Here is a 138,729-nt window from a genome sequence, read left to right as displayed (position 1 = left end):
GTTTTTATCTTTGAATGATCCTGCTACATATTTTAAAAGGAAATAAATGATTTAAATGGTAAATAAGAGGTTATCATATTTGAAAATTGTTAAGAAAGGATCTTAAAAGTTCTCATCCCAAGAAAACAATTTTTGTAACTGTATGGTGATGGATATTAACTAGATATATAGTGCTCATTTTGCAACCTAGACAAACATCAATCGAATTATTAGGTTGTACACCTGAAACCAAAGTACTCTTATGTCAATTATACCTCAATTAAAAAATGTATCATTAAAAAATTTCAAAAACATTGCTTATGGTCAGATATTAAAGAAAGAAAAGTGATCACCACTTTCAAAGGTTAGGTACCAAGCTGCGGGTGGGGGGAAAGGAGTTAAAGAAAAGTAGGAGAATAAGATTTTTGAGTGGCAGATTTGGTTCCCTGCCTCACCAAGTGTCATAGAGTGTGAATTTGGGACTAGAAGATACTATGGATCACTGGAAGGCTAAATGGCAAGAGTAGCTCTTTTAGGGATGAGAAACTAACACCAAGAGACCCGAATAGGCTAACAACTAAGGGACTGTACAAAGCTGGAAAATAAATACTAATACCATGTATCATAAAATTACGTTTGAATGAAAGGATAATATAACCAGAATCCTCTCAAAGCAAGGTAAGGCAGCCCCTGCAATCACACGGCCTGGGACGGGACAGGAAAGAGAAAAAAAATTATATTTAAGATTGGTTTTTCTTTCCTTCTTAGTTAATACACCTCACTTAAGTAAACACTTAATGATGGTTCATATTTCTTCAACAACATTTAATTTATGCTTAATACTTAATAAGTGCTTAGTAAGCGCCAGCACCTGGGGCATGATGGTGAACAGCCTGCACGTGAGTCTGTGCATTCATGGAGCTCACAGCACAGTGTCTACCACTACCTGATAGCATAAGGGAAGTAAAAAGAAAGCTCCCTAAGAATACACCAATTCTGGCACAGGTAGAGGCTTATTTTCAGTTTGCACACATCCATTTACTTGGGAGTCAGGGCTGCTGTGGACAGTTCTGCGCCTTCTCCTTGTTTTGGTGACATGGCCAGATGCTTCCCTCTCAGCTTGTTCCTGGCTGGTAATCTGTACCTCGGTCTCATCACAAGAGGATGCAGAGGCCTGACTTTCATCCTGAAAAGAGATGTATAGAGGTATAATGCTCAGAAAGAATCAGCATTTAAACTGAGTAAAAAACATACATTACATATACAAAAGACATTTTTTAAACATTTCAGCACTAAATTATAGGCAAGAAGGACAAGACATATAGAATATTCAAAAAGAAACAATTGCATTTAACAACCCAGGCTAAAAAACTAGGCTAGAAAAGCATTCAATGTTATTTTAGTGTGAGTAAACAAGTAAATTATTAAAAGTGCATTAATTTACTGAATATATGCTATGTGCCAGGCAGTATAATATAACTAATAGTAATTACAGCTCACATCACAAGTTTATTGGACAGTTTATATAGATTATCTCACAAAGCCTATGAGACAGGTGTTAATACTCTCCACAGTTCACAGAGGAAACTGAGGCTTAGAGTTCAAAGCAACTTGTAAAAAGTGAAAATCAGGGAGTAAGTTAAGAATGGTGCTTACACTACCATAAACTAAAAGTAAAGACCTGTATCATTGCCCTGGACAGGCAGCTCAGTTGGTGAGAGCATTGTCCCAATATGCCAAGGTTGCAGGTTTGATCTCCAGTCAAGGCACAGAGAAGAAGCAACCAATGATGCATAAATGAGTGGATCTCTCTCTCTCTCTCAAAATCAATTTTAAAAAAAAGCTACATCATCAAAACAGTGCAGTACAGGTACCAGAACATCTCAAACAGACCTGCTTATATAATAAATCATTGTGTGATAATGGTTAAACTTCATATTCATAGAGGAAGGCTGGATTCATTATTCAGCACATGATCCGGACAAAATTATTTTTAATATTATTGTGGGAAGGGGCAATAAAACTCAACTGTTCTCTCACATCAAAATGAAATCTGAATGTATTAAAGATTTAAATGCAAAAGATGAAACTATAAAAGCACTAGAAAAAGTACAGGTGAATAGCCCTGACCAGTGTGGCTCAGTTGGCTGGGTGCTATCCTGCAAAGCAAAAGGTCCCTGTTTGATTCCTGGTCAGGGCACATGTTTGGGTTGTGGGTTCTGTTATTGGAGTTGGGGTGTATATAAGAAGGGAACCAACTGATGTATCTCTCCTTCTTCCCCTCCTTTCTCCTCTCTAAAAATAAATAAAATCTTAAAAAAAAAAAAAAAAGGTGAATATACTATTATGAATGGGAGGGGAGGATTTCTTACCTAGAGACTATAAAGGAAAAACTTGATTTGTTTTTGGTATTTTTATATTCATAAGTCCTAATTTTTTAAAATAAACTAATAAAAAAGATACACATGGCTAAGAAAAAACAAATACTAATGAGATTATATTGAAAAGCAATTGATTCTCTGCCTGCTGTCCCATTTCTCAGGTTTAATCTCAGTGGTTACTTATCCATCACTACTGTTTTACTGGTGAGATATTCACTTATATTTTTTTCACTTATATTTTCAATAGCTATTTTCAGTGCCTATTCTGTGTTAAAAATAGCTCATTTGCACCACTCATCTCCCCATCTTCTTCCTAACAGAATCATATCACGTTAGTCACTCTATTAGTTACCTTTGCAGATACCACCCTGGCTGGTGTGGCTCAGTGGATTGACTGCTGGCCTTTGAACCAAAGGGTCACTGGTTCTATTCCTGGTCAGGGCACATGCCTGGTTCTGGGCCAGGCCCCCAGTTGGGGGTGTGTAAGAGGCCACCAATCAATGTATCTCCCGCACATCAATGTTTCTCTCCCTCTGTTTCTCTTTCCTTTCCACCCTCTCTAAAAATAAATAAAATCTTTAAAATATGTATATACTTAAGACTTTAAATCTTGTCCCACAACTATCTATAATATATGTAGCTTGTAAACTTATTAGCACCCTTATACATCCCTTCACCTCTCAACTTCTTTCATCTGTTCTTTTTTAAGTTTCCAAGTTGATAACATTTACAGCCTGTTATGTAACATTAATTGAATTGCCTGTGACTTTTCTATTTAGCTTGATTCTAAAAGTTGATAACTCAGTAAGTTACTGAAGGGTTTTCTTTTTTTAGAAAATATTTATTTATATTTAGAGAGGGACAGGGAGGGGAGAAAGAGAGGAAGAGAAACATCGATCAGTCTGGTAAGTGCCCCGACCAGGGACTGAACCCACAACACAGGCACGGGAATCCAACCTGTGACTGCCCTTTCGCTTTGCAGGATGATGCCCAACCAACCGAGCCACACCACTAAGGACATAAGGCATTTTTTATTTTATTTTTAAGCTTCTGCTTTCTCTATCATCTTTGTTTTCTTTAGGGTCATCTTTTTCTTTCTCTTAAGCTCTTTCAAACTATAGGCTTTCCTCAAATATCTATGGCTGTTGGTCTTCTATTCATATTTCAGAGCAATGAATATTTGAATATTTCAAAGCATTGGGAGCTTGAATGTATGTGAGTACTTGTTATCTGATGGGATCTGATCTACTGGGTTCCTTAGGTGGAGAGGAGACTATTGTGCAGAGGATTCTTAAATGTCAGAAGGCCATTTAATTTCCTTACAGAAAAACCTTCTAATATTTTAGACTGTAGTAGACACCTGGTACTCTGCACATGAAGCAGCGGGTAGACTGTTTTGTATCCTGACTTTTCAGTCCATTTCATTTTGGCACCTGGACCCCAACTTCTGAGAGTGATTTAGTTGGCCTGGGTTTCGGTGAGGCCTATATGCCAGTATTTTTTTAAAAAATTAATTAATTAATTAATTAATTAATTAATTAATTTTTAGAGAGAGGGGAAAGGAGAAAGAGAGGGAGAGAAACATCACTGTGTGGTTGCCTCTCACTCGCGCCCCCAACCGGGGACCTGACGTGCAACCTAGTAATGTGCCCTGACTGGGAATCGAACCAGTGACACTTGGCTTGCAGGCGGACGCTCAATCCACTGATATATACCAGTATTTTTAAGAACAACTCTTCCCAAATGATTCTGCCACATAAACTGGGTTGAGAATCACAATATAAAGTAAATGTGTTGGGAATAAAAGAATAAGGAGGCTTAGAGGGTGGAAGGTTTTAGTCAGAGATGAAATAGCACCAACTAGTATAGTTCCAAGAGATGTAAGGTCCAGAATATGCTCGAAGAAGTGGCGAGCTGGTGAAGAACAAAAGTAAAAAGTCACAGGAGTTAAGGACTCAGGAAGCCAGAGGGCTAACAGGCATCCAGATGAACCTTCAATTCACCCAGAATAAGCTCAGGACACGAGGTGAGGTGATGAGCAAGACAGGACAGTGAATATCAGAAAGCAACCGGTCCTCAATAAGTTAATCACAGAATTATAAAAACAAATAAACACCCAAAATGAAAACAACAACAACAATAACAACAACGGAAAGCAACTGGCAGGTCAGTAGATGAGAGATGAGAATAGGAGAGTATAACTTCAAAGGAGGAGGAATATTTACAGAGAGTAGGAAGATGCTGTCTGGATCTGACTCCCAATTCCCTGGATAGTCATAGGGAAGAAAGTGAAAAGAAAAGGAAGAAACTTTCCATTATAGAAATGGTACCTTTCCAATGTCACCTCAATAAATTCAGTTAAAAAAAAAAAAAAAAGAAGTGGTAACTTTGGGTCATGCCACATATTACTGGAATATATAGTTTTTTAAAAATTGATTTGAGAGAGAGAGGAAGGAAGAGAGAGAGAGAGAGAGATAGAGAGAGAGATTGATTTGTTGTTCTACTTAGTTGTGCATTCATTGGTTGCTTCTTATATGTGCCCTGATTGGAGATCAAACCCACAACTTTGGCATATTGGAATAATGCTCTAACCAACTGAACTACCTGGACAGGGTCTATAGACACTTTTAATGTACTTGTTCATCCCTCCCCCTCGCCCAACCCCCAGAGTAGTACAGTGCAGGGCAGGGGCATACCTGGTTAAGAAGCCTATTAGCATATCTCCCAGAGATGTCTTCTTTTAATCCCACATACCTTAACCATGGTATGTTAGTATGAGAGGCTGACAGTGATCAAGGAAGAAGTGTTCATTCCTGAATGCACCATCATGGAACTATCAACAGTCTTGTCTAAATCCAAGACTGAAGAGGCACATTGGTTTGAATGAGGGAATCCCCAGCACACAGTCAGACTAACCTACATTTAGAGCTGCACCAACTCATAGTTAAGGCTGACCTACAGTGGGAGAGTAAGGTCCAATGTCACGCTCACTCAGATGTGACCCATCCCTGTGCACTCCCGAGGTGATCATTTGGGGGTCTGGAAGCTTATTCCTTTATCATTGGGGACATTGCCATGTATTTGGACTGTGCTGACTCCTCCTGTAGCCTTAGTCAGATAAATAAACTTTTTGTCTTTTGGGTCTTTCCTTCAATCTAAGCTCATTATTGACAGAGTCACCACTTAGGAATTCTGTATCTGACTGAATTTTGACCATCACTCTGCTCTTGTGAAACTTTTTCAAAATAGAATAGCCCCTGAGATGTTGAATTTAAAATATGATAAGTCATTTTAAATTTAGTCTATCAATTACCATCCAAAGCAAAAATCTTGATTTCAGATAGCACTATAATCATGTATCCTTAACCATTTATTTATTTTTAAAAAATATTTTATTTATTAATTTTAGAGAGGAGGAAGGGAGGGACAAAAGAGGGAGAGAAACATCGATCAGTTACCTCTCCCACACCCCCAACTTGGAACTTGGCCTGCAACCCAGGCATGTGCCCTGACTGGGAATCGAACTGGGGACCTTTTGGTCTGCAGGAGAACGCCTAACCCCCTGAGCCACACCAATCAGGGCTATCTGTAACCATTTCAAACATATGTGCACATGCACATGTAAATAAAATGATTTAGTTGATGTAAAAACTTTTAATTAACTGAAAATTAATTATATTTTTGTCTATTTTTAGTTTATTAAAACCTGGAAAATTTTTGACTATTGAAAGTTTAAAAATGTTACGAAATTATATAGACAGCGAAGAGAAAGTTAGATTTTCAGTTCATGTTTACATTTACCTTCATTTCCAGGTATATAGCAGATGCTCTCCAAGGTCCAGTTCCTTAAGGCCGTTCAATATTTTCCTCTATTTCAAGTTAAGAAACCTAGCACTAATGAGGCATTCACTGATTCTTTCGGTGTCATGCCTTCTCAAAAATCTGGTGTGGATTTAGAGCAGCCATGACAACCTCTCCCATCAGCAGTGGTTCAGTTTACTGTAAGTCTCTTTCACAGTCTACTCTGTTCAATTCTCACGAGACTCAATACAGCAGGGCAGGAAGCTAAGAATCAAGGAGTTTGAGTTTTCCTAGGTCACACAAGAAGAAATGACGGAGCTACTACTTAACCTGGGTTGTTCTGTCTTTGAATCCACTTCCTTCCCTACACTATTTCTTATAACTTTTGGCAACTAGTAGTCAACTTCTGCATTTGTATAAGAACATCTTATTCAATAGATTACTTGCTGCAAGGCAGTTTCGCCATTTTTATCCAATAGTTATAATGAAAGAACTTATTATAACTAATATGATCTTTTTGGTAATAAACAGTATGTCTTAAAAGCCATCACTAATTGTGCTTGTTATTCATTAACTAGATATGATTGCTTTGCTAAACAGATGATGAAAAATCTTACTTACCTGATTTTCATTTTCTTTTTTTGCTTGCTGTTTCAGGTGGGCTTTCAAAGCTTTTAGCAACTTGTCTGCCTGCAGAAAAGTGAAAGACCTTAACAGTAGAGCCAAAAACCAATTATCCAAGCCTCATACACTGCACGTTTTCTCCTGTTCTTGTGTTCAAATGTCCTTTGGGCCGGCTCTGGGAGTAGAATGAAGACCAAAACAGAGCTGGTCTCTGCCCTCACAGATTTCACAGCAGAGCAAAGTTGGAAAAGGAAAGAGGCAACGACAATGCTGCGGGGTCAGTGCCAACATGAGGAAGCTCAGGATGCTGTGAGAGAACACAGGTGTGCTTGCCCACTAGGGTAGGAACTTCAGCAGGTAACTGAATATGCCATTTCTAAGCTAAAGACATGATGTCTTTAGCTGCTGAGGTCTGAAGGATGATTAGGAGAGAGTGGGACATAGGGAAAAGGGTAAAGAAATAGCACGGGAAGGCAAGAATGAGTGTGAAGTTTGAAAGCCTTTTAAGTATATAATCCTTATCCTCAGGGTAAAGGGCAGCCTCTGAAGAGTCTGCAGCAGGGCAGTGAGCAACCAATCTTGCATCACTCAAAGTGACCACTGGCTGAACAATGTGCAAGATGCGCTTGATGAGGGACAGGGGGAAGACAGTGAAACCCCCAAGGGGCTACTGTAGGAAAGCAGAGATGATTGTGGCCTGAGATAGAAGGGGGCTGAGGCAGTATGGATGGATTAAAAACCTTCCTAGGAGGACTATGGGGGATGAGGAACAGGGAAACTTTGTTACACCCAGATTTCTGGCTTGGGCAGCTGGTGGACTGTGGTGGGGTCCCTAATGTGGGGAATGCCAGATGTTACAGGTCCCTGAGGGAAGGGAGCTCCTAGTTTCTCTTCCCACCCTAGGAAACCTTATCTTCTTGTTCCTTTCAAAAAGGAATACTAATCTGACAGTTTTCTTATGCATATTAGTTGTGGTCTCTTTTCCTCCATTTAGACCCAGCCATGAAGTTGACAGCCAGATTCCATTTTTAAGGGGGCCCAGGCACCAGGCTCAGCTCTTCTCTGGCCACGTTTATCATTGGCCATGTGTCCAGGAGAGAATGGCGGAGATCCTGATTTGGTTTGGGCTGTAGCGGACAGGAGGCTGCGTTTAGGGTGTGAAGCACATGCTGCAGCCCATTTTACCAGAATGCTCTGCACCATACCAGCTAAGTAAAAAAGTGGTACCTTATTTTCTACTTGCTCCTCATGAGGCAGGCTAGTAAGCCAGGACAAATGGAATAGGGAAAGTGAGACAGATAGTTAAAGCAGTTTTGCAGCCATTTAGGGAATCCCATCTTTCCTAACCATGAACACAAAAAGTAAATGGTTTACACTGCTCCTCAGCCAGAGGGTAAATAGCTTAAATCGCCCTGCTCAGGGAGAGAGATGGCAGAAACCCAGTTAGTGCCAACCATACCCAACAACAGATGAAGTCAGGGGAATAAGTCTCATTTTTGCACATCAACAGAAAACTGATGAATATTCTGTTGAGATCCTCCCCTAAACTACTGGCCTTTAAAACCCCTCAAAAGGAAGGTCCCAGCACACTCTCCCTCTCAGGAGCACGCTGCACCTTTCCCTTCCCTTTCTGCTTCCCCCACGGGCATGACACTTCCTAAACTCTAAGGGTCCCCGTGAGACTTGCAGCCAGGGAGCAGTGGGCAGTGGCAGCTCATCCTGGGCTAACACCCGAGTCTTTCTCAAGGCCCCTTTCTCTGACTGCTTAGTGAGCCAAAGCAGCCCCACCTAGGCTCATTTCCCCCTCTTGTTGCTTCTGTCCTAGGCCCTTCCTTGTTTCACTGTTCCCAACATTAATGAACATACTCTAGAAAATCACCTGGACTTGTGAAATCTTTCCTGCATGAAGTCAAGAACCCACACACTACCGGCTGGCCCTAGGCAGGCCTGCTCAGGGCCAAGTCCCCTTTCCGGTGACACTTGAGCCTCTCTTGGGGTCTTCTCTGTGTAGGGGATGATTAGCAGGGCAGAATTTAGGCATTCTTGGTTCTTCTGACACTAACACCACCCTCCACCACCACTTTATTGAAGTATGGTTGACATACCAAAGCTGTAGGTATTTAATGTACACAACTTGATGTATTTTGGAGATAAGTATACAACCATAAAACCATCATCACCACCATAGTCAATCCATCACCTCCAAGTTTCCTATACCATTTCAGTTTTTTTGGTGGTAAAAGCACTCAACTAAGACCTATCCTCTTAGCAATTTTTTAAGTATGTGATACAGTAATGTTAATCACAAATTCGATGTCATACAGATTTCCAGAACCTTGAAATATTATGAAAATCTCATCCAACACACAACAATGATGAAATGGGGTGCCTGTGGCAAAGCACAGTCAGGGCTTCTAGCAGGGTGGATGACATGGGGTGACGCTCAGAGAGTGGAGGTGGAGGTACAGAGGTTAGTATTAGCACATACTCATGCATTCTCTCAACAAGCATTTATGGTGTTTAACACGGTCCCAGGCAATGGAGACCGTGGTGAACAAAGAGACACAGTCTCTGCCTTCAGGAGCCTCGAGCGGCGGAATAGTAGGAAAATTGCCTGTTAACCAAGTAAGCTAAAATAAATATGACATTGGGTGCTAGGAAACAAAAAACAAGACTGGTAACAGATTGGGGGTGCTCTCTGAGTTAGGATGGTCAGGAAAGGCCTCTCAGAGGTGTGGCTTTTGAGCTCAGATGTGAGTCGGAAGACACAGCAGGTGAAGATGTGAGGGAGGAGCATTCCAGGCAGGGGACACCCAGCCCAGAGGCCCTGAGATGTGCTGGTGTATGTGAAGGACAGAAAGAAGTCACATGGCGAACACCTGGTCAAGGGGAGGGCACGGAGATCAGAGAGGTGACCAGGGCCTGGGTCAGTAGAGGGCTACAGGCCACAGCTAGCAGGGTGGACTTCTTCCTCTTAACTTGCTATCATAAAAAATAAGTCTATAGAAAAGTTGAAATACTTTTTACTCCCCACCTAGATTCAACAATTGTTACTACTGTCTCATATTTGCTTTCTCTATATTAATATATATTTCTTACCTTCCTATTTGAAAATAAGTTTCAAACATAATGATGCTTTCCCACTAAATACATCAGCCACATCTCCTAAAAATAAGGAGATATTTTCCTACATAATCTTGAGTGCATTATCATACCTGGGAAAGGTAATGATGTCCTAATATCCTCTGATACGTAGCCCATAATCAAATTTCCTCCACTGTCTCCAAAGTTAACTGTTTTCTCTTTAAAAATTTTCCTCCAAATCAGGATCAAACCAAGTTTCTCATATTACTTTTGGAGGAGTTTAGATTTTATTTTAGTTGTAAGGGAAGTTATTGGAGGGCTCTGAGCAGGAAAAAAATGACATATTCTAAGTTTCAAATAGCTCTCAACTACCAAGAGGATACTACGGTGAGGCAAGAGCAGAGGCAAGGAGAGCAGCAGATAGGCTGAAGCAGCAGTCAAGGGACGAGGGCGCCCTGACCCAGGTCAGTAGCACTGGAGATGGGGCACAGAGGTCAGATTTCAAGTTACGTGGGAGGAAGAGCTGACAAGGATGGATGGTTGTGAGCAGTGAAGGGAGGAATGAGAGTGATCTAAAGCAGGTCTGAATCATTTACTGAGATTGAGAGAGATCTTAATTGTTTTGAACTGACCAAGCTGTTTAAGATACACTTAAATACGTAAGTTAGCAGCTCAGGGGAGAGGACTTCGGAGTCCTTAGTCCTAGGAGAATGGATAAGGTCACCAAGGGAGAAAGCACAGTTAAGAGAAAAGAAGGCCAAAGAGAGAACTCTGGGGCACTTCACATTTAGAGATCTGGCAGAGGAAGACCAGCAAGGGAGACTAGAAAAAAGGGCTAGTAAGGCAGAACAAAATGAAATATCAGAGATGGACCACAAGCTTTGTAAGATGCAGGGCATGGCTGCCTCAATAAGAGCAATTTTAGTGGAGAAGAACAGAGAAATTGGGCAATATATGAAGGCCGTGGGGTGAGGAGTCTTTTGTTTTTTAAGTTAAAGATGGTGACATTGCTTTATAAGTTACGTAAATGTCTAATCACTATACTATAACTTGAAACTAAACTAATATGATATTGACTGTCAATTGTAATTGAAAAAAAATTACAAGTGGGGGCTGTTAAGACTTGATTGTACGCATTACGGAAATGAGCCAGCAGAATGGGAGGAATTGATGCAGGAGAGAAATTGCAGGACTGTACCATAGAGAAAGGAACAGGATCCCCCACACAAATGGCCAGGTTGCCCTTAGGCATAGCCTTTTACAGTAACAGGAGGAAGGCAGAGGAGACAACAGGTGCAGGCTGTCTGGAGTGTTTGGGGTGGAAAGATGAAGTAATTCTCAGCCGATTGCATCTATTTTTCCATGGCATAGAGGAAAAGTCATCAAGTGAGGGAAGGGGAGCCAATCTGAGATGAAGAAGACATGAAATAATTGTCCTTAAAAATGGGAAAGTTAATGACTACCAAGAATTGTGAGTGAATCAAATGGTACTTTTACAATTTATGCTTATAAATTTAAATTAAGTTCAGCCAAAGAACTTGGATGATTTTTTTTTTTCCAGCCAGGATCAGCTGGTTAGGTTTAGGCAAGGATTAAGCACACAGCTGAATTTAATCAGGCTTAGTTTTGCCAGGTGAGGGAGGAGAGCTGCAAGAAAGTGGAAACAGGGCAGGTCTTTGTCATCTAAGCTGGCAAGAAGGACAGTGAGGGCGTGAGTGAGAAAAGGAGCGGTGGCCACACAATAAGTATTAGTAATTGACTCCTTCATTTTGCTTTACCATAATAGCAGTATCTCAATCAAAAGAGGTCAAATATCAAATCTTGATAATTTCTTGTGCAATTTATTCATTTTTTGCTAAGTACTTGCAATTTTTTTAAAAAAAGATTTTAGTTATTCTTTTAGAGGGGAAGGGATGGAGAAAGAGAGGGAGAGAAACATCAATGTGTGGTTGCCTCTTGCATGCCCCTTGCAGGCCAACTGAGGACTGGCCTGCAACCCAAGCATATACCCTGACTGGGAATCGAATCACTGGCACTTTGGTTTGCAGGCTGGCGCTCAATCCACTGAGCAACACCAGCCAGAGCAGTACTTGGAATTTAAAAAAGGCAACGGATTTAATGAGCTCCTGGGCTATACCAATTGTATAATTTAAAACATTTTAATTATGGAAAATTGCAAATGCATACAAAAGTAGAGACTAGTGTAATGAACCCCCATGTTTCAACAATTATAACATTCTGCTGGTCTTCATCTAATCCCCTCTTTTTTCCTGGAGTATTTTATAGTAAATTCAAGGCATCATAACATACCATTCACCTGTAAACACTTGGTATGTATTACCAAGAGGTAAGGACTTAAAAAAGAGAAACAAAACCATAATACTATTATCATACCCAACAAAATTAATGATACCTTAATATAATTTAATACCTAGTCCAAGTTTAATTGTCTCTGTCTCAAAGGTGTCTTTATAATTGGCTATAATAAAGCCTTGTATGATCTAATTTTTCTGCAAAATAGAACTTCTCAATAAATATTTGAAACCTACTATATGCTAGATATTGTGTGCAGGCAACAGGATCTGTAGTGGCAAATACTGTACTACTCCATCTCTATGAAAACAGATAATTTACTACCCCAGATCAGGTGCCTCAAGAGACAACAATCAGTGGGAGTTTCAGAAAAAGATCTAAACCTGCAATAGCTCTTCAGAAATCCAAATGGTTGTGGGGCCTTACTGTTAGCCAGAGCTCTGAATTCAGGTACCTCCACTGTAACTGTCTTGCTACCCTCTGGTGCACTGCCAAAAAGTAGGTGTAAATAATAGTATGAATAAGTATACAGCATCTCCTATATAAAATGTACAGCACTTGGTACTGTAAAGACGTCCAAGGTGGAAGAATGAAATCCTTGTTCAAGGAACTTAACCTTTAGTAGAGAAGATAACATTCATACTGTACACAAATAACCAGAGTACAAGGCGGAAGCTTGCAAGTGCTCAAAAAGACAGTACTTGAAATTAAACTGTTTAAAAGCACAGAGGGCTCCTGGGATTACTGGGCTGGTGGACCTGTGGCTAAGGGAATGAAGAGGAGGGGATGGGGCACCAAGCCTGTGATGACAGTCCAGCCAGATTAAAGAGTAACTGGAAATTATTCATGCAGATAAAGAAGACAGAGGTAGAAGGGCATCTGAGGGAGAAGGTGATCTGAAGCCGAAGGGTCAAAATTAGCAAAGGCACAAAGATGGACAAAGGTACCAAATGTTCAGGGACCTGTCCAGTTTGGATGCAGTCTTGGATAAAAGATTCTAGTCAGACTGCAAAAAGCCTAAGGGATTTAAACTAAGATATTAGGCTTTCTTTATGAAGCATACAGGAACCATTTAAAATCATAGCTCAGAAATATCTCCAAAGACACTCCTTTATCATTCAGCCTGAACACATGGGCACTAATTATTTTACTTAAATCACGTAAAAACATTTGTAATGGCTGATTTAGGTATTCACTCAGTGTAAATACCATAGCCAAAAGAACTGATCTCCAGAGTATACATTAGCATTTTGTGAGAAAGCTTCACTAGAATCTGATAGAAATCCAATCCCAAACTAAATCCCCACATTTTCCCCTGACATTTTGCAGCCTCGGAGATCTTACTGGCTTAGAAACACTAACACAATAGTGATCAATAAATGAACGATCATTTCAGATCAAGGTTGAGTTATAAAAGTGTCCACGGAGGTGGTCTCCTAAAAACCACCTTTTTTTCCACGTCCCCCAATAAAGTGCCAAGAGATTTTGGGCGCTATTACAATTTACGTAAGTGTTACTGTCTTGAATTTTCGAAAAGCCAAGGCAGTTATTTCCGCGACTTCCTAACAATTAATCGGCATTAGAGCCAGGGTCCCTTGAGCTTTCTGGGACTGCATTCGTAATTAATGCCCTGAAAAGTATCACAGAGTACTTGCAATAAAACCAAACCAAACAAACCCTTTTGAAGCCAAGGCCTATGGCTCCCTTTCCGTCCAACTTTTGCAAAGTTGAAGGAATACTAACGAACTAAATCTAACCCGCCAGGGGCGGGCTCCGTCGCTTCCCACCGCGTCTCCCTAAGGCCGTTCTACCTACCCCACCCGGTACCGTCCTGAGCCACTCGCTCCGTACCCTCAAGTTAGCCCGGAGGCCTAGACTCTTGGCCAAGTTCTGCAGGTCACTGTACTTGAAGGAGTCCAGCTCTTCCAGTGAGGGGACGGTCATCGCGATCTGCAACGTAGGTAACTACACTGGGTATCTTCAGACCTCCGCTGCACCGTTCAGAACTCTGGCGCCATTATAAGCGTTGGCCAAGCCAAGGTCTATGGACAATTTAAATTAAGAACGCTGCATTTCAATTGGTTAACAGTGTATTGAAGGCGGGGTTTCCTGGCGTTGGCCAATGGAAAGGCTGATTCCCCTTAGGAAACTCACGTTCTACCCAACCTCTCACCCAAGCTTAGGGGCCTAAGGGCGTGTCCAGGGAGTGACAGCGCCGCAGGGTCTCGGCTCACGGTGTCCAATGGAAACGTAGGACCCGGGCTTGGGGTGGGGCCTGGTGCCAGTTCGAAATCTAGGCGGTGGCGGTAGGAAGATGGCGTCTCGCACGCGGCGGCTTCGCTCGAGCTATGCAAAGCCGCGGGAGGGTGACTTATGTGAGGGCACTAAGACAATTGACGAAATTTCTTTTGCGACTTCCATGGAGTGGGACACACAGGTGGTGAAAGGGTCCTCGCCGCTCTGCCCCTCAGGAATGGGAACCGAGGAGCCGTCATCCGGCCCGCGGCTGCCGTGGTGGCTGCAGCCCGAGAGGTGCGTCGTGTTCCAGTGCGCGAAATGCCACGCCGTGCTCGCTGACTCGGTGCACCTCGCCTGGGATCTCTCGCGGTCCCTCGGGGCCGTTGTCTTCTCCAGTGAGTGGGGACGGCGTTTGGGGAAAGCGGAGGAGGGCGCAACATGGTGTTCCCGCTTTTTCTCAGGGTGGCGGAAAGCCGACTGGGGAAGGAAAAGGGATTAAGCTTTGGAAATTAACCCATTGCCACGGATGGGCGCAATTTCTCTTGTTTGTGGACATGATGGAATCTGTCGGGAGGGGACAGGTTTTCCCTTTCAAGGCCCCACAGCTACTCGATCTGACCCGCTTTTCTTTTTTCCTAGGGGTTACAAATAACGTGATTTTGGAAGAGCCCTTCCTGGTTGGCATTGAAGGTTCACTCAAAGGCAGGTACGTACTGAGATTCCGATCCGGCTCTAGTCCCTGACTTTGTGAAACCGAGGAACGTAGAACCGACCCGCACAAGGAGAAAACAGTTGGTTTCTGTCGTGCGCTGGAAGAAAACTTTGTTCCATCGTTCAGTGTGTTGAAGTATACTCCTTTTACCTGTTTCAATCTTCTACGAACTTGATGTATCAGTGAATGGAAAAGTTGTATTTGTGTAGATTTTAAGATTTTTCCCTAGTGGCTTGTGCACGGGAGGTGAGGCTGAGAAAGAGGTCCAGTAGAGAAGAGATTTTCAGCTTTTCTCATTTCGTGGCACACAGGCTAATTAATAAAATTCTGTGGCATGCCAGAAAATATATTTTTTGCTGACCTGACAAGAATAGGTATAATTTTGGCTGTTGTTGGCTGTTGTCGTTTTTTTATTTGACAATATAAGGGAAAAGAGGTCAGTGCCCCAGACTAAATAGTTATGTATTGCATGTTTCAAAAATTCTTGCAGCACACTGGTTGAAAATTGCTGTTGTAGTAAAGGGAGGAGAAAATTATCTTTTGTTGTATAGTGAGAAGAACTTATTAGAAACCACAGTTCTTTGGGATAGCTAGAACTTTTAAGTTTGCATTTAACCTGCAGTTTGTAGTAAGCAATGGCAGGACTTGTCGTCGGCAGCCGTCCGTCTCGAGAGACGATGGTGTAGCTTCTTAAGAGTCTATCTGCACCGCCGAGAATGGCTGTGCAGTCCGACTCGGGAGTGACACGGTATCTGTCTCCTCCCGTGTTGAATCGACATCTTGCGATGACGCTGGAGTGTCCTCTCCAGTGAAGCTGAAGCTACAGAGCCTGGGCAGGGTGATATGGAGGGTCTGCTGTTGCCCATGCAGCAGACCGCCCCCCTCTTCGCAGCTGAAGGGTCCAAGGGAAAGACGGAGTCAATACAGCTTGGCTTCAGGTGCGCCGCAGGAGTTGCCGGTGTTGACTACAACGTCAAACCGCCTTAGGGACTCCGGCTCCGGATTTTCTGTCGGGGTTTACTCCCTTAGCCTTTCCCCTGAAGAGGTATGCCGCAAGGCAGCGGAGGTTTTTTGGAGTCAGAGTTTTCCTTCTCTGATGTGCCCTGACTGGAAGATCGAACCAGCGACACTTAGCTCGCAGGCCGACGCTCAATCCACTGAGCCAAACCAGCCAGGGACAGTATGAATATATTAAATGGAAAATTTCATAAAGTTTTAAATTGTGAGATAAAAGCCTGCCATTTTTAAGTTTTCCATTCTAAACAAAAGCCTGCCATGAGGCAGCTCACCTTCCTCCCTGCACCTAGCTGCCCTAGACTCAGGTGGCTATCAAGAGGTTGCAACTGGACCAATCACCAACCTGCTGGCCTTGTAAGGACTGCTGTTTCCGCATTCCAAGCCTCAGAACTTCTTAAAAATTCACTCCACCCTGACCGTAGCTGCTGGCCTCTGACTCCCAAGACCCCAGCCCACCGAGTTCGCAACCTGAATAAACCATCTTGTTCAACATTAGGCTGCTGGCTTTATCTACCTCCGCCAACCCCCCGAAACCTAACATGCATCATTCTGAATTGCGTGATGAAATCTTACAGTGTCCTGCCATTTGTCCAGTGTATCTATGCTGTATATACTACCTGATAGTTAATAATTTACTAGCTGTCTTTATTATCAGAGCAACTATCACAGTGTCAGTGTTTGTATTCAAGCAATCCTTATTTTTAATAATGGCCCCAAGTGCAAGAGTAGTAATGCTGGCTATTCCAATATGCAGATGAGAAGCTATAAAGTGTGTATATATAGGGAAACAGACAGTATACATATGGTTCAGCGCTGGCCGCGTGGCTCTGTTGGAGCATTGTTCTGTGCACCTGAAAGGTTGCTGTTTTAGTTTCTGGTCAGGGCACATGCATATATTGCAGGTTTGATCTCTGGTTGGGACATGTATGGCAGACAACCAATTGATGTTTCTTTTCCTTTCCCTTCCTCTCTCAAATCAATAAACATAACCTCTGGTGCGGATATATATGGCTCAGTACTACCCATGGTTTCAGGCATTCACTGGGGGGTCTTACAATGTGTCCACTCAGCCAGGGTTGATGTGGCTCAGTGGACTGAGTGCCAGCCTGTGGGCTGAAAGGTTTCCAGATTGGTCCCTCATCAGGACACATGCCTGGGTTGTGAGCCAGTTCCCCTGTTGCACATGTGGAGAGGCAGCCAATCAATGTTTCTCATACACATCGATGTTTCTCTGCCTCTCTTTCTCCTTCCTTTCCCCTCTAAAAATAAATAAAATCTTTTAAAAAATGTATCCACTGAGGATAAGGGGTACTACTGTACTGTCTAGTAAACTTTGCATCTTGCCTATACTCTGATTTATAAGTGACAACAAAGTACTCAGTGAGTTTAGTATTACAAGGCTCCTCAATTTTGAGTGTTGGCTTTAACAGCAAGACAATTCATTCTCACCAGTTTGGTTCAGTTTTAGGGGTAAAATATAGGAATTCTTAGTTGCTTTAGTTAGTAACCATGAAGAGCTCTGTTGGTCCTCTTTCCCAACTGAAAGAGCCTATCCTTATTGGAGAGTCCTCTTCCCACACAAAGGGAACAGAGGGAAGCAGTGGTAGCCTGCTTGGAATTGGATCATGGGCCAGAGGCAGAAGCTCCCTGAATACCATCTTAGAAAGGATGATAATGCATTTAGACCCATGCTGTTCAATGAATGCTGTAACCACTAGCCACATCTAGATACTGAGCACTGTGGCCATTCTGACTTGAGATATGCTGTGAGTGCAAAATACATACTGGATTTTGAACATGTGGAACCAAAAATTAATATTTAGAAATAGTGATTACATGTTGAAATTATATTTTTGATATATTGGGTAGCATAAGATATATTAAACTAATTTAACCTAAAAAAATTTTTTGACGAGACTTTAAATTATTTATGTGGTTCACATATTTCTATTGAACAGCACTGATCTAGATGGTTTATAAAATACTGGAGGAAAAGAACCATGTGTTTGGGTATTTTTGGAATAAGGAGAGCAATGGGACTTGGCAGGAAGAGATTTATCATCAGGAATAGGCTCATGCAGTTATGGAGGATGAGAAGTGCCAAGAGCTGTAGTTAGCAAGCTGGATACACCAGAGAGCCATTGGTTTAACTTTGGTCCAAGTTCACAGGCTAAGAACCAGGGGAACCAAAGGTGTAAGTTCCAGTCCAAAAGCCAGAAGGCTCTAGAGTCAAGAGGAGCGTGCATTTCAGTTCAAGTCCAAGGGCAGGATGAAAGACCAATGCTAGAGTTAAAAGCAGTCAGGCAAGAGTTCCTCTTACTTTTGAGAGGGTCAGTCTTTTTGTTCTAGTCAGGTGCTGATAAGATGAGGGCCACCACCTTAGGGCAATCTGCTTTACTAAGTGTCCTGATGGAAACGTTAATCTCATTCAAAAGCACCCTCACAAACACATTCATAGTGATGTCTGACGAAATAATTGGGCACCCTTTGGCTCCCTTAAGCTGATACAAAATTTAACCATCACTTGTTAACTTGGCACCCACATGTATCTCTTAAAACCATACTTAATCTTCAAATAAAGATAATTACAAGATCATAATTGTAACATGGTACAAGTATTTTACATGTAACTGAAAATGCATTAACCCGTTCTCCAGAAAAGGGGGGTAAAGTCTGTAATCGATGTTTACTTTTCTTCTTTCTCATAACTTAAATACTATGATATACATTTAACAGTAATGTGATAGATAATATATCTTACATAACATGATAAAGGACTAAGAAAGGAAAGAAAACATTTGCTAAGAGAGGGAAGAAAACAAATGCATGTACACATAGACCTTCATAACAAAATTAAGTGGAAATAATCATGACAGTTACAGTTCTCATTTCTGTAACTGGTAGCATGGTCATAGCTGCTGTTTGTAACGACCTTCTTCTACTACCCATTGTGTATTCCCTCTGCCTTCAGCAAGCACTCAACTGTTCGCAGTTCTTTACCTAGTGTGGTGATACAAACCTTCATATGTGAAGGACCTGGGCCATTATCAGACTAATATTCAATGAAATAAAAATGACAACAGCCAACACAACAGTAGCCACAGTTATACCCTTTTTTTTTTTGTAAGATCAGCAAAAAATATATTTTTTGGTGTGCTGCAGAATTTTAGTAATTAGTTTATGTATGCTATGAGATGAAAAAGGTTGAAAATTGCTGGTCTGTAGGTACTATGCTTTGTCTGATTAATTCCTATGTAGGAATTAATTCAAATTAATGCAACTTTATTTCATGACTGGCTTTTTGGTTGCCATAGTCACAAAAAATGCAGTATTACATGTGTGCTATGGGACTTCATTTACCAATTAAATTTAGTACATTTTGTTGCTTGGGTTTTTTTAGTATCTAGTAACATGACTCTTTTCGGCCATGTGATTTTTATACTCTGCAGAATTTTATTGCATACAGATTTCTTCTCTAAGCCACTTTAGAATTGCTTTCAGTGCCCTGGCTGGATGGCTCAGTTGGTTGGAGCGTCGTCCCGTACACCACAAGATTGTGGGTTTGATCCCTGGGCCCATACCTAGGTTGTGGGGTTTGATCTTGGTCAGGGTGCATAGGAAGGCAACCAATCAACGTTTCTCTCTCTCATATCAATGTTTCTCTCTTGCTCTCTCTCTTCCTCTCTCTCTCAAATCAATAAACATAGCCTCAGGTGAGGATTAGAAAAAGTAAAATAAAATTGCTTTCAGTACATGCATGATGAATCATAGTTTATTTTTTCCCAAAACATTTCTTTGCAGTATGTGGATGTCCCTATATACCAGCAGATATGGTAGGTGACTTACTCAAGTGGTATAACTAAAACCAAAATCAATATTTCCTGATTCTTCATCCAGTAATGTTTCAAAGGATGAAGGAAATGAAAATTGATGGCTTGCTAGAATAGGATTCCTTCTCTTTTTAAAAGCTTTTTTGTTTTGCCTGCAAAATAAAATTGCTGATTTGAATGCTATTAGTAAGTTGTTTAGTAAGCCCTAGTCAACTTGATTACTCATTTGATAGCTAATTTGAATGGCCATGTGTAGGTTTACATGTTTAAATGTTAATCTGATTAGTTAGCTCTCTTTCTGCTTTTCAGATGTAAATTACTGTTCTCTGTTGAAGTGACAGTTGTGCATCCATGATTTCTTTTTTTTTTTAATTGTACTTTAAAAAAATTCTACTTATTTATTTTTAGAGAGAGGGAGAGAAACATTGATGTGTGAGACATACATTGATCAGCTGCTTGCCCCCAACTGGGAACCCAGCCTGCAACACACAGACATGTGCCCTGACTGGGAATCCAACGGCGACCTTTTGGTTTGCAGGCCAGCGCTCAATCCACTGAGCTACAGCAGCCAGGGCTATATATATTCTTTCCATTACCATTTAGTCCCCTTATACCTCTCTCCTTCACCCCCTCATCCCCACCCCCAAAATCACCACACTATTGCCCATGTCCATGAGCCCTTTTTCCATGATTTTTCTTGTGACCAGAATCCAAAAGGTTATCTGTAATCTAAGGTGTAATTATATTAAAACCTGAGTTAACCTTTCTTGAATATGACAATCCTATTACAGCATAGCCTTTAGGAATGCTTCCAGAGACTGGTTATTTTGTATGTATTTCTGATTTTTTTTCTTACCCATATTCTGTTGTTTTCCCCCAGCACTTACAACCTTTTATTCTGTAGTTCCTGTGAGATTCCTATTGGTTTCCATCTGTATTCTACCCATGCTGCCCTGGCTGCCTTGAGAGGTCACTTCTGCCTTTCCAGTGATAAAATGGTGTGGTGAGTAGACTTAGATATTCTTCTTTTTTTTTTTAAGATTTTATTTTTATTTATTTTTAGAGAGGGGAAAGGAGGGAGAAAGAGAGGAAGAGAAACATGACTGTGAGAGAAATAGCAATCAGTTGCCTCTCCCACAACCCCAACTAGGGACCTGGCTCACAACCCAGGCATGTGCCTGTACCAGGAATCGAACCACAGATCTTTTGATTCTCAGGTCAGCACTCAGTTCACTGAGCCACACCAGTCAGGGCAACTTAGATAGTCTTTATAAAATAAATTTTAAAAGCTCTTTCAGAAAAGACAGAACGTAGCAAAGACGAAGCTAAAGCTAAGCACTGTCTCTTATGAAAAAGATGGCAATGGCACCAAAGTAGAGTCATTGTAGATGTCTTGTAATCATACCAGATTTTCATAGTCATATATAATGGAAAACTCTGATTCCAAAAAACCTCCGCTGCCTTGCGGCATACCTCTTCAGGGGAAAGGCTAAGGGAGTAAACCCCGACAGAAAATCCGGAGCCGGAGTCCCTAAGGCGGTTTGACGTTGTAGTCAACACCGGCAACTCCTGCGGCGCACCTGAAGCCAAGCTGTATTGACTCCGTCTTTCCCTTGGATCCTTCAGCTGCGAAGAGAGGGGGGGTCTGCTGCATGGGCAACAGCAGACCCTCCATATCACCCTGCCCAGGCTCTGTAGCTTCAGCGTCATCACAAGATGTTGATTCAACATGGGAGGAGACAGATACCATGTCACTCCCGAGTCGGACTGCACAGCCATTCTCGGCGGTGCAGATAGACTCTTAAGAAGCTACACCATCGTCTCTCGAGACGGACGGCTGCCGACGACGACGACGATATAATGGAATAATTGAGAAGATATTCTTTCATTACAGAAATTTCTGGAAGTAAGCTTTTGTACAATAATGGAGTAATAAACACTTTTGGGGTTTATGCGTAGCTGCTGACTCCCTCCCATAGTGTGGGACCTTGTGGCCATACTTGTATCATGTGTGATAACCAGTTTCAGGTGATGAGATCAAGAATGGATACTTGACTCAAGCTAAGTGAGTTAGGCTTTCTACTTTAGGTAGTTGAAATAAGAACCCAGAGACATTGATCATTTGCACATGGTACTAGTGCTGAATTTGGGAAGTGAAAGCTCTAGGTTCAGGATAGCTATTTTCTACATTATTCATGTAGATACAGAGCCATCTTGTCTGCAGAAAAGACACAAAGCAGTTACACAAAAGTAAAAAATAATGACCACGTCACCTCAGAGTCTGAAAAAGTACCCTAGTAGTTGTTCCTTCTCATTAATTAGTTCGGATATTTCTTTATCTTCCTAATAAATTCACTGAGTAAAAGTTTTTAAAAAGATTTTATTTTTATTTATCTTTAGAGGAAGGGGAAGGGAGGGAGAAAAAGAGGGAGAGGAACATCGATGTGGGAGAGAAACATTGATTGGTTGCCTCTTGCATGCCTCCAGCTGGGGGCCTGGCCCGAAACCCAGGCCTGTGCCCTGACAGGGAATCGAACCAGTGACCTTTCATTTCGCAGGCTGGCTCTCAATCCACTGAGCCACAGCAGCCAGGGCTAGTAACAAAAAATGTTAATATAAATTTAAAAAGCATTATGGGATTGTAAGTAATTTCTTAATCTTTTTTTTTCCAAAGATGTTATTTATTTAGTTTTAGAGAGAGGAAAAGGGAGAGAGGAAGAGGGAGAGAAACATCGATGTGAGAGAGAAACATCACATCACTTGCCTCTCCTATGTGCCCTGACCAGCAACCAAACCCACAACTTGGGCATGTGCCCTGACTGGGAATCAACACCCAACCAACTGAGCTATACTGGTCAGGGCAATTTCTTAAACTTTAAAGTGAGTTGGACCCAAAGGTCAGTATATTCTCTTTGATTAAGTAGCAATTAGGAAAGTATAGGTAGCATGAGTCTGGGAAGATAATATATCTATATCTGCCTGTATTAAAATAAATTTGGTTGCCATTCACAGAAAAGCTAACAGTGGCTTTAACCAGTAAGGGGTGAGGGTGGTTGGCAACTCCAGGAGTTGTTTAGTGGCTCAGCCATGACAGGGCTCTGGGTTAGCATCTCTGGTTCTCTTGGCCTTTTCCTCTCGGATGCAAGATGGCTGCTGGCATCACCCATGGACAGTAGCATCCGCACCTGGAAGGAAAAGGATATGGGAATACAAAAAATGGTCTTTTATCAGCAAAATAATTATTGGCCAGAACTATGTCACATGATTGCCTTAAGCTGGGTAAACAAGGCTGTGAAAATAGGGAATAAGATGGCTGCCGTTGGCTTAGAACAGTTATGGTTCATCCTTAGGGCAGAGTACACTGCTGCCCTCAACAAAGTTGTGGTTCCATTAACACCAAAGAACTTAGGAATGGCTTCTGGGTAGGGAACTGTTATTTGTCATGTGATTATTTTTCTTCTAACTGTGCTACAGTATGTACTATGGAGTGTGAAACTTATCCTCATCACCGTTATTTATATGACCCTGATTTTTGTCTAGTTTTTCCAGGCATAATTTTGTTTCATGTATTCCTGGCTGGCAAGGGGTGGGATGGGGAACCATGGCTCTCTGATGACTTATTACTTGAGAATTTGTTTTTCCTACAAAATATATTATGAATCTTGAAATGGAAATCAGTAAGAAGGCAGTCTTTACTTGACAGATATTGCTTGAGTGGGCAAGTCTGGTTCATTGACTCTCCTAACTGTGGTGTGTTACTAATATTTTCTCTATATTTTCTATCTAGCTATCTCTTAAAAACAAAAGCCATCGTAAATGCATCTGAGGTGGATGTTCACAACATGTCTCTACCAGAAAAGGTTGCAGAGGTAACATTTCATGATTGTTGTATGTTCCCTTTAATCTAGACATCTCCTGATAATTTGTAGTAATGAACTTGGGGGCAGTGAAGCGATGTGATACTCAAACAATTCTTTTTTTTTCTTGCAACAATTCTTTATACTTGGTTTGACATATCTTATTGAATTTGTGACACAAAACAAAATATTAAAGTCCTGTTGAAAGGTCTAGTTCAGGAGAGGCTGGAAAGCTGCTCAGTTCCTGCGTTCCTATACTCTCATTCTGTACTAGGACGGGGCACTGTCATCTTGCAGACATCTGTCCTCTTTGCACACATCATATGCTTAGATGTCTCAGAGGAAAGAGTGGTAAAATGATCATTAAGAATTCTTATTGAAATGGGTTTTACTAGTATTTAATGGTTTTGAGTTAAATAAAGCAACTTTGTTTTGGTAGCTTGCTGACTCTGAGTGGAAATTCGGCTATAATTTTACTACCCTGAGTTAAATATATTGTTGATTTTTAGTAGTGTCAGTAGTTTATTCCTTGTTATACATTTAGTAACCAGTGGCATTTATTTTTCAAAGTTTACGTACCTTTTGGAACAGGGGAAGTGTGATTTTATTTTTCATAGTTAACTAAGTTCATGAAATCATGTCCTAGGCCAAGAGTTTGCAGACTTATTAGTCAAAGACCAGATGACAAATATTTTAAGCTTTGTGACCATTCAGCCTCAACTACGCAACTCTGCCTTTGTAGTATAAGAGCAGCTATAGACTATATATAAACAAATGGGTGTGTCTGTATTACAACAAACTATTTACAAAACTGGGCAGCACGCTATCCTGCAGTCCATAGTTCACTAACCCTTGCTCTGAGCAACTAAGTTGATGATGGGGAACCATAAATGGTTGAAAACTTTTCAAATTTGATGGAAAACATTAATCTACATATTTGAAACCTCAATAAGCTCTGGTAGAATAAATAAATGTAGAGATCTATACCCCAGCACATCATAGTCAAAATGTTGGAATATAGACAAAGAGAAAATAGTCTTGAAAGCGGCAAAAGAAAAATGTTCATTACATCTGAAAGCACCCCAATAAGATTAATAGGCCCTAGAGTTTAACTGTTTAAGCAGAATTCCCTAATCAATTTTGTGTATCTTGTATTATAAAAAGTAGATTTAGTGTACTGTGCAAATAATGGAAATAAGATTTTTTTTTTGGTTAACCCTGACTTCAGCAGAAGACTGTTAAACATTAGTCTATATTCCATAAGTTTATAAGTTTATTTATAAGTCTTAAGTACATACTGTATGCTGAGTAACACCACGAAGTTTGGTTTTAGATACAACTATTTTTTTTAGACTACCAAGCTTTTCTTTCTTTTCAGAGATTTTATTTATTTTTAGAGAGAGGGGAAGGAAGGGAGAAAGAGAGGGAGAGAAACCACCCATGTGTGAGATATATCAATTGGTTGCCTCTCACACGCCCCTGACTGGGGACCTGGTCCGCAACCCAGGCATGTGCCCTGACTGGGAATCAAACCAGTGACCTTTCAGTTCACAGGTCAGCACTCAATCCACTGAGCCACACCAGCCAGGGCTAGATACAACTATTTTAAGGTGAAAGAACTATTGAAAATTATCAAATTGCAACAAACATCTCTTCTAAACCTGGGAGTTGGAGCTACTTTTGAAGACCATCAGCAGAATACTAAAGAAAGACATTTTTAACTGAACAAAGAGTTAGAAAAAAAGATATATTCTTGCCACTAGAAAAGGAGAGGAAGTCTAGTTGATGCTTCTATTTCTACAAGTCCTCTTACTTTATTGTCTTCCTTCACAATTTTTGGAGTTTCAACCTGATGATAGGATTAAGAAAGAGGAAGACAGAAGTAGCGGTGCTCAGCAATAGCTGGTCTTTTTTCATGTGAAATTTTGTGTCTGAGGATCTTATTGTACTCTGTTATATAAACTTCTTTCAGAAGTAAAACAAGTGTATTAATGTGTTCAGACACTGCCAAATCCCAATCACTAGCTTGAATTTGAAGTGACTTCCAGAAGGAGCAAATTGAGAGTTAAGTTTAAGATGCCCTGATACGTATATATTTCTCTTCCCAGCTGAAAGAGAAGATAATGTTAATGCATAGTCACTTAAATTCACTGATGGAAATGCTGAAGGAAGTGGCTCCTGACCAGTCCAAGCCAGAAAACTGATCCAGAACCAGAGCTTGAGTATCAGGGTCAGTCCTTACTGCTATCTTCTAATACAGGTGCTGTTTGATAATTTCTTGAGAAAGATTGACTTCAAGAATGGACAGGAAATATGGTTTATTATGTTTACCTCCATACTGATTTTCCAAATGATTTGTGAAGCTGTTTCTAGAAGATGAGAAACTAAGGAGACGTCTGTCCAGCTTTCATAGCTATTTGCCTTCAGAAATGATTTTAGCTTTCTTATCCGTTTCATCATTACTGAAAACATCTTTAATTGCACATTTAAGGATTAAGGGGCAATGTGCTTGAATGCTGTGATCTAAAGATGCATGTGAAAATAAAGTTGTACTTAATGTTGACTACTGTGGTAATATGATTACTGACAATCTTAAATTTATTTATTTTTATTATTTTTTATTTTTTTAAAAAGGTTTTATTTAGTTTTAGAGAGAGGGGAAGGGAGGAATAAGAGAGGGAGAGAAACATCAGTGTGTGGTTGCCTCTTGAGGGTCCCAACTGGGGACCTGGCCTGCAACCTAGGCATGTGTCCTGACTGGGAATCGAACCAGGGCCATTTGGTTCTCAGGCCAGTGCTCAATCCACTGAGCTACACCCACCAGGGTTTGACAATCTTTTAAAAATGTAAAATACAGGTACATACATATTCTATAGGTAATATTCGATAAATTGGATGATATATAATTTTTGTTTCTCTTGTCAGTTGGAAACTGAGCTTAATTAGGTAATGAATAATAATACTTCAAACATTCACTGAAATGCTGTTTTCATATTTTGCTTTACATAGCACTTTGGCTCCTGGCAACTGTAGTAAGAGTTGGAAAAAAAAGGGACATAGTCACAAGCACATACAGCAGGTAACTGAACTGATCTGGGGGTAGTCTAGTGAAGGTTCAGCTGTGGTCTGAAAGGCAAGTAGGAGTTAATAAGGTGGTGGGAAACAGCCTATTCTAAAGCCGTTAAAAGAAGACCTGCAGGCCCTGGCTGGTGTGGCTCAGTGGGTTGAGCACAGGCCTATGAATCAAAAGGTCACTGGTTTGATTCCAGGTCAGGGCACATGCCTGGATTGTGGGCCAGGTCCGCAGTTGGGGGTGTGGGAGAGGCAACTGATAGATGTTTCTCTCCCTCCCTTGCCCTCTAAGAAAATAAATAAGATCTTAAAAAATAATAAGGCCTGCAGGAGTTCTGGTGGCCAGAGACCAGAAGGTGCAAGGTCTTCCTGGACATCCAGGAGGATGTTTGTTTTTATCCCAAGAATAATGAGAAACCGTTGAAGAATTTTAAAAGGAGGCCTAAGACAGGATCAAATTTTCAGAACCCCATTATGGTTGTCCTGTGGAGAATGGGTGGGAGGGGCTACCACTACTAGCACAGGCAATGGATGATCCAAGAGGTGGTGCTTAGAGAAGTTATCTTGGTTCAGATGTAGCTAGATTTTTTTAAAGCAGATTCTTTTCATTTTATACTGCATAAAGGATATTTCCTTTAAAATATTTTAAATTGTTGCTTTATGCTTGAGTTGCAAAATTTGTTCTATAAGCAAGGGTGAAGCCTCTGGCAAGAAACAGTACCAGAAAATTAACACTGTACTGAATCATCTGATATTTTTTATTGTATGTGGGTCTATGTTCCTCTATATTTCCTTTATCTAAATTAAAAGGCTTTTCTTATGTAGCCATTTTCTTTAATCTCTGGATCTGCCATAGAGTAGACTTTCAATAGGAAATCAAATGCTTGAACTTTACATCAAATTAAGCTGGCTTGCTTTAAAAAGATTTCCTTTTTTCCAAATACAAATTATATGCTCACCTTTAGAAAAACATACAGATATAGATATGTGACAAAATTAAATGTGTACACGTTCCCTTTCCATTTTTGAGAGGCATAGTGTAGCATGCTGAGAAGTGGGCAAGCCTGGAGCCAAACTATTTGGATTCAAATTGTGCCTTCTTTTTAGCCATGAACTTGAAGAATTTACTTAAACCATTCTTGTAAAATAGCGATTAAAAACTTGGGGTATAGTGAGGATTAAAACAAGTTAATGCCTAAGGTAATTAGAGCAGTGCTTAGTATAGAAATACTAGCTATTATAACCTTCATGTGTGTAGATACACACATATAGACGTAAAACAAAGGCAATTACATTTTTAACATTCTGCAACCTGCTTTTCACATAATAAATGTCATGGACAACCTTCTATACCAGCCCATACACATATTTTTTCATTTGTTTTTAACATTAGCATATGATTCAATTACATGAATATATCAGAATTTAACCATTCTTATATTTGATCCTTTTATGTATCTGCTATCTGTACTGATATTTCTATGACTTCAAAAGTAGCAGAGTCAAAGGACATGGGCATTTACAATTTTGATATTACCCCTTCTGCAAATGTTAATTGATATCCTCACAAGTGGTTGACTTTTTAAACATGCTCTAGGTGGTATAAGAGCTGCTCTCAGAGTCTAACAAACATCGATGATAGAGTAGCTGATATTAACAGATTCTAAGGCTACTTTACTGAAGTTTGATACCATTTACCATTGTCTATATGTTGAATAAAAGTTGTTTCCAAATTCCATGTAATTGTAAGGATAAAACTGCATATTTGAAGTTCCCTGAGTTATAAACTTTTGAGCTCCTTAATGACAGAAATTATCTTCATTATTGTTAAGCCCAAGATCTAGGACCTGGAAGTGAAATCTATCAGTAAGTGTATGTTAAATGAATAGTTTCATAAATCAAACGTGCTATTACATTAGTAGTCACACCATAAAAAAACCACACAGCTTTTGTTCCTGTACAACATTCAATCCCAAAGAAATCTGTAAGGTCTGATTACTTTTTACTTGGAAAAACTCCTTTCCTTTTACCTGAATCAAGAAGAGAAGGATCGCTTCTCAATTATAGTGTTAAAACCTCTTTAGTTAACTTAGCCAACATTTGAATATTAAGTATAAAAGGATCTTCAATGCTTTATGTATTTCAGATAGGAAGGATTCCCGGCAATAGTTGTCATTATTGTACTTAGATCACCATTTCCTTCCCAGAAACATTTGCTCACAGACCTAGCATAAGGTTGGCCCCAAAAGAAGGGAATGGAGTAAGTTTAAACGGGATGCCTCTTGGTGCTGTCCCTTTGGGACACATGCCCTCACCTTTCCCTTCACCTTCTTCCCCCAGGCATATTCTTTGTTTTCCTCTCTCCTATGCTCCAAAGGCCCCCTTGCCTCTGTAACTTGTTTCCTGAGCCTGTGCAGCCCAGCTGACTCACTTCTACCTCTAACTTTCTAAATAAACTTTCTCTTATAATTTGAAAATAAGTAAATAAATGAGATGCCTCTTCCTTCAGATGGTTGCCTGTTCTTTTGGACACCAGAAACCACAACTCAGGTATCTGGAGCCTATTCCTTAGCACAGGTGTGTGGGTAGGTTCCTTTTCCCATCGCCATAATTTACGGCATCATTAGAAATTACCCATTCCAAGTAAGGACACAGTGACATTTTGATGCATTCTCAGCCCATGCTGCTTTATTGCCAAAATATACATATACACAGGTGCAGAGTTCCCAACTCTTAAAGCAGTTCCTTTTTACATCAAAGAATAAAATCCGTTCTAAAATCCCAAAGATGCATAGATTAAAAAGCAAGCTGCCTTTTGTAATACTTTAAACATTCAATGAAATTCTTTTAACAATCTTCTATACCAATGGTGCAAGGGAGAACATGCAGAACAGCAAGTAAAAACAGTGAGCAACAAGTACTTAACAGGACAGTCCATAAATTTTATGTGAAGGGTACTCTGAAGTGAATCTTTTAAATTATAAGTGATGAATAATTCGGGGGTAAGCCCCAAGATGATTACCATTGTTTAAGAACTGATGATAATCTTGCCAGAATACCTTTCTTATCCCTGGGAGAAAAATATATTTTAATCAGTGGTACTGTAAACCATCACCACAGGAGACAAAATATTTTGAAAATTGTCAGTAACCCTAAAATATCTATTCTGACTTAAAAGGAGGCTTAGGAATATGGATTCTTGGGTAAATCTGTGATGTTTGTTTTCCCAATTACTTTTACTATGCCTTAGTGGAACAATGGGAAGAGTTCAGAGAAACTCTGCCCTTAAAATCTTCATTGGTTTCATTGGTTAACAGGCATGTTATTAACAAGTGCCAAAGAGAAAACTTATATGTGGGATATGACACCTCACTTCCTGTATTTGAGTGGATAAGACCAGACACTGCAATGACTGTTACACTTAAAACATTCCCAAAGGTTATCTAGAGTGAAATCCCGCAGCAAAGTATCTGATCTAATCCTGTTTAGGCCTCTTTCAGATATAATTAATTCCATTTACATTATGTATCATAATCACTTGTACATAAGGATTATTCCAAAGTTACGAATCATCTAAAAAATTTTAAACTACCACAATAAACAAATATGAAAACTTGCTCCTGTTTACATGGCATCAAAAGCTTTAGGCAACAAATTATGTGGTCTGACCAAAATATCAAGAATAAAACTCTGGCTATTAAAAAAAAAAAAAGTGTTAATGTAATACAGTAACAAAAGAGAAACCAAGCTACAGCCATGTTAACATTCAGAACTATTTCCACAAAATGGAAGTTTCTTTTGCTGCTGGGTTCCGTTGCTGGTTAGTTCCAGTACCATCAAGAAAGTTGCCTAATTAATCTGAAAACCCTGAAACATGAATTATGTGCATACTGCCTCTATTCATTTCCAAGATCCTAGTTTTAAGATGCAAATTTAAGCCACATAAACTTTATTAGACGAACCCCTATTTTACATACTCCACATTTGTATTCCCTATCTTCCTACCCTTTCTGAAACTCTGCACCTTTCTCATTATAGCCATAGCTATGTTTATGTATTCCACATGCTTAGTTTGTGCCTTTTGTATTGTTTTTAAACATGCATGGGGACTAATGGAACCAGGCAAGAGGTTAAGAGGGTGATGAGCACTGTTACGCTCTATTCCTGACAGTTTGAATGTCTTACAGTTGCCCCTGTTTATTGTCTAACTCCCATTTTCAATGGAAGATCATCTTTAATTAGAAAATGAAAACTAATAATCCAAACAACAAATTCACGCTATTGGCTTAAGTCTATTGCTTCATTAATAAATGCATATATATATATATATATATATATATGTAAAATTACTAGTAGCCATGTAATACTGGACATTTTCAAGTGATCATGCATGAGAATATTAGTACTCTAAAATCAGAGTGATGGGGCCTGCCACTATTGCTTGCACTTTCATCCAGACCCAGTTTTAATAAACATGCAAGTAAACCCCTTGATTCAGAGGAATCAGAAGCAATAACAAGGATACACGCAAAGTTTCAAACAAAAATGGGGGTTAATAAAATAATTGCTTAGAAATGCAGGCAGGTGCTCCACATCTATCACAATGCTGCTTCAGAATAGAGGTACAAAAGTCACACACAAGTTAAAATTAGGAGCAGTATTCAGTTATAAAAGGCTTAATTGCAAATCCTGGTCCTTCCGGGTAGAGAATGATGTAAAAACTGGGAAAAGAAAGAGAATTGAGATGCACAGTTTTCTGGAGCAGTAAGTGTTCTTGGCCCTCTGACTGCTACAGCAAATGGGAGCATAGGTGGTAGAGGGACGGATGGTCAAGAGGCTCTTAGAATGGTTTCTAATTCCCATTAAGAGCATTGCCTGCAGAGCTCCCAAGGGGAAAGGAGTTTATGAACAGCAGAGCTAATAAAATGTAAACGCAAAAATCAATGCCCTGAAATTTAGCATAGCCCTCTGCTTTTGAAAACTGTTGGTAAGGGATCCTTCCAAATATGGTATGATTAATAGCCAAGCAATGTTCTGAATAAAGTAGAAGTAATTTGCTTGCACCAGCAGCACCATGATAATGTAAACTCCTGGAGAACAAGGGTCTCTTCATATTTTGCATATCACAGGTACACAAAGAGTAAACATGAGACTACAACACTAAAAAGTAACTGTGTACTTTGAAAACTACAAAAACTTGTAGCACATCTTAGCATTCGGAACTATTGATGTGGCTGTTAAGGGTAAGCTTTATACTTGGCCTAAGTAACTAAACTGTTGACATCACAGTAATAACACCTGGTGTCCTTATGATCATGCAGATGTCTGAATATTGCTTGGTTATTCCAATGTCTAACACCAACTGACGGTGTAGGACATTTAAAGAGGAGCTATAATCAATTTAATATAGCCTCCCTATGCTTTGGAGTTGCCATATAAGAATTAAATATTCAAGAGGCACTATTTTCTTAGATCTGCTCATTTACCTTTTAGGTTACCACCCCCTGGAAAAACAAGTCTTCTCAGGGATCTCTTCAAGGTGCTAAATGGCCAAGATGACATGAGGTAAAAGGGAGTAAGAAGTCACCCTCATTCCACTATTATATCCTGATATGAGCTCTATGCTTGCTCAGATCAAGAAACTAGTTTGTGGGGTTCTTGTTTAAGGAGTCACAGGCCGCAGGTCTAGCACATCTGTATTAGACACGGTTTAAAAAAACCAACAAACTATCTTTGGCTATTCCCTTCAATCCTTTTGTTTTACACCTGTAAATCTTAACTTGCTTAAACTAACCATAGGCCTAACTGAAAAATCAATTTCTTGTTCTTTTTGATCCTAAATACACATACACAACAAACTTTTCCTTTTTAAAAATGCACCCAGGAAACTAATGGAGAAAAATAAGATGACAAAGCAAAAAGCATACTATTAGCCTGATGCTTAAAATAAAAATAAAAAATATCATAAGCAAAATCCCCACACAATGTCTTCAGTGCGGCTTTTTTATCAGTTAGGGTACATTTGTTCCTAGTTTAAACACTAGAAAATTTTCTTTTAATGGCTCTAACCCTCTGTTCTAGGAAACCAGGTGTCTACCTTTAACACACAAAAGTTGCTATTTCTCACTGATATATTCACATACATTCAGTTTTAAAACTACCTTTTATATGCTCTTTATGTAGAACATCCTTTTCCTTTTGTGCACTTTGTTGACCAGACAGCATTACAAACTCTAGTGATATTTATTCTACTATACAATCTTGCTAATGCAATTTATTATATATGCCAAAACTGTTATTGCTACTAAAATTCTACCTCTTGAAAATTATTAGTTCGTTTTATGGCTTTTTTTTTTTTTTTTTTTTTTGCAATAGGGAATACCCTTTGCTATATACTGTGCTATTCTGCATTCATTACCTTTACAGAGGTATTTTTCTTTAAATGTTCAAATGCTTTTTAGAAATGGATTCTCACAGGCACTAAAACTAAACTACTTGAGCCAAGAGTACAATTACTTAAAGTACACTATGAGAATTGAAACCTGTGTCCCTGGAGATCTGCTGCAGAAGTCTATTTGTCTAAGCTTGCTTCTACACACAAGACACACCACATTAAAATAGTTTTGCATTTCCAATCATGCTAACTGTAGAACCTGTGTCAATAAATCCTGGACTCTCCTAATACTGAGATTTAAAAATCACCTCAGAAAACTGCCATTTCCAAGTTCTCAAGGCAGCTTTTAGAGGTAGGAATTTCTTTTCTACAGTAAGCTATCTTATGCTTTCAGAACAAAATAACTTTTATGTCTACAAGGAAAGTAGAAAAGTGGAAGCTGTCTGAGGCAGCTAACTATGACCAAGCAGAAGTTAGTTATTACATGGCAACCTACATAGGCTCCATTGGCTGCATTTCCAAGTCCACGAAAAGGTCTCAAATCCCAACAATACACAATTCAGCAAATTTAGAAACAGGAAAAGCCCACGACAAAATTAATTCAGGACACTGAGCTACTGACACATGGCATGCTGCAGACAAAGTGTAAATGATCTGCAGATTAGAAAAGTACTCAAGCAATTAACATAGCATTTCAGTAAGACATGCAAAATAATTTCCTGATGCGGAAGGAATTAGGAAAGTAATAAACCTAAAAGACATAAAATGTGAAAACAGCAAGAACAATCTCACCTCAAATTGAGCGAAACAGAATCATGAAATGGGGCCACATTTTGATGTGACGTTTCATTAAGACACAAAGGCAGCTGGTTTCCAGCTACCTCATGGAAATCTTAAATATCCTCAATTTCACATTGTGATCCCATATTACTATTTATAAGTGAGTCTTTTTGGCCTATCTCTCCCCAGGGAGAGTATCATGGATACAGAAACTTATGAAAAAAGAAAAAGTCTAAATTTTCCATTTTTTACACTATTGGTTATAATTCATCCTGAAGTTTAAATTATTACTAGGCTCATGCACTAACTCCTAACATGGCACTACAATATGCTACTAAGCACTAATGCTTACAAAACTATACACATCTCAAAATGGAAGACATTGGTGATTTTGTTGTTCTGAAACAACTTGTAACATTTGTCCACAAGTATTAAAATATACATATATATATTTCTATTGCACATATCCCGTTTTTAACTTAAAAACAAAACAAAACAAAACTGCCAGCTAACATGGATGAGTGAAGGAAAGGAAGCAGGCTCAGCTCTAGATTGAGGCATAGTCCTGCCTAAAATTACAACTTCTGCAATCAAGGGGACCAAAGCAGACCAGGAAAAAAACGTCTATATAATAAGTAAATACTGGAAAAGTACAACTGGAATATATTCATTTTGTTGAATGCCAACCACTGACAAGATGCAGAAACTTGAAAGGACATTAAGCAATGGTTCTGTGAAATGAAAAAATATAAAGCAACTGGAGCTGAGTCTGATACCTATTCAAACAAGTGGGCCAGAGATGGTTTCACTATGCTGATAGTACGGGGTCCCTATTGCCTGCCAAATGATCCTACCCAAAAAGTTGCCAAAAGGACACAAGGAAGATGGGTAACAAACAAATGAAGGTATAAATTCTCCATCTGATAGTCTCATTATACCATTGGTACCCATGTATATAGTAAATGCCATTCTGTCTTTTAACAACTCCAAAATACTTAAGTATCAGGAAGTGGCTGGGCTGGGAAGCTACTTAAAAGTTATCTTTATCCAAAGTTACTTCTATGCTTTACCATTCAGTAACTACCTTCAATTAAAGAAAGTGACATTTTATCTATATAATTAATTTTACTAAAAAGCTTTCTTATGCCAATTCAAATTGGTTGACCAATTAAAGTAATCTACAGTGCTCAACATTTCCATTTTTTTGCCAGTTCTGTCAGTCTCAGATTTTGGTAAATCTGCCCCAAGTTTTCAACATCACACATGTTTGGCCTTGGACAAATATTCTCTAAATCACAGAGATGATCTAAGATGATTTGCTAAGAAGTTTTAAATTCTTTCTCTAATCACAAAGACTCATTAAAGTTTCATTATTCTTATATAAAGACCTGGCAATTTGTACACTGGTCCTCTGTTGATTTGAAGTAAGAACTGCTTTACACTGTAGTCTGTTCCTCATATAGCATAAGTTTAAAAAAAAAAAAAGGAAGATCTGTAGTTCTTATTGGAACTATTTTTCTTGTTTCACGTTTTTTTTCAGACCTGAATTTCTTGTACACTGACCCAACCACAAGTTTGGGAACACTGCTTCTAAGGCCCATTCTCTGATGAGAATGGGGAAAGTTACCTGAGTCCCAGCCTTTTCAGCCTAACACTACAGCTATCATCTAGAAAAAGAAATAAAAATCTAAGTACTAATCTTGGATCAAAGGAAAAAATTATTTATGCTTTTATATAAAAAGAGCTATAGAATGTAAAAGACCATAAAGTCAGGGGGAACTATAAGTCATTTTTTGCTTCCTTTTCTTAGGAAACGGAGTTATATAGAAGGTTCTCTCATTTTGCCCCGCTCCTCCATGTCCAAAGTTGAAGGCAGGTTATACTGTAGGGTCCATCCCATCTTCTGAACAGAAAGACCACTTATGCCACTTTTCTTCCAGCCTTAGCAGGATGGGAAAAGTCTCAAGTGCTATGTAAGACTCCACAAAAGAATGAAGTAATTTGTAACATAGCAGCTTCTCATCCTAGGGAGGTGAATAGGGTTTCATTACTGGACTCAACACTTTTGTTTCCCTTTACCAAACTTTCACTAAACCCAAGCATGCATTCATAAGGTTAGTGTCTACCCAATATGATCCTTCCTTAGAAGAACAAACAAACAAAACATTTAAAAGTACCAAATGTCCAGACTTCTGAGAAAGAACAGCTTCCTTCTCTACGAGAAAAATTGCTCCTCATCCAAAAATGTGGATTTACACATTAAAATATGTATTCATACCGAGATGGTGATGATTTATTCACACATGAAATTAACTTCATGGTATTTTGTTTTTATGCTTATCAAAGGTTTCATTGCAATATTGGAACTTTGTTCTTATCCAGTTAATCTATGTCACAGGATGAGTCAGGATATATATATATATATATATATATTTAGCATCTATTTCATTTTAAATTACAACACATTTTTAATTTACTGCTGTAGTCTCAACTGTGCTTTTGATAGTGGCTAAAACTGGAAGACAAAAAAAAAAAGCAAAAAAAAAAAAAAACCTTGATGTCACCCATATTTACTATTTATATAGTCTTCTTGTTGGGAACAAAAGGTAAAAAATTCCAAAATACCACCATCTAAGCACCTGTCAAATTAAACATCACCCTTCAGCTTATAAAATAATCTTTACAATTAAGCAAATGGAAGAAGAAACATGTCAATTGCTTCTTTCTTCCTGAAGAAGTTGGTAGAATGACTGCATCCAAGGAGCTTCTCTGTGTTAATTTTTGACGTGGGAAAAAAAAAAAGCAGCCTTTTCCAACCCAAATCATGATGGTAAAGTGTAGAGAAGAGATATTCGCTTTTCAAGATTAGGGAAAGTGGTTGGATAGAAAAAGCAGGACTATCCACTCCAGGACACAACATAGAAATACCTAGAAATACAAAATAAATTAAAAATGAGAGATTAGAATAGGTACTTCCTACAAGAGCTTACTTTTAAAAATAACACACAGAACGAAAACAATATTTTGGATTACACATTGTCTAAAAGAAAATGTCTAACCATAACACCAAATTCAGTATTGTCACTGAAAAGCAAAAGCAGTAGTCAGGAAAAAAAATTATGATACAAAAAGTTAATGTATATAAACTTACATAAAATGAAATACATTAATTTCCTCTTATGCAAATGGCATAATGTACTCCAAGTTTTTACAGTCATAAAATGATATAAAACATTTGTGTTTAAAAGCAGTATTGTACTTGCCCTGGCCAGGAGGCTCAGGTGGTTTGAATATCCCATATACCAAAAAGTTGCAAGTTCAACCCCAATCAGGAAGAGTACAGACGGCAACCAATGGATGTCTCTCTCTTTCTCTTCCTCTGTCTAAAATATCAATAAACATATCCTCAGATGATGATTAAAGTAGATAAATAAAAGCAATATTGTACTCCAATTTGATGTCTAAATATACAATACTCAATACCATATGAATCAACTTACTTTGAATTATCTTCAACTACACAAGACTAACACTGAACAATAAAAATTTTGTAGAGTACAAGTTAATATGTACTGTACCATGATCACCAAATGCAAGCATTTAAAAACATTAAAATGCTAAAAATAACTGCTAAAAATAACATTCATTAAATTGCAAATATCTGCAAAAGTCATTCGGACAAAAAAGATTAAATATTTTATAATTCCACTTATATGAGATTCCTAGAATAAGCACATTCATCGAAGAAAAAGTGGAACTGGGAGTTATTGATTAATAGGTACTGAGTTTCTGTTTGGGATAATGAGTACATTCTAGAAATAGATGCCAGTAATGGCTGCACAACAATGTGAATGTACTTAATGCCAATGAATTGTACATTTAAAAATGGTTAGTGATAACTTTTACATTATGTATATTTTATAATTAAAAATTTAAAAACCACTGATGTTATGAATAGCTTAAATTACTATGGCTTACAAAAATGGCCAATAGCAATTAGCTAATTAGTCTTTTTAGCCCTCCATTTTTAGTATGTCGTGTATGTTAAAAAGTAACCACAACTCTAAACTGAATTTGAATAACCTCTTCTGGTTGAAGATGACAGGGATCTGAATCAAAACTTATGAAAGGCAAATGTAAATTAATTCAGAATCAAATCAAGAGTAAAAGAACTACAGAGTTTGCATTTGTTGCCAAAGCAGCAGTCGTCGTCGTCGGCAGCCGTCCATCTCGAGAGACGATGGTGTAGCTTCTTAAGAGTCTATCTGCACCGCCGAGAATGGCTGTGCAGTCCGACTCGGGAGTGACACGGTATCTGTCTCCTCCCGTGTTGAATCGACATCTTGCGATGACGCTGGAGTGTGCTCTCCAGTGGAGCTGAAGCTACAGAGCCTGGGCAGGGTGATATGGAGGGTCTGCTGTTGCCCATGCAGCAGACCCCCCCTCTCTTCGCAGCTGAAGGGTCCAAGGGAAAGACGTAGTCAATACAGCTTGGCTTCAGGTGCGCCGCAGGAGTTGCCGGTGTTGACTACAACGTCAAACCGCTGTAGGGACTCCGGCTCCGGATTTTCTGTCGGGGTTTACTCCCTTAGCCTTTCCCCTGAAGAGGTATGCCGCAAGGCAGCGGAGGTTTTTTGGAATCAGAGTTTTCCTTCTCTGATGTGCCCTGACTGGAAGATCGAACCAGCGACACTTAGCTCGCAGGCCGACGCTCAATCCACTGAGCCAAACCAGCCAGGGTGAAAGCAGCAGTATAGGAGGAAAAATATAGAGCCAATCCACAGATAGGCCATTAGAAACATAGCAGCAATAGGGCTGTTTCATTATACAAGCTTACTCAGGCTGATTCAAAGCTTGCACCAGTCACTAGAGTTAGAGAGTTTAATTCTAATGGCAAGATAGTTGGCAGTGACCTGGCCAGGTGGCTCACTTAGCTGGAGCATCGTCTAATGCACCAGACAGTTACAGGTTCGATTCCCAGTCGGGGGTCATACCTGGGTTATGGGTTTGATTCCCAGTTGGGGTGCGCATGGGAGACAACTGATCCGTGTTTCTCCCTCACATCAATGTCTTCTTTTCTCTCTCCCCCTGTTCCTCTTCCTCTCTAGAATCAATAAACATAATCCATGGCTGAGGATTTAAAAAAAGCTAGTCCTTTCCAGAATATATAAACAAATAAGCACAAAACAAGCCTTAAAGAGCATGTTTTCCTAACAAGAAACTTGTCTAGATTCTTCTAAAAAACATATTCCTTCAGCAATACTAATAAAAATGCACAATTATATATAAACCACATCTCCCCAATCTTTTTTTTTTATTGTTTTTCTATTACAGTTGTCCCACATCGCCCCAATCTTTTTTTTTTTTATTGTTTTTCTATTACAGTTGTCCCACATCTCCCCAATCTTTATCTTAATATTAGGAAATAATGCTAGAATATCATAAGCTTGTATTTTCTTCAAAATACTCAATTTCACACATTGGACATGACCATTCCATTTTATACACTCTAAACACATGCACATACCAGATCTGTCCAGAAGGTATCCAGCCATGTACTACAAAAAAGTCACATTTATTGAAGATATAAGATACAAGAAAGATTGTACATAGGACAATGACACCTCAGGCCCTTTCAAAGTAGGTACCTTGGGTTCTCCCCATCACTATCAGCTGCCTGTTATATTTTCCCAAATCTTATCTACATCTAAAATCTCTTCCCTTTCAAAGGTGATTTAGTTTGGCAGGGTGCCAAATCCGGACTGTAGTGGGGGCTGAATCTCCTGGGTGATTTGATGTTTCACTACAAAATTCTGCACGAGACATGATGCATGACCAGGTACATTGTCGTCATGAAGCTGCCAATCACTGGTTGCCCATAGCTGCAGCCTTTTGAATCATTCCTATAGTTTCCATCGAGGAATGTTCAAGCTTAACCGAAAATTTGATGCAGATTTGTTGCTCTCCTCGCTCAGTCACTTTGAATGGAATGGCATATAGTACACATGGTCACTCAGTGGCATCTACCGCTCCACTGAGTAGCATAGTGAAGTCGTCACTGTTCACACATGCGCATTCCAGTCCACCTTCCTTGGTTGCCAGGTTACATCAATGTCGCGCAATCCATTCTTGCTATATTAACAATGGCTGGACTTTATCCGGACAGACTTCATATATATCACAAACTATTGGCCCCTTTTGAAAACTGAATAGCTCAATATAAAAGCCAAAGTTCTGACCAAAGACTGACCTACAATTCCCCATAAGACCTACACCAGTCCCCTTCCACCATATCTCTTCTGACCCCAACTCTATGCCTCTCCCTGCCTCCATCATGGCTTCAACCACAACGGACTCCTTGCTCCTCCTCGAATGTCAGGCATGCTCCTACCTTACAGCTTTTATAATGGCTGTCGTCTTTTTGAAAAGACTGTTCTCCAGGTATCTACATAGTTAGTCCTCTCACCTTTACTTTCTCAGTGAGGTCTATTTTGAGTCCCTATTTAAGATACATTGTCCCTCCAATCCTACCCACAGACACACTCCCACCATTCCCCTTTACCCTGCTATACTTCTTTCATCCATTGCATGGGATACTATCTAACCTACTATATAAGGTACTTACTATGTTTCTCATTTACTGGCTTGTCTAAAATGTAAGCTCCACCAGCAAGGAACCCATTTTGTTCACTGATGAAGCCCAGGCATAGGGTGTGACCCATGGTAAGCACTTAATAAAAATTTCTTGAATGAGAACAGCAGGGCTCTTAAATACACTGAGGCAACATAAGTTACAATTTAAATAGACATGGGTTCTAGAGCTAGGTGAGGAAACTGCAACTATATATTCTGATCTACAAAACACAAATAGATCCCTGTAAAGTTGGTACCTTACTACGTACATTTCGCTCCTGCGTCTCTCAAGTGTTTTGTTTAGTGCTGTGGATTATACAAAATAACTTTGTATTAGAAAACCTGACTTAATGAAAGGATATAAAGAGAAAACTGGAATTTTCAATGCAGTACTTGACCTAGTCAGATCTGAGTCAAATGACTTGTGTGGTAGTCAGCTTCCAAAATGGTTCCCAGTTATTGCTGCCTCCCAGTATTCACACTTTTTTTACAGTCCCCTCTAACAAAGCATCAGGGTTGATCTAAGTGATTAATGTGTAATAAAGAATTAAAAAAATATTTTTTAAAAAAGATTTTGTTTATTTACTTCTAGATAGAAGGGAAGGGAGGGAGAAAGAGAAAGAGAGAAACATCAATGTGCCAATGTGCAGAGGAACATCTATCAGTTGCCTCTCTCAAGCCTCCAACTGGGGACCTGGACTGCAACCCAGGCATGTGCCCTGACCAGGAAAAGAACTGGTGACCTTTTGGTTCGCAGGCCGGCACTCAATCCACTGAGCCACACCAGTCAATAAAGAATTTAAGTGGCCTTTGTCCCTGGTAGGGAGACTCTTCTTGTTTATAGTAAATGAGCCAGTAGAAATTAAACAACACACTCCAAAACAACCAATGGGTCAAAGTAATCACAAGGGAAATTAGAAAATATCTTGAGCCAAATAAAAACAATAAACACAACATACCAAAACTTATGGGATGCAGCAAAAGCAGTGCTAAGGGAAATTTACAGTTGTAAATGCTCACATTAAAAAAGAAAGATCTCAAAGTGACAACCTAACATTATATCTTAGCTAGAAAAAAAACTAAATGGAAAGCTAGCAAGAAGGGGAAAAAATTAGAGTCAAGTTAAATAAAATGGAAAAGTAGAGAAAACCAACAATATCATAAGTTGGTCTGACAGAGTTGTGGGAGCCCCTGAATTTGTAGCCAGTTGTTCAGGAGTTCAGGTGTCCTGGGAATCTTCCAACTTGCAGCTGGCATATAATGTAAACGCAATCTTGTTGGGGACCCTGCTCTTTGCCTTGTGGGGTCTGCATTAACTCCAGATGGTATCAGAATTGTATAAAAGTACACCATTTGATATCAAAATAGTGACCAACAGATGAGGAGGAAGTCATTGTGACTTCTAGGGCAATGTTATAGATGGAGCTCTGACTTCTACCCTGTTATCCTGCATCGCTTGTTCTGGGAGAAGGCAGTTGTATTATGACAATGATCAAGCAACTCTGGAAGAGGCTAACACTGGGAAGGAACTGAGGTTTTCCATCACAGGCATGAATTTGCCAGCCATGTGAATGAGCCACCATGGAATCAGATCAGATGACTGCCACCCCAGATAGTATCTTGACTGCAACTTTCTAAGAGACCCCAAGCCAGAAACCCCCAGCTAAGCTGCTCCCTAATTTCTGACCCAAATAAATCTGTGAGAGGTAATACATGTATACTGTTTTTTAAAAGATTTTATTTATTTTTAGAGAGAGGGGAGGGGAGGGAGAAAAAGAGAGAAACAGATGTGAGAGAAACATTGATTGGCTGCCTCACACATGCAGGCATGTGCCCTGACCGAGATTCTACCTGGCAACCTTAACCTTTCACTTTGTGAAACAATGCCCAACTGAGCCACACCTGTCAGGGATTTATTGTTATTAAAATCCACTAAATTTCAAGTCATTTGTATGCATCAGTATACTTTGCTTCCTTTAAACACTCCTTCCTTACTTTGTTATCTAAGTAGTAAATTCAAAACAAATTTCACAAAACACAATGGATATCATTATTATTCAAATTAAGTTTTTTCAGTGTCCTATTTAAAAAAATGTTGAGGCCCTGGCCAAGTGGCTCAGTTGGTTAGAGCTTCATCCAGGACACCAAAAGGCTGTGGTTCATTTCCAGGTCAGGGCACATACCCAGGCTTCAAGTTTGATCCCTAGTCCAGGCACATATGGGAGGCAACCAAGAGATGTTTCCCTATTTCCCTTCCTCTCACTCTAAAAATCAATAAGCATATCCTCTGGTGAGGAATTAAAAAAAAAAAAAGTGTTGGGCTTGTTCCTGCCCCCAGATATGAATAGACTATACTAATGGAAAATTACTCCCTGAGTGAAAACTTCTGTCATTTATCAAATATTTATTGAGTGCTTTCTTTCTTTGGATATTTTTAATTATTTACTTGAAAGGTAACAAATGCACATGATAGGAAAAGGTGAAATAGGGTATACAGTGTCTCTTGCATATCCTTTCAGAGATATTCTACAGCTACATAAAATTTGTATAAGTAGATTTATTTCCTCCCCTCAAATGAAAGCACACTATACACTTGGTTCTGCATCATGCTTTTCCCTTTAATGTATATGAGATAATCCCATATGCAGAATTAAAGCTATCTTTTAAGTACAGAAGCACCTACATTTATTTAAATCAGTTCCCTACAGATGGATATGTAAACTGCTATTAATATTGTACTATTTCGGTCAAGTTTCTATTACCGTTGACCTGGACTTAAGGTTCTAAATCCAAGCAATAAAGCCTCCCTTCTAAAAGCATATGATAAAAAGACTTTCACTTAAAGGGCATTTTACCGAGTTTTTTTTCCTTTTCTTAATATTGAAATATATAGTGGGAGTTTTTTTGTTTTTGTTTTTAATTCTCACCTGAGGACAAGCTTATTGATTTTAGAGGGGAAAAGGGAGAGAGAGGGTGAGATGCATCAAACAGTTGCCTCTTAAGTGCCCTCACCAGGGTCCGAACCTGCAACTTATGCACGTCCCCTGACCTGCAATCAAACCCCCAACCAACTGAGCTACACCAGCCAGGGCTATAGTTGGAGTTTTTTACTTACCTTTTATCAGTTTTTTAAAATTGTGGTACAATACATGTAACATAAAATTTATCATGCTCTAGCCGGGTAGCTCAGTTAGAGCATCGTCCCTATACACCAAGGTTGCAGAGTCAATCCTCAGTCAGGGCACACATAAGAATCAACCAATGAATATAAAAATAAGTTGAACAACAAGGTGAAATTTCTCTCTCTCTTTCCCTTAACCTCTCTCTCTCAAGTCAATAAATAAATAAAAAATTTAAATTTATCATTTTAGCCAAGACTGGTGTGGCTCAGGGGCTTGGGCATCATCCTGTGGACCAAAGGTTGCCAGTTCGAGTCCCAATCAGGGTACATCCCTGGGTTGAGGGCCAGGTCCCAGGTGGGGACTTGCAAGAAGCAACCTACTGATGCTTCCCTCACACATCAACGTTTCTTTACCTCTCTTTCTCCCTCCCTCCCCCTTCTCTAAAATCTTAAAATTTTTTTTTATCATCTTAACCCTTTATATATATTCAGTTCAATGACATTAAGTACATTCATATTGTCATCTCCAGAACTTTTCATCTTGCAAAATTAACTCTGTACCCATTAAATTACTTTCCATTTTCCCTCCCTGCAGCACCCTGGCAATCACCATTTTACTTTTAGTGTCTATGATTTTGACTCCTTTAAGTACCTTATGTAAGTGGTGTACAAGATTTTAGTCCTTAAAACAGTTGTACATTGAATAATTTTCATATCCAATCAAGGTATATGACTAATTAGATACTATGTGTTGAGTTGTGTCCTTGCCAAATTCGTGTTGGAGACCTAGGCCCTAGTACCTCAAATGTGACCTCATTGGAAATAGAAATTGCAGATGTAATTAGTTAAGATGAGGTCAAATTAGAGTAGGGTGGGCCCCTAATCTAATCTGACAGGTGTCCTTATAAAAGGGAGAATTTTGGCCCTGGCTGGGTAGCTCAGATGATTGGAGACTCATCCCAAACACCAAAAGGTCATGGGTCTGATCCCTGGTTGGGATGCATATAGGAGGCCACTGATCGATCTTTCACACATAGATGTTTCTCTCCCCCTAAAATCAATAATATCCTCCAGTGAGGGTTTTAAAAAGGGGTGGGGGGGATTTAGGACACAGACACACACACTTATAGGGAAAATACTATGTGAAGACCAGAGTTATACTGTCACAAGCCAAGAACTACCAAAAGCTAGAACGCCAGGAACAGATATTTCCCTAGTGCCTTCAGAGGGAGCATGGCCCTGCCAATACCTTGATGTTTAGATGTCTGAGCTGCAAAACCATGAGACAAGAAATTTCTTTTGTTCTAAGTGACTGTTTGTGGTACTTTATTATGGCAGCACTAGGAAGTTAATACAGTAGGTGTGAACCCTATTTTACAGATAAGGTACAGTATTGTCAATGGAGAGCACATGCCACCGCTTGCTCGTTGAGCAACAAAACCTACTTTATTTCTGTGGTAAATGCCGAAGATATCTACTAACACTAGGCACAGATTAGACTCACACCTAGGAATATTAAGAGAATACTGAAAAGCTTTAGGAATTAAATATTAAAATAACAATATTTATCTATAATTAAAATTTAAGTAAATATATTATAAAAATTTGCCTAATAACATTTACATTTTATCAGTTGGACTCTTCCAATCTAATTAAATTATGTTTTTTCTTTACCCAATACAAATTATTGGTTTGGGCAAATGATTAAGTCTTTTTTTTTTATACCTAATACATTGCTGTTGCTGAAAATAAAAATTAAGCTTACATATCAATTATTTAGTCAGTTTTGATGTTCATCTTCTGTTGGAGCTAATGGTTTATTGTTCCATTTCTATCTAGCTATTTTCAAGCTGCTTAAACAGTATTTGGAAGCATTAGCCACTATTACTCACTTGCCAGATCCTGAGTTCAGAATTTTTTCTTTTCAAGATGAATATAAAAGCATCCAAGAGTCAAGGAAAATGTTCTTCCTGCAATAAGGAAAAATAAAAAGAACATTACAGTAAGGATACAGCCCTGGCTTGTGCTAAATGTATTCTTGTGCAAAATTATTCATATAAATCTTTTCTAAAAAAATCACTGTCAAAAACTATTCAGAAGAAACAATCAGAGAGAAGTTACTGTCTACCTGCATAGGCATTAATTTTAGAAAGATGTCAAAACTCTTGGAGCAGTGGTTCCCAAGTTTTTATGGAACACTATCCCATTTGATGATGATGCTATGGACACTTCTCCCCACAAAAGACCCTTGCTTTAGTATAGATGACCACTCCCTTCTGTAAGGTAGGGAGGAAGAATGTTCTTCCTTTCCTCTGCCCCGTATCTTTTCTTCCCCTCGATGAAATGAAAAAACCTACTTCTGACAAAAGCAACAGAAAGATCTTATTTAAGTCCTTTACTTGATATTTTCAGCTCTGCTAAATCCAGGGCCAGCAAAAAGCAAACCAGAAACACTCATTTGTATTATGACATGTCATTTGAACTGGACCCAACTAACGCGCCGTTTTAAACGGGCTTCACCAATTCAGAAACCCAATAACAGGAACCTTTCCCAGAATTTAACTGGAAGATCGTCTGAGGGGTTATAACAATGCAAATTACAAAAAAAGAGATACCCCATTAATGTTAAACAAAAACCGAATACAAATGCCTGATACTATTGTGCTTTGCAGCCCCACCACATTACACAAATAACATTCTAATAATTCTCCAAACTCTCAATTCTCTCTACAAAGAAATAAATGAGTAAAAATTGTACACTGACTAGTTCTGGAAAACAACAATGGAGAATTCTACCGAGACCTAGTCAGCCGAGATGAATGCCCTTTAGGCAATTATCAGGTCATACAAGGACAAAGCAGCTTCCTGAGCTCTTTAAAGTTTGAGGTGGGATGGGAACGATGGATGTAGTGAAGGTGGCAAGGAGACATGCACCATACATACACAGACTCAAATTAAAACCCTAGGGGTCTCGGATTTCGGAACAAAGTCCTAGGGGCAACCTGTTAGACCAAATCTCAAGGTCAACGAACCAGGGACACAAAATACTCCTAACCACAATAGGCCTGGATTGATACCGGGGTCTCAGGCAAAACCGTGACAACGAAGCCCTGAGGTGACGAGAAAAAAATAAGCAAAAATATTCTTTAAAAGAGAAACCGATGGCCGACGCAGCTGCTGCCAGACATACATCCGCGTGGGCGCAACCACCAGGGAACCACCTGGCAGCCAAAGGCATGGTACTGAGGAGGTCAGCCGTGGATCGAGGACCGAGTGGTGATGACAAACAGCCCGGAAGGCGGGTGCGGCCGCCCTAGGGCAGCTCGGAAGGAAACCCACGCCCGGCCAGTGCCCGCGCCGGCTGCAAGCAGGACCCGCGGCGGGGTTGGGCCGCGCCACTTCCTGCTCGTCCTCTCATCACTGGCCTTCTCGGCTTACCTCACATGAGCCAGCAGAAGTAATGGACCGCCCGGGGACCGGCCCACACCCGGCCTAAAGGCCGGCTCACAACACAGCGCCTCACTCCGCCATCTTCGCTCCTTCACAAGTCTGCCAACCCTGCGGTGGCCGTTTTCACAAGCCCCGCCTCTGCCGCTTAATACTGATTGGATTACGACCTGCGCAGGCGTACTCTCCTTGCGTTGTAGGTTGGTTGGAATGCACATCAATCAACAGTGCTAGCTACATTCTTTCCATCCCGTGTTTGTTGGATTGGGTCCCAGGGTTGAGGTAATAGGGAAAATTGCTTTGGTAATTTATTTGCGAAGAATGTAAAATTATTTCCGCGTAGAAGCAGTGTCACTTTGTGGTAGTTTGGCTAGGCCGCATGATTCTTTTAAACCACTGTTAGGCTAAACAACACTACTGATAATTTCATACTCAGGCCCTGGATATGTTAATCCTGGGCATAACACGACCTAGGCGAACAATTTAATGGCTCCAGTTTGTCTCTGACTTTGACCCATTTAGATCTTTTTTCCCCTACTGCATGGTTTTGCACAAGTTACTTTTTTTATTTTTAAAGATCTTAATTATTTTTAGGGGGGAAGGGAGAGAAACATCTAATGTGTCGTTGCTTCTCAAAAGCCCCCAGCTGGGGACCTGGCCCGCTACCCAGGCACGTGCCCTGACTGGGAATTGAACCCGCAACCATCTGGTGCGCAGGCCGGCACTCAATCCACTGAACCACACCAGCCAGGGCCATTTAGACTCTTAAAGGGCCAAAACATTGGACTGCTGTCTACAGCTTTGGTCGACAGACGAGAAAAGATTTATCACCTTTCTTTGAGGGCCTTTCTGCCCAATGTTACAACAGGGATATTTTGTTTCGTTCTACATCCAACTGTAGGGCTCTTGAGATCATTTCTTCAGTGATTATCCCAAGAGGGTCATTAGGAGCTCCTCTTCCGGCTTCTACAAGCGGCTCTTGGTGCGTGATGTAGGTCCTCAAACACCACTAAGTCTGTCATCTGTGCCGCTTCCTAAAATACAGATTGCCTGTGCTACAACTCCTCGAGATTCAATGCCTAAGTCTTCGGATGAGAACCAAGGCACCTTATTTTAACAGAAGCATATGATAAAGGGCATCTAAGGGAAACCTACAGCTAATACCATACTTACTGGTGAGACTTCATACTTTTCAATTTAAGATCAGAAACAAGGCAAGGACACAGGTTCCTACCATCTCAACATTATACTGGAAGGTATAGCTAGTGCGAGAGGCTAATAAACAAAAGGCACCCAGATTGGAAGAAAAAAAACTGCCTTTATTTGCATGTGACATGATCCTCTTTACAAAAGCATAAGGGCCCCAGCTGGGTAGATCAGTTGGTTAGAGCTTAGTCCTCATACACCAAGGTTACAGGTTTGATCCTGGTCAGTACAAATACAAGAATCAACTAGCCCTGGCCAATGTGGTTCAGTTGGTTCGAGCATCATCGTATAAACAGGAAGTTGCCAGGTTAAATTCCCAGTCAGGACACATGACTAAATTGTCGGTTCATCCACAGTGAAGATTAAAAAAAAAAAAAAAGAATCAACCAATGAATGCATAAAATAAATGGAACAACAAATTGATATCTCTCACTTTCTAGCTCTCCCTATTTCTCTCTAAAATCAATAAATTAAAAACATATACAGAGTCCTGGCTGGTGTGGCTCAGTGGGTTGAGCATCGGCTGGTGAACCAAAAGGTCGCTGGTTCCATTCCCAGTCAGAGCACATGCCTGAGTTGCAGGCCAGGTCCCCAGTTTGGGGTGTGTGAGAGGCAAACGATCGATGTTTCTTTCACACATGGATGTTTCTCTTCCTCTCTTTCTCTCTCCCTCCTCCTCTCTCTAGAAATGAATAAATAAAATCTAAATATATATATATATATATATATATATAGAAAAGCATAAGGAATGCACACAAAATCTAGAACCTACATGTTTAGCAAGGTTGTAGGATATAAAATCAGTATACAAAATCAACTATATTTCTCTATACTAATAACAAAAATGAATTAAGAAGACAATTGCATTCACAATAGCATCAAAAGTAAAATATTTAGGAAAAAATTTAATAAAATAAGTCCAAGATTTATACACTGAAAACTACAAAATATGCTGAGAGAAATGAAGATCTAAATAAGTGAAGAGCCCTGATCAGTGTGGATCAATTGGTTGGAGTGTCCTACAGTAACCGAAAGGTTGCAGGTTTGATTCCCAGTCAGGGAACATACCTAAGGCTGCGGGTTTGATCCCTGGTCCTGGCGCAGTGCACAAGCAACTCCTGGTCCAGACACTTAGGATCCCCAGTCTGGGCGCATATGGGAGGCAACAGATTGATGCTTCTCTCTCCCATGGATGTTTCTCTCTCTCCCTTCCTCTCTCTCTGAAAGCATAAATGTCCTCAGGCAAGGATAAAAAAAATAAAGTGGAGAGACTCTCCATGTTCATGGATTGTTAGACTCAATATTGTTAAGATAGTTCTCAAATTGATTACATTCAATGTAATCCCTAACAAAATCCCAACACTTTTTTTTTTTTTTTGGTAAGCTGATCCTGAAATGTATATGGAAATACAAAGGACCTAGAATAGTTAAGTCAATTTTGAAAAGGAACAATATTGGAATAATTATACTACCTGATTTTAAAACTGAGTACAAAGCTACAGTAATCAGGACTGTGTAGTAATGTCATAAGGACAGGCATATAAAATCAATGGAATGGAAATTCAAAGTCCAGAAACAAACCTACTTCACTCTTTTACTCATGACCTCCCAGACTTACCCTCTACTCAACAACCGAAGGGCTCACTGCCCAGCATAGCAGAGGACCTCCAGGACTGTCCCAGCCCTACATTCTGATTGGTCAATGCAGCATCAGTAGTAGAATATTTTGAAGATCACTAACTCCCCTATCCCAACCCAATACAGGTATTATTCTTCCTGGGACTCAGGCAACTAGAGAAGAACAAAAAAAAAAAATCATAAAATAGTGTCAACTGGGATAATACGGACTGTTTCTCATTTATTTCCCCTTTCTTAACAACTATCCCCTTTCATGTTTAAAAATTCTGCAGATATACATGTGGGTGTTCCCCAAAACAAAACAAATATATCTACTTGGAGAACCTAGTGATTATATTATGAATTAACCAGGAATTCTAGAAACCTAGGTAAACCTTTGTAATAATATAGGAGTTCTGAAAGATCTCTGACAAAGAGGGTCATTAAAGATTTTGTTAAAGCCCGTGGAGAGACTGCTGGGTATCCCCAGTACACTACCTTCTACCTTAGGAAAAGAGATCATACTTCCCAGGCTTTCTCACCAGTAATGTGTGGCCATGTGACTAACCAAGTGAAAAATGGTTATTCAAGATGTTGCCTAGCAACCAACAGGGAGTGCACCAGCTTTAGGGATATCCTGCTCTTCATTTAAATAATTATAATTATTAGAAAATTCTTCCTAATTAAAATAATCTGGAAGCTGTCAACCTATCACTTCCATTCATCATTAAGTCTTATTTAATGCTTAGCATGTGTCAGGCACTCATTTAATCCTCATAGCAATCTATGAGTTTCATACTGTTATCATCATCATCATAATCCTTATTTTACAGTTGAAGAAAAAAGACACAGAAAGGTTATGTGAATTGCTCAAGTTCATGTGCTTGGTTAAGTGACAGGAGCAGGATCTGAAACCACTCAATCTGTTTCCAAAGTCCATGCTTTTAAATTGTACATTGAACCGTCTAATTATGGCCCTGGCCTGGTAGCTCACTTGGCTCGAGTTTTGTCCCAATATGCCAAGGTTGTGGCTGTGATCCCAGTCAGGACATATACAAGAATCAACCAGTGAATGCATGAATAAGTTGAACAGCAAACTAATGTTTCTTTCTCTCTCCCTTCTCTAAAAAACAAAACTAATTATGTCTCTAGCAAAATAACATCGAGCCTTTCAAGGACAGGTCCTTAGTAATCTGACAATAAGATACTAAATATCTGAAGAGAGCCACTTTCTTTTTCTCTAGATTACAGTCTCAATTCCTACAACTGCTCATGATAAATTAATCTGAATTTCTCACCATTTCACTGCTTGGGAATTTTTTGCTTCCCATCTCTCTTTCTAACCTAAATAAGAGAATTTATATTTATCCTTGTTAAAAATCTAGATTGTTGGAAAGTAAAATAATTAAGAGCATGGCCTCTGCAATCAGAGTTCCTAGGTTTAAATCCAGGCTCTACTACTAACTAGCTATTTGACTTTAATCTTGGAAAAAAATTACTTAACCTCTCTGTGCCTTAATCCCCACTCTTGTAAAATGGTGATAATAATATACCTGTCTACTAAGGTTCTTGTGAGGATTAGAGTTAATATCTGTCGGGTACACAGAACAGTGCCTTGCAATTAGTAAATGCCACATAAATGGTAGCCATTATTGATTGAACTCAAACTATTTAATAATTTAGTTTCTGTTTTTCATGAAGGAACTATATAACAACTTTTAGGACTTTATGTTACTTAAAAAATTAATAAACACCATTTTTATACCTTCTTTTTAAAAATATCTTATTTAATTTTTAGAGAGGGGAAAAGGAGAAAGAGAAGAAACATTGATGTGCAAGAGAAAGATCCCTCGGTTGCCTCTCACATGCCCCCGACAGGGGACCTGGCCCACAACCCAGGCATGTGCCCTGACTGGGAATGGAACTGGCAACCTTTGGGTTTGCAGGCCAGTGCTCAACCCACTGAGCCACACCAGCCAGGGCTATAATGTTAATTTTTAAAAGCCGATATGATCTTTTGTTATGTTCCATTTATGTTTAAATACATAATGCATGGATGGAACAGAAGGGAGCAAGGGAAGTAAAATTGGTTAAAGAGATTCTCCTCAAACTGTATTTAATGTTGTAATGATTAAAAAATTTTTTTACAGTATTGTTTCATTTAACTCTTTACTGATATATCCATACACATGGTCAGTAACATTAAGGTTCCTCCAAAATTGCCTTTCAGGTCACTCCATTTATTTTTCATTTTTTCCAAATCCTAAAATTAGATGCAAAGCGAAGGGATTTTGAAGCAGGGAAATGGCAAAATGTGAAGAAGGTATTATGTTAAAGAGTTTTCATAACTGATTCTAGATATTACTGCTTTGAATCCTGTGCCATACCACTAAACCTTAAAATAAGAAGATATACTCATACCCTATTAGACTAAGCAGTCACCAAAACTCGAAGATGTGAAAAGCCATGTAATAATAGCTAGGTACAATATCCCATTGAGGCTGAATATGCACGAGGCGGTAGACCACTTAATGACAAGCAATAGAGAGATACCTCATTCTTAGACCTTTTCTATATTTTAGGAGCCAGGGAGTCAAGAACAGAAATTGAATCTTACCTGGAATGAGTGGGAAGTAGCTGAGGCTGAAAAAGCTGTGCCCAGAGGCATACAGTGCTGGCCCCTACATGAATGCCCCCACCAGGCAGCAGCTGAGAAGACCTGCATTTGCTAGCACAGACAAACCTAAAGGAGACACTGTGATTTCAAACTTAAAGAAGGTAATTGAGTTATATAAAATTATTGTAAAACACACGGACAAAAATCAACCAATTATATTGTTTTAACTACAAGTATTTATTTATGGATTGGAGAATACAGTTTTAATGGAACAATAAGGCACAACCGTGGATTAAAACAGTTTGCTATACAGCCAAAAGGAAGAAAAAGCCGTAATTTTAGGAACTTTAAATATGCAAGTCAAGGAGCCTTTGAAGTATCTCTCTAATGATCAGTGTCAGACAAATCTTCCCTTTTATATAATTCCTATACTACATTACTTGATCACAAAGTGAGACTGATACTTCACCAAGAATTTCTCAGTCATTTATATTTGAGTCATCCAGCCTGGCCACTCCTCTGTTCTCCACTCCTCCTAATCCCTTGCAGTGGTATTTCTTTCTCTTTCTTCTTTTTTCTTTCCTTCTTCCTTTCTTTCTTTCTTTCTTTCTTTTTTTTTTTAAAGCAATTCCCTTCCTAAAGTATCGTGTATACATCTTGGATAGCCTTCCAAAGCAAGTAAACAAGCAAGCAAGAAATGAGTCAGACAAAATCAGCCAAGGGCAATTATAAGGATGAACAGATTCATAAAGACAATGTTAGGATGACAACAGCCTGATTCAGTGAGGTCTACACTAAGCTGACTTAGGCAGAAAATTTGCTCTGGCCCGTGCGAAAGCCTGTAATGCCACTTCAGGTTGTGCCACCAGTATCAGACCCCTTGTTTCTAAGGGATTAGCAGTGGTCTAAGAGAGGAGCTAGGAAATCAATGTAACCAGGCTACTAATGATACAATACATTCAAAGCTCTGGACCTGTTTTAGGAGCTGACTATGGCTTCCAGCATTAACATTTGCCAAATGTAAAATTCATAGAGTATTTTGTGCAAAACTTCAAGACACTGAGGACAATCTTTAAATCTTTTGGACTGGGATAAGTAGGCACTTCTGTAACACTAATCTTTCTATTTGGAAATGTGAAGTGAAAAACATTCCAGGGCACATAACACTGAGGCATAAACCATGCTGTAGAAGTAGGAATATGTGAGGATTTAAGGGTGCCCAGCCTCTTTGTTCAAAAAGCCATGAGAAAGTCCCCAAGCATATTGTCAGAGCAGCAGTTCTGGTGGTGACAGCGTCCCAAAACTAAACAAATCTGCTGGCACATGGCTATTTTCTGAAAAGTCAACACTGTACTAGCAAGAGCAGCCACTATCTATGTTGAGAATCAGAGGCCAGAGATAGAGTTACCTGGGAAATTCAGCTGAAAGACTGCTCTATACCTCTCACTAAGGCCACTACCTTTCAAGAAGAACATCTTCAACCCACAGCCCTTTGATGACAAAGCAGAGTGCAGGGGACCAAGAGATGATCACATTTTTCTGAGAGAAGTGTTGGTTATTAAATAGCTCCTGGAGAGGCAACATCCCACAGATCTATTTAAGAATAAAGGTAGTTCAAAACTGCCAGGCCACAGAACTATCCTGCCAAGTCAGAAATACATTGAACAGGCATAGCTTGGGATACCAAGTAGAACAGAGGAGATTGAAGCTTAATAAAAAGCGGGGAGACTGAAAGACTAAGTGAATGATGTGTTGGTTAAGAAAGAAGCAGAAAGTAAGTGGCATATAAAAAGGATGGAGGAGCATGCCAAAGCCTTGTTGGAGAGAAGGCAGCATGGCTCTAGTCTACAGCCAGTGAGAGAGCTATGCCAGTTGGTTCTTGACCTGATTCAGTCTCTCACTTTCTCAAACAAGATGCACATGTAGCATTCAGCAGCAGAAAGGGGGTGGGGGCTGGGGTTGGACGGGAGAATATTTAGAAATGGAGTTTACCAGCGAATGATACGGAACTGATATAGACCGGGTGTACCATTCTATAATGCCCTGTTATACACCAAAGGCAGGTTTATGTTGGCAGAACATACTGGGGGTTGTCATGCAACAGCAGTAGTACTTCGGGCGAAGGGAATCATGGGGTGGAGGTGGGGTGGTGGACAGGAGGGCTCCCAAATTCCAGTTTTTAAATACTAGACAGCAAGGAACAGTTTGGTCTCAGTCCTTCAGTGAAGAAATCGGATGCTCATTTTCTGTTCTACGTCCACCTTCTCCAAAACCTAGGGGGAAAAACTCAATTACAGAAACTGTCCCATGCTCTTATCTGAATTCTTTCTTCCCTCCCTCCTGTGCAGAATTTAACTTTTCAAACCACGAGGTGACTGACTGACCTTAACAAATTCTGTGAAAGATATGGCGCTGTCGCCATCTTGATCAGCCTCCTGGATGGTCCTGTCTGCAATGCTGCCCAGCTGTTCATCTGAGATGTTCACTCCGACCATCATGCGTAACACCTGCCGGACCAAGAGCCAGGATTACAGGAAACTTAGGGTCAGGAGGACTCTTTTACTAAAATAAATGATAAAGCCCAAACCTCTTTTCCTTGGATGTCCTCAAATATAATAGCCAGAAAGCTGACACCCTTATCTTCTCATGTTGGCAATCCTAGACAATGACATGAACAGAACTCTCTGGCAAGGTCATTGATGAGAAAAGCAAGCCTCACTGAGGCAAAGGCCTCTGCATTTTGCTTTTCCCTATTCTTCCTGCCTGGAATGTAGATATAATGCCTGGTGGTACAACAGCCATCCTGGGAACAAGAGGTGAAAAGTCATGTGTGCTATGGATGCCAGAGCAAGAATATAGAAGAAGCCTGGTTCCTGGACATAATTTAGGTACTGTACCAACCTGAACAATCTATGTCCAGACTTCTTGTTGCATGAGGCAAACTAGTTATATTTATTTATTTGTTTGTTTGTTCACTGAGAGTGAAGGAAGAAACTTTTTTTCAGTGCAGGAAAGCTCAACTGTGATACAGCACCCTTGTAAAAACAGCAGGGCTGTGAGGCAGCCCTGGGGCCAGGCCCCTCGTCAGCTAGACAGTTCTGCTCTGTTCCTCTATGATCTATCTGCTTTGCTTTGCTCTGTACTGGTCTGTTTTGCTCTGTGCTGGTCTGCTCTGGCATGACATCTTCAGTGTTTCAGCTCAGCCACAGTGCAAACTAGTTTCTTATTGGTTTAGTAAGTTTGGCACGGAGTAAGTTTGGTAGGGCTGTCTGGAATCCCACTCAAATGCAATCCTCTTTGAGGAGGTGCATTGACCCACTATCCCTAAAGTATGGCCAAGAAATATAAACATCCTTGAAGGGTTAAATACCAAATTACCCTTTATAGAAAAATAACATTCCAAGTGATATCACACATCTGAAGTAAGATTTAAAGGGCTATGAGAACTGCAGTAAAGAGAATTTACACTGTCACCAAATTTGTCTCAAAAATAATAAATCCAACCCCTACCAATTCTGCTAATATCTTTAGGGTATAAATACACTTTGAAAATTGCTACCTTAAGCAAAATAAACAACTCTAATCATATGACTCTAAGACAATATGAAATGGGGGAAAGGGTGCTTTTGTCATGCTTCACATCACTGTAGTCAGCCACCTCTGTCTTCAGGGGTAAGAGCACTTTCCACAGGAAAGAAATGCCTTCTAGCCCAACTGTTCCCAAGCCTTCCTTCCCCCACTCCTTTACATCCTTCTCCAATCTTATGATATGATTTTTTAATTGTTTTATTTTTAAAATTTATTTATTTGTTTATTTATTTATTTGTAGAGAGAGGGGAAAGGAGAAAGAGAGGGAGAGAAACATCACTGTGTGGTTGCCTCTCACTCGTGCAACCCAGTCATGTGCCCTTACTGGGAATCGAACCAGTAACACTTGGCTCGCAGGCCGACGCTCAATCCACTAAGCCACAGCAGCCAGGGTTGATTTTTAAAAAGGAAATTACATTTTTTCTAAAAAGAAAAGAGCTGAAATACTGATATGAGTCAACACTGATTATTTTTTTCACAAATCAATTCTTGAAAATTGGAAGTTACACATTTGAGGCACAAATGTACACAAATTGAAGGATTAATTAAAAGAGGCAATGCTAGCAAAAATAAAAAATAGCCAAGCCATTTGCCGTCTTTCCTGATTGTGTGTGGCCAACTATCCTCAAACCTCTTTAACAGATCAGATCTCAGCCTAATTATTCTATATAAAGTGTTTTATTTTTAATTTCTTTTTTTTATTGTTGTTCTGTTACAGTTGTCCCATTTTCCCCGCCTTGCTCTCCCCTATCCTCCCCACCCCTTCCCTCTCCCACAGTCAATCCCCACCCTGTTGTCCATGAGTCATTTTTACTAGTTCCTTGACTAGATACTTCCCTTTCTTTCCCCGATTCTCCACGCCCCACCCCCCCAACCTGGTCTCTGTCAGTCTGCTCCCTGTTTCTGTGCCTCTGGTTCTATTTTGCTCATTTGTTTGTCTTGTTCATTAGGTTCCTCTTATAGGTGAGGTCGTATGGTATTTGTCGTTCACCGCCTGGCTTATTTCGCTAGCATAATACTCTCCAGTTCCATCCATGTTGTTGCAAAAGGTAGGAGTTCCTTCTTTCTTTCTGCTACATAGAACTCCATTGTGTAAATGTACCACAGTTTTTTGATCCACTCATTTACTGATGGGCACTCAGGCTGTTTCCAGCACATGGCTATTGTAAATAGCACTGCTATGAACATAGGGGTGCATAGGTTCTTTTGAATTGGTGTTTCAGGATTCTTTGGGTATAATCCCAGCAGTGGAATCACTGGTATCAAAAGGCAGTTCCATTTTTATTTTTTGGAGGAAATTCTATACTGTTTTCCACAGTAGCTGCAACAGTCTGCATTCCCACCAACAGTGCACTAGGGTTCCCTTTTCTCCACATCCCTGCCAGCACTTGTTGTTTGTTGATTTATTAATGATGGCCATTCTGACCTGTGTGAGGTGATATCTCACTGTGGTTTTAATTTGCATCTTTCTGATGGCTAGTGATGTCGCGCATCCTTTCATATGCCTACAGGCCCTCCATATGTCTTCCTTGTTGAAAAAGTGTTTTATTTTTAGAATTATATAAAACTGAATTGTGCATGTGTGGTATGTGTGTATCGGGAGTGAAGATAGGAAAGACAGTGTCTTCACAATCACTCATCCAGTCCATTAATGAGGACATGAGCGTCCGGAAGTGGCTTGATACAGGTCCTAGCAATCAGGGCTCTGAGCTGTTTACTCAGGGTTCTATGCCCAACTGGTGTACTTTCCACCTCTCCGCGGTATCACTTATGGTTCCAGTCAGAAGTTTATTAGCAAATGGGACTTTAATTACTATTTTTAATGTCTGTTGAGGTTTTTTTGTATATACCTTTTTCCAGTTAAGGAAAGCTCTCTTCTATCTCTGTTTTTCTAAGACTTCTTTTAAAAAATCATAAATGAATGATGACCTTTACTAAATGCCCTTTTTTCTATGGAAAAGACTATTCAGTATTTCTTTTTTAATCTATTAATGTGGCAAAATACATTGACTAATTTTCTCATTTTAAACCAACTTTGAACTCCTGGTATAAACCCATCTTGGCTATAATATTGTATCCTCTTTATATATTGCTGGATTCAATGTGTTAACATTTTGTTTAGGATTTTTACATCTATGTGAATGAAAGAGAATGTGCTGTAATCATCTTCTCTTGTACAGTGTTTACAAGGCTTCCATATCAAAGTTATGCCAGCTTCATAAAATGATTATAGCAACTACATTTATTGCAGTATAATTGATGTAAAATAAACTGTACATATTTAAAATGTACACTATGATAAGTTTCGACCTATGTACACACTTGTAAAACGATCACCACAATCAATATATCCATCCCCCCAAAAGTAAAACCAAGACTTTTACAAAAATCGTATCAGGGAAAATGGCCACTCATCCTTTCCTTAGGATAAACTGACCACAAACTTTTTAACATCCACTGAATAGTTAAGAACTGCCTGTCACCAAATGTTTTTAGAAATGGCAGTGTCTAGAAAGGTAGATTTTGTTCTCTCCTCATTCTGGTTAACTGTTCTTACTATTCTTGCCAGGATAAACCTTGTTCTCTGACACCTCAACAGACCATGAGCACATTTGTCCTAAAGTCATTTCAGGCCTGAGGAACATTCTAGAGGCACTGACTCGCACTCTGGCCCCACTCCCTGCCTCAGGCTTTTAAAATCCTAATAATAGAAAATAAATCAACATTCCACTCAAAAAAGAAAAAAAAAAAAAAATCTTTCTGGCAGCCAGATCTGGGCCAGAGGATGAAACATGCACATAGATGGTGACTGCCTCTACCTTTTCTCTTCAGAACTCACATATAGCAATTTAAAATAAATTCTTCTCACTGATGAAAGATATCCAACTCAAAAGCAAAGCACGTTAACATCGACATGTAGACCGGGTTCAGTTTTTGCCTAGACATAAAAATGTAGGGATACCCTGAGTTGGTCCTTAATCTGATCTGAGTTATCTCCAACTTAAAGATTTCTCAAGATACTCAACACTGAATGAGTTCAGATTTACTTCAGGGTGAATAAAAACCACTTTACTTTCTAGGTGTATCTTGAAATAGAGAAATTTCCCCATAGAAAGTCCTGAAAGTATTAGTCCGCTAGGGTCCTCCAGATTTACAAATATTTAAAATAGAAAAGAGGAGAATTTTCTCCCCTCCTAAACTTGCATTTTGGAGAGGGAGGAGAGGAAGAATAGAAGGGCAATGCCTAATAGGATGAGATGCCAATCACTGCTAGTATAGGACAGGGAATGAGCAATCAGCCCAGCAGCAGTTCCTTGACTCTTATGTCAAGCCCAAGGACAGACGAAACAGCGATAATTACCTGTCATCAGAATTACCTGGCTGCTAATAAACTGACTGGACAATAACAAAACATTTTAGTCTAAATCATCTCATGTATTTTAGTTGCACCAGTCAGCACCTAAAATAGTGGAGACATCTGTCTCTGAGAACTCAATGAGCCATTTCAAATTTCCCCAGTCATTTGCTCTGCCTTATATCTAGGATAGAACTCTGCACACAGCAGGTGTTAAAGAAATGTGTCCTAAAAGTAAAGAACAATTCCTGCCCATAAGAATAAGCAAGTAGGGCCCAAACACAAGTTATTCATGTGCACGGGAGCTCTCCCACATACCTGTAACAGTTCATCGCGGGAGATCTTGTCATCTTTATCCAAATCATATAGTCGAAAAGCAACTGGTAGGGAAAAACAAGAAGTTAGAGGAAATCCAGTAGTGTTTAGCCCTTTCTCAAGGAACTAAAATGTAAAGGACACTAGATAGAAAACAAAGCAAATTAAAAGTTTTACCCAGAGTAATTGCTATTACTTGTAGGTTTTTTTTTTTTTTTTAAGATTTTATTTATTTTTAGAGAAGGGAAGGGAGGGAGAAAGAGATGGGGAAAAATAACAATGTGCAAGAGATACAGCAATTAGTTGCCTCTCACATGCCCCCAACTGGGGACCTGGCCTGCAACCCTGACACGTGCCCTGATTGGGAATGGAACTGGCCACCCTTTGGTTCACAGGCTGGCACTCAATCCACTGAGCCACACCAGCCAGGGCATTTGTAGAGCTTTTAAAGACTTTGTAATATTTAAGAAACTGAGATACATCTCATAATTGATGGCATCTTAGATTTGATTAAATAGGGGACCCTTGTGGAACAAATCAGAAAAAAGAAAAAAGTCAGTCTTGGCCAGCGTGGCTCAGCTGGTTGGGCATCATCCCACAAAGTGAAAGTTCACTGGTTCGATTCCTGGTCAGGGAACATGCCTGAGTTGTGGGCCAGGTTCCCAGTTCTGGGTGTACAAGAGGTAACGATTGGTGTTTCTCTCACACATCAATGTTTCTCTCCCTCTCTTTCTTCCTCCCTTCACCTCTCTCTAAATGTAAATAAATAAAATCTTAAAAAATAAAACCTCAGAAATAATTTCTTTAAAAAAGAAAAATCATTCAGTCTTGTTGCTGAAGGGCTACCATGCGAGTAATATGACAATGAATGATTTTATAGGCAGTCACACTAAGGAAGTGACTGCCTTATAATCATAATTGAATTTAGTGTCATTTTGAGGCTTTGAATCACTTCAAGTATGTCACTAAGATTTTGGTTTTCAGTACAGTGTTGTGAATACTAAAAGGCCAAAACCCACTGCTGTATAGTTATTTTTATAATACACAGATTTAGATCTTGTCCTTAGGAACTCACGATCTAGTAGAGGAGAGCAACATGCACTATTCACTTTAATACATCCAAAGTGCCATCACACATCTGAAATTCAAGGTGACAAAAGGTGGAGCAAATATGCCTTTCTGGTTCAAGAAACATTTGAACAAGTCTGACAAGAAGTGGCATTGCAGGCAGAGCTCATAGTAGGTACAAAGGCATGAGAACATGGATGAATATCTACAAGTTTAAATTTCACACCCTTCCTGAAAAAGGAGTGCATCTTTTGAGAGAAAGTAAAAATTTTTAAAAAATCTAATTTACTCTTCATAAGGTACCTATTAGAATTCTTGAGTGGGAAGTAACTGGGAGAGATTTTCTGATGTTTGCCTGTTCTTAATTTGGTTAATTGAGTAACTATCTACCAAACCTGAGAATTTATATGCTTAGGCGGTTTAGAGTCTAAGGGAAAGGAGATGAGGATCAAAAGCATTCCTAAATGTGTTTAATATATTCCCTGACTAAACACACACACACTTGGGTATAGGCTGCCATCTTTCGGAAGCAACCATAAAATGTGTTATCTACTAAGCTATCTTTAGGATGATTTCAGGATAGAAACCTGTTTGCTATATAACCCATAGATATCTATTTCTGAATTTTTAAAATTTCTGAATTTATTAATTGGGCAACTAGAATAAACACTTGTATCCTTTTTTGCCAAAGTAGTTACATAAGTCTGAATCGCTAATTCTTTTTTTTAAACTAAATTTATTGGGGTGACATTGGTTAGTAACATTATATGTCTCATGTGTACCATTCTATAATACATCACCTACATATTGCATTGCGTGCTCACCACCCAAAGTCTAGTCTCTTCTGTCACCAATTATTTGACCCTCTTTACCCTCATCATTCTTCCTCCACCCCCTCCTCCTCTGGGAACCACCATACTGTTGCCTGTATTTACGAGTTTTGTTTTATTTGTTTGCTTATTGCTCTGTTTTATATTTCACATGACTGAAATCATATGTTTCTTGCTCTTTCCATCTGACTTATTTAGCTTAGCTTGATACTCTCAAGATCCATGCATGTTGTCATGAATGGCAGTATTTCATCCTTTCTTATGGCTGAATAGTATTCCATTGCATACACGACCACATCTTTATCCAATCATTCATCAAAGGACAGGCTGCTTCCATGTCTTGGCTACCATGAGTAATGCTGCAATGCTCCTTAACTAACTCACTGGACTCATGCGTGCTCTCCCGCCCCTCTACAAATTGTTCTAACTGATGTGGTGGCACAGTGTACAGTATTCCCTCACTTATCACAGGTATTACATTTCAGAACCCTCGCGATAAGTGAAAATCCACGAAGTAGAAACCTTACATTTATTTTGTATTTATATATATTTTAAGGCTTTATAAACCCTTCCCACACACTTATGAACAGTTCCCAGTCCCTTATTAACCTTTCCCACTCCCTTATTAACCTTTTCCACACTTTTATAAACACTACTTATGTTCTTAAACATATTCTACACCCTTAAACCTACGTAACTTTAACAACATATGTATACAGTACCACAAAATCCTGCAATATAGTGAAAAATCTGCGATAAATAACTAAATATAATATTTTTAAAAATCCCATGATACAGTGAGGCTGCGATAAGTGAACTGTGATATAGAGAGGGACTACTGTATACTTATAGCAAACAGGCTACATGAGTGTCCACTCCACCTGTTCCAAGAGTTCATTACCAAGAGTCGGGGTATGTCCCCAGTTCTAAAACTGTTTGTACTATTTGTACTTTCAATGAAACTATTAATTTAATAAAAACCAAAACATATGTGAAAAGTTATTGCTTCTAAGAAAATTAGGCTACTTCTAAAAGACTTAAAATTATTGAGTCATAGAAAAAAAACTTGCTAAAGTAAATATGGCAGAACAACTATAAAAGATTAAGGGGAAAAAATGTAAACACCTAAAAGGATCCTATTCTCAGATGCTTCATGAGTATCTTTAAGCTCTCTTTCTACTTAAACTGCAACTAGAAACCTTAGACTATACATACATTATAGATGTGCTCTACAGAAAAAGTCACACAACTCCCATCAGCAGACTTATACTAAAAACAAAAAACCCCTTGGTCCTATATCAAAAGATTGGCCAATAAATGTGTTTTTAACTATATTAGGCAAAATAAAATGTTAAACTATGTATCCTTTTCTATGATCCTATGCTACAGCTTATTTTTTTAATTATCGATCAATTCTTCATCTGACAACAATGAATACGAAAATTTCTACTACACCAATGTCAGAATCAGGCAAACGTATTAAAACAATGCAAGACATAAGGCTTTGTCTCAAACAGTATTTAGTCTTGAAGAAGCAACTGGAATTCACTAACACAGTATGCAGTAAATCTGAGTACAATTCATTAGAGTTCTATTTTCTTCTATATCCAATTTTGTTTATGTAAGTGTTCTGCTCTTTGTTAAGGTGCATGATCTTATAGTAAAGAAGAGCAGTGTTTTATTATTTTGGTTCGAAAATCTTCCCCATCTTATATAACAATACTCATTTCAGTGCTTCTTAAATTCTTTTCCTAAACTAAGGAGTGAACTCATACTCCTATAGACCAGGAGACTGGGAATATAGCCCAAAGACTACAAATCAAAAGTTTATTTTAAGTCTTATATACCATTTTCCAAATGTATAATTTATCTGTATTTGTTTCAATATCAAAAAGCCTTTTCAAAGACCTCTCTGTATACCATTGTGCACCCTTGAAGAGAAGCCTGGATTCAGTCAATTCAATACAATTTCAATTCCAATTTTGATTTGTGTTAAATGAAAAGAGAAATTAAATTGTAATTTCTTAGAGAGGTGTTGTAAGCAATTGGGCAATATCACATATGAACCAACAAGGGCAGAGGGAAAGCTAATAAACATCCAAGGAAAGGAGGCAAAAGGCATGGGGACAAAAATTAAATGTTGCACTAACCCAGCTGTCCACCCCCACTTAAGTCACATCCAATATCTAACAGATTCTAAGATGGTCTGAGGACTGTCATTATTCCTCACAGGTAGGTCTGGGTCTTTTCACTGTTGTTACCCCTAACACTTACCACAGCACCTGGCACACAGTAGGTCTTCTTGCCCAAAGTCACATGGTCAAAAAGTGGCAGAGCTGGACTCAAACCCAACCAGTTTAGCATCAGGGTCTGAGCTTTTAAACACTATGACCTTATAAATGTTTGTTGACTAAATGAATGAGTAAATAATCTGTAAGAAATGAAAAGCAAATATTTTAAACCAGAAGGCTTTAGCTCCTTACAGTGCAATTTGTTGCTTCGGCTGTTGAGTGGTTCTGGTCCATTCACATCTTTACTTTTTTCATTATCTTCAATGGGTCGGAAATGAGCCAAAGTTCTCATGAATCCACGGAAGTTTACCTGGTCCTCTCTGATTGGAAAATATAACAAACAACACGGTGTCCATCAGGGTGATTACTTCTTATGAATTCAATATATTGGCAATAGTTTTAGCTAAAGTGGCCTGAAAGTCCTTTTAATGAAGTCTCTTTCTATAAGCATAGTACAATAGTTTAGTGCTCATAAAAATATCTTCATTGAAGTCTCACCCAAACCCTTTGAGATAGGTAGTATTATTCCCACTTTATAAGTGATTAACTGGGGTCAGAGTCACCTACTGAATTAACTTTTCCCTCTTTTCCCAAAGAGGATTTTGAGTAGCTCCAGGGCTATGCTATCAGGCAAGCCAGAATTTAAACTCACTGCTTTAGACTCTGCAGCAAGCAGCGAAGTGGTCATTTCAACCCAATGACTCCCAAACATCGCCTAGATCCTAGTCACATATACCTAGTGATATTTTAAGATTAAAGCACACTATAGAAAAGCTGCTTTTAAAATAAAGTTTAGCCCTGGCTGGTGTGGCTCAGTGGATTGAGCACCAGCCTGCAAACCAAAAGGTCGCTGGTTCAATCCACAGTTATGGCACATGCCTGGATTGCTGGCCAGGTCCCCAGTTGGGGGCATGCGAGAGGCAACTGATTGATATTTCTCTCACACATTGATGTTTTTTCCCCTCTTTTTCTCCCTCCGTCCCCTTGCTCTAAAAATAAATAAAATCTTTAAAAAATAATAATAATAAAATAAAGTTTATTTAGTTATAAAAGCAATAAGTATATTTTTGGAAATTTGGAGAAAAAAGTAGAAAGAAAAAACCATTCCTAGTTTTAACAATCAATTACAACCATCATTAATATTTTCTTCCAGTAATTTTTCTATGCTGTTTGGATAATTCTGAATATATTACATATGTGATTTTGTATCTTGCTTTTTACTTATTTATTTTTAAATTTAACCTTTTAATTAGTTTACAGTCAATATTATTTTGTATTAGTTTGAAGTGTACAGCATACTGGTTAGATAATCATATACTCTACAAAGTGTTCCCCTCAATATTTTCAGTACCCATCTGGCACCACACATATAGGGTGGGGCAAAAGTAGGTTTACAGTTGTTCATATGGAAAATAATACAATAATTAATAAATAATAATAGAATAAATTCTGTGTTTTCATGTACTCACAACTGTAAACCTACTTTTCCCCAACGCTGTAGTTATTACAATATTATTGACTATGTTCCCTATGCTGTACTTTACATCCCCTGACTACTTTGTAACTGCCATTTTGTACTTCTTTATCCCTTCACTTTTTCCACACAGTCCCCCAAAAGGTCACTGTCGTGATTCCCTGTTGGGGTATATGTGTGGGCTGCAGGCCAGGCCGCCAGTTAGGAGCATGCCAGAGGCAACTGAAAAATGTTTCTCTCCTTCTCTTTCCCCTCACTCTAAAAATAAATAAATACATATATTTTAAAATCACCAGAAAACCATTAAATGATGATTAAAGGGTTTAGTAAAATACAGTGGAAAACCATCATTGAATAAATCCCACTCTTTGTGTGTCCCATTGAACAGATGCAGTATGTTAGGTCCCTCAAGTGCCAGACAGACATAGAATTCACAGCTCATGAGCCCATTGTACTCAAAAGAATGACCTTCAGTTCTTCAAGGTAGCTATACTACTAATGGAATGGTATCTTGTAAAAATGTAAGATCTGAACAATCAAGTAATGTGAAATAAGATTTGAGTTATATGTCAGAACAGATTAATGAGTACATATTTTACTGCCATAATGTCTCTGAGTGAAAGATACCTAAATACCAATGTTCTACTTTCAAATCTCATTCTTTACAAAAAAAAATCCACCTGCAGAAGATTACAGAAAAAAACAAAAATTCTGGAAGCCAAATATCTATAACTGTTTAGACAGAGCAAGAAGCAGAGGTGCAGTTTGCTAAGAGCTTAGCAGTGTAACCAAGGGTTGTCCTCAGCTTCCTCATGCACACCTGCCTATTTAGCAGCAGATCCATGGGCAGGATGGCAGGTGATACTAGCTTCACAACAAAAGTGGTTGAGCCTTATAAAACAACTTTCCACAAGCTGCTTCTTCAAATAATCAAGTGTGACTATGGAACGCTGAAAAAAAGATGGCAAAATGACTCTACTGGGTTTACTTTTCATTGCAAAAGATCTGAATACAAAGCATAGCTGTGAAAGCTATCTCTGGAGAAGATTCAATGCTCTGCAGGTGCTAAAAGGGGAAGTGGAAAAACCACACCTGAAACAAATGACAGTTCAGGGAGAGAAATAGATGAAAATGAGGAAGGGTAGGATATTACCTACGGTCAACATGAATCTCAAAGGGGCAGGTCTGTCTTCATATAAACTGGCTGATAGTATTCCTCCTCTGACTGTCATTCAGATTTACTGAGTAACCAACTTCTCAACTTGGATATTCCTTTGCTTTCAAATTCAGAGAAAATTTTCTTTCCAGGTATTTTATCTGATAGTGTCCTCACTGATATTTAGTCTCATTATTAAGAACTGGCAACCATATAACTTCTTAGAGCCCTTTGGTTCATACAGACAAGCCACAAGGAACTAGGAAGAGATTATATGATTAACATTATTCATGAAAAGGTACCTAATCAAATCAATAAATATTTATTCAGTACTTTGAAGGCACTGCATTAAGTAGTGAAGCATATCAAAAGCCTAGTTTTATGTTAGACAAACCCAATTCTATTTGAGAAAGTCTGTATGTGGTGCAGACGACTGTATCCTTAGTCAATGTCATTAAAGAAAACAAAAGGCTGTGCAAATGTTCAAGATTAAAGGACGCTAAAGACAAATGAGAACTGACACTACTGGATCCTGTACTGAAGTGGGGGAAAGTGCTATAAAGAAGATTGGAAGAACTGATAAAATTGGAGTATGAATATTAGAATAAAATAGATAATGGGAGAAATGGGTACAAATAGTCAAAGGGTAAAACTTCCAGTTAAGAGATAAGTTCTGGGGATGTAATATATACCATGGTGACTATAGTTACCAATACTGTGCTATATTTTTGAAAGTTAAGAGAGTAGATCATATAAGTTCTCACAATACACAAAACAGTTAATGATGTGACATGATGGATAACTTCAATAACTAACGTTTTTGTGGTAATCATTTTGTACTATATACAGCTATAAAATTGCTATGTTGTATACCTTAAACTTACACAATTTTATATGTCAATCATATCTCAATAAAGCTGGAAAAAAATAAAATACAGTATTCCCTCACTTATCGCGGGTGTTACATTCCAGACCTCCCCCGCGAAGTAGGAACCTTAAATTTATTCTACATTCTTAAACCAACATCACTTTAAGAACATACATATACAGCACTGCAAAATCCCACAATATAGCGAAAATTCCGCAATAAATAATTAAATATATTTTTAAAAATCCTGCGATACAGTGAGGCCGCGATATAGCGAGGGACTACTGTACCTAATATTTTATATTATTATTACAGCACACTGGATGAAAGACTTATTTGAAAAAATAGTTACAATATACAGTAGTCCCGTGCTATATTGCGGTTCACTTATCGCGGCCTCACTGTATCGCGGGATTTAAAAAAATATTATATTTAATTATTTATCATGGATTTTTCGCTATATCGCGGGGTTTTGTGGTACTGTATATGTATGTTGTTAAAGTTACGTAGGTTTAAGAGTGTAGAATAAATTTAAGGTCCCTACTTTGCTGGGGGGTCTGGAACGTAATACCCGTGATAAGTGAGGGAATACTGTATTAATTTAAAAATATTGGTAACAATATTTAAATGATACTTTGAATATACTGGGCTAAATAAAATATATATTACTAAAGTTAATTTAACTTGTTTAGTTTTACTTTTTAAATGTGGCTACAATAAAATTATAATTATGTATGTGTCTTGATTACATTTTTATTGGCTCAGTCTGAGAGACAGAAAGCACAAGCAAATGAGGCAACACGTTAATGGATGCACCTGGATAAAAGATATACAGGTGTCCTTTTGTACTATTTTCAATTTTTACAACTCTTCTGTAAATTTGAAATGATTTCCAAATAAAGTTTTTAAAATATATATTTCATTTATTTACTTTTAGAGTGGGTAAGGGAGGGAGAGAGAGAGAGGGAGAGAAATGTCAATGGGTGAGAGGAACGTTGATCAGTTGCCTCCTGCATGACCCTAACTCGGGACCTGGCCTGCAACCCAGGCATGTGCCATGACTGGGAGTCAAACCTGCGACCTTTCTGTTTGCAGGACAATGCCCAACCAACCCACTGACACACTGGTCAGGGAAAAATAAAGTTTTTAAAGAGTTTAGTTTTACATCAAAGATAAACAGGTATTAAAAACAGAACTTCGAAGATGTGCTCATATACCTATTTGAAGTTTAAAATGGGTGGAGAGTAGAAGAAAAGACATTGTAGATATGACCAAGTTAGGGATGTCCAATATAATCAGGAGGATCATGGTCTGAGATGACCCAACTAATGTCATTATTCCAGATTAGCCTCAGAAAGAAAGCCCAATAACTACAGGGACTCACCCCTCTGGAAAAAAGGCATTGATGATCCGGTCTCCCAGTGGGTTAATGGCAAGTTCTGGAATCCGCTGGAAATCTTCCCGGCTGCCAAGAAAATCATCTTGAGTTAGAGACCATTGGCCCTTAGTATGAACTCCTTCAGTCATGCAATACAACCTAGCAAGACTATTGCCTTCTGGAATTTACTTCTGTGGCAAATTATAGCAAAGAACTGCAAAGAGTAGCACTTTAATAGCTGCCAAGTGTTTCTTGCACCAAGTTAGGAGTGGAAGAAGCCAGATTTAACTATGTCCCATTCCAGTGAATCAGCTCATAGGTTACGTCAATAAACCACTGACGAGCAAATACTCAGTTGTCCCTGTAAATGATTCCTTGAACATTACCATTTTGTACTTAATTATTAAGACTGGAGAATAAACAGAACAGGTGGAAGTATCAAACACCGCAGAGCTTGACTATGGCAGCAAAAATTCAGAGGAGCCTCTGTACCCTTGCTAGGAAGACCTACAGCACTATGACATGCCATGTGTAAGTCCAAGGAAAGAATAAAATGTGACAACTAACCGATTTCCAGACTTCCTTGCTCTGAGTGCGACTTTTTCCTCCACTGTCTTCTACAGATTAGAGTCAGAGAAATATTTAACCTTCAAACATGGCAAGAAGAGTTACCTTCTCACAACCTGGAAGTTACACTGAAGTGAATATTAGTTACCATTCACTGTGTACACATTATGTGCTGTACTAATCTGTTTATATACATTATCTCATTTCTTAATGCCAATGTTTTACCTACGCCCTTTCAGAGCCGAGGAAATTGAGAGTCAGTGAGATAAAGTAACTTGCTTCATGCTACAAAGCTAGTTAAGTAGAAGAACTGTGATTTAATCCAAGTCTGTAAGTCAAAGCACATATTCTTTTTTCCTAAAAGCCACATTTCTTTCCCATGTTAAACTTTTTGAAAGAAAAGTGTTCTCCCAAAAATGTTCAATAAGTATTAAAAAAAAAAAAACTTGATTAAACTGTAGTGATTCCAGCCAATATTGAGGCATAGGTAGACACGCTTGCCACCCTCCACAACAGGAAGAAATGCATGTACGTCAAAATTAAAAACAACCAAACTACCAGAAAATCAAGGTGCACAGAAATCCAACAAACAAAGATATAAAGAAGCAATACTAATCCAGACATGTAGAAGGGGTGGAGCCGGGGCTGAAAGGACCCAGAAAGAATGTGGTGTTATGGCAGCAGCAGCAGCAATGGCAGTAAGGCAGTGGCTGTAGCCAGCCAGTGGAAAGCACAGTCACACATTATAGAAGTTGGGAGGGACACCTGGGGAGCGCTCCCCGCCCCAGACTGGACCGCACAGCTCACCGTCCCAGTGCAAGGGAAAATAAAGCCTCTTTGCTTCTGACTGTGAAAAACAGTGGGGGATGGGGCAGAGGAAGAAACTGTCAGTCTCTCAGCATAGTCCCCTTATTAGAGGGCCCCCACTGTACTAGAATGTCTGCCAACCCACCCACTCAAGGAACCAGCATCAAGCAACAGCTAGAGGGGCACCAGTCCCACACAGGAAGCAGGTGAAGTGCCTGGACAAGGGGCGAGTGCTCAGCAAGTGGCATTGTTCCCTCTCAGACTCCTCCCCCTCATACAGTGCTACAATGTGGTGAAACGGGTTGCCCTGCACTGATGAATACATAAGGCACTGCCCCTTACAACATAACAGGAGCGACAGCTCGACCTAAGACACAGGCAAAGACAGGAGGTGGTCAAGTTGAGGAGACAGAGAAGTATGGCCCAAAAGAGGGAGCAGTTCAAGGTTCCAGTGGGAGAACTAAGTGACGAGGAGATAGCCAACCTAACAGATGAGAAGACAGCCAACCTAACAAATGGAGAGTTCAAAACAGTGGTGATAATGATGCTCACAGACTTGACAGACAAGATTAAGTATGACAAACACATAAAGGAAGAAATGAAGGCCAGGCTAACTGAAACGAAGGAAAATACACATGAAACCAATGGTGAAAGGAAGGAGGCTGGGGTTCAAATCAATGATTTGGAACATAAGGAAGAAAAAAAGTCAACCAGTACAGAATGAGGAAACAATTGAAAAAAATGAGGAGAGGCTTAGGAACCTCTGGGACAACTTTAAACACGCCAACATCCAAACCATAGGGTGCCAGAAGGAGAAGAGGAAGAGCAAGAAATTGAAAACTTATGTGAAAAAATAATGAAGGAAAACTTCCCTAATTTGGCAAAAAAATAGACACAAGTGCAGGAAGCACAGAGAGTCCCGAACAAGCTAGGCTCAAAGAGGACCACACCAAGACAGATCATTATTAAAATGCCAAAGGTTAAGGATAAAGAGAGAATCTTAAAAGCAGCAAGAGAAAAGAAGAGTCACCTACAAAGATGACTCAGCTAAGACTATCTATCATCTGATTTCTCAGAAGAAAGTTTGCAGGCAAGAAGGGAATGGCAAGAAGTATTCAAAGTGATGAAAAACAAGGACCTACAACCGAAATTACTCTATCCAGCAAAGCTATCATTTAGAATGGAAGGGCAGATAAAGTACTTCCCAGAGTTCATCATCACCAAGCCCTTATTATATGAAATGTTAAAGGGATTTATTTAAGAAAAAGGGGATCAAAACTATGAACATTAAAATGACAATAAACTCACAACTATCAACAGAATCTAAAAAATAAAAACAAACTAAGCAAACAACCAGAATAGGAACAGAATCATAGGTATGGGGATAATTTGGAGGGCTATCAGCTGGGAGTGGGCACAGGAGCAAATGGGGTAATGGTGCAGGGATTAAGAAGCATAATTGGTTGGTACAAAATAGACAGGGGAAAGCTAATAATATAGGAAAGGGTGAAGTCAAAGAACATACAGGCACAACCCATGTACATGAACTAAGTGGGGGTGGGACTGGTGGAGGGAAGGAGGTACTGGGCAGAGGGGAGCAAAGGAAAAAAAAATTGGGACAACTATAACAGCATAATCAATAAAATACACTTAAAACAAACAAACAAACAAACAAACTTGATTGAGACCTGGCCAGTGTGGCCCAGTTGGTTGGAGTATGGTCTCGTAAACCAAAAGGTTACGGGTTCAATTCCTGGTTGGAGCATATGCAAAGGTGACAGATTTGGTCCCCAGTCGGGGCACATATAAGAGGCAACCAATCAAAAGTTTCTCTCTCACATCAATGTTTCTTGCTCTTTCCCTCCCTTCCTCTGTCTCTAAAATCAATAAGCATGTCCTCAGGTGAGGATTAAAAAGAAACTTTATATTCTGTGTCAATATAAAGCTGTCTACAACGTTAAGTATGCTGTACTCAGAAAAATACAAACGTTTTTGAGTACAGCAAAACAAAACAAAAAAGCCAGAGGATTATTTCAGATCAAAGGCGACTACAGAGACGTGCAACTAAACTTGATGAATGATCCTAGAGTAGGAGATCAATTGCTAGGAAAACATTAATGAGTCAACAGGTAAAAATGAAATATGAACCATACAGAATATGAAATATAATAGTACTGTATCAAAATGCTAAATTTCTTGATTTTGATATAAGCATGTCCTTGTTATAGGAAATACACAATGAAGTATATGGCAAAATGTTAATTAATAATTGGTAAATCTAGGTATCAAGTATGTAAAGGAATATAAACCCAATAAATCTGATCCTTGCCTTCAAGATATTTATAACAGAGGAGAAAACTCCTCCACCTTCTTCATACTAAATGCTAATGTTCCTGTTTAACCAGGAGACATCAATCCTCTTGCTCCTCTTGTGGTTTAACATTGACACAGTGCTTAACTCAGTAAACGCAGCTCCACCACATCTGGTGGTGACACAGGCAGAAACTCACACAGGAGACTGAGAACTAAGCTTTGGAACAATAACTCTGGATTGTAATCTTCCTTGATCACATAGAATAATAATTTTTATAGCAATGAATGAACCATAAGTCATTCATAAGATAAGTGGGTTGCTTAAGATGATAAAAGATAAGTGAAATTATTGAGGTCCTATTAAATTCAACAAACATGTACTAAACTCTTATTACATAATTCGTACTATAATACAAAGTTCACATTATCACCAAAATGTTCTCCTGTTGTTTGAGATTAAGAAACAGTAACTATTAGCTTTTAAATGAAAATAAAGGCTGACTTGAATTGCATGGCAACATACCTTAGTTTAATGTCTAACAAACTTAAGTAATTTTAGCCAAGAAAAGGCACAGTTTAAATACCAGGTCTAGCATCAAGTGATGAATGCACAACCTGGCCTGAAACCCTTCCATCTCAATAAGGGATCTAGTCTTGAACTTCCAATGTTAACGAGGACCTAAACCCTGTCCTTTGACACTTTTAATCTCTACTCTTAGAAGTTAGATTGTACATACAATGCTGTTCTATAAGACCAACAGGAATACTGTTGAAAGTATCAAAATGAAAGAGTATCAAAAGATAGTTTTTAAACTGTTAAGCAACATACAGTTTCTGACTATTAAGTGTTCTATGGTAGAATGAAAATCACCTGGGCAATTACTCTAAATTTAGCTTCTCAAATTAGTCTGCCAATACAAACTTAATAAAAAAATAGTCCAGCCCTGGCCAGCATAGTTCATTTTGTTGGGCATCACCCTGCAAAGCGGAAGGTCACGGGTTCCATTCTCATTGGGGCACATGCCCAGGTTGCGAGTTTGTCCTAGTCAGGGCATGTATGAGAAGCAATCCATTGATATTCTCCCACACCAACGTTTCTCTCCTCTTTCTCTCTCTTTCCCTCTCTCTAAAATAATAATAGAAAGATACTCCAAGGCGTCTACCCCAGAAGTGTACTTGAAATGTAGATTTGCATGTACTCATACAGGAGCACACTAATATTATATTCTACCTCATAGTATACCTAGGAAAATCTTCCTCGAAAATTTTTAAAGAAAAAACATTATTACTGGTAATAGGCAAGTCTTTGTGGCCAAGAAATTCCCAATGAAGAGTGGTTTTCCAGACATTCATGGGCACAGGGATGTTCTGAAAAACCAGAGTTTGAGAGATCTTTAGTAATCAGAAATGCACTGATATTCACTGTGCATGTCCCTTCTCTTACTCAGAAAGTTGGCCTCACAGTCAACTGCTTATATTTCAAGGACCCAGGATTGATGCTTAGATAGCATACATAATGAAGACATTAAAATTTGTTAACAGGACATACCCGTGGGAACACATTCAATTAGGAAAAGTTTCTCATATTTAGTATAACAGAGACAAGTAAATTTTATTTTATTATATATTATATAAGGTTTATTATATATTATATATAATAAATTATATTATATTTATATTTTATATATTTTTATATAATATATATTTATCTATAATTGTGTATAGTAACATTGAAATGACAATAGTTTCTATTATTTAAAGCACTTATTTTAAATTAAACTGATAAAATAATTTTGTTTTGATAACAGAATTCTCTCTTTTTAGAAAAATATTTTATTTTTAGAGAGAGGGGAAGAAAGAACAGGAAACATCAGTCTGTTGCTTCTTGCACACCTCCATTCAAGGACATGGCCTACTACCCAGGCATGTGCCTTGACCCGGAATTGAACCAGCGACCCCCTGGCTTGCAGGCCTGTGCTCAATTCACTAAGCCACAACAGCCAGGGCTGATAATAGAATTCTCTTAATACACAGTGTCAATAAGTGCTGAACCCAGTCTTTGCTAGTTGTTTTAAGTGTTCAAGGACCAGGCTGGCTTACTGCAAGACTGCATGTGACTTTCAGTTGAGGACGGTGGACACATACATGTTCACCTCATTTTCTAGAACTCCCTGAAATGTCAGCAAAAAGTTATACATGGGAATATATCTGGGACATAAACAACCAGGGTGGGAGGAGTGTATTAGTAGACAAGGGATTTTGACAAATTCTGGAAGTCAGAAAATAGATGCAAATGTATTAAGAGGTAAAAACAGAGGGCCCATGAAATGGCTGTAGCAGAGCAGAGAGCCAGGCTGGCTTGCAGAGTCTCAGCAAGGCACCACTCTCAGAATTGCCTGATAAGGGAAGCAGAATTCAGGGTACTCAATTGAAGAAACTTTAAAGAATGGACCAGCTGCCCAGTTACAAGTGCCCATCCCCAAAATATAAAACCATCTGTCCCTAGTATAAAAACAGAGCACTGCTATGGAAAGAAACTAAAAGACCTACCTGGGTGGGACTTCAGCCAAGTGGGGGAGGTTGGCCACCCAGGAACACAGTCCTTTTATTCGGGATAGGGGATTGCTCCCTGATCACATAACCTAAAGTGAAGCCTACCAACTTAATGGTGCTTCTCAGAGTATAGAAGGCAAAGACATGTAGAGAAACCAACCACAAAGCAACCCATGTCAGTTTTCTACAGTAATCCAACCAGGCCTTTTCTTAAATATGAATGGACAACCATGGCTCACCAGATATTTTGGGAAAATTAATAGAGGGATAGAAATGCTCAGGACATAACAGAAGAAAACCTCCCAGTTAAAGGATATATTTTTAGATTGAGAAGGTTCTCCTAAGGCTAAGCAATTAATAATAGAACCGACAAAAAGGTATATCATTTTTGAATTTCAGAACATCAAGGGGAGATATTTGAAGCTTTGAGAGAGGAAATAAAAGACTATCTACAAAAAGAATGAGAATTAGATTGGCATCATGGTTCTCACTTGTGAAATTCCATTCTGGAATGACTGTTACCACTGTGTACACAGCAAGTGCTTGTCCAGAATGTTGAAATCATCTGTCTTCTGGATAAAGTCAAACAAGAAAATGAACCTCAGAAACACTTAGTATTGGAACAGAAAAATGGCTACCATTCAGGACAGTCTAGAATTTATAGGTAATTCTTAAGTGACATGTAACAACACAGCCAACTGGCAATACCCAGTAATAACTTTAGTGCAGAGTTTAGCTGGTCTGTACTGTCCTGTATAGCTAACCTAACCTATAGGATTTAATATCCAGGAATATTTTTCATCAAGGTTTTATTTGAGGAAAAGTATTATCTGACAAAGACCCTATATTAAAATTGTTCAATGCAGAGGATATTTTAAGAGTAAACTTTTACTGAAGTATAACATGTATATAAAAGAGCACAAGCCAGAAGCATTCACCATAATGAATTTTCCTAGTGAAAATTGTAACTGGTACCCAAATCAAGAAAATTATCAGTACTCAGATGTTTCCTTTGTCTCTACCTGTTCCCCTCCACAAAGGATAATCATTTTGATTTCTAAGACCATGGATTAAATCAGCATAGACTCACTCTATATAAACACAAGAAACTATCTTTGTATTCAGATGCTGACCAGGCTCTCATCTTGATCTGCTCTACAATGGACCATTTCAGGATCCCTTATAGGACCCCACTGCCTTTTCAGAAAGACCAATTTCAACAGCAGTGGTATATTTCACACAATATAAGGGCAGCTAAAGAAAGTAAGATTTGTGAGGTTACAGTATTCTATGAAATACCAATCTGAAAAGATGGTCCATGTAAAAGGGAGTCTACACAGAAATAATGAATCAATTAGGCAAATATTGTTTAAATACTCCCGTCCTGAAGAGGCCCAATTCACTTGAGCATTATTAAAGATGCCGGGAAATCCCATAATAAAGGAGCTAGTTTAGCCATGTTTACTAAGCTTTCACAAAGTTTAGTGGATAACTTTTGTCTTTCTTCTTTTCAACGCAACACCTAATTGGTAGACTAAGGAACTAGTGTTCTATAAAACACACTTTGGGGCAAATCTCTGAAAGCACTTTGCACAAGCTCACTTTTTTAAGTATATTTTATTGATTATGCTGTTATAGTTGTCTCAATTTCTTTTCCCTTTTCTCTCCTCTGCCCAGTATCCTCTTCCCTCCAGCAATCTCACCCCCCTTAGTTCATGTCCATGGGTTGTGCATATAAGTTCTTTGGCTTCACCCTTTCCTGTATTATTGTTATCTTTCCCCTGTCTATTTTGTACCAACCGATTATGCTTCTTAATCCTTGCACCATTTCCCCATTTCTCCCCCTTCCCCCTCCCAGCTGATAACCTTCCAAATGATTCCCATACCTATGATTCCCATACCTATGATTCTGTTCTTATTGTGGTTGTTTGCTTAGTTTGTTTTTGTTTTTATGTTTTAGATTCTGTTGTTGATAGTTGTGAGTTTGTTGTCATTTTAATGTTCATAGTTTTGATCCTCTTTTTCTTAAATAAGTCCCTTTAACATTTCATATAATAATGGCTTGGTGATGATGAACTCCTTTAGCTTTACCTCATCTGGGAAGTACTTTATTTGCTCTTCCATTCTAAATGATAGCTTTGCTGGATAGTGTAATCTTGGTTGTAGGTCCTTGCTTTTCATCACATTGAATACTTCTTGCCAGTCCCTTCTTGCCTGCAAAGTTTCTTTTGAGAAATCAACTGATAGTCTTATAGGAACCCCTTTATAGGTGATTCTCTTCTCTTGCTGCTTTTAAGATTCTCTCTTTATCTTGAACTTTTGGTGTTTTAATTATAATGTGTCTTGGTGTGGTCCTCTTTGGGCCTAGCTCGTTTGGGACTCTCTGTGCTTTCTGGACTTGTGTGTCTATTTCCTTTGCCAAATTAGGCAAGTTTTCCTTCATTATTTTTCACATACGTTTTCAAGTTCTTGCTCTTTCTCTTCTCCTTCTGGCACCCCTATGATTCGGATGTTGGCATGTTTAAAGGTGTCCCTGAGGTTCCTAAGCCACTCATTTTTTTTCAATTCTTGTTTCTTCATTCTGTACTGATTGACTGTTTATTTCTTCATTATGTTCCAAATCATTGATTTTAACCCGTTTTCTCTCCTTCACCATTGATTTCTTTTTTTTTTTTTTTTTTTTTTTCACCATTGATTTCTTAAGGATATTCCTTCATTTCATTTAGCACAGCCTTCACTTCTTCCCTTCTGTGTTTGCCGTACTCAAGCATATTTGTCAAGGATGTGTGCATCTTAATCACCAGTGTTTTGAACTCTTGTGTTTGTTAGGCTGGTTATCTCCTTGTCTGTTAGGTTGGCTATCTCCTCATCACTTAGTTTTCCCACTGGAACCTTGATCTGTTCCATCTTTTGAGCCATATTTCTCTATCTCCTCAACTTGACAGGCTCCTGTGTTTGTTTGCCTCTGTGTGTCTTAGGTAGAGCTGTCGCTCCTGTTACATTGTAAGGGGTGGAGCCTTAGGTATTTGTCAGTACCGGGTGACCTGTTTCACCACGTTGTGGCACTGTATGTGGGAAAGGGGTCTGAGACAGAACAATGCCACCTGCTCAGCACCTGCCCCTTTTCCAGGCATTTCTCCCACTTCCCATATGGGACTGGCACCTCTCTAGCTGTTTCCCTGGCTGTCGTTCCCAGAGTGGATGGGTCTGTGGACGTTCTAGGACTGTGGGGGCCCTTTATACAAGCATATTCTGCTAAGAGACTGGCAGTTTCTGCCTCCGCCCCAGCTCCCACTGTTTTTCACAGTCAGAAGCAATGAGGCTTTATTTTCCCCGGTGCTGGAGCCACGAGCTGTGTGGTCTGTTCTGGTCTGGTGCTGGGAGTGCTCCCAGGTATCCCTCCCTACTTTTTTTTTAATGTGTGGCTGCGCTTCCCGACAGTCAGCTATAGCTGCAGTCACTGCTGCTGCCTCCACTGTGTCCTCTCCGCCCCGGCTCTGCCCCTCCTACCTGTGGATGAGTATTTCTTCTTTATATCTTTGTTTGTTGGACTTCCATGCAGTTCGATTTTCTGGAACTTCTGGTTGTCTCCAGTTTTGAGGTGGTTGTATTTCTTCTTAGTTGTGGAGTGAGACTCAGCATGTCTACCTATGTCTCCATCTTCCATAAGTTCCATTTCTAACCAAAGTCTTGCATAGTTTCTGCTTTATGTTTCCACTGGGATTGACACTACAAAAAAATACAGAATGCTTGGACAGTACACTACAGCCTCTCACTCTGCAGAATTTGGCTTTAGGCCCCAGACGTTGAACATCTTGGAAGAGGGAAGTAAAGAAAATATAGAAGAGAAACTATTTCTTCCAATAAGCTTCTGAAGAAAGTGGAGTCTGTTCCAGTTAACAAAATATTGGATGTCATTTGTATTCAGCTGAGTACCCTGATAAGTTTGGAAAGGTCAAGATAGGCCTTGAACTAAGTTTGGCAGGAAGAGACTGGAGACACTAAATTGCTTTGTACTGAGAGAAAAATTTAGAGTGCGCCAGGTAATCTTTAAGGCTGGAGGGAGTAGAACAAAAGACAGAACTAGGGGAGAGGGGAAGACAATCTAATAAGATGGCCATTGTCAGGAGGCACAGCCAGTGTGAACTCACTGAGAGTTGTGGGCCCAACAAAATGATTCACATATATATTTTAGTTGTTAACTGTGTAATACAATAAGGTAATTTATTCTTGCTCTCAAGGTGGCTTGGGGCTTCTCCCATAGTTTAGTCCACATCATCATTGAGATCAAAGGATAGATTTAAGACCTAGTGTTTTATAAAGCTAGGTATAAAAAAATCAGTTAGATCTAGGAAACTATGAAATCAAGAATTACCCCATCACTTCCTGCCACCTCTTTTCCCACCAAGAATTTGTAGAAACCAGCACTGAGAACAGTGGTACTCGATAAATACCCATTGAATGAGTGAGTTAATTCACTGGCTTTCCACATTATGAAATGGTGTTTTAGCGGTTGAGCAATTCTTACCTAGATTTTAAGGAGTAGGTAACATTAGCTGACATCTGCAAAGTTTTCACCCCTTTCTAAAAAGAAAGAGTTCCTTTTAAGAAGCTTTTCCATTGTTTCCCAGCAAATAGTGAAAGAGATTAAAACACATACGTTTACAAATCACTCACTTTATATAAAGAAAAGGATCAGAACTAATTTAATCTATATATTTACTTAGTGGTTAAATCTGAATTTATGAGGAAGATGTAATCCCAAACTCAAGTAAATTATTCAAATATTGGAGCTAAAGATTTTGAGTATTGGAGCTTTAGAGATTTCTAGTTTGGTTTATCTTTCAAATACAAATTAACATAATCTCTTCAACAAATGTGCTGGGACAGGTGAATACCCACATGCAAAAAAAAAAAGTTTGAGTCTTACCTCATGCCATATATGTATTATATATGTATATCCATATATATTTTTGTGTGTGTATATATAAAACATATAAAATAACTCAAAATGAATCAAAGGCTTAAATAGAAGAGGTAAAACTACAAAACTCTTAGAAAACAGCATGGGGTAATTTTTCATGACTTTGGCTATGGCAATGGTTTCTTAGCTATGACACAAAAAAAGCACACACACCAAAAGAAAAGTGAGATAAACTGGACTTTATCAAAATTAAAACTTTTTTGCTTCAAAGAACACTATAAAGAGTGAAAAGTCAATCCACAGAATTGGAAAAAATATTTGCAAATCATAAATTTGAAAAGGGTCTAATATCTAAAATATAAAAAGAACTCCCACAACTCAACAACAAAAAGACAAACAAATTAAACAATAGGCAAAAGACACGAATAGGCATTTCTCCAAAGAAGGTAAATAAATGATCAACCAGCACATGAAAAAATGCTAAACATGATTAGTCACTAGGGAAATACAAGTCAAAACCACAATAATATACCACTCACACTCACTTGGATAGTTAGGATCGAAAGACAGATAATAAGTATTGGCGGAGATATGGAGAAGTTTGAACCTTCATACATTGCTGGTGGGAACGTAAAATGGTACAACTGTTTTAGAAAACAGTTTGGTGGTTCCTCAGTAAATTAAGTATAAAATTACCATAGACTCAAATTCTATTCCTAGGTATATGTCCAAAAGAATTAAAACATATGCCCACAGAAAAATGTTCACAGTAGCACTATTCATAATAGCCTAAAGGTGTACACAACCCAAATGTCCACCAACTGATGAATGAATCAATAAAATATGGTATATATACACAACAGAATATTATTCAGCCAGAAAAAGGAATGAAGTACTGATACTTATAACATGGAAGAACTTTGAAAACATCATGTTAAATGAAAAAGCTAGTGACAAGAGGCCACATATGGAGCGATTCCACTTACATAAAATGTCCAGAAAGAAAGTAGATTAGTGGTTGCCAGAGGAATGGGAACTAGACTGCTTAATAGGTAAGGGTTTCCATCTGTGATGAAAATGTTCTAGAACTAGATAGTGGTTATGGTTACACAACATTGTGGATATACTTAATGCCACAGATTGTCTACTTTAAAATGATAAATTTTATGTTATATATATTTTCCCTTAATCTAAAAAAGAAGCACCTAGTATGCTCTTTGCACATGGTAGGCATTCCATAGTAGTTGATTTTAATGACTGTGCAGCATGGCTTTGGTCAATCCCAACTTCTAGCTATGGCAGATTTTGCCTCAAACAAGACATAGCTCTGTGGATATACCACCATTCTCTAGCTCTTCTGCCTGAGGATACGTACAAAGGCTTAACAACTATATTCACTCCTCCTTTATGCTACATCCCAAACATGTACTAGAAGCCTTCCAAAGATGTATGAAACTGCTTTCTGTCAGCCACCAGAAAGGCAAGCAGCTTCACTGTATATCAGTCAATCAAAGCTGAGGAACAAAAGTAAGAAAATTACTGAGAGTTAGGTTGGGAGGAGGTGGTAAGGAGGTATTTTTTCATTTGACTCTGATAAGACAATTATGAATATGAAATGATATAGCATTACATTACTCTAAAATCATATACTTACCCTAGACCAGTAGCACTTTTGACATTTAGAGCAAAATAATTCCTTGTTGTGGGAGGATGTCCTACGCACTATAGAATGTCCAATAGCACTCCTGGCATCTACCCACTAGACAAGAGTAGCATTCCTCAGTCATGACAATTAAAAATGTCTCCAGACATTTTGCCACCGAGGGGCCAAATAGGTCTCAGTTGAGAACTACTGCTCTGGCTTAAAATATTGAACATCTTATCCAACATTAATACATATAAAGTGATGTACCCTAGGGTTATGGGTTATGTTGGGAAATAGGAGAGAGGACAAAACAACCTGATCCCATTTTAGATTACAATGGGTCAACCTTCTAAAAGCTAATATTCTTGGGAAAGACTCTGGGAAAACTGAAGCAGAGAGAGCTGAAATTCTTAAAAGTACATTCTTAGGAGCAGAACAATGGCCACCCAAACTAAGCGGGGCACCTAGTGATAAATGTAATACCAGTGTTCTGCTTATTGAATTCCCTTTTGGATCAATGATGCTCAAAGACAAGTGAAGAAATGGTCCCTGCTCTCTGCATGCTAGATGCATATCATGTCTCCCTTAGGAATAAAGGGAGCTAGCTATTCAGACACTGGCAAAATAAAGAAAGGAACTGCCTACCTGAGAGTCCCATTCTCTCCTTTGTCCAGGCTGGTGAACCGGCTGTAGAGGCGGGTGATCTGACTGTGGGAAACTAAAGAACACAAAATTAGTCCCAGGTGGAGAAGTCGCCCTCCACTCAAACTGAACTCCTGTGGCCCTTTGGAGGCCAGCTGTTGTTCTGGACAGAGCCCACCATTAAATGCTTCAAAGTGAGCAAAATGGGGAAATGACGCAACTAACTCATCCCTAGAGTGTCAAAGGAGAAAATTTAAAAGCTAAAGAATGAAAGGAATTAGAAAATAAACCAAAATCAAGAGCAATTAAAATTAACTCTCAGGAATGAAGTCTAGGCTTAATTAAGACTAGTCATTAAAAGTTAGGTAGTTAAGATTTAACAAAAGCCAATTTTAGTTTAAAAGGAAATTGTGAAACTTTCACCTTTCAGTTCCCTCACTTAGAGGCTATGAAAATGCATGCTTTGATTAAAAACACAAACTTAATCAGTTTGAAGTTTCAGGCTGGCACTGCTGCGCGGGAAACTTGTACTGAATTTAAGACTGGGGCACTCCGATTCTATTTTTAAAATCTGGTTTACTCCTGCACCAAGCATTAGTGTCTTTATCTTTTCCCTCAGAACTGACCTTTCCCTCAGTAAAAGATCATCACAGCCTTGGATCAGCCTCTTTTCTGTGACTGCATGAGGTCCACTGAGTTCCCAGTAAAGGAATGGGCTCCAAGAAAATAAATTAGGCAATTTGTAAAACTGTCATGTTATCATCACATGACATCTACAAAGAACCTATTTTGCTCCTCATTTTGGATTAATTCAGGCACAAGCTGACAATTGAAATGAGCTAATAACTGCACAATAAAACTTTGAAAAGTGCAAAAAGGAATTTCTGGGAAATAGTTTAGGCTTCTGGCAGACTGAAGATAGGAGGGAAAAAAAATTATCGAAGGAGAAAAGACAACAGCCCAAGAGGGTGTGGCAAATGTGGACTTTGTCCCAGGCTGTACCTTCAGGGGCTAAAAGGGGTGGCTGAAAGAGTTCTGACAGTTATCCTCTTCTCCCCTGCTCCTGAAACTAAAATCTAGTTGCAGTTTTAGGAACAAGAGCACAAAGTAAACAGGGGCACAGCAGGGGAAACCGGAAGTGAGTGGCCCAAAGCTAGGCGGAGATGACACCGCAGGTGCAGCTGTGACTGCTTCTGGCAGCGGCAGCGGAGAGCAGAGAAGCCAGGGCAAAGCTCGGGAGGGTCCCGGCACTGACGAAGCACTGCGGACCTTTCTGCCTGCCAGGCAGGTATGAGCCGCTTGGGCTCCGTGTGAAGAGTACGCTCTTGTGAGGGTCAGGCTGATAGAACGATTCCATTCCCGGTACCAAGGTTTACGAGTGAGGGGTGAGTGAACAAGCTGAGTACGTTAGAGGAAGGTGCTTGCCAAAGTGGCACATGGTAAGCACTCCAGGTTAGTTATTACCATCATGATGTAAGGACTTACATCAGAAGCCTGAAGGTACAGTTTTATTGCTGCACTCATTAATCTCCACCTTTCTCCTGACTTTTCTGGGCACAGCCATTTCTTCAGGAATCTGATGAGTTTACCCTACCATTGGCCTCGGGTCTCAAGGGCTTCTCTTACACTCAAGTTCCTTTTAGTTTAACAAAATTAATTAGTTAATGAATTACTAACTTTCCCATAAGGTTTTTTTGAAAAAGCAAAATTTGTTCACAATCCCAACAGCACTGTTTTCATTTCTTCACATACCATCTTAATATCAGTCACTTTTCTAAATAAGTGTGATAGTTTACCTTTTATTTATTAATTCATAATTTTTCTATATTGCTTTGCAGTGCTTTTAAATAACTGCATAATATTCATTCCACTGGATCAGTTTTCAGTATAGTAGTATAGATTTCAGATTACTTTTCTTTTTTTTAAAGTATATTTTGATTATATTGTTACAGCAATTCCAATTTTTTTTCCCCTTTGCTCCCCTCCACCCAGGACTCCGCATCCCTCCAGTAATCCCACCCCCCTTAGTTCATGTCCATGGGTCGTGCATATAAGTTCTTTGGCTTCACCCTTTCCTATATTATTCTTAACTTCCCCCTGTCTATTTTGTACCAACCGATTATGCTTCCTAATCCCTGCACCATATCCCCATTTCTCCCCCCTCTCCCCTCCCAGCTGATAACCCTCCAAATGATTCCCATACCTCTGATTCTGTTCCTATTCTGGCTTGCTTAGTTGGATCAGATTACTTTTCTTTAATTTAACAAAGAAATCATTCAACCTAAAAAGTCTCTATAGTAACCGAGTTCCCCAGTCTCTCTTGCCAGAGGCAAACACTATTATCAGTTTTTCTGTGAATCCTTCTAGAAATTCCACATGTATATAAATAAGCACATATAGTAATTTATACAACTTTAAAATTGGAAGGAATGTTGTCATCCAGTCCAATTTATAAATGAAGCATCAGCTATCTTTCTAATCTAGATCATTATCTGAAAGAACTGGGCACTGAAACTTCTTATAGTATGATTTCAAAAATTCCCTCAGTAAGTACTAGTATGGCATTTATACTCCATATTTCAGAATAAAAAAAGTTTATGGCTGCTTGATTTTATAATTTACCAATATATTAAAAATATGTAAATACATAGTCAAACAACCATAAAACTGCTACCTTCAAGGACAAACTGGGCTATATGTCAACTTTAAACACAACCCAATACAGTCACATCTCAATCCAATTCCTAAATTTCATAACCAATGTTATAATGATACTGTTAAAAAGAGCTTTATTAACAGACAGAGGAGGATGAGAAAAACAAAAGATGGAGGAGAAGGAATAAGAAGAAAACAGAGGTGGGGTGAGGGAAGGAAAGAAGGAAGGAAAAAAATTTAAAGCTTTAATTTAGGTGCTAAATCCACTGTGACCGAGAATATAAAGCAACCTTCAAGGCACAGTGTCCGAGCAACTTCAAGAAGCAGAACCATACTGACTGGAACTGCCACAAATGAAGGCAGGGCAAGTTTCCAGCACACCATTCTCACCCAGAAGGCGCTAGGCTAGCAGGCAGGACAGGTGCCCCAAACCTGCCAAGTCTTGGTAACTCAAAGAAAGCCTCAGGAGTAACTCTGGATAAAAGATTGAGATGTTGAACCCTGCACTCCTAACTATTGTCCCTGAACCCTCCACATCCCAACATTTCCCCTGACAAGAGAACTTTTAAGAGCTGACCTACTCTCTTAGGGAATATAAAGAATAAAAGAAACTTAAAGACATTAAAAAAAAAAAGAAAGAAAACCCAACCAACCTTTTTACAGTTGGGAAAATCTGAATATGGACTGAATGGTAGGTACTATAATAGAATTATTGTCAACTTTCTCAGGCGTGACAACAGGACTGTGGTTATGTAAAAAAAAAAATCTCTATTCATACAGAAGTATTTAGGGATGTAGAGTGCTGATATCTAACTTTCAATACATTTTTTTGATGAAAAAAATTGGAACTATTATAACTATATAGTCAATAGAATATAATTTTTAAAAAAGCAGTCATTTAATCTGTGAGAATTAATTTATGCCACCTGATCAGTAATGAATACAGATTCATTTATATTTAGTCTAACATGTAAAAATATGTATAAATAAATAAAGTAAATATAGCATAATGTTAACTACTGTTGAATTAAGGTGGAAGGTATACAGATCATTATACTATTTTAACTGTTCTTTGTATTTGAAAATTTTCATGATAATCAGTTGGGGGCAAGTATAGTATAACTTAACCCCAAACCAGCTACAGGTGTTATGTTATGCTATGTGCATTTCTACTTCAATAAAAGCCAGATGATAGAAGGGTCTTCTGTAGTGGCAGAACCTTCAGGGACTATGGCACAGCAGGTCAGGGCCAGGAAGAGGTCCTGCGTTAGGAGGTTATTAGCAGCTGCAGCCTGAAGCTGAACTTCCACTTACATTCTAGCCCAGGAAATTATTCTCAAGCAATAGCCTTTGCCAGGTTTGTGCTCTTTGTTGCAACTGTCCAGAAATCCATACTAGTTCTATCATCACTACACTTATGAAACATACACAAACCTCACCAGGAAGTAACTTACTTCTTAAACCCATTTAACACCCTCTCCATATCAAATGACACACACACCAGATGTTAGACTAAATATAAATGAATCTGTATTCATTACTGATCAGTTGGTATAAATTAATTCTCACAGATTAAATGACTGCTTTTTTTTAAAGTATATTCTATTGCTTATAGTTAGTTACAATAGTTTCAATTTTTTTCCCCTTTGCTCCCCTCTGCCCAGTATCCCCCTCCCCCCAGCAATCCCACCCCCCTTAGGTCATGTCCATAGGTCGTGCATACAAGTTCTCTGGATTCACCCTTTCCTATATTAAAATGACTGCTTTTTTCTTGTGGATGTATATATTCTGATATTTATTCAGGCACTGTATTACATTTTACTTATTTACACAATTTGTCTTAAGTGATTTTGGAACTCAATTTTTTTCCTTAAATATAATTGTTTTTTTCTTTATTTTATTTTTCAATTACAGTTGACACACATTGTTATATTAGTTTCCGGTGTACACCCCAGTGATTAGACATTATATAACTTACTAAGTGATAATCCCGATAAATCTTGTACCCACCTGGCACCATACATAGTTATTAGAATCTTACTGACTATATTCCTGTGCTGTACTTTACAGCCTCATGACTATTTTGTATCTACCAATCTGTAGTTCTTAATCCCCTCACCTTTTTCACCTAGCCCCCTCAACACCCTCCCCTTTGGCAACCATCAGTCTGTTTTGAGTATCTATGAGTCTATTTCATTTGTTTATTTTGTTCTTTAGAGTCCACATATAAGTGAAACCATAAGGTATTTTTCTTTGTCTGAATTATTTCACTTAACGTAAAACCCTCTGGGTTCATACATGCTGTCACAATAAGACTTCATTCTTTTTTATGGCCAAATAATATTCCATTGTGTTGTGTGAGTGCGTGTGTGTATGTGTGTGTGTGTGACAACTTTTTTATCCACTTGTCTACTGATGGCCACTTGCTTCCATATCTTGGCTATTGTAAATAACGCTGCAATGAACATAAGAGTGCATATATTCTAAATGGCTATTTTTTAAGTGTCTTTTTTTTTTTTTTTTTTAATTTATTGATTTTAGAGAGACTGAGAGGAAGGGATAGAGGGAGGGAGAGAGAGACAAACACCAATTTGCTGTTCCACTTATTTATGTATTCATTGGTGGATTCCTGTATGGGCCCTGACTGGGGATTGACCCGCAACCTTGGCTTATTGGTAAGATGCTCTAACCAACTGAGCTACCTGGCCACGGCTAAAAACAAGGTTTTACATAATTCACAGCCAGGATATTGCTATAGTTAGGTGAACTACAGGTGGAGATTACAGAAACTCCCAAGACATTGTGACCTTTCCCCTAATGACTTATTTAAATGAGCTTTAATTTATGGAAATGCTAAAGTGTGAAAGAAGGTAAAAGAATGAAGACAATATAGCAAATGTTTTATGCCAACACAGTGTTATTAGTGTTTTTTAAACTGTTAGAAACATTGGGATTTCTACTCCTTTAAAAGTTAGAATTGGGAAAACAACATCTGTATTTGATTCCTAATCCAATGCCTCCTGAAATTAGGCAAAGTATAAAATGCTGTCACCTCCCCAATTATATAGTCCTAGACACAGTTTTTATAATTAGCACATGCAAATGGTATCTTCACAATAACGTGATTGTTATCTATGGTTCAAAATAATAAATGCTAACACTTATTTGGCACTTATTATATATCAAGCACTATTCTAAGTAACTTAAATAATTTATCTCATTTAATCCTATAAAGTAGGTATTGTAATTATTACCATTTACAGATGATAAAACTGAGGCTTACAGGTAATTCTAACCTAGAATTACTTTCCTAGAATCACTTAGATTAAATTTCAAATGCTGACTAAACTAGTGATACATGAATTCTAATCAATTTAGACTTAGGAAAAATTGTTTAAATTTTTAATTGATTGCAATTTAAAGTAAGTTTTCCTTGATTATACTACGTTTTCTTACAGGCACAGGGAATAGTGAAATGTCTTATAGTTGTGCTTAACTTGAAGTGTTTCTGACTGATAGTTCCCCAAACTAAGAAGCAGATGAAAATAGGACAAATTCCACCTCTCTATCCCACCCTCAGGTATCTGTTTTTATTCTTCTAAACCTTTTATATCATGCTAAAATTACTGCTTTAAAAATAAGCTCTGCAATAATACTCTAATAACTATGTATGGTGTCAGATGGATACTAGACTTATTGGGGTGATCACTTCATAAGCTATATAACTATCTACTCACTGTTTTACACCTGAAACTAATATATTGTATGTCAACTGTAATTAAAAAAAGTTTTAATTATTTAAAAAATAAAATAAGTGCTTGCTTTGGCAGCACATATACTAACATTGGAACGATATAGAGAAGATTAGCATGGCCACTGCGCAAGGATGACATGCAAGTTTGCGAAGCATTCCATATTTTTAAAAATTAAATAGATAAAATAAATAAATAAATAAAATCAGCTCTGCTGATGGACACTAACTAGATAAACTGATGGCTCAACTCTCAGGGAGGAGGAATAACTGTATACCAGCCTGGGGGATAATGCTCTTGGAAGCCACCAAAAATGCCCTAAGTTAATTTATCCAAATGTAATCCGTTCATGCGTGTATCAAGGCCCAATTCCTGTCCTCCACAAGGCCAGCTCACATGGCTTCCCTGAGTTCTGCAGGTGGGTATCACACAATTACAGTAACTTTTTGTCCTGATGCTAATCCTAACTCTTGTGGGTTTATCTCCACTACCAAGTTGCGGGCCTTTTTTGTCACCATTTGCTTGGAGTACCTAGCACAGTACTGAACACAGACATTGCAGAAATCCAGTAAGGACTTGTTTCATTAGGTTTTCTGGCTCAATACATACATTTGCCCTGGTTGTGGTTAAGACTCTCCTTAGGGCTTGATTCACTTTTTGGTAATGAGGAAAACAGCTTTTCCAGGAGTACTTAGTTCTGTGTTTCCACAAGTCATATAGTAAAAAAACTCAAGAGTCCTCTAGCCTCCTGGCCATTTTCATTTGGTCAAATGTAAATAAATCAGAATAGGATAACTGCTCCCTTTATCTTGAGGCAAAATAGCTTTTTCTCATCTTCACTACGCTTTACACTTTCTTTTAGGTGACTTTTTATTCTAAGCACAAATGCTTTAACTCTGGTGTCTGTCACCTTAGACTTAACATAGTTCTTATATTTTCAAGAGGCCAGGGATCATGGCCACAGAATGTTATAAAATGCTTGCTGAATCCAAACTGCCTATATTTCTACTCCTGTAGTTAAAAGTGTCTTAAAGAGACCAGAAAGTAAAGTAGCAAAACAAAACTGCACATTATAAACAGCTAACTACTTTCTGTTATTCACCCAAAATCATGAAAAAGACCGCAATAGTATATGATGAGCTCATCACCATTAGTCTAATTTATGGAGAAGCATAATGGCCATATGTTAGGGAATGCTGAAAGCAGTAAACCACTCTGACAAGGGCTGGGACTAAATAACATTCCTTCCAATTTGGATATTCTAGATAGTTTAATCTGTAAGAAAGCACTGGACAGCATTTAATTTATCTCATGTCACGAGTGCCTGCATAATTCTGTAGTTCCCTCAGTATACCCTAATATTCCTGCATATAGGCCATTGGAGTTACTTACTGGTTATGTCACTATCAAAGACAGGTATCACGAAGAAACAAATCTCAGATGCTTACATAACTCACGTAAAATACAAGAGTCACAACAGATTATTGAGAATAAAAAATATCATATGCATTATCAAGGGCTATACCAATGCATGTGATGGTGTTTTATAAAGCTTCTGAATTCCCTAAGCCCTGTTCATGTTAATGAAGAAACTAGACTATAAAAAATCAGTTCCTAGTATAAATTCACACTGAGATTTTTGAAGCACATCCGGTTTCCATGGTGACTGCATAAAGTACAGCAGCACAGTAGGAATCAATATACCTGAAAACGGGACAGCAAGCATCCTCAGAGTAAGCAAAAACTGGTGATCATCGTATCCATGCTTTCTCTCCACAAGTTCAGAAGAACTCCTATACTCACAGATCCCTGACACTTTCAAGGTCTCCTGTCACCAGGTCACGTCTTCCAACGTCTTACTCTACGATCTGGCTTTCCACGTTTTTTTTTGTTTGTTTGTTTTTTCCGGTTGTGGGCAGAATTTGTGATTTCCCAAATATGTCAGTGGTTTCAAGTACTTGCCCAGAAAGAAATTATGTTTTTACAGGGTCCACCCAGAATTCCTGATTTCAGGTTGGTGAAAAGAAAGATAAAGGAGGTCAGGGGTCTTCCTTAGGTCGGAGAAGAGAAATGAGCGATGTCTGTGCTCTACAAGTAATCGCGACTCCCGCCTTTGAGGCAAAGGACATCCCCCACAAGAGCCAGAACCCCGCTCCAGGTAGACGTAGCTGGAAGAACAGGTTCTCCAGCTCTCGGCCCCAAAGCTCCAGTGCTAGAGGCTGACCAGGACCCCCGCAACCTCCGGGCACCCCAGCTCCAGACCTCAGCGCCAGCAGCCCCCAGTAGTCAGCCAGCCGGAGAAGCCTGGTCGCGTTCCCACCCCCTACTCGAACTCACAGCCAGTCTCTTTCTTGATCTCTTCAAGCTCTTCGTCCCGCAGTAACGTGGAGGCCCGAGACCCCATCACCTAGCAGAGAGCTTCTCCAGGAGCAGGCGCAGCTGGAGCGACGGCTGTAATAGGAGGGAAGGAGAGGAGGTAATAAGGACCTGGGGTCAAGAAGGAAGAGAGCAGCTTAACCACTGCGGACTGGGGAGGGTACCCAGGGGTGGTGCGCGGGCGGGGGCGGCCCCAGGACAGCCAATCAGGTGGGACGGTGCGCCTGGCGCAGGAGAGGACGTAGGCGCTCCTAGCTTGGGCCCTGGAATGAATCACCACAGCACCAAGTCCGGTCTCACTCGAGACAGACCCCGCCCCCGGAATTCTGATGCAACGGTCCATAAAAGGGCAATGCCACTCTGGCTCTAGCGACGGCAAATAAAGGGGCAACGCCATTGCCTCGCTTTACAATAAAATACCTGCGACAGGCAACCCGTAGTCAAGCAGTTTCTCACGGAACTCTAATAAGCACTCCCACCCTACCGGTGGCCGTGGGCGCAGAAAAACAAAAATAGACAAAACGTCATTTGGGGAACTCTAGGGTGTGTCTCCTGGGAACTGCATGCTGGGAGTCGCATTTGCTCTTTTTTCTGAGCCGCCCTCTCTCCTCCCAGCCGCTGGGGGCGCTATGGAATCTTCCTCAGGGCCGCCCGCTGATTGGCTCTTCAGGAAACAGCTGGCCCTCCCCTTCCGCTTCACAAGCGATTGCTTAGCTGAGCGGAAAGGGTGCACTCAGCGCGTTTTCCGAGTCCTAAAATAACAGCCACTGCGTGCTTGGAACTGCCCCTGAGTTCTTCCTTAACAACAATCACATTTTAAAGTTCAAGACTGAAGCTCGATGGCGAAAATTGGAACAGGATTTCGCAAACTTCGGATAAAAACCCCTAACAGCAGAGAAGAGTGAATATCTAGCGTATGGCTCGCCTTTTATTTGAAGTTTAAATTTTGCTTTAAAAATGAGGAATTTTGCATTTTGTTCTTTTTTAAAAGTATATTTTATTGATTGTGCTATTACAGTTGTCCCAATTTTTCCCCCTTTGCCCCCTCCACCCTGTACCCTCCAGCAGTTCCCCCAACCCTTAGTTCACGGCCATGGCTCCTGATAAGTTCTTGGGCTTCTCCATTTCCTATACTGTTCTCAATATCCCCATCTATTTTGTACCTACCAATTACACTTAATCCCTGTACCGTTTCTCCCATTCTCCCCCTCTCCCTCTCCTGTGATAACCCTCCATATGATCTCCATTTCTATGATTCTGTTCCTGTTCTAGTTTACTTATTTTGTTTTTGTTTTTTAGATTCAGTTGTCGATAGTTGTAAGTTTGTTGTCATTTTAATTTTCATAGTTTTGATCTTTTCTTAAATAAGTCCCTTTAACATTTCAGATAATAATGGCTTGGTCATGGTGCATTCCTTTAGCTTTACTTTGTCCAGAAAGCACTTTATCTGCCCTTCCGTTCTAAATTATAGTTTGCCAGATAGAGTAATCTAGGTTGTAGGTCTTTGCTTTTCATCACTTTAAATACTTCTTTCCAGTCCCTTCTTGCCTGCAAACTTTCTTTTGAGAAATCAGCTGATAGTCTTATGGGAACTCCTTTGTAGGTTACTCTTCTTTTCTCTTGCTGCTTTTAAGATTCTCTCTTTATTTTTAACCTTTGGTGTTTTAATTATGATGTGTCTTGGTGTGGTTCTCTTTGGATCCAACTCATTAGGGACTCTGCTTCCTGGATTTGTGTGTCTATATCCTTTGCCAAATTAGGGAAGTTTCCTTTCATTATTTTTTGAAATAAGTTTTCAATTTCTTGCTCTTCCTCTTTTCCTTCAGGCATCCCTATGATTTGAATGTTGGCAGTTTTGGAGATATCCCAGAGTTTTCTTATTCTCTCGTTTTTTTGAATTGTTGCTTGTTCATTCTGTTGCGGTTGACTGTTTATTTGTTCCTAATGTTCCAAATCATCGATTTGAACCCCGGCTTCCTTCCCTTCACCATGGTTCCCCATGGATTTTTCTGTATTTCACTTAGTACAGTATTCCCTCACTTATCGCAGGTATTATGTTCTAGATACCCCCACCCCCACGAAAGGTGAAAATCCACGAAGGAGGAACCTTACATTTATTTTAGTATTTATATATATTTTAAGGCTTTATAAACCCTTCCCAGGCACTTATAAACCGTTCCTAGTCCCTTATTAACCTTTCCCACTCTCTTAACTTTTTCCACACTTTTATAAACACTACTTATGTTCTTAAACATATTCTACACTCTTAAACCTACGTAACTTTTAACATACGTATACAGTACCGCAAAATCCCGTGATATAGTGAAAAATCTGTGATAAATAATTAAATACAATATTTTAAAAAAATCCCACGATACAGTGAAGCCGAGATAAGTGAACCGCAATATGGAGAGGGACTACTGTATAGCTTTCATTTCTTCCCTTATGCTTTTGCCCTACTCAGTGAGTTCGCTGAGCATCTTTATCCCAGTGTTTTGAACTCTGCATCTGATAAGTTAGCTATCTCTGTTTAGTTTAATTCTCTTTCTGGGGTTTTGTCCTGTTTTTTCATTTGGGCCATATTTCTTTGTCTCCTCAATTTGGCAGCGCCCTATGTTTGTTTCTCTGTATTAAGCAGAGCTGCTTTGACTCTGTGTCTTAGCGTACCTGTTAAGTTGTATAGGGTAGAGCCTTCAGTATTCATGGGTGGGAGGAGGGTGGCCCATTTCACCACTTTGTGGTGTTGTAGGTGGAGGAGGGTTTGGAGGGGGGACAGTGCCACCCCCTGGCTGCTGAGGCTTGCTTGGCACTTGTTCTGCTTCCAGTCACTTCACCCACATCCCGTATGCAACTGGCACCCTTCTAGCTGTTGCCCTGGTGTTGGTTCCCAGAGTGGGTGGATTTGCATATGTTCTAGGACTGTGCACGCCCTTTCAACAGACTCCCCTGAGAGACAAGCAGTTTCTTCCACTGCCCCAACCACCACTGATTTTAACAGCCAGAACCTATGAGGCTTTATTTTCCTGGCTGCTGGAACCTTGGGCTGTGCTGTCTGGCCTGGGGCTGGGATTGCTTGCTCCCCAGGTATCCTTCCAAATTTTATCCACCAGACATGAATGTGGGACTACCTGTCCTGCTGGCTGCCACTGCCTCACTGCCACCACGCCGTGTCCTTTCTGCTCTGGCTTTCTGTCTCCACCCCTCCTACTCATTTGGATGAATATGCCTGCTTTAAACCCTTGGTTGTTGGACTTCTATATAGTTAAATTTTTTGGAAGTTCTAGGTGTTTTTTGTTTTGACGTTAGTTGTGATCCTTATTATGCTTGTGCAAGGAGGCGAAGTGTGTCTACCTACACCTCCATCTTGACCAGAAGTTCCCTGCATTTTATTCTTATGACATTTTTATTTCCTTGAAAACGATTAAAACTACCTGTTAAATTAATACACCCTCTCAGGTGAACTAGTTCTTTTCCTGTGGCTTCAGTGCCTTTCTGGACCCCTCCCCCCCAACACACACACAGACACGTACACCCCTCAAGTGGTATATTTTTTCATTTTTAAATTTAAAAAAATCGATTTTTAGAGAGAAAGAGGAAGAGAGAGCAAGAAACATCAATTTGCTGTTTCACTTATTAATGTATTCATTGGTTGATTCTTCTATGTACCCTGAACTGGGATCAAGCCTACAACCTTCCCCATCTTGGCCTATGGGAGGGTCTGTAACCAGCTGACCTACTGGGCCAGGGCTTGAACATTGTTTTGTACAGAACCAATTTGAGATATTGTTAGAACCAAATTCTGACCGCTGTCACTTAATACATAAGCTCTAGGGGGCTCTCTTAACATTCTGCCGAATTTAACTTGAGTTATTAGTTTTAACCTTCACCTAAGGCTTTGATGGCTCGGCATGAGACCCAGATTGTAGACTCACTGAGTTGTTTTCATGGCTGATTTCCTCTTGTCAGACCTAGTGATGTCTACCTTCATACACAGAGTGTGATGTTTTGGATATGCCTGTCCAGAAGTCACAGGAGCTTCTTTTTATCTTGAGAGTAATGGTATAGTAGAAAAATCTTGATGTCAGTCACATGAATGCCCCTTTTCTGGATTTGTCTTGAAGCCCATCTCTAGATCCTGACCTTAGTTTTTCCTTCCTAATCTTGAATCTTTCCATTTGCAGCTGCCCTCAGTCAAAGCTTTCTTTGCTTTGTGTTAACATTTTTTTCTGACTTGAACATTTCTTAAGTTTCCTTACTTTCCAAGCATTTCACACACTTATTTCTTATCCTTTAAAAATATAAATTAATATTTTGTCTTTATTAAGGGCTAGTTTTTCCAGTTTTTTGTCCTTTTGTTTCTGTGAAAATTCCCCTTTTGCCAATTAGATTGACTTTAAAACGATTTTCTCAGATTCTTTGGTGACTTAAATATACTCTGGATGCTTAACACTTGGTCTTGCCCTAGACTACACATACCCTCCACTAGGTGCCTGGTTTTAGTTCAGGTTCCATTACCTTCTAAATGTGTGACTTTGGGCAGGTGTCTTAAATCTTTAAGCCTCAGTTTCTGCATGTGTAAATTAGGTAATCGTTGTTGTAGGCCACAAATAACATTTGTGAAACCACTTTCTAGACCTTAAAATATTAAAATATAGGTTATTTATCTAGCTAAAATTACTATGTATCTTCTCACCTTCTTCCTAGTTGAATTATGCTTTAATTATACCTTCAACGTTTTATAGAGTAAATTGCAAATTCACTGGTTGACTATTCCTAATGTGGCAAAGGCAAGTAGCTTTTAAATTTAAACAACTGCAAAGGAAAATTTATCTGAGGTTCTAAATACAGGAACATCTAAATAACAGGATTATTCTAAAAGATATGTAAAAAAGATTCATCTTTTAATTTACAGTATTACACTAAAAATACAAGTATCTACTATGAATAATACTTATGTCTACAAGGTAGTTTTTCTTTTCTTTTTACATTTCTACATTATCATTCTTTATATTAAGAATGAATCGTTTTCACAAAGACAGTCAAATTTTATATAACTAGTGTATGGCATGTTGCAGTTAAACCTGTCAGGCTGCACATAACTGGTTGGTGACACTGCTGTGTCAGCCAGTGCCTGAGCTGTGGCCAGGATGGGATGGAATGGCCCTAGCAGTCACATGGCAGCTGAAATGGTAATGGATAAGTTGTGATAATTCCAAGTTGCTTATGATTTAGTTGATAAAAATGTCAAACTCTGGAAATGTTACTAATCTAGAGGAGGGTAGGTTACAGACAATTCTGGATAAACAGTTTATGCAGCATGTCCTGCAAATGTTTGTCAGTATCAATTTTAGTTCATTTGTTCTTTTCTGGGGTTTTTGTTTTTGGTTGGTATTAAAAAGATATATGCGTGTGCCATTAAAAAGCCTCTAAATGTTGCGCATATTCAGTTAGCAAAGGAAGGAAAGGTTGTATTACCCCATTTTACAAACAACAAACCCAGGCCTACCTTGCCTTAAGTCCTATGGTTTTCAGTTTCCCATGTAAAAATTAGAGTTGGTGCTTACAATGATCTTTTTCTCATTATCATTCTAAAAAGATGAATAAAACTGAATTACCCTCATAGTTTTAATTTTCTTGTCCCTTTCGGGTATGGGGAAGGGAGGAAAAGCCCACTCTCCCTGAAATATTTTAAAAATCGTACATCTCTTTTATTTTCAAGTGCTTAGATACTTAAAGAAGATTACTTGAAGACTGCTTTTGGAATCAAAGGCATGGATGCCAGCAGTGACTACCATTTCCTCACTCAGATTTTGTGGAGAAGAGTGAAACTCACATTGGTCTGTGGCATATTTGAGGGAGTGCTCCAGCATGTGGACCCTAACAAGACTGTTGTCCTGAAGAAAGGTCTCTTGTGATTTCTCATACTCTTCTACCATTTAAGAGATTAATAACCGAGTTTGGGTGATGACTCTGGATTCCACTGGGATTATTAGTAGGCATTATTCCTATTTTAGGCCAGGGTTAAGAGGAAGATTAGAATGCCATTTTCTCTAATGGAGCAACATGGCTGCTTATGCTAGCTTGTCCCCATTTCTATACTTTTATTGACATAATAGTGGAAAATTTTAATATAGTTTTTTAATTGGGTAATTTTTAATTTTTTTTCATATTCATCTTGAAATTAAAAATAACCATTCCATTAGATAGAATTGCTTTAGGTTTCAACAGACAAATTCACAAAGACATTTATTTTTTTCATGCAAAAAGAAATCCATAGGTAGGCTGCTTAAGAATAGTGCAGACGCCAGGAGGGACCAGGTGTCTTGTGTTCCTACTCTGCCACCTCAGTGATTATCTATTGGGTTGGCCAAAAAGTCTGTTTAGTTTTTAATGTAAAATAAAACATACATTTTTCATTTTCACCAATAACGTTCTTGATTTAGATATTTTGAGTATGTCGGGTATCTCCTGCTATTGGCATCTAGCAGGTAGAGGCCAGGGTGCTGCTAAAACATCTTCCAATGCATAAGACAGCCCCACAGCAAAGAATCATTTGGGCAAAATATCAATAGTACCAAAAACTTCACAAACCACTTTTGACACATTCGATCAGTGTCAGCACCTTCTCCATACACTGCACAAATCTTGTTTTGCATTTCAGTTGCATTTTTACCTTTTCTTGAAATAATAAAGCATAAATGTGGCGAAAATACTGCATATTTTCTTCCAGCTTCAATATTAAAATGGCTGCACAAAAAGTCACCAATTTTGATGTCTTTTTTTTTAATGCACATTGGTCTGACAGCTGTCACAATACAATTTAACAAAATTATTTTGAATTAAATTAAAAGACAACTAAGCACTAGTAGACCCTCGTACAGAAAAAAAATAAACTTTTTGGCCAACCCAATATTATCCTCATAGTCATAAAATAACCTCTACACCTCCAAGCTTCCCAGCTTCATTTCTGTTTTATTATAAAAGATACAACTCAGGAACAGCCAAATGGAAGACATGCATAGGGCAAGGTATGTGGGAAGGGGCTCAGAGTTTTCATGTTCTTTCTGGGTGTGCCACTCTGATGGATCCTCCATTATATTCACCTTGAAGCTACAATATGTATTTTTTTTTTCAGTTAGAATATTGACTTGCTAGGGTAGTTGTTTTCCTGGCATGGTAAGTTTCAAGTTCACAATTAAAACATACATAAAGGGCATTTGAGAGATTAGTGTTATCGTTAAGCCATATTATGATTTGTGGGCTAGGATAATTCACTCAGTAACCATTTATTGATAGTTTTATATCCCAGGCACTGTACTAGGTACCTGGGATATAGATACAAATAACACTGTCCCTGTTCTCAAACACTAGTAACGAGACATAAGGAAGTAATTATACAGTAATACAATGTGATATCCTCTCTGATAGAGGGACACACAAGATACTATGGAAACACAAAGGTTCAGCTAATTTAGATCTAAGAGAGGTAGGAGGCTTCCCTGAAGGAGGAATTGATGGCAGAACTTTATTCAGGTGAGTAGGAATTGGCTGGATGGGAAGAAGTAGGGGAAGGCTGTTTTAAGCCAGTGGTTCTCAAACTGAATCTGTGCAGCAGAATCACCTGGAAGACTTGTTTTTTAAGGTCTGGGATAGAGATCAAGAATTTACATTTCTGACAACTTTCCAGGTGTTGTTGATGTTGTGCTGGGGAACATTTTGAGAGAACTATGAAGCAGAGATAGCAGCATGTACAAAAATATAGAGACATGGAAATTTGCTGCATTTAGAAAACCTAAGTGAAGATGTGGTGAGAAATAAGGCTGGAGAAGTAGGCATGGATAAATGAGAAGGACCTTACATGTCATAGCATTCGGACACTTCTGAGAGCAATGTGGAACAATCTGACAGATTTTTAAGTGGGAGGCATAGGAGTTTTCAAGTTAGTGTCTTGAAATTTTTAATGCTGTCATTAGGAACCATGCTCAGGTGCTAGGAACAGATTTGCTTCCAGGGGCTTAAATAAATGAGAAGTTTATTCTCCCTTATAAAACAAGGCAGACATCCCAGAGCTGTTGTGACACTCGCCAAAGTTGGCAGGGATCCAGGATTTTTCATCTTTCTATTCTGCCATCTTTAGCACATGGCTTCAAGCCTTGGAGTTACAGACAGTAGGAAGAGGAAATATGGGGAAAAGGGTATTCCACCCAGCTGAGTCAGTTCCCTTCAAGAGATGCCCTGGAAGTCCAGTAGGACACCATCTGCAGGGAGATTGAGCACGTTTCTAGCCAGAGTAAATGGTATTGAGTAGACAACAATTAGTACATGCCTCGTGCTTGTTCAACAAAGCCTTCTGTCCAGATAAAATATTTTGATAAGTCTCTTTCTAGTCTTTAATGACACGGATTTATGTAGTTGATATAATAAGTCTGGTATATCATACATACAGTTTTTTAGGTAACTACTATAACAAGCATTTTCTCATGTTTAAAAATTTTAATTTAATGGCTAAATATTTTAAAGCAAAAAGCTTAAAAACTTTCAAAATATTCCTTAGAATTATAATTTATAATTACAAAATACAATTTTACATTTGTACATTTTGTAATTGTGTATATAACATTATAATTATAAAATAAATTTATTTGTTATATTTTATAATTACTTCCTTAGGAATAATTCCTGGAGTAAAACTACTGGGTGAAAGTTATGGATATTTTAAATGTTTTTGATGCATATTTCCAAGTAGTTTTCCAAAAGGTTGCGCCTTAGCTACTAGTAATGTGTGAGTAAATTACAGTAAATAATATAGCATTGGATTTTTTAAAGATGCTCATTTGTATCTTTTCTTGATTTTTGCTAGTTAAAAAAAATTTTTAACTCCTCGCCAGAGGATGTTTATTGACTTCAGAGAGAAAGAGAGACATAGATTGGTTGCCTCCCATATGCACCCTACCAAGGATCAAACCCTCAACCTCTTAGTTTACAGGATGACACTCCAACCAACTGGGCCACCTGGCCAGCATGATTTTTGCTAATTTTGTAGGCAAAAAAGTGATATTTCATTTTGGCATGCTTCAAAATATTCCTAGAGAGGTTGAACCTATTTCTTTACACTTGTTTAGTGCTTTTATATACTAAAAGGCCAAAGCAGGGTGTGACAGCAGTGTGAAGGAAGGATTGAAGCAGGGAGAAACTGGACACAAAGAGAGTAGACAGGAACTATTCAGACAATCAGGGACTCAATAAAGGAGAAATGATGGGGCTGGGCAAGGAATGGAGAAGAGAAGACAGATTCTATAAATGCTTAGGAGATGGAATAATCGCGTAATCATTAGGTAAAGAGCAAGGGAAAATGACTCCTACATTTATGACTTAGAAGACTAGGTGTTTAGTACTGTCATTAATTGATAGAGATTGGAAGAAGAGCAGGTTTATTGGTTACTGAGAGAAGATAATAATTTCAGTTTGAAAATCTTACAGTAACTCTGCTATTAATCAGTTGAAAATGTGAGTGGAACTCAGAGAAATATTCCATACTGGAGAAATAATGGATGTCAGAACCGCTAGGAAGTTGATAAGATCATTCAAGAAGAAGGAAAAAGGATGAAGAACATAACCCTGCGGACCATCAATGTGTAAGGAGCAGGCAGAGGTGATAGAGGCAGCTAGTGAGACTGGAAGCAAACCAGGGTGACAGTGTAACAGTGGTTATGATATGCCTATTAAAGTCACTGAGGCCTGGGTTTGAATCCTGACTTACTAGCAATGTGACGTTTAGTAAGTTATTCAACCTTTCTGAGTCTTAAGATTCCTCCATAATGAAGATAATGAAATGCCTGCCTTATTATGTTACTGGATAATTAAATGTAGGCAAATAATTAGCATGGTGCCTGATTTGGAGTGGGTACTCAGTATGGTAGTCTATGTAACTAGTAGGATAGGAACTAAACACAAAGAAAGTCCTGTAAGCCAGGAAGAAAGGAGAGAACAGAGTCAAATGATGTGTGGGAGCCAAGTACGCTGTAAACTTGTTATTGGATTTGAGAAATAGGCAGCTGGTGATCTTTGACCTCAGTAAGCATACATTCACTGGAATAGTGAGGGTGAAACTCAATTATTTTGGATTGCTGTGAGGTGTGGAACTGTACGGCTGCTGTGAGCATTTCCATCTTTCCCATCTAGAAAAATACCATATTGTAGACATGACATCTAAACTCCTAATTCCCTTATCTGCTCAGAGAAGAGCCCTGTATTGGGGCCCGTAATTGGATTGTTGTTCCTGACAATATTTTTGAGTATGTGGCATTACATGAGTGCGGACCTTTGAAATAGTCAGCTGTGTTAAAATTTTTCTGGAATTAGGTGGAGTAAAAATCAGTGAAAATACGATAAGAAGATATAACACTTAACCCCAAAGGACTTAGCATATTCTTGGAAGAAGTTTAAGTTTTTATTTATTATTGATTTTTAGAGCAAAAGAGGAAGGGGAGGTAGAGAAAGAGAAACATCAATTTGTTGTTCCATTTATTTGTACATTATTTATGCATTCATTGGTTGATTCTTATATATGCCCGGAATGGGGAATCAAACTCACAACCTTGTTGTATTGGGATGATGTTCTAACCAACTGGGGTACCCGGCCAGGGCTTCTTTGGTGTAGTTTAAATTCAGTGTACTACTACTAGCCTTGTAGTTTCTCTGAGGTTCCCTGTTTTTATGTGTGTGTGTTTTTTTTTTGTTTAATTTTTAAAGATCCTCACCTGAGGACATGCTTATTGATTTTAGAGAAAGGGGAAGGGAGGGAGAGGGAGAGAAACATCATTGTGAGAGAAACATGGATCAGTTGCCTTTCATATGTGCCCTGAACAGGGGCCAAACCGGCAACCTAAGTGTATGTCCTGACTGGGAATCAAACCTGCAACCTTTCTGGATTATGGGACAATGCTCCAACCAACTGAGCCACACTGGCCAGGGAGGTTTCCTCTGTTCTTTATACTACTTGCTTCAAGTCCATAGCTTTGTAATTTTTGTTGACTCTCCATTCTTTGGGGAAAATAATTTGGGAATTTTTATAAAACTCAGATTGAGCACTTTTGAGAGACATCATGTTTTCTCGTAGTTTTAGGGACTTTTTAAAAAAAATTAACCAATTGAATTGTTTTTTATAACAGTGAAGAATGTGGAAACTGGTCGAAGTGTCCCAGGAGTGAAGATGTTTTTTGGGCATGAAATTGTGAATGGTGAGAGCTTCATATTCCTTGCATTCTGGTATTGGGATTTTCATTAGTAGGAAACTCACTACACTACCTCATTCCAATATTTGAAAAAATATACTATCTTGCTTTAATATTGCATTTATGAACTGTTAAAGTTGGTATTTGAGAATTGACCTTTACCTTACTGTTTCGATGGATATTATGAGCAGAGTAGTCTTAGAGAATTTTAGTCATCTCGGTTTTACAATGTGAGGGTTGCTGGTGCTCATTACTAGAACTCAGCCTGCAGGCAGAGTTAGGCACCTGAACAGAAAGGAATTGTCTTGCTCAGGAAGCAAGTTTAACACTACAGTTTCACAGTACATTCATAGTCCCTTTTCTGAAATCTTGGGGCTAAATGTTTCAGAGTCCGGAATTGTTCTGGACTTTTGGAAACCCTAACACAGCATATACATTGTTACTTTTACATAAGACCTCAAGTGGATCTAGGCAGCACTGTAATAAAACACATTTCTGCAGAGAAATGGATGGATAATCATACTAAGTAAAATAAAATGGGACTATAAAGAGTATGTCAGTTTAGGTTTTGCTGCTAAAAGGGTTGCCAAAGCATTTTTTGGTTTTCAGAGCTTTATGGGTTTTGGAATCACAGGAAGCAGCCCTGTTCTTTATTTCTACCAGCAAAAGCCTTTCAGCAAGAGTAGGTACAATTGTTTGCCTGAAAGAGTATAGAAGGTCATCTGGTCAGTGTGCTTCAGACAAGCCAAATGGACTAAGAGAAGGGCTGGCAGCCAGAACTGTTTTTGCTTTCAAGAACTCAAAAGCATAAAGCCCCCCAAGGAGGAATAAATGTGAGTGCAGGGTGGGAGGATGGGAGAGTGGGATACCTGGAGCTTCCTAGAGTTCTGCATCTTTTACCATTGAGGCAAATATGAAGAAAGGAAAGGGCTCCTGTAAATGAGATCACTGCTATTTGAAAGATTACTTTGTATTGTGAGAGAAGTAGAATTTAGGGAGAAATGAAAATCTCACCAAATTAATGACTGCCAATCCAGGCCCTCTTGTAGCCAACTATCTAACTGTCCTTTGTCACTGAGTATGCTACTGTAAACATTCTGTCCCTTGAACATCTTTTAATAATGGAAGTGATGGTGGTGGCAGTAGTGTGATTCCTTTTTTCTTTTTAAGATTTTTAAAATTTATTTTAGAAAGAGGGGAAAGGAAGGAGAACGAGAGGTAGAGAAACATGTGCGAGATTGATAGGTTGCCTCTTACACACCTCCCACTGGGGATCTGACCCACAACCCAGGCATGTGCCCTGACCGGGAATTGAACCCACAACCTTCCAGGTCAGAGACTGGCGCTCAATCCACTAAGCCACAGCAGCCAGGGCAGTAGTGGGATTCTTAATTGTATTTTAAGCCTTTTCAGAAGAGTAGAACTCTGGACTGGCTCAAAGCTAGGCTGTGGATGGGTTTATAAAGAGAAGTGAAGGAGTCACTACTATCATCTCCCTAACTCAGGAGAATACTAACCACTGACTAGCTTTGTGATCTGTATGCATGGATTTCATCCCCTCCTAAATTCTTTCTCAAGGCTTAGCCTTCGCACATAATTTTTATGCTCAGGAGATGACTTTTTCCTTCTTTGCCCCGTGACTCAACCAGAAATGGAGGGGTTTCCCTGAAAAGCACATTGAGTAAGAATGATCAAGATGAAGGATAATAATTGACTTATCAGTGTTTTTTAGTAAATTTCACCTTCTCTGCCCCATACTCAACACTTCTAGATGGTGCAAGGGAAAATAGACAGTGGCCCTTGGGAGCCTTTTTCCCTGAAAAGTAACTAAGTGTACTTAATTGAATCTAAGATGCCATTAATTATAGTGTACACTATTACTTTTTCTACTCTAAGAAAGAAAGAAAAAAAGCTGCCAATTAAAGGGTCATGTGCAGTTACTGTAAATCATATACAATTTCAGAGCTGTTTAAAATGTGCACCATCGAATCAATGGTATATAATATTTCCTACATTCCTTGTACTGCCAGATTAAAAATAAATGATTTCTGAATCTTGTGGAATGTTTTCTCTCATCTATCTTTTGCGATTTCCAATCTGGCTTTTATTACCTATGTCACTGAACTATTAATGTGCCAGCCTATGAGAGTTTTGAAAGGAACTGATCTGTAAATGATTTCATAGAAAACCCCTTAACAGTACACAGTGTGAAGGAAGGTACATTTGGATAGGAATGAATAGAAAAGGTATCTCTGGAACCAATCTGTATTATCACAAAGGTGCCATCGAACAAAAAGGGTAAAGGGGACATGAAGAGAGGTTCCTAATCCTCCTGAATGGGCAAAAATGCTACATGGGGACATAGTGTTAGAGGTCTTCACAACCAGAGTGTCCATCAATAGATGTTTGGATAAAGAAGATGTGGTACATATATGCAATGGAATATTACTCGGCCATAAAAAGAATCAAATCTTACTATTTGTGAACAACATAGACAAATATGATTTCACTTATATATGGAATCTAAAAAACAATAAATGAACAAATGAAACGGAAACAAATTCATAGATATAGAAAACCAACAGATGGGATGCGGGATGGGGAGCTGGATGAAAAAACAAAGAGATTAAGAAATGCAAATTGGCATTTACAGAATAGTTATGGGCATGTAAAGTACAGCATATGGAATATGATCAATAATACTGCGGTAACTTTGTATGGTGCCAGGGGGGTACTAGACATATTGGGGGTGATCATTTTGTAATTTATATAAATGTCTAACTACTATGCTGTACACCTGAAACATAATATTGAATGTCAACTGTAATTGAAAAGTATAAGTAAATAAATATTAGGAGTCTTTAGTACTTTGGATAGTCTTCTCTACTCTCTTTTATAGCTAGCATATAAAGGCCTCTAGGGACTAACATTTCATTTCTAATTACTGTCTGTACACAAACAGTAGATGAGGACAGATGGGATGTTAATTGCTTTTATACTGGAAACTGTTGGGACCCATTTGTTTATTTTACAGTGGAACTACTAGATGAAGTGGAACAAGCTGCATTGGGAGAAAAGGCATCCTCTGTTAGGTATGATGGAATAATTGTCTTAATTATGATGTTACCCAAAAGTACACATCAGGGTAGAATGTGTTAACTCTAATTCACTAGCTGGGTAATTCCTAAAATGGCCTGAGGTAATAGAAATGAGAATAAATAGATGGGTATTTTCCCCATCTTTAGACAGGATGTTCAAATCAATGTAAGCAGTAGATGAATGGACCCTCTGAAGTGGAGGTCTAGCATTCTCATCGTTGATGTGTGGCGAAGTCCATGTATGGCATTAGCAACAAAGAACAGTTCACTCGAGTGTTTTTTTTGTAAGGACAGTGTAAATACAGAGAGAACCAGAATGGATAAAATGAAAGATGAAGACTTAAACGTATGTGAGCCTCCTTCTCCTGCTTTTGAGGCACCAACCACCTCTTTCCTGAATGACCTCAAGTACAGCCCTTCAGGTGAGTGCTGGGCCTCTCTTGATTGTGGTTCACAACTCTTCAAACCTAGCATAACCCTGAATCCGGGTTCCATATGGAATGCTCAGCTAAGCCATTGCTTCTCCGTTCTGAATTAAGATACAGTATCGTGATTCATTTGTTTATTTAATACTTGAGTGCAGACTCTATCCAGACATTGGGTATACTGAGATGTGGTGTCTGTGCCCTCATTGAGCTCTGGTTTAGGAAACATACACTAATTAATTAAATAAGATAAATGATTATAATATATAGTATGCTAGTGCCAGATGCTGTGGAGAGAAAGAAGAAAGAGTAGTAGAAGTCTGTGGAGAAGGTGGTTTTACAATTTAGGGTGTCCAGGATAGGCCTTAGGGAAATGGTGACATTTGAGTAATGGCCTGGAGGAAGTGGGGGATGAAGCTATGTGGATATATATGGGAAATATTTGGGGGGCAGAAAAAGAAAAGGTCAAAGGCCCTGAGAAAGGAGCATATCAGGATCTTGACGTAACAGCAAGGAGATCAGTGTACTGGAGCGAGGAGAGCAGTAGGAGATGAAGCAGGGTCACTGGGTCATGGAAGACATTGTGTATCATTGAAGGGCATTTACTCTGAAGTAAGAAGAGAAGCCACTGGAGGATTTTTGGATTTATCGTTTCACTAGTGACTAAGGATTTTGAAGATCTTTTTAGGTGCTTATTTGCCATTGAATATTTTTGGTAAAATGTCTGTTCATATCTTTTGCTCATTTTTCTTATTGAAGTATTTTCTTATTATTCAGTGTTAGGAGTTCTTTTATATTCTGGATACAAGTCTTTTCCCAGAAATGCTTTGCAAATATTTTCTCTATATTTGTGGTTTGGCTTTTCATTCTCTTAAAGTATCTCTCAAAGAGCAGACTTTTAAAATTTGTATGAACTATAATTTATCTATATTTTATTTTATGGCTTATGCTTTTGATGTTATATCTAAGAAATTTTTTTCTAACTCAAAGTCACAAAGATTTTCTCCATATTTTCTTCTAGATGTTTCATAGTTTTAGGTTTACATTTAGATCTATAATCCATTTTCAGTTACTTTTTGTATAAGATGTGAGGTGTGGATCAAAGTTCCTTTTTTCCAACCAGTTGTTTCAGCATCATTTGTTGAAAAGACTATATATTCTCCACTCAATTAATTTGCACCTGTGTCAAAAATCAGTTGTCTATAGATGTGTAGGTTTATTTCTCGACACTGTTCTGTGACCTTGGTCTCTTTTTCTGTCTTTATACCAGTAGCAGATTGTTTTGTTTATAATTGGTTTATGCTTGAAATCAGGTGGCATTCTTTTTCAAAATTGTTTTGCCTGTTCTCAGTTTTTTCCATTTCTCTATGAACTTTAGAATCAGCTCATCAATTTTTATCCAAAAACACCCCTCCTGGAATTTTTATTGGGATTGCATTGAATTGATAGATAGGGGAATATTGGCATCTTAACAATATTAAGTATTTTCACCCATTAACCCATTTGTTTCAATCCCTAATTTCTCATCAATGTTTTATAGTACTCAGCATGTCTTAAATATCCTTTGCCATATTTATCCTTAAGTATTTCATAGTTTATACTATTGTACACGACTTTAAAACTTTTATTTCCCACTTGAGAGTTTTGAGCAGAAAAGTAACATCATCTCACTTGTTTTAACAAAGTTGCTCTAAAGGCTGTATAGAGAAATACTTAAAAGGGGGCAAGGGTGAAAGCACGTGCAAGAGGCTATTGAAATATTTTAAGATGAGTGTGTATGGTGAGGCTTAGACCCTAGTAGAGGCAGTATGTTTGGTAAAAAGTGGTGGCCCTGACCGGTGTGGCTTGGTTGGGCGTTGTTCTACAAAGTGGAAGGTCGCTGGTTCGAATCCTGGTCAGGGCACATGTCTGGGTTGCAGGTTTCATCCCCAGTCAGGGCATGTACAAGAGGCAACCAATCCATATTTCTTTCTCAAATCCGATGTTTCTCCCTGTCTTTCTCTCTCCCTTGCCCTCTCTCTAAAGATAAATAAATAAAATCTTTAAAAGAAAAAAAAAAAAAAGAAGTGGTAGAATTCTGGATGTATGTTGAGGTGGAACATACACAACGTACTGACAGATCAGATGTGGATGTGAGAGAAAAAGAAAAGTCAAGGATGACTTCAGGGGTTTGAGCCTGAGCTATTCAACTGAGATGGGAAGGACTATGGGTGGAAAAGGTCTTGGGGAGATAATTAGGAGTTTAGTTTCTGTCAACCTAAGTTTGAATGTAAGTCTAGAGATGAGACGGAAGGTCTGAGATGGAGCTATAAATTCAAGAGTTGCATGTAAGTGGTATTTAAAATCTTGACACTAGATTAGATGGGTCATCAAGAGAGCGAGTATGGATAGAAAAAAGAGGTACATGGATTGTGTCCTGAGCCACTCCAAAGTTTTAGAGGTTGGAAGATAAAGAACTGTATGTTATACTATAATTATAATCTTTTAAATTACATAATTAAAAACTAATTAACTTCCAGGACCCAGGGAATTCCAAAAGGGTGTACATTGGTACATCTCCAGGATTAATTTATTTTAAACTAAATTTTTAAAAGATTTTATTTATTTCTTTTTAGGGAGAGAGGAAGGGAGAGACAAAAAGAGGGAGAGAAACGTCAATGCATGGTTGCCTCTTATGCACCCCCAACTGGGGACTTGGCTCGCAGCCCAGGCATGTGCCCTGACTGGGAAACAAACCAGCACCTTGGGTTCACAGGCCAGCGCTCCATCCACTGAGCCACACCAGCCCAGATTAAACTACTATTTTTGTGATGAATATGCTTTTGCAACAGCATGGATGGACCTGGAGATTATTATGCTAAGTGAGATAAGCCAGTCAGATAAAAACAAATGCCATGTGATCTCACTTATATGTGGATTCTAATGAACAAAATAAACTGGTGGAAAAAACAACAACAGAGGCATGGATACATAGAACAGACTGAAAGCTGTCAGAGGGAAGTGGGAAGGAGAGATTGGATGAAAGAAGGGGAAGGGATTAGCCAAAGAACACATATTTATAACCCATAGACACAGATAGCAGTGTGGTGATGGCCAGAGCGAAGGGGGTCAGGCGCCGGGTGGAGGTGGGTGAAGGTGGGGAAAATGGGGACATCTGTAATAGTGTCAGCAATAAAAATAAAGTTTAAAAAAGTGCATGTCTTGATGTATTCAAGACATAAACCTATGAAGATGGAAACATTACTGGATTATCACAGGAAATGACTAAATAGTCCAATTCGTAAAACTGTCATTGGTGGAGCTTTTGTTTATTCTCAGTTGACAAACAGGATGCTGATAGTGAGTGTTCACTGTGTGATAGGCTGATGCAGGTTGTAATGAAATAACATTAGATATTTCAATTGCAATGAGGAGGAATTTATTAATATGGCTAAAATTAGTGGGAAGGCTATTCTATTTCCTAAGAAGACAAGTATATCTAATGTCATCATTCCCGTGTAGAAGAAGAGGTGACATACACAGTCATCGATCAGTTTCAGCAGAAGTTTGGGGCTGCAGTAAGTATTACCTTCAGTCATTCCCAGTATTGTCTGCATATGGATGAATATCATGTCTACATCTCACAGATTTTCCCTTACTCTTAGATCATTGATGTTTTCTCTAATAACTTAACAAAATATTTGTGTGCCTGTTATATGCCAGGCATTGTTCTGAGGTCTGGGGTAAAACAATACTCAATTTCCAACCCTCAGCGAGGTTACATTTTAGTACAAAATAAATAAATAATTGTATATTATCTGGTGATAAGTTTTATGAAGAAAAATAAAATGTGGTATGGTGAATAGAGTGACAAGGAGTTCCTAGTTTTAGACAGGGAAAACCTCTGTGAAGAGGTGGCTTGGGAACACAGACCTGAAAGAAGAGAGCCAGGGAAATACAGCTTTTGTTCCCAGATACTCAGGATGTAGAACACTTTACTCTCTAAAGGAAGGTATTGTGCTAGTGTAAGTTACCATGCCCTTGTATTCTTGATAATTTACATACCTGTAAAATGGGGAGTATCTTGTATCATGCAGATATTTTTCTAGATTGTGGATTAAGAATCTTAGAATTATATAATGTTTTGAAATAGTCATAGGATAATCAAAGGACCAACATATGTTCCTGGGATACAACTATTTCAGTTTTGAGTAATTTAATGAGTTCAAGACTTGAAGGGACCTGTTGAATCCTTGTTTCTCTGATTCTGAGCAGTAGATACTGTGAAATTCAGCCACTATGTGAGTTCCCTCCTGGTACAGTAAGTTGCTCTGTGTTAGGGCGCTGTTCTTGGATGCATCTTACTCTGTGGCATCAGTGGTAACAAAAGGTGCCAGAGTTTTCCATTCTTACTAGCACTGGGGATATGAATGATTAATTTTCCAGTTGTGGAATAATTTTTTGAAAACTAAAAAGAGGATCAGAAGTGGTTAGTGGTGTGATTGCAGTGGTGGTGAGTGTATGAAGCAGACTCCTGTTTTGGATTAGTCAGATTTTCTGAGTTTAAAAAATATGATTCACTTTGTTTAATTACTTGTGTCATTCATGATGTCCTAATTGCAAAATTAACTCCCCAGAAAACTGTATTTTCTTCTTTTTCTTACCAGATGCTCCACATCAAGAAGCAGAGTGTCTTGGGTGTGGCTGCAGAAGGAGCTAATATGTGTCGTCATGGGAAACTGTGTTGGCTTCAGGTAAAAAATAGTTTTTAAAAAACTTTTTATTTTGAAATAATTGTAGACTCACTGGGTAAATTTATTTTAATTATCTTCCTTATGTCACCTAAGTGTTAACTATACTATAACTTATTTGGAACGTCAAACTAAAAAGCTTATGCACAGCAAAAGAAAAGATCAGCAAAATGAAAAGACAACTCATGGAATGGCAGAAAATATTTGCAAAGTGTATATCTGATAAGGGGTTAATATTTACAATAAGAGGAATTCATAGAACTCAATAGCAAAAAAAAAAAAAAAAAAAAAATCAAAAATGGGCAAAGGACTTGAACAAACTTTTTCAAAGAACATATCCAAAATGCCAACAGATGCATGTTCTCAACATCAGAGAAATACAAATCAAACCACAATGAGATATCACCTCAGACCTATTAGGATAGCTGTTACCAAAAAGACAAGAAATAACAAGCACTGGTGAGAACGTTGAGCAAAGGAAACTCTTCTTATACACTGTTGGTGGGAATGTAAATTGGTGCGTCCACTATGGAAGATACTATGGTGATTCCTCAAAAAATTAAAAATAGAACTACCTTATAATCTAGCAATTTTACTTCTGGGTATATATTGAAGGAAATAAAAACAATCTCAAAGAGATACCTGCATTCCCATATTCATGTGGCAGCATTATTTACAATATCCAATTCATGGAAGCAACCTAAGTATCTATAGATGAATGAATGGATAAAGAAAATGTGGTATATGTATACAATGGAATATTATTCAGTCATAGAAAGAAGGAAATCCTGCCCTGACCAGTGTGGCTCAGTTTGTTGGGCATCGTCCAAAAGGTCGCAAGTTCGATTCCCAGTCAGGGCACATGCTTAGGTTGCAGGTTTGGTTCCTGGTTGGTGCATATAAAAGGCAACTGATTGATGTTTCTCTCTCACATCAACATTTCTCTTCTTTTCTTTCTCCCTCCCTCCCTTCCTTCTCCTCTCTCTAAAAATAAATAAATTAAATCTTTTTTTAAAAAAAGATGGAAATCCTCCCATTTGTGACAAATGGATGAACCTGGAGGGCATTATGCTAAGTGAAATAAATCAGAGAAATAAAAATACTGTATACATATATGTGGAATCTGAAAAAACTGTACCAATAAAGAATAGATTGGTGGTTGCCAGTGAGTGGGGGAATGAGGGCAATGAGCGAAGGTGGTCGAAAGATACAAACTTCCAGCTATAAGATAAGTAAGTTCTGGGAATCTAATGTAATCATGGTGATTATAGATAGCAATACTGTATTGTATACTTGAAAGTTGCTGAGAGAATAGATCTTAAAAGTTATCATCATACACACACACACACAGGATAACTGCAAGCATCATGTTAGATGTGTTAACTACCCTTATTGTAGTAATCATGTCACAGATACTATATCAAGTCATCATGTTGTATACCTTAAACTTGAACAATGTTATTTGTTAATTTTCTCTCAAAGCTGGGGGTGTTGGTGGGAAGAAACCAAACCCAAACCTCTCTCTACCAAAATAAAAGGGAAGATTTCCTGATAATAGGGGCCTGGGCAGTTTTAGGTTATTTCTAAATTTGCCCCTTTGGTTGTCTAGGTACTAAAGGGGACATCCAATTGGCTAAGTTATCCTCTGGAAACAAATTAATAGCTATATTTTCTCCAACCAAGTCCCTGGGCTGTTTGTTTAATTTTAAAATCAAAGTATTACCTTCTCTTAAAAGCTAAATAAATAAATAAAGGTAAAAGGTTTATGAGAAAAGAAAAATGCCCACTCCGCCTGCCACTTCAGAGGTATGGCCTATTTTTTTAACAGAATCTAATAACAGTTATTTTTTTTTTAAGTTTAGTTATATAGCACTTTATAGTTTACAAAATACTTGGACAAACTATTTTATTTACATTTTTATTTCATTCTCCTCCTGGGTACCCTTTGATGTAAGTATTCGTTTGTTTGATGATGTCCCATAAGACCATTAAGCTATCTTCACTTTTTTTTTCATTCTTTTTTCTTTTTGTTACTCTGATTGGTTGAGTTCCACTGCCTGTCTTCAGGTTGACTGATCCTCTTCTGCTTCATCTTGTCTTAAGTTATTGACTACCCCACCCCCAGTATATCTTTCATTTAGTTATTATATTCTTCACCTCTGTGACTTCTATTTGGTACTTTATTATGTTTTCCATCTCTGTGGTAGAGTTCTCACTGTGTTCACCCATTCTTCCCAATACAGTGAACATCTCTATGACCATTATTTTGAACTCTTTATCAGATAAATTATCCTTGTTTCATTAAGGTTTTTTTTTCCTTTGAGGTTTTATTTTGTTCTTTTGTTTGAACTTATTTCTTTGTTTTTTTCATTTTGCTTGACTCTGTCTGTTGGTTTCTATACAGTAGATGAAACAACCACATCACCCAGTCTTGAACAAGTGGCCTCGTGTAGGACATGAACCTTGTTGTCCGACCCTGACTCAGTGCCTGGAAGCAATCTATTATATTCTTAACAACTCGCAGTAGTTGAGGATGAGCCAAATGCCTGTCAATGTCTTAAGGGGGAGGATGTCAGCACCTAGATTTGGACTGACTAGAACCCAGAGCCTCAGATATCAGCTTTTAAAACTACGCAAATATAAACAGTCCTGGGGGAACTGCATGCATAAACCCTGCTGATTACCAGAGCCAGCAATCTGGTGTTCCTAACTGACAGCCACAGAAACTGGGGCTCCAAATGAGTGTATTAGCTCTTTTTTTGGATGATACAAATGAGCTGAAAGCAAGGCAGAGGGAGAGCACTAAGTTGGAGTCCACAGCCTACATTCCTTGAGAGTAGCACTGTATGCCAGTAAATGTGTGCCAAGCCTAAAGTCTGCCCCTTAGGCTGAAGCTTCAAGACAAGCAAAAAGGCCTCCTTAACAGAAAGACTTCAAGTGTGCCCCGGTGTACCATCTGTGCAGTGCCCTGTGGGTGGTGGCCAGCCAGGAATTGTCTCTTAGATGGCCACTGTCCCATGAGACCGAGGGTGCAAGCTTCCCCACCCCCCAGCCACCAGAGCTAGTAATCAAGGGGCATCCCCTGGGCAGCAGCCACAAAAAAGTACAGAGTGAATTACTTTTAACATGTTGAAATGTGTACTATTTTCTTTTTCTAATAACTGCTTATTGCTTTCTCTTTATTCATTAGTGTTATAAGTTAACTTATTATAGTAAATAAAGCTTTTGCTCCCTGCACTGGCTGGTGTGGCTCAGTGGATTAAGTACTGGCCTGTGAACCAAGAGGTCACCGGTTCACTCCCCAGTTAGGGCACATTCCTGGGTTGTGGATCAGGTCCACAGTTTGGGGCAAGTGAGAGGCAACTGATCCATGTATTGTTCATGCATTGATGTTTCTCTCCCTCTCTTTAAAAATAAAAAAAAAGAAAAAGATTTTGCTCACTTATAGCACACATAGGGACTCCCTACATCCTCCTAATTTAGTTATACCAATTTTTGATTAAGACAGAATTCAGGCTGTATGTGATTATGACTGGGTAACTATTGCTCCCTCTGAGCCAAGTAAGATTGTTTCTTTTCTTACACAACCTTTTATCTTTTATAGAATTAATAATTGCCTCATCTTAGTAAGTTGTTGGGGGTTTTTTTTGTTTTTGTTTTTTTTGTACCTGTGACCAAGCCTTCCCATATCTTCCCCTCATGTGTACCTCTATCCTGCTAACCTGTGTTGCATTTTTGTCTCAAAGCCATATTTCCTGGAACCCTTTATCCTCCTGTTGCAAAACAGGCTGGTGTTCTTAAGGCTGGAAGCTGCAAGGGAAGAGGCCTGGAGGCTCAATTCAGTGTACAGACTTGCTTTTTTCAGTCCATGACCAAACCCTCCTCTATGTCTTATATTCCTGACACTAGAGCCTCTCTGATTGGATTTATCCAGAGACTACATCTTCTTTCCTCTCCTCTGTGGGAGTGGCAGATGAATAGGTGGGGATAAGTTGGAGGCTTACTTCTCTTTAGACAGACCTCCAGCTCATTCCCCCATTTTCACCTCCTCACCTTTGTTAGTATTTGGCATACTTAATTCCTTAATGTTTATTTTGAGGTGTTTTTATTTTATTATTATTTTTTTAATCCTCACCCAAGGACTTTTTTTTTTTACACTGCTTTTAGAGAGAGAGGGAGGGAGGGAGAGGAAAACATTGATGTGAGAGGGAAGCATTGACTGGTTGCCATCTTATACACTTCTGGCTGTAAAAACAAGCTCAGATTGTGGCTGAGTGAGTCAGAGAGCACCTGGAGTCCTTGTTGTTCCTCTTAAAGGACTGGTGCACAGACTTACTCAAGATGCACTCATTCTGAGCTCCAGTGCTGTGGCAGCAGCTTAAAAGGCACCAAGAGCATATGGGGAGCAATGACTTGTCTGGCTTTGGGGCAAGGACTGGAGGACTAGCCTTCTCCCAGACAGAAATACTGGCAGAAGCTATTGTTCTTTTGTGAGCCCTCCTCCTACAGGCACAAGCAGGCACTCTATCTGAGTCTCCATCAACCCAACTAACACTGTTCACCTTGCCCTGGTAATTCCCTGAGACCCCACCCCATCCAAATTGTGGTACCACCCAAGTTGCTTCAGTGGCTTTTCCATACAAATACATATGGCTCATGCTGCGTACAGACTTCCCTAAATACTCTCAAAGTTTCATTCATAAACCCCAAACAAGCAGCATCTGGCTTGCACATGCCACATACCTCTGGCTGAGTGGCCCCAGGCCCAGCTCTAGCAGCAGCTGGACTTGGTTTGTAGCTTGGCCTCTCCCAGACACCTCTAAGTACAGCACTGCCTTAGCCATCTGCAGATAGTTCTTTAACTCATGCTGGGTGGCCCCAGGCAGGACATGGGCAGTGGCTGACCTTGACCTGCATCTCCCAGGAGATCCCATAGAAAGCACATCTGGTCAACCAGCTTCAAACCAACCAGAGCACCACCCAACCACCTCCACGATTGATACACTCAAGGGGCAGGCACCAGAGTATCACTGAAGTGAATTTTGTTCTGTGGTATCGGCTCCTGCACATCAGATCCTTCCACTGACTTGCCTACAGCAATCAAGGCTCAACTACAACAGGAGGGTGCACACAGGACATATGGGGAGCACACCTGGAGCACCCAACTTAGTTGACCTGGGCCCTACAGGACACCTACTACATAAGACCACCATACCAAGACTGGGAAACATAGAAGATCTACCTAATACATACAAACAAACCCAGAGAGGTAGCTAAAATGGTTAGACAGAAATGTGTCCCAAAGGAAGGGCCAGGACAAGTCTCCAGAAAAAGAACTGAGTGAAAAGGAGGCAAGCAAGCTACCAGGTACAGAGTTCAAAACCGTGGTTAAGGATGCTCAAGGAACTTAGTGAGAACTTCAACAATGTAAAAGAACATAGAAGCTATAAAGAAAACAGTCAAAATGAAGAATACAATAAATGAAGAACACACTAGAAGGAATCAGCAGATTAGATGAAGCAGAGGATCAAATCAGAGACTTGAAGGACAAGGTGGCAGAAAGCGCCCAATCAGAGAAGAAGAAAAAGAATTAAAAATGAGCCTAGTTTAAGGGACCTACCTCTGGGACATCAAGTGTAACAACATCTACATCATGGGGTGCCAGAAGAAGAGATTAAGGTATTGAAAACTTACTTAAAGAAATAATGACTGAAAACTTCCCTACCTAGTGAAGGAAAAGACACACAAATCCAGGAAGCCCAGGGAGTCCCAAACAAGAGGAACCCAAAGAGGCCCACACCAAGATACATAACAATTAAAATAGCAAAGGTTAAAGACAGAGAATCTCAATAGGAGCAAGAGAAAAGTAGTTAGTTACCTACAAGGGAGCTCCCATAACACTGTCAGCTGATTTCTCAACAGAAATTTTGCAGGGGGCCAGATTGGATTGGCACAAAATATTCAAATTGATTGAAAAGAAAAAAAAGCAAAGACTTCTTTCAAGTACATTTTTCCATCCTGACAACTTATTATGTAACTATTTTCTGAAACTTCTGAAATAAAATTCTAAGTAAAGAAAAAATCAAGGACTTACAGCCAAGATTACTCTACCCAGCAAAGCTATCATTTAGATTTGAAGGACAGATAAAGGGCTTCCCAGACAAGAATAGCTATAGGCATTAATCACTACCAAACCAGTGCTACAAGAAATGTTAGTGTCTTTTTAAGAAAAAGGAAAAAAAAAGATTAAAAATATGAATAATAAAATGGCAATAAATATGTATCTATCAACACTTATTTTTTTTTTTTTTTTTAACAAGAGAACATCAAGTTTTAATACGTGTACATGGGGGATTCACATAAGCGTGAAAATTCCAAAAGCAGAAAGGCAACATAAGGTATATATGTCACTCTGGACCAAGAAGGGGGAAGCGGGGGTTGAGGTCTTCAAAGTGAAGTAAGGCCATTTATAGGGGATGAAAAGAGTTGATGTTTAGTGAAATGTTTGCTGGGTCATCTTGAAACAATGGGACACAGGGAACATTGTGACCAAAGGGCCTTGCTAGGTTCCTCCCTATCACACACTTGTTTATAGTAAATGATACTTTATCTCTGCTGATCTCTCCTTCCTGGAGCAGGCCTTCTATCTTACATTCTTTTACACAGTAGGTGGGAAAGACCAAAGGTTCTTTCTGAGCCTTCTGGGTCTTCAAGATTTTCAGCTCAGAATATTCTGCATACCACAGGGGGGTGGCTGGGGGTGACTCACTTGTTCTTTTTGAGAGAGAGAAAAAGAGGGAGAGAGACATTGATTTGCTGTTCCACTTATTATTTTTTTTTAAATACAAGGATGAGTTGATTTTGTTTTTCTTTTTAAAGATCTCATTTATTTATTTTCAGAGAGAGGAGAAGGAAGGGAGAAAGAGGGGGAGAGAAACGTCCATGTGTGGTTGCCTCTCACACACCCCCAAGCAGGGACCCAGCCCGCAGCCCAGGCCTGTGCCCCAATTGGGGACCAAACCGGCGACCCCCTGGATCACAGGTCAGTGCCCAATCCACAGAGCCACCCCAGCCAGGGCTGTTGTTCCACTTATTGATGCATTCAGTGGTTGATTTTTGTATATACCCTGACTGGGAATCAAACCCACAACCTTGGAGAATCAGGATGATTCTCTAATTAACTATGCTACCTGGCCAGGGCTGCTTAGTTACTTCTCATAGAAAGAAAAAAAAAAAAGTCAGCCCTGGCTGGTGTGGCCCAGCGGACGGAGCGGAGGCCTGCGGAGCAAAGGGCCGCTGGTCCTGGTCAGAGCCACATGCCTGAGCCGCCGGCCGGGCCCCCGGTTGGGGGTGTGAGAGGGGCAACTGATTTCTGTTTCTCTCCCTCTCCTCCCCCCCCCCCCCAAGTAAATAAAATCTTTTTTAAAAAATTGTCAGTTTGGGTCCAAAGGGTCCACAGATTCTCATTTCTGTAACATATTTTCTACCAGGAAAAACAGGACTGTTTCAAACCCATCAATTTGGCTTTGGAAACATACCCAGAGGAAGACTCGTAAAAGCAAAAAGGGAGAGTGGGGGCAGAAATTTCCTCTATAAATTCTGGTGTGACCAAAGCCACAGGTTTTGAAATCTGTGGGATTATCCATCTTGAAGGCCTCTGGGAATTCCCAGCTTGCTTCCGTGCAAACGCCCACAGGCTTCCATGACCTGGGCTCTTCATAATGAGTGGGAAACAAGTCAGGGGCTGTGGCTACCAGGCGATTCAGTTCGGAGTCACGCCGTAGAGAGGTCCAGTCAGGGATGACCACGAAGGCTTTTGGGGGAGCGGGCAGAGGAGTGCCTTGGGGGTCCAAAAGTCTTGGAGAAACAGGGCCTCTGTTGGCACAGTGTCTGGGGCCCGCATGGGCTGGGAGTCCTCCTTGCTTTGTCCACTCACTAGTTCTCCATTCAACTCGGTGGTTCTTCAACCAGACTTGCGGAGTAAAGAGGGGAGGAGAGGAAAGTGTGAAAAGGAAAGGACCTGGGGTGATGCTCATTGGTCCCCCACCCCCAGGAATGAGGCTGCTTCTGGGAGGCAAGAGGGGGTTTCTTCCCACTGGATCCAAGGCAGGGTGGGGCTGTGCCCCTGTCCACAACCCAGGAAGTCCAGAAGGCCAAGGGTGGCAATGACGGAGAAAGAAGAAAGAAAGAACTGAGACAAGACTCAGACACTGGATCAGGAGTGGGGAGGAAGCTGGCCCTCAACACTTTAAATGCTGATGAATTAAATTAAATGCTCCAATCAAAATACATAAGGTGGCTGAATAGAAAAGAAAACAAGACCCTTACATACTCTGTCTACAAGATACTTGCAGCAGAATGAAAGACATGCAGAGACTGAAAGTGACGGGATGGAAAAAGATATTTCATGAAAATGGAAAAAAATAAGCTGGGGTAGCAATACTTATACCAGACAAAATAGACTTAAATAAAGCCGATAACAAGAGACAAAAGAAGGACCCAAAAATTCTGCTTCTGGATATTTACTGAAGAAACCTAAAACGCTAAATTGAAAAGACATATGCATCCATATGCTCATTGCAGCATATGGAAGCAACTGGAAGTGTCCATCAGTAGATGAATGGATAAAGAAGTGGTGCATACATACAATGGAATGTGACTCATCCATTAAAAAAGAATGAAATCTTGCCATCTGCAACAAAGTGGATGACCCTAAATGAAATATGTCAGACAAAGAAAGGCAAATGCCGTATATTTTCACTTATATGTGGAGTCTAAAAACAAAACAAACCTGGCACTGGTCCATACTCCAATGTGGTAAAGATCTCTTGGGCATGGAACCCTGTGCACATGGCTGCTGTCATCTGTCCAGACCACTTTTCATTTACTGCCAGGCATTCTGCCCAAGGAAACCTTGAGAGTCCGGAAGAGTGGCTGTCATTTACACATTTGGCACATAGAACCTAGAGAACATCTAGAGATATTGACTCCCAACAGATTTGATGACAGAGCTCCAACAAGCCCAGACAAGTAGACCAGAAACAACACAGATCCAATCTCAACTTGGCATCTGCATAAAGACCAAGTCATCCCAAGGGAAGGTTTTCATCAACATCTGTCACTCTCCCTCCATCCCTCCTCTGACTGATATGACTGAGGATGAGCTACTTCAAATGCTGGTGGAGGACCAAGCTGGGTTTTGCATCCCCATGAGTCTGGGAGAGCCTCATGCTGAACTGGATGCAAAACAGCGATTTCCTGGGAGAGCTTGTGATCATCATTGCCAGGTAGGACCTAGAGGACAAACACAGCCTGCAGCTGAATCCAGAGTGGTGCATATTGAAGAAATGGCCTTTTATGGGCTCCATCTCCCAACAAAATATTCACTCCCAGAAACATCCAGGAGCAGGAGAACCTGTACACAACTGACTTCTTGAGACGAGGAAGGCCTTGAGGAGCCTTACCTAACCCTTTGGCTGGAAATACCTGGCCTCTTCTTGGTGGAATTTGACCTCCCCAAACTGGATGGAGCTCTAGGGATGCCCCTGGAAAATTGGGGAGAACCATCTGGTGATGGGTGACCCCCAGCAGTTGTACCATCTAGATGCCTACATCCCCCTATGGATTAACTCTGATGAGAGCAAGGCATCCTTCCAATGGAAGAGAAGGCAATTGATGGCAGTGATGCCCCTTCTGCCCGAACCTTGTTGACCCAGTGTCTACCTGTGCTTCCAAGTGGGGAGATAAAGGTGGTAGCTTCTCTAAAATTGAAATAAAAGATTTTTGCCTTTGAAAAAAATTAAAAAACCAACAAGGAGAATAGCAGCTGACCCATAGATACAGAGAACATTTTGACAGTTGCCAAATGGGAAAGGGGTTGAGGGATGGGTGAAAATATGAAGGAATTAAGAAGTACAAATTGGTAGTTACAGAATAGTCATGGAAATGTAAAGTACAGTGTAGGAGATATAGCCAAGTAATAACTATGTATAGTGTCAGATGGGTACTAATTTAATCGGGGTGATCACTTCATAAGTTATATACATGTCTACTCACTGGGTTGTATGTCTGAAACTAATATGTCAACTGTAATTGAAAAATATAAAATTATTTAAAATTTAAAAAAGATGAAGGTAGCAAATATCTGTTGAGAGTCATTAAGTTTTTTTATATCCTTTGGCCTGTTTCTCAGGGCAACTTCTAGGAATCATATTTTCTTCAAAATATGAAGAAAAAATATGTGAGAATCTATTTATCTTAGCATCATTTATAATGGTGAAAAATCAGAAACCATTTAAATACTTAATAGAAGTTACAGTACATTTTGTAACTCCTTATGGATGCCAAAAATTGATGACAAGTACAATATAGAAAAATACCTGGAAGTTCATTAATGGAAAAGACAGGATATAGATTTGAATGCAAATTATTGGAGTCATGTCATATTTTGCATATGAAAACAATGGAAGGGAGTACTGCAGGGCATGCATTGATTCACTGAAGGAATGGGTAACTGCCATCCCTGTGCCTGGCTCTGTTCTAGTTGCATGTATAGCAGTGAATCCAACATAATCTCTTCTCTCATAGAGCTTATAGTCTAACAAACTTTAGTGTCTATTCAATTTTTATAATTAAAAATGTAGGGAAAAGAGCATGGGTTGATTATTTTAAGTGTTAAATTCTAGCAAACATCATGAATGAGTTGAGAATGGGTGCCAGGTAGGCCCGGCAATTGTAACTGTAACAACAGTTAGCTCCTGAAATGACACAGATGGCATCAGCCTGTCATATGGCTGGCTCTCTAGATCTGTTGGCAGCATTTTTGCCTTGCACTCTCTGACTCAGTAGGTTATCTAACTGTATTGCTTTTGTGACTTTTATGATCAGAGACGATCTAGAATTCTTATGATTGTACAAAATTGATCTACAGTATAAAGCAGTGTTTCACATCCTACTACTTGTGCCAGTGTACTTCTTGCCTGTTTTTTTACTGCTAAGGGACCGGGATCTTCTCTTATGAGTAATTTCATGTAATACCTAACCCATTCATGCCTATTATGTAACTCAGGAAAATAAAATAGCATTTTGTGTTGTTAACAACAAAATACTGTTTATTCCCCTTACACCTGTAAGTCCTGGGGTATTAGAATGCCATAGGCGAGACTGGTAAAACACAGTTGGGACAGTGAAAAGTAAAAGGCTAAATTATCAGCTTGACCGTTTCTTTTCTTTGGAAAATTACAGTCATAATGTCTTTTTTTAAACTTTAGGTCAGTGTAAACCCAATTTCTCTTAAGAATATTGAATGGCCTATCATTTACTTTAAAAGCGAGGATGTTAAATATTTTATCACATCTTTCTTGATCCTCAGATCCCCTTCCCTAATTCTTCCTTATTCTATAACATGTGTCTGGATGGTTTATTGTAGGTGGCTACAAATAGTCGTGTCTACTTATTTGACATTTTCCTTCTTGGAAGTCGTGCTTTCAATAATGGACTTCAGATGGTATTAGAAGACAAGAGAATTTTGAAGGTGAGATTATAACCTGATTCCTCTGCTAGTAAAATTTGCAACCTGGTTTCAATTACTGTGTCTCTGTCTTCTGTTGCCGTAGGTTATCCATGATTGCCGTTGGCTTTCTGATTGCCTCTCTCATCAGTATGGAATTTTGCTGAATAATGTCTTCGATACACAGGTACATGCAAGGAAACACTGGATTCAATCTACTGTACATAGCTCCTCTAGAAAATAGGCCTTGTCTGATGAGTGGCCGAAAGTCTTTTTTGTGCATGTGTCACATTCCCGCTCATTTCTCATTTAAGATGTTTGTATACTATGTGAGATCATTTGGTGAACTGTGAAATCACTGCAGAAAAGTTACATAAAAGTATTTAGGATTTCCCCCCTTATTTTGCTCCAGAATTTGTCAAATGAGAAGCAAGTTCCATACTCTACAACATTTAGAAACTTGAAAAATTGGGGGGTCATTCAGAAGTCTGACTTGGGACACTTAGTATGTGAACAATCACATCTCTGCCTTTACCACATATGTATGAGTTAAGGCTAGTGGCTAATTGGCATCTAGCCCAGGGATGCAGGTTGTCCTAGATATGCCCCCAAAGCCTTTTTTGGCCCCAAATAGCCTGAAGATATATGGTTTTTCTCTGCTCTAAAGGACCCTCAGGAAATAAGAAATTCTTAAGACTATACCATCTCTTAGAGCTGGTTTGGCTGTGAGAATAGGAAAACCACTAGTTTTCATAAGGTTCTTCTAGGTTTATACCAGTAAGAGGGAGAACTGGAATATATAAGCCCTGTAGCCTTTGGAGAGGAGTTAATAATAATAATTGCCAATTATTTTTGAACAGAAATTCCTAAAAGTTCAATTTTTTATTATTATATGTGATTCAGTTTGCCCTTTATGTATCTGCTCATTTACATTTTCCTTTGGGCCTTCTTTCAGGATCTTTCTCTGTATAGAGATTGCTTTTGTGCTTACTCCAAAATGTAGGATAATTGTTCATTGTTCTCTTGACCCCATATGTATTGTGTGATGACTACCTGGCATATCTTTCCATATTTTCCTTTTCAGATTTCCATAGAGCAAGAAACAGGAATTGAGTTCTCCTAATTTGTTTTCCTTTAACACAATGTATTCGTTTTCTGTTGCTGTTGTAACAAATCACAAATTTAGTGGCTTAAAACACCATTGATTTACTCCCTTAGAGTTCTGGAGGTCAGAAGTCTGAAATCATTTTCACTGAGTTGAAGTCAAGGGGTCAGCTGGGCTGCTTTCTTCTGGAGACTCTGATGGGGGAGAGTCTGTTCCCTTGCCTTTTCAGTTTCCACCTGTGTTCTTTGGCTTGTGCTTCTTCCATCTTCAAAGTGCATCATTCCAGTCTTTGCTGCCCTAGTAAAGTCTCCCTCTGCCTCCCTCTTATAAGAACACTTGTGATTACATTTAGGCCTCCCCCTACCCAGATAATTCAAGATAATTTTCCCATCTCAAGATCCTTAACTTAATTACAATTTCTAAGTCCATTTTGCCACATAAAATTACATTCATAGGTTCCAGGAATTAGAACATAGATATCTTTGAGGACCATTATTTAGCCTATCACACACAGATAAATAATTATTTCAATTCTTAACTTTATTAACTTTCCTTGCCAAAACTTTTCCATAGTGGCTAATAAGTAATAAAAATAATTCTTGAATTTTATCTTTTTGTATTCTCCAACTGCACCAAAAAGAAATCAATAGCCATAAAGCAGGCAAATAAAAAAGTGGAAAAGAAAGTAGACAAGAACACATTAAAATTGGGTGAACGTTTTTCTTTTTCTTTTTTTCCCCCTAATTTTTCATAATAAGTTTACTGTGCAACTTTAAATTTTCATGTGGATTCTTGGAGAAAATGATATTTAAAGACATTTCTCTAAATATATTTCTGCCAGAAGATGGCTCTGTATATATATTCTACAGATTGGTCTGTCTTTTGCTTAATGCCACAGGTGGCAGATGTCCTTCAATTTTCTAAGGAAACAGGTGGTTTTCTTCCAGACTGCATCAGTACTTTACAGGAGAGTTTAATAAGACACCTTAATGTAACCCCTAAATATCTCTCCTTTCTGGAAGAGAGACAAAAACTGATTCAGGTGAGTATTAAAGGATGTCCCATATAACATTAATTTTTTTCAAGTGTTTTCTGAGTGGGGTTACCAGCATATTCTATAGAGAAATGATAGCTGCCATGTAAGTATATGAGCATTGATAAAATGTTAGTTGTTCCAAATGGGAACAGTTTGTTGTGGTCTCAAGTGGATAAGAGCCAGAATCCAGACTTGTTGTTTATCAATTTAAAATATTCTGAAATACATTTTTAAGTTGGGACAAGAGGGTGATTAGGTTGAGAATTCGGACTAAGCAATAGAACAAACATAATCCCAATTATAGCTCTCAAAGTGAAGTTGACGGGTTTTTTTCTGTCTTTTTTTTTTTAAAGACTTTAGTTATTTATTGTTAGAGAGAGGGGAAAGGAGGGAGAAAGAGAGGGAGAGAAACATCAGTGTGTGGTTGCCTCTTGTGGGCCTCCAACTGGGGACCTGGCCCGCAACCCTGGCATGTGCCCTGACTGCAAATTGAACTCACGACCCTTTGTTTCACAGGCTGGCTCTCAATCCACTGAGCCACACCAGCCAGGGTAAAGTAGATTTTATTTAGCATGCCAAACTGGGGTCTAGACCATATTGGCTATAATTTTGGCCACATAACCAAGTCTCCTGCCTCTAGTTTTAAATAAGTCCTGATGCCTCTCTCTCTTCCTCCTTCTCTGTTTCTCCCTCCATCTGCCTTCCTACCTCCCTCCCTCTTCATGTCTTTTCCTGTGTTCCCAAATCTTCCCCCAAAATTACACACACACACTGTACACATAAAGTGTGTGTGTGTGTATTCTCTGAAGGCTAAGCATAGTGTGAAAGTAGAAGGTGATAATTGAGGAAAATATCAGTAATAGCATTTTAAGTTAAATGACACTTAATAAAGTTATTTTCTTTAAAGTTTTGCTTACATTCAGAGAAAATTGTTTTGGTGTCTCTAGGAGAATACAGAAGTGTGGTTCACAAGACCTCTTTTGCCCTCCTTACTGAAAATTTTGGCCCTGGAAGCCACCTACCTGCTACCCCTTCGCTTGGTACTCCTAGATGAGATGATGTCTGACCTCACCACCCTAGTGGATGGGTACCTAAACGCCTACCGAGAAGTGTCTGCAGACTGGCTGGGAGGCACAGAGGTAGGTACAGCTCTCTGTGGCTGTGTCTTCAGGACTTCTGCTTCTGCCTCATTATTCATTGAGGGCACAGTTATACCCACTCTTCACAGCTGCAGCAAATTTCATGAGGCAGACTTGGTGATAAATAATTTTTAAAAGATTTTATTTATTTATTTTTAGAGAGAGAAAGGAAGGGAGGGAGGAAGAGAGGAAGTGAAACATCAAAGTGTGAGAGAAACATCAATCAGTTGCCTCTCACATATCCCCTACTGGGAACCAGCCCACAACCCAGCCATGTGCCCTGACCAGGAATCAAACTGGCGAACTTTCAACTTTGCAGTATAATGGCCAACCAATTGAGCCATGCTGGTCAGGGTGTGATAAATATTTTTGAAGGGGCAATATCTTGGACTCCTTGAGTATTTTTTCACAATATTGTTATGCTTCCAGTACATATTTCTATCAAAGAATGGGTGAATTTAAGGTTTCATTAGTTATTTTATGATGCCCGTATAATATAAGAAAACTAAACACCAGGAGTTGAGAAACTATTGCCCTAAGGCCAAATCTGGCGCATGGCCTCTTCTGGTATAGCTCACAAGCTAACAATGGTTTTTACAGGTTTAAAGGATTAAGAAAAAAAAAATGAGTATGCAACAGAGACAGTGTGTGGCTCACAAAAGCTAAAATATTTACTATTTGGCTCCTTACATAAAAAGTTTGCAGGCTGCTGGATTCTGACATAGGAATTCAGATGCAGAATCCTAAATATAATACTAGCGTTTTTGGTACTAATCCCACTTAGATGTATTTTATTTTTCTTTTAATGTATCACTGGATTCTATTTGCAAGCATGGTTTAATGTTAGGAAATTCTTCATTTTCCTAGAACTAAGAAAGTCTTATGATTATTCCATAACTGCTGAAAAAAATAATTTTATAACATTTTTGTATTTTGCTCCCACTGTTTAATACTAGAAACATTTATATTATTTTGTATACATTACTGATTAAAGTTGGAGTAGATACTTTAACATAGTAACATATATCTCAAGCAAAAAGATTACATAATGTTTGGAAACACTAAAAGCATTTCCATTAATATAAAGAAAAACATTTTAAGTCTGACTCTTACCACCACTTTACTATATTTTGAAATTATTAACCAATGGAAATTTTTTAAAATTATAATAAAAAAAAGAACTATAAAAGCTGAATAGGAGGAATCAGAATTATGACATGTCTATGATACAACTTAAAATTGAGGAGAATAAAATGAAAAAGATACCCTAAACAAAAAGACAATTTAGTAAATATAAAATAAAAATTCATAGCTTTCCTAGACCCATATATATAGATACAGCTATAAAATATAATGAAAGAAAACACCAATTTATAATTGTAACAAAAAAGATAGATTACCTAGAAATAAGTCCAACAAGAAATGTGGAATGTAGAGATGAAGAAAATGTTAAAATAGTACTGAACGACATAAAAGAGAACTTGAATGGAAACACTAAGTATTTTTAGCTATCAGTTATTCCTAAATTAACTTTTGAATTTATTCCAAGAAAAATATTAACACCAGCATTATTTTGGAAAACTGTGATTATAGAGTTTATAGAGATCCATAAAAATAAATAAGTCCTGTCAGATATTAAAACATATAAGTCTACACTAAGTAAAAGTTTGCAACTGGTACGTGTGTAGGCAAATCAATGGTACAAAATAGAAAAACCTAAAATAGGTCCAATATATATCTGCCAATATGGTTGTAATAAAGGTAGAATTTCCAATCAATGAGAAAAAGATAATTATTCCATAAATGACCTTAGGCAATTGACTAATCATTGTGGGGGAGGAGTATTATAGTTGGATTGCTATCTCTTTCATTATACCAAAACAAACTCCATGGATCAAATATTTATATTAAAAATGGAGTTATGAAATTATTGGAAAAAAACAGTGAAAACAAAATAATCTCTAGTAAGGAATGCTTTTCTTTCTTTTCCCTCAATTTTACTGAGGAATAATTGACAAAATTAATTGTGTTTATTTAAAGTGTACATATATACATTGGTGGAATGCTTCCATGATTAAGATAATTAACACATCCTTTACCTTACATAGTTAATTTTGTGTGTGTGTGTGCTGAGAATGCTTAAGATTTCCTCTCAGCAACTTTCAAGTATTCAATGCTGAATTAACTTTAGTAACCATGCTGTACATTAATTAGATCCTCAGAACTACTATGCTTGTAACTGAAAGTTTGTACCCTTTGACCTACATTTCTCCATTTTCCACAATTGCTGGCAACCACCATTCTAGTCTCTGTTTCTATAAAATAAGCTTTATTTTTTTGTCTTTTTCTTTCTTTATCTGGCTTATTTTACTTATCATAATAACCTCCAGGTTCATCCATGTTGTTGCAAATGGAAGAATTGCCTTTTTATGGCTATGATTCCATTGTATGTTTATATAGACCACATTTTTTTTTCTTTCAATTTTCACCTGAGGATATGTTTTATTAATTTTAAAAAGAAGTGGAGGTGGGGAGAGGGAGAAAAAACAAATTTTGATCAGTTGCCTTCCACACACACCCCAACCAGGGATCAAACTGCAACCTAGGTATGTGCCCGGACCAGGGATTGAACCTGCAACCTTTTGGTGCATGGGATGATGTACCAACAAACTGAGCCAGGGCTTACCACAATGTTTTAATTCATTCATCCTTTGATGGACATTTAGGTTGTTTCCATGTCTTAGCTATTGTGAATAATGCAGTGCAAATGGGAGTGCTGATATCTCTTCAAGACAGTGATTTCATTTCCTTCAGACATATACCCTGATGTGGACTTGCTAGACCATATGGTAGTTCTAAGTTTTAATTTTTTGAGGAACTGCCATACTGTTTTTCATAATGGCTCTACCAATTTACATTCCCATGAACACTATGAGAGTTCCCTTTTCTCCATATATCCCCCACCAAAGCACTTGTTATCTCTTGTCTTTTTGGTAATAACTGTGCTAATAGGTGTGAGGTGATGTCTCATTGTGGTTTTGATTTGCATTTCCCTGATGATTAGTATTTTCAGGACATTTTTTCATATATCGATACCTATTGGCCATTTGAATGCCTTCTTGGGAAAATGTCAATTCAAGTCCTTTGCTCATTTTAAATTAGATTATTTGCTCCTTAGCTATTGAGTTGTAGGAGTATGTGCTTTACTGTGCAACGCAGAAATACTCAGAACTCTTAAAAAATTAATAAATTTGACTTTAAAATTTTGTATGGCGAAAATACCATGAACAAAGTCAAAGGCAAGCAACCTGGGAAAATTATTTACCTTCTGTAATAAAGAAAATATTTTCTTTTCTTTTTTAAATTATATTTTATTGATTACACTATCACAGTTGTCCCGATTTTTCCCCCTTTGCCCCTCTCCACTCAGCCCCCTCCTCCAACTATTAATGTCTATGGGTCATGAATATATGTTCTTTGGCTACTCTATTTCCTATCCTGTACTTTACATCCCTATGACTATCCTGTTACTACTGAATTGTGCTTCTTAATTCCTTCTCCTTTTTCACCCATCCCTCCAATACCCCTCCCATCTAGCAACCATGAAAATATTCTCTGTATCTATGAGTCCGTTTCTATTCTGCTTGTTTGTTTATTTTGTTTTTTAGATTCAGTTCTTCATAGGTATGTATTCAATGCCATTTTATTGTTCATATTTTTTTATCTTTTTCTTCTTAGAGAAGACTCTTTAACATTTCATATAATACTGGTTTGGTAGAGATGAACTCCTTTAGCTTTTCCTTGTCTGGAAAGCTCTTTATCTATCCTTTGATTCTAAATGATAGCTTTGCTGGGTAAACTTGGTTGTAGGTTATTGCTTTTCATCACTTTGAACATTTCTTGCCATTCCCTCTAGCCTGTAAAGTTTCTTTAGAGAAATCAACTGACAGTATTATGGGAACTCCCCTCTAGGTAACTAACTGCTTTTCTCTTGATGCTTTCAAGAGTCTCTCTTTGTCTTGGTGTGGGCCTCTTTAGGTTCACTTCTTTGGGACTCTCTGTGCTTCCTGGACTTGTATGTCTATTACTTCACCAGTTTAAGGAAGTTGTCTGTCACTATTTTTTCAAATAGGTTTCCAATTTCTTGCTTTCTCTCTTCTTCCAGCACTGCCATCATGTGAATGTTGTACACTTGAAGTTGTCTCAGAGACTCCTTATACTATCCTAATTTTTTAAATATTTTTTCCTTCTTGCTGTTCTGATTGGTTACTTTTTGCTTCCTTATATTCCAAATTATTGATTTGATTCTTGGCTTCATCCACTCTACTGCTGATTTCCTGTAAACTGTTCTTTATGTTAGTTAGTGTATCCTTTGTTTCTGACTGGATCTTTTTTATGCTGTTAAGGTTCTCACTAAGTTCTGTGAGCATCCTTATTACCAGGATTTTGAACTCCGCATTTAGTAATTTGCTTGTCTCCATTTTTTTTAGTTCTTTTTCTGGAGTCTCATTCTGTTCTTTCATTTGAGCCATGTTTGTCTCCTCATTTTGGCAGCCTCCCTGTGTTTGCTTCTATGTATTAGAGGTAGAGGTGGTACATCTCCCAGGCTTGGTAGAGTGTCCTTTAAGGTCCAGTAGCACAGCCTCCCCTATTACCCAAGCTGGGTACTCAAGTTGTGCACACTGTGTGAGCTGTGTACACACTCCTGTTGTAGTTGAACCTTGATTGTTGTTGGCATGTCCAAGGTCAGTCACCACCTGTGTCCTGTGACAGCATAATATGCGAAGTGATCTGTAGATGGCTGCTACTTGTGATGGGCTTGGAGGTGCCCAAGAGAGGCCAAGCAGTGAACCAAGGCTGGCTGCTGCTACTGCTGTGCTGGGGCAATTTAGCGAGAGGTACGGGGCTCACTGAAGCCAGATGCTGCTTGTTTGAGAGAATTTAGGAAAGTCTGAAGTATGGGCCAAGACAAGCATTCATATGGAAAAGCCACTGGAAACAACTTGGGTGGGCCCAAAAGTTGGGTAGCATAGGGCTTCAGGAAATCACCAGGGTGGGGCAAACTGTGTGAGCCAGGTTGATGGAGTCTCAGATATGGCACCTGCCTGCCAGCTCTGTGGCTTAGTTAGGGAAGGGCTCAGAAAAAGGAACAGTAGCCTCTGCCAGAACTTCTGTCTGGTAGAAAGCTGCTCCCCAGCTCTTGCCGTGATGCTGGACAATTCATTTCCTTCTGGTATTTCTCTAGTACCTCTCAATGTTCTGCCCCGACGCTGGAACTCAGAGGGGGTGAGTCTGAGTAAGTCTGCACAGGCTTTTTAAGAGGAATTGCCAGGGAATCCAGCAGTTTATGTCTTCCATGGCCTCGATCCCCACTGGTTATTATAGCCAGAAATTATGGTGACTTCTCTTTCTGGTACTGGAACCTTGGGCTGGGGCTGGAACCCTTCCCTCCTAATATATCCCTGTCGATTTTTATCCACCACACATGGTGTGGGACCAGCCTTTCTGCATCTCTGCCCCTCCTACCAGTCTCAGTGTAGTTTCTTCTTTAATTCTGTAGTTTAAGGACTTCCATTCAGCTCTATTTTTGATGGTTTTGAATGATGGTTGTTCTGTAGTTCAGTTGTAAGTTTGATGTGGTTGTGTGAAGAGGTGAGCCATGTTTACCTATGCCACTATCTTGACTGGAAGTTGAAGACATCTTCTTAATATATTCATTATTGTAGTTTTTATGTAATCACAGTTGGGGACATACTTTTTACTGTGTAACCTTGATACTTACACACAGAGACACGCAAAAACTATTCAAATTATTCATTACCTGACAAACAGTAGTATAGTTACATACACTAGAGGGTGCTATGAGAATACATTTGAATAGGTTCTTGCTTGCCAAATACTGTTAAGTACAGTAGAAGTGGTTTTAAGGCATATTCAGAAGTTTAGTTATAGTAGACTTGTGTTCATTTCTTCTTAGCCTACATGTATGGAGATTCCAGAGGAGCTGCTTCAACTCAAGGACTTCCAGAAGCAGCGCAGAGAGAGAGCTGCAAAAGAATATAGGATGAATGCACAGGGACTCCTAATAAGGACAGTGCTACAGCCAAAGAAAGCCGTGATAGAGACAACAAGGAAAGAGGGGAAAGTAAGAAGCTTCTTACTTTGTCAAAATTCTACACTGGATAAAACTCCAAGTTTTACATCTCATGAGGATGTAAATTTGCTGAAAGAAGAAGCAAAAAGTAAAAAAACTACAACAGAACTTCCACATTTACCTCCCATAAAGCAAGACGTTCATGAGGATTCCAGTAACAAAGTCATTTGCCCTGAGTCAAAGGAGTCAGAAGACAAGAGAATAAATCAAAAAGAACACCTGAAGGTTCCCAAAAAGGAATTTCAAGCAAATTTATCTTTGAAAGAGGAGATAGAAGAGTTACTGATGATGGAAAACAAGGAAGATCTAAAAGGCACAAAACAAGATGGTGTAGTGTCTCCGTCCCTTCCTCAGGAAACCAGAGTGTCTCCAAGTGACACCTTTCATCCTTTTAGGAAGGCTGTGCTTCCCACACTTCCTCCCTGTCCAGCTTTGGAGGAGACTGATTCCGGAATTAGTTCTTCTTCATGTCTGCCTTAGCGATCTGCCGTTTCTTCTTTAGGCCACAAAGGTGGCTCGTTTCCCTTACCGTCAGGGCTTTCCTCAGGGCTTAAGTTCTTCATGTTGTAAATTTAGTTATGCCTCAGTCATAGGCTTCAAGGGACATTACATTTATTTATTTTTTTAAAAAAGATTGTTTTTATCTGTTGATTTGTTTTAATCCTCACCTAAGGATATTTTTTTTGGTTTATTTTGTTTTTTGTTTTTGTTTTTTTTAATTGATTTTAGAAGGGGGGTGGGTAGAGAGCGAGAAACATCGATTTGGTGTTCCACCTATCTATGCATTCATTGGTTGATTCTCATATGGGCCTTGACCTGGCACGGACCCTGTAACCTTGGTGTGTTGGGATGATGCTGTAACCAACTGAGCTACTCAGCCAGGGCCTTCAGGGGGAAATTATATCCTGTTGCTTACTTCTACATTCCTGTAATTTGATTAGGATGAGAATGACTAGGTAAAATAATGGAAGAAGTAAATGTTCTGATTGTGTCATTGGGCAGAAGAAATGTCCCCAGTGGCTAGAGTGAATTATTTCTCGTAGTTTGGATTTAGAGTATTTGAAGAAGGAGAAAATATTGGGCTTAATATTTTTTAAAATTATTTATTTGTTTGTTTGTTTATTTTTAGAGAGAGGAGAAAGGAGAAAGGGAGGGAACCATCGCTCTGTGGTTGCCTCTCACTTGTGCCCCCCAGTTGGGGACCTGACGTGCAACCTAGTCATGTGCTCTGACTGGGAATCGAACCAGTGACACGTGGCTCGCAGGCCGACGCTCTGGGCTTAATATATCAAAGACTCTATACTTTTAACTTTTTGTTGTATTTTTTGGTTTGAAGAGGGTTGCTGGAAACTATTAGCTATAAGTTTAAAAATAATTGGTACCTGACAACTTTATTATTTCTTTTTACCTCTTCAAAATTTTAATTCTGATTTGTCAGTTATACCTCAATAAAGCTGAAAAAATATTTACTTTATTTTTGAATTTTGAATGTGTTGTCTGTCTTATGTCAGAGACAAATAATAGTTAATGTTATTATAGGAAGCAGTGTTCTAGTTTTAATTTCTTTTCAGTCCATTTACTTTTAGAAGATTTTCTCCATTTTTCTAACAAAGCTGTGCTTCTTTTCTTTTCTTTTTTAAATTTATTTATTTTTAGAGAGAGGGGAAAGAAGGGAGAAAAAGAGGGAGAGAAATATCAATGTGTGGTTGCCTCTCACATGCCCACAACTGGAAACCCAGCCTGCAACCCAGGCATGTGCCATGACTGGGAATTGAACTGGCAACCATTTGGTTTGCAGGCCAGCACTCAATTCACTGAGCCACACTGGCCAGGGTGAAGCCAGGGCTTCTTTGAGCTTTTTTTAGGGTGAAAGAAAGGCAGCTTGTATCAAGCCTTTTTGTTCATATGGGTACTTGCAAGTTGCTCACATTCTTTTGTGTACAATAACCAGTAAACCTGTTTTGACATTAGGTTATCTCTTACATTTCTTAATTGTTTCAGGGTAGGAATAAATTGGAACATGTCTGGTTTTCTAGGTTCAGAGTCCAGTTTAGAAATATGTAATTAGACTTGTACAGGATTCTATTATTCATAGCACTTAGGGACAATCTATGATTATGAACATCCTTGTCTGCATCAGCTGCTTCAGTTATGAATTCCACTAAAAGCAAAGGTGTGTCCTTTCAAACTCTAGGGCCCAGTTCTATTCTAAGTTTAATACAAAGGTAGGCGCAAGAGTGTTCAGCTCAGTCTGCATTTACTGTGTCTCACTTTGTCCTTAGTTTAGAAGGTCACTGGGGCCAGAGTGGTTTCTGGTTCATCTTGGGCGAATACAGCTTCAGGTTCAGCCCAGAATGTGATTCATCTAGGTTTACTCTGAAAAGGCCATGAATTCCTATAAAATTCCTGGAATTGATTTAGCTTTATGGAACCATTAAGCTACCCCACTGTGCGTGTGTGTGTACACACATATATACATATATACACATACAGACACACAAACATACTGGCTACAAAGAAAAATATAATATTTTTAATATTTAAAAAAGGATTCTTCTTCATTATATGTTTTATGACTATACTTAAAAAGAAAAATAGGACTGTGTTGCTGGATGTGGTAGCCACTAGCCATATATGGTTATTTAAATTTAAAACTAAGTAAAGCCCTGACTAGTGTGGCTCAGTGGGTTGGGCATCATCCTGCAAACCAAAAGGTTTCCAATTTGATTCCCTGTCATGGCACATACCTGAGTTGCCGGCCAGGTCGCCAATTGGGGGGTGCGGTGCGAGGGGCACCTGATGGATGTTTCTTTCCCTCTCTTTCTTCTTCCCTTCCCTTTGCTCTAAAAATAAATAAATAAATAAATAAAAATTTAAAATTAAGTAAAATAAAATTTTAAATTTAGTTCTGTAGTTGCACTTGCCATATTTCTAGTACTCAGTAGTCCCATGTGCCCAGTGGCTGCCATATTGAACATTGCAGATACAGAACATTTCCATTGTTTCAGGAAGTTCTATTGGACAGTGCTATTTGAGTACTTTGACTCCCAGACTAAATGAGTCTTTAGATTTCATTACCGTATTTTGCCAGGGAAACACTCATATTCCTGGGATTGCCTTTTCCTTCACATCCTCATCTAGCCTGGAGTGCCTACCTAAAGTCCATGTGTGTGGTCAGATCCTACCACAAAATTGTGTCCTTTGCTAGATAGAGTGTAAAAATATCCCTGGATTGTTCAAGCCCTGTTGCTAGTGCTCTGTACCTTTACTCAGATATCTAAAATTTGCCTAGAATTTGGAGAAATGCTGAGTTCTTATCCCAGCCCATGGTCAAGTTTTTACTGACTCCATTTTTCTAGTTGAGAGCTCATAAACCATACTGTCTGCTTTCCCAAACTCTTGGGGATTTGCTTCAGTCTACAGAAATTTCCTGAGTCCTACTCAGGTCTGACCTTTCTCATCTGATCTTGCTGTACGTGACCTACAATTAGATATTCTTACAAATAATCTGACCTTTTTAGTTTGGGAATTAGAAAACAGATAAATCACTTCCCTGAACAAAAATGCAGCACTGAGACAGAACCCGTATTTCTTGCTTCTTGGTCCATTCAATGTTCTTTCAACTATAGTATGAAAAATCACTGTAGCAGTTTTGCCTTCAATCTGGCTATAGGCTTGATAAATCCTAACATAACACTATAGAATTTTTTTAATAAAGATACTAACAAGTATCTTTTAAAATAATAGATTTTATGTCTCAAGTCATAACTATTCATTACATAATTAATAGAGATTTCATTCAGGGATTTTATGCTCTGCTGAAAACAATTTGCAAAAATCCCTTTGTACAACAAAATAGATTTTTAATGCCCTATTGGTTTCTCATTGTTTTGACACCAGGTTAAGTGCCAGCAGCAAAACTGAGATGAGGCCTAGGGCAAACTGGGAGCTTGGGGGTGAATAGCCAGGTATACTTATCAAAAAAGGACTTATACTGTATTATAAGAGTAAAATAAATACCTTACGTAAAATTTAGAAAAAAAAGAAAAAATACCTCTCATCCCACATTATACAACCCTTAGCATTTGGTGTTTTCTTTCACTTTACTCTCTCATTCTCTACAAATATACACATTATCTGAAATAGTCACAAGTATACAATAAATACACTTTCTGTGGTTTTTATATCATGTACTTTTCCACTTTTAATGGGTGTTTTATTTTAAAATTTATATGCTATTAAATAGAATTTGGAAAACACAGGAAAATAAGAAAAGTTTACTCCTATTTCTCTAACCTGACAGAAAAAGAAGGTAACATTTTTGCTAATTCCAGTGTTAATGCATAGGTTTTTTTTTTCCCCTACATTTTTGTAATCATACACTCATGTATATATCCTGCCTTATAAATGTTTTCTTATACTGTTACACAACCTTTGTAAAGATTTTTTTTTATTAATATTTACTTACTTTTAAAGATTTTATTTATGTATTTTCAGAGAGTGGGGAAGAGAGAAAGAGAGGGAGACAAACATCAGTTGGTTGCCTCTCGCACACCGCCAACTGGGGACCTGGCCCTCAACCCAGGCATGTGCCCTGACTGGGAATCAAACTGACAACCTTTCGGTTCACAGTCCAGCACTCAATGCACTGAGCCATACCAGCCAGGGCCTTTGTAAAGATTTTTAATGACTGGATAATATTTCTTAGAGGATGCAGTACAGTTTATTTAACTGTATTTTGGCATTTTTAGGTTGTTTCCAATTCCTTGTTTATGCTTTTTTCAAAATGATTTTCAAAGTGTTTTCCCATGTTTTGAGTCATTTTGTTAGAATGATATTCCAGAAGTAGAATTAGCAGGTCAAAGAAATTTTCTGGTTTTTGTTTCTACAAAAGTTATACAGCTCTTGCTAAGTTGCTTTACAAAGGTGTTAGTCAATTATATTGCTGCCTCAAACTTTTGTAGTTATGACGCACCATTGAGATCATTCGATTTTTTTCTTGAGTGGTGTGGCATACTTTTGACTTTCAAAATTCCTCTTCATGCATAAATCTGAAGGGTTTCTTGTCATTTTTTTTTGTACTTTACCTGCATTGGATATTATAATGATGAATGAGAACATAATATTGGAAACATTTGAATGTCTGATCTCTAAGTAAGGACAATATTATGGGTAACATATTTGATATAGAAACTCTTAAAACCAAAGTCTATATACTCATGATAAAAGGTATCTTTAAAATATATTCAGAGCTCTCATCAGAGGTATCATAGAAAATTACGTTTATTGTTATATAAAATAAGAATCTTAGCTAAATTTCTAGGTTCACCATAAAACAAAGTTTAATACATTCTATTCTACATGCTCATAGGATTTGAGGCTATGACTCTACAATTTAATAGACCTCCTCAAACAGGAAGTGCTGTCAAATTGTAATCGGCATAGAGAGCAACCCAATCTTAAAATAACAAGTCATTGCAAAACAAAAAACAAAAACCCATGTCTAGGTTATGCTTCAATTTAATCAATCATGAATAGCATTTCTTAAACAATGGAATTGAATAGAAAATATCAGAGTGCATTGCACATAGTTCGGGAAAGAATTGTTCTGTGAAACTTTTTTTTTTCTCAGTTGTATACCTGAGGCATGTGTGCTTTTACTGTTGGTTGCAGTAAAAACAGTTAAAAGATAAGCATAGAAGGAAATTTATATCTTTAAATACTTATGCACTAAAGTAAGAAAGATCTAAAACCAGCGATCTCAGCTTTCACCTTAAGCTACAAAAAGAAGAGTAATTGAACTTGGGATAAATAGAAGAAATCAATGAAATTAAAAGTAGATGGAACCCTGGCTGGTGTCTCAATTGGTTGGAGAGTCATTCCCTTAGACAGAAGTGTCGCAGATTTGATTTCTGGTCAGAGCACGTACCCAGGTTGTGGGTTCCATTCTGGTTAGGGTGTGCATGAAAAGGCAACCAATGGATGTCTCTCTCTCTCTGTCTGTCTCTGTCTCTCTCTCTCTCCTCCTCTCTCTCTCAAAGCAAAAATGAATAAAACCAAACGTGATTTTTTAAAAAGATCAATAGAATTGCTAAGCCTTTAACCATATTGACCATGAGAAAAAAAAAAAAAAAAAAAAGACACAAATTACTAATATCAGGAATGAAAGATTATCATTACAGAAACTACATGTATTAAAAGGATAATAAGGGACTACTTTGAATAATTCTATGCCCACAAATTGAACAACTTAATTGAAATAGATAGATTCAATTAAACACAAATGACCAAAACTGACTCAAGAAGAAATAGAACACCTGAATAGCCCTAAATCAATTAAACAAATTAAATTCATAATTTAAAACGATCCCTAATGCAAACTTTGTACCCAGATAGCTTTACTGATGAATTTCTACCTAATGAAGCAATAATAACCATTCTTCCAGGAAATAAAAAAGGAGGGGTCACTTCCCAAATAATTTTAGGAGGCCATCATTACCCTGATACCAAAACTAAAAAATGACATTTCAAGAAAACTGTAGACTAATATCCTCATGAAAATAGATGCAAATGTCCTTAATAAAATATTAGCAAATAGGATCCAGAAACATGTAAAAAGGATAATACATAATGACCAAGTGGAGTTTATTCCAGGAATGCAAGTGTGGTTTATCATGAGAATATAGTGCATCATATTAACAGAATAAAAGAGAAAGACCATATGATTATCTCGATACCTACCAAAAATGTTTTTCGACAATATTATACAACCATTCATGTTAAAAAAAACAACAACTTTAAGCAAACTAGGATTAGCAGGAAACTTTCTTTACCTAATAAAGGGCTTTTAAAAATCCTATTAATGAAACCAAAGGCACAGACAACAAAAGAAAAAAATAGATTAATTGGACTGCTTGAAAATTTGTGCCTTAATATAGTAAAAAGGCAACCCAGAGAATGGAAGAATGTTTGCAAATCATACCTGATAAAGAATTCATATCCAGGATATTGAATATATA

The 138,729-nt window shown here is 38.8% G+C and overlaps 4 protein-coding genes, 1 long non-coding RNA gene, 1 other non-coding gene and 1 pseudogene across 10 annotated transcripts in view; 4 read left to right on the top strand and 3 right to left on the bottom strand.

Annotated features, from left to right (window-relative positions):
- Nucleotides 1–14,190, bottom strand: part of NUSAP1 (nucleolar and spindle associated protein 1) — a 32,973-nt gene extending 18,783 nt beyond the window's left edge. For both annotated transcript variants that reach the window (XM_090271967.1, XM_090271968.1), the window contains exons 1-4: nt 13,998–14,190; nt 6,783–6,851; nt 1,022–1,165; nt 1–23 (exon numbers count right to left, since the gene is read on the bottom strand). The exon at nt 1–23 is cut by the window's left edge and continues 137 nt beyond it. In XM_090271967.1, coding sequence (XP_090128093.1) covers nt 1–23; nt 1,022–1,165; nt 6,783–6,851; nt 13,998–14,126 — 365 coding nt within the window. In that variant the 5' untranslated portion in view covers nt 14,127–14,190. The remainder of the gene's footprint in view (nt 24–1,021; nt 1,166–6,782; nt 6,852–13,997) is intronic.
- A 150-nt stretch (nt 14,191–14,340) lies between these two features.
- Nucleotides 14,341–26,399, top strand: OIP5 (Opa interacting protein 5). 3 transcript variants are annotated; one of them, XM_090270440.1, is made up of 5 exons: nt 14,341–14,815; nt 15,060–15,126; nt 20,884–20,982; nt 23,767–23,848; nt 25,945–26,399. In XM_090270440.1, the coding sequence occupies exons 1-5, from the start codon at nt 14,497–14,499 to the stop codon at nt 26,038–26,040; spliced, it is 663 nt and encodes a 220-aa protein (XP_090126566.1). In that variant the 5' UTR covers nt 14,341–14,496; the 3' UTR covers nt 26,041–26,399. The 3 variants fall into 3 exon arrangements, with proteins under 3 accessions (XP_090126566.1, XP_090126567.1, XP_090126565.1); XM_090270439.1 differs by having other exon boundaries at nt 14,342–14,815; nt 20,860–20,982; XM_090270441.1 differs by lacking the exon at nt 20,884–20,982.
- A 10,033-nt stretch (nt 26,400–36,432) lies between these two features.
- On the bottom strand, nt 36,433–47,412 carry LOC150016316 (uncharacterized). The gene is made up of 4 exons (XR_016509786.1): nt 47,275–47,412; nt 45,729–45,806; nt 39,077–39,186; nt 36,433–37,010 (listed from the first exon to the last, which is right to left on the bottom strand). It is a non-coding gene; the product is annotated as an uncharacterized LOC150016316 (long non-coding RNA).
- Nucleotides 47,413–54,865: 7,453 nt separating this feature from the next.
- CHP1 (calcineurin like EF-hand protein 1) lies at nt 54,866–91,547 on the bottom strand. The gene is made up of 7 exons (XM_090270438.1): nt 91,242–91,547; nt 82,501–82,573; nt 69,053–69,133; nt 64,363–64,490; nt 59,985–60,046; nt 55,108–55,230; nt 54,866–54,996 (listed from the first exon to the last, which is right to left on the bottom strand). Exons 1-7 carry the CDS (start codon nt 91,306–91,308, stop codon nt 54,943–54,945), a joined length of 588 nt encoding a protein of 195 aa, XP_090126564.1. The 5' UTR covers nt 91,309–91,547; the 3' UTR covers nt 54,866–54,942.
- Nucleotides 88,967–89,073, top strand: LOC150016315 (U6 spliceosomal RNA). Its single transcript, XR_016510133.1, has one exon. It is a non-coding gene; the product is annotated as a U6 spliceosomal RNA (small nuclear RNA).
- Nucleotides 91,548–92,008: 461 nt separating the features above from the next.
- EXD1 (exonuclease 3'-5' domain containing 1) lies at nt 92,009–133,159 on the top strand. Of its 2 annotated transcripts, XM_090271964.1 has the most exons (12): nt 92,009–92,194; nt 97,000–97,184; nt 102,452–102,520; nt 105,549–105,606; nt 105,907–106,034; nt 109,539–109,594; nt 110,684–110,770; nt 122,196–122,300; nt 122,383–122,463; nt 124,280–124,423; nt 125,365–125,556; nt 131,534–133,159. In XM_090271964.1, the coding sequence occupies exons 2-12, from the start codon at nt 97,052–97,054 to the stop codon at nt 132,188–132,190; spliced, it is 1,710 nt and encodes a 569-aa protein (XP_090128090.1). In that variant the 5' UTR covers nt 92,009–92,194; nt 97,000–97,051; the 3' UTR covers nt 132,191–133,159. The 2 variants fall into 2 exon arrangements, with proteins under 2 accessions (XP_090128090.1, XP_090128092.1); XM_090271966.1 differs by lacking the exon at nt 124,280–124,423.
- Nucleotides 119,770–120,478, top strand: LOC150016313 (PIH1 domain-containing protein 1 pseudogene; annotated as a pseudogene).
- Nucleotides 133,160–138,729: the final 5,570 nt, after the last annotated feature.

This window comes from Furipterus horrens, unplaced genomic scaffold (genome assembly GCF_987537825.1).
Source record: "Furipterus horrens unplaced genomic scaffold, mFurHor1.1.pri manual_scaffold_3, whole genome shotgun sequence".
Classification (NCBI taxonomy): Eukaryota; Metazoa; Chordata; class Mammalia; order Chiroptera; family Furipteridae; genus Furipterus; species Furipterus horrens.
This window is presented reverse-complemented; position numbering and strand designations above follow the sequence as displayed.

Excerpts from the sequence above, each read along its gene's own strand:
- CHP1 (XM_090270438.1), bottom strand. The coding sequence starts at position 91,308 with ATGGGGTCTCGGGCCTCCACGTTACTGCGGGACGAAGAGCTTGAAGAG. Across the intron at positions 64,491-69,052 it reads AATGCCTTTTTTCCAGAGGG|AGAGGACCAGGTAAACTTCC; the intron begins GTGAGTCCCTGT and ends TTTTCCAATCAG. Across the intron at positions 55,231-59,984 it reads CCCGCGATGAACTGTTACAG|GTGTTACGCATGATGGTCGG; the intron begins GTATGTGGGAGA and ends TTGGTCCGGCAG.
- EXD1 (XM_090271964.1), top strand. The coding sequence starts at position 97,052 with ATGGATGCCAGCAGTGACTACCATTTCCTCACTCAGATTTTGTGGAGA. Across the intron at positions 106,035-109,538 it reads CCTCAAGTACAGCCCTTCAG|AAGAAGAGGTGACATACACA; the intron begins GTGAGTGCTGGG and ends ATTCCCGTGTAG. Across the intron at positions 109,595-110,683 it reads AGCAGAAGTTTGGGGCTGCA|ATGCTCCACATCAAGAAGCA; the intron begins GTAAGTATTACC and ends TTTTCTTACCAG.
- OIP5 (XM_090270439.1), top strand. The coding sequence starts at position 14,497 with ATGGCGTCTCGCACGCGGCGGCTTCGCTCGAGCTATGCAAAGCCGCGG. Across the intron at positions 15,127-20,859 it reads GAAGGTTCACTCAAAGGCAG|CACTTACAACCTTTTATTCT; the intron begins GTACGTACTGAG and ends GTTTTCCCCCAG. Across the intron at positions 23,849-25,944 it reads TACCAGAAAAGGTTGCAGAG|CTGAAAGAGAAGATAATGTT; the intron begins GTAACATTTCAT and ends TTCTCTTCCCAG.